The 138,093-nt window shown below is 55.8% G+C and overlaps 5 protein-coding genes across 10 annotated transcripts; 3 read left to right on the top strand and 2 right to left on the bottom strand.

The window, feature by feature from the left end:
- Window positions 1-9,893: 9,893 nt before the first annotated feature.
- On the bottom strand, window positions 9,894-19,378 carry UNC93B1 (unc-93 homolog B1, TLR signaling regulator). Its single transcript, XM_080817490.1, has 11 exons — window positions 19,204-19,378; window positions 18,859-19,000; window positions 18,198-18,351; window positions 15,810-15,971; window positions 15,467-15,599; window positions 15,044-15,137; window positions 14,338-14,462; window positions 13,665-13,847; window positions 12,955-13,228; window positions 11,318-11,436; window positions 9,894-10,613 (listed from the first exon to the last, which is right to left on the bottom strand). The coding sequence occupies exons 1-11, from the start codon at window positions 19,297-19,299 to the stop codon at window positions 10,281-10,283; spliced, it is 1,815 nt and encodes a 604-aa protein (XP_080673616.1). The 5' UTR covers window positions 19,300-19,378; the 3' UTR covers window positions 9,894-10,280.
- An 8,930-nt stretch (window positions 19,379-28,308) lies between these two features.
- On the top strand, window positions 28,309-44,649 carry ALDH3B1 (aldehyde dehydrogenase 3 family member B1). Of its 2 annotated transcripts, XM_080816866.1 has the most exons (10): window positions 28,309-28,368; window positions 33,058-33,220; window positions 35,184-35,294; window positions 35,413-35,533; window positions 35,826-35,911; window positions 36,371-36,452; window positions 38,885-39,271; window positions 39,648-39,814; window positions 42,421-42,520; window positions 44,074-44,649. In XM_080816866.1, the coding sequence occupies exons 2-10, from the start codon at window positions 33,059-33,061 to the stop codon at window positions 44,262-44,264; spliced, it is 1,407 nt and encodes a 468-aa protein (XP_080672992.1). In that variant the 5' UTR covers window positions 28,309-28,368; window position 33,058; the 3' UTR covers window positions 44,265-44,649. The 2 variants fall into 2 exon arrangements, with proteins under 2 accessions (XP_080672992.1, XP_080672993.1); XM_080816867.1 differs by lacking the exon at window positions 36,371-36,452 and having other exon boundaries at window positions 28,324-28,368.
- Window positions 44,650-45,861: 1,212 nt separating this feature from the next.
- On the top strand, window positions 45,862-50,237 carry NDUFS8 (NADH:ubiquinone oxidoreductase core subunit S8). Of its 2 annotated transcripts, none has more exons than XM_080817782.1 (7): window positions 45,862-45,991; window positions 47,087-47,144; window positions 47,236-47,286; window positions 47,821-47,910; window positions 47,994-48,166; window positions 49,821-49,949; window positions 50,043-50,237. In XM_080817782.1, the coding sequence occupies exons 2-7, from the start codon at window positions 47,087-47,089 to the stop codon at window positions 50,172-50,174; spliced, it is 633 nt and encodes a 210-aa protein (XP_080673908.1). In that variant the 5' UTR covers window positions 45,862-45,991; the 3' UTR covers window positions 50,175-50,237. The 2 variants fall into 2 exon arrangements, with proteins under 2 accessions (XP_080673908.1, XP_080673907.1); XM_080817781.1 differs by having other exon boundaries at window positions 45,981-46,477.
- A 2,319-nt stretch (window positions 50,238-52,556) lies between these two features.
- Window positions 52,557-63,272, top strand: TCIRG1 (T cell immune regulator 1, ATPase H+ transporting V0 subunit a3). 2 transcript variants are annotated; one of them, XM_080816417.1, is made up of 21 exons: window positions 52,570-52,642; window positions 53,821-53,884; window positions 55,113-55,240; window positions 55,605-55,683; window positions 56,479-56,699; window positions 56,790-56,875; window positions 57,094-57,220; window positions 57,307-57,389; window positions 57,547-57,640; window positions 57,740-57,952; window positions 58,559-58,703; window positions 60,255-60,394; window positions 60,469-60,626; window positions 60,700-60,790; window positions 61,378-61,496; window positions 61,606-61,819; window positions 62,069-62,194; window positions 62,326-62,430; window positions 62,508-62,625; window positions 62,860-63,037; window positions 63,121-63,272. In XM_080816417.1, exons 3-21 carry the CDS (start codon window positions 55,124-55,126, stop codon window positions 63,197-63,199), a joined length of 2,493 nt encoding a protein of 830 aa, XP_080672543.1. In that variant the 5' UTR covers window positions 52,570-52,642; window positions 53,821-53,884; window positions 55,113-55,123; the 3' UTR covers window positions 63,200-63,272. The 2 variants fall into 2 exon arrangements, with proteins under 2 accessions (XP_080672542.1, XP_080672543.1); XM_080816416.1 differs by lacking the exon at window positions 53,821-53,884 and having other exon boundaries at window positions 52,557-52,642.
- A 1,284-nt stretch (window positions 63,273-64,556) lies between these two features.
- CHKA (choline kinase alpha) lies at window positions 64,557-125,701 on the bottom strand. Of its 3 annotated transcripts, none has more exons than XM_080816950.1 (12): window positions 125,161-125,701; window positions 100,884-100,995; window positions 89,083-89,136; window positions 81,710-81,823; window positions 78,685-78,818; window positions 78,330-78,434; window positions 77,768-77,826; window positions 75,987-76,074; window positions 75,482-75,590; window positions 72,198-72,304; window positions 70,813-70,894; window positions 64,557-65,754 (listed from the first exon to the last, which is right to left on the bottom strand). In XM_080816950.1, the coding sequence occupies exons 1-12, from the start codon at window positions 125,499-125,501 to the stop codon at window positions 65,695-65,697; spliced, it is 1,365 nt and encodes a 454-aa protein (XP_080673076.1). In that variant the 5' UTR covers window positions 125,502-125,701; the 3' UTR covers window positions 64,557-65,694. The 3 variants fall into 3 exon arrangements, with proteins under 3 accessions (XP_080673076.1, XP_080673075.1, XP_080673074.1); XM_080816949.1 differs by lacking the exon at window positions 125,161-125,701 and adding an exon at window positions 124,190-124,283; XM_080816948.1 differs by lacking the exon at window positions 89,083-89,136 and having other exon boundaries at window positions 125,161-125,626.
- Between the last annotated feature and the right edge of the window lie 12,392 nt (window positions 125,702-138,093).

Genomic DNA, 138,093 nt, shown 5'->3' with positions numbered 1-138,093 from the left:
AGCACATGTACGAGGGGCTCCCTCTAAAAAAAAAAAGGAAGAGAAAAAAGAAATTTGCTTTTTGTATATTGCAGGATTAGGTTTGCTAATAAAATATTAAGCATTTTTGCATCTCTGTTCATGCATGTAATTAGCCTTACTTTCTTTTTCTGTTTTTAATGTCCAGGATGGACTAGCTTTATCAAGTAAGTTGAAGAACATCCTCTCTTTTTTGTCCTCTGGAAAATGCATATAAGTTTGGAATTACCTCTTCCTTGAATAGTTAGTAAAACTCTACCTATAAACGCAACTGGTTTAAAGATTTCTTTGTTGTTGCTGTGTCATATGTATGTGTAAAAACTCTGAGAGATTGTACAAGTCTGAAGGTAATTGTGATAGACAGCTTATCAGATGGCTCCTATGGGCCCTGCCTCCAGGCATTTATGCCCTTGTGTAATCCTCTCTCCTCCGAGTACAGAATGGACCTAGTAACTTGCTCCTAAAGAATGAAATAGAGCAAAGGTGATGAGATAACATTTTTAAGACTCGATTATAAAGGATTATGAGTCATAGAACATTAAAAACATTGTGCACCATGACTTAATGGAGTTTATCCCAGGAAGGCAAGGGTGATTCAACATCAGGAACCAATCACTATAATATACCACATTAATAAAATAAAGGAGAAAAAGCATTATCATATCCATAGGTATTTTAAAAATTGACAAATTCAACCCACTTTCATAATCAAAACCACTCGGCAAACTAGGAATTGAAAGGAACTTTCTGAACATGATAAGAAGCATCTATGAAAAACCCACAGCTAACTTCATACTCGGTGGTGAAAGACTGAGAACTTTCCCTTTCCAATCAGGAACAAGACAAGGATGACTGCTTTCACCATGGCTGTTCAATAATTTCCTGAAAGTCTAGCTGGAGTATTTAGGCAAGAGAAAAGCAAATAAAAGGCATTCAAATAAGAAAGTAAGAAGTTGGGGCATCTGGGTGGCTCCATGGGTTAAGCAGTTGATTTCTGCTCAGGTCATGATCTGGGGATCCTGGGATCAAGCCCTGCGTAGGTCTCTGCGTAGTAGGGAGTCTGCTTCTCCCTCTCCCTCTGTGCTCTCTCTCAAATAAATAAACAAAATCTTAAAAAAAAAAACAGCAAAGTAAGAGTTCATACAGGTGATATTACTCTATATATAAGAATCCTGAGGGGCGCCTGGGTGGCTCAGTGGGTTAGAGTCTCTGCCTTCGGCTCAGGTCATGGTCTCAGGGTCCTGGGATCGAGCCCCGCATCGGGCTCTCTGCTCAGCGGGGAGCCTGCTTCCTCCTCTCTCTCTGCCTGCCTCTCTGCCTATTTGTGATCTCTGTCTGTCAAATAAATAAATAAAATCTTTAAAAAAAAAGAATCCCAAAAACATACACTCCCACTACTAGAGTTAATAAACCAATAAAGCAAAATCGCAGACTACAGAGTCAATACTCAAAAACCAGTTTTTGAGTATTTTCTGTGTACCAGCAACGAGCAATCCAAAAAGGAAATCAAGAAAACTGTGAGGACCTGTTTAGCCAGAGCGACTCCATCTTGGCTAAAAGCCATTTTGTTGTTTGTGCTTAAAACTTAAATGGACCCTGCCCCCCTCCCCCAGAGGAACTTACTTAGAAGCAAGTCTGGGAAACCAGTAAAATATGGTCGGCCAGTTCTTGATAACAGAGCCCAGAATACAAGGACGAGTCGGGCCAGGTGGAGACATCCAATCAGTAAGAAACACACATACTTTTTCCCTAACCACCAAAGAATGTAAACCCCGCCGTTTGGGCGCCAACCTTGAGCACCAATTCTGACCAGAGTAATAGGTTAGGTCAAACAGCTACTATAGGGTAAATTGTATTTCAATTGGCCACCTGCGTGTGACCTAACATGACTAAAATCTCATTGGCCACCTATGTGTGACCAGACTTTTGCTCTATAAAAGGTAGTCTGTGAGATGGGGAGGGGTCGCCCTCTTCAGAGACGGCCCTGACCAATCAGTCTGACTTCTAATGCTTGGCACAGAATAGAGCTTTGCCTAACTTTCACCTTGTCTCAGTCTCGTTCCCCTGGCCAATCAGTCTGATTTCTAATACTTGGCATAAAATAAAGTTTTAAATAACTTCCACCTTGTCTCAGTCTTGTTTCGTTTAATAATGGTCCTAACAAAAACAATTCCATTTGCAATAGCATCCAAAGCAATAAAATACTGAAGAATAAATTTAACCAACCCGTAACAGGTTTCTTACTTCCTTTTCCAGTCTTCACTGACTCTGTTCTCAAGCTCCAGATTTCGGCGAACAGCCTATTCAAGGCAATTTAGACCTTTCTCTGACATGATCCAAAAGCCTTTCCAACCCCCACCCACTGGCCCATTCCAAAGCCGCCCTCTTGCTTTTAGCTGTTTGCTATGGCTGCTCTCCACTCCCGGGTATCAAAATCTGTCTGTTGCTTAACAAACCCCCCCTCCCAAACTCAATGCCTTAAAATAACCAGCATTTAGGATCGAAGTTTCTCTGGGTCTGGAATCCAGCTGCAGCCTAGCTGGGCCCTCCAGCTCAGGGTCTCTGGTGGGCTGGATGTTATCAGCCTGGATTTGGGAATGGCTATGAATCAGTGGCCCCCCCAGCGCCTCCTGTCCCCTTCCTGCAACAGAATGCCGACAGCAGCTATCCTGTGTGTGACAGGGGGACAGAGGCTCCATGATTGTTGTTTTGACCACGGATGGTTTTCAAGCCCCCATCCTCCCCTTGCCCCCCCCAACATCTGGGCAGCCTGATAAGAAGACCATGTGCAGCCCCCATTCCTTGGCACTGGTAGAAGTTTCAAACCAAATTTCAAATGCCAACCATGGAAACCCGAGCCTGCATACTGGCATCCCCCCAGCCCCCACCCCAGCTGTTCCCCGAAGTACAATGAAAGCCTGAAGCCACTTGCTCTTAATTAGATTCAGTCTGAGCCTTCTCCTTGGGGAATCCTTTTGCTGTTTATTAGGTGAGTAATATACATTATTTCGTGTCCATCGCTGCCTATGTGTCATTTATCCCAAGATCCATAAGTCCCTGGGCAGGGGGGTGGCCTGGCATACAGCAGGGGGTGCCAGGCGCCCAAGTGAAACCCTTGGTTCTGTGAACAGGGTGGCTGGACCATGACCACGGGTGATGGATCTTCTCTCCGCTCACTGACTGGGTTCACGCCACAGGTGGAGGGCTTGGGCAGCCTCCGTACATGGGGGGCACGTCTGTGCTCCAGGCAGTGCCGTTTCTGTTAGTTTCTCTAGATTTTCCCAAGCCTCTGCCCTACACCCGGCTGCCTGAGGATCCTGACCCCGGACTGCCCCCCAGCAGGGCCAGGCCATTCTTCTGAGAGAAGGCTAACAGTCTTGTGTCTCAGCCAGCCGCTGACCCCCACCTTTCCCAAGAGATCCCCTGAAAGGGTGGTTGATCCCTAGGGTGGCCACTGTGTGTGAGCACCACGTGCTGACGCTCAGAGCCTGGCGTTTCCACGGCAGATGCCCACCAGCAATCCATAAGGTCAAGGTGCTTCTTTGGGGTTGCCGTTCTCACTTTGCTGCTATATGCTGATCCACTTTGGAATGTCCTGCAGGAAAAAGAAAAAAATGCAAATAGAATGTTCCCTAAAATATCCCGAATTACAGACAGTTTAGATAACATTACTGCAGGTCCAGGGAAAAATAATAGCCCGAAGCCTCCTGACGGTGGTCCTCAGGGGAGAGCTGCGGGAGAGAAAAGGGCTCGGCTGTGGGCCATGCTTCCACTCACCTTGCAGCCCCCTGGCCCCTTTGGTTTCAAGGTCATCCTTTGTGGTGTGTAGGACAAGGACCTCAGGGAGCTGGCCCCTTTGGTTTACCACTCAGGATGGCTGCCCATGGGTTTCTGGGGTGAAAATCTGCCTGCTTCAGCACCCCCACACACAGTCCATGAGAACAATTACTGGCTGCATGTTGGGCCCTATATTGGAGACGAGCTCGCTGGTTCCAACCTCGTCACCCTACAGACAAATGTCCGTTATGTCTGCATTGTGGAGGCAGCACGTGGGCTCAATTTACCCACAAGCCTCCCTTGCTGCCGTAGAGATGACATCTTTAGGATAAAGCCTTACCTGGGCCATCTGGTGTAGTCCCCGTGTGATCCTTGGTCCCTTGCCCCAGGCCGATGCCCGGGGAGGCCACCCCTCTCCCAGAGTCGCTAAACGCTTTGGGAGCCCCCAGGAATAAGCAAGCAAACAAGAAGGGGGCTTCACGCACCGGGAAGCTCTGGTGAGGGAGCTTGCTGGAGAGCAGCGGTCCCATCCCGTCATCGGGCCCTCTCTGATCAGACGTGGGGGCTCGAAGGACAGCTGAGCCGGCAGAAGCGTGGGCCGTTGTTAGCAGCAATGCCCCCTGGCCCACCAGCGACTTCACCGCACTTTCCCTGCCCAGCCGGGGTTAAATGATGGGCCATCTATAAAAACAGAACTAGGGGCGCCTGGGTGGCTCAGTCGGTTAGGCGTCTGCCTTTGGCTCAGAACATGACCTCAGGGTCCTGGGATCAAGTCTTGAGTCGGGCTCCCTGCTCAGTGGGGACTCTGCTTCTCCCTCTGCCTCTGCTCCTGGCCCGCTTGCACCCACTCTGATGTTCTCTCCCTCTCTCTCTCTCTCTCAAATAAATAAAATGTTTAAAAATAAAAACTACATGTATTGCCTCAGAACATCCAATATACAATACAAAATGATTCAACCTGTCCCAAGTTTTCAACAAGTATCCTAAGATCTTACCTTCTTACAAAATACAAAAGGCTTAGCTCTCTCTCGTTCTTTTTTTTTTTTTTTTTTTAAGTTTATTTATCTGGGTAATCTCTACACCCAACATGGGGCTCGAACTGACTACCCTAAGACCAAGAGAGTCACACGTTCTCCCAACTGAGCCAGCCAGGTGCCCCCAAAAGGCTCATCTCTTGAACAAGACAGCCATTGCAGTCTAACTCCCATCCTGTAAGGGATGGAGAGCAGACTGAAGCCAAGAGGAATCCATTGAACATGACCTTCTAATTATAAATCTCAAGCAGGCTCAATATTTCCTTTGGTACCCTGTTCATGGAGATCCACTTAACTTACGAGATTCATTAAAAGTACAAAATGCACAAATACAATCCTAGTGAAAATCTCTTACAGGAGCGTTAAGAGCCAAACCTGACATATAATGAAGTGTGTTCTAGTAGGAGGCAGCCCCAAGTTCTCCTGGATGCACAGATATCAAATGATCCCCCCAGTGGGGGGATCCTGATTCCAAGTCAGGGTTTCCAGGCTCTCAGGCCATCGCCTAAAAATACAGCCACGCTGCTTTCTGGCCGTTTGGTGAGCTAGGCTTGGGTCAAGGAACTACCATCCTTTGGGGAATCCTACTCAGGTCTGAGATACTCGTGGGCCATCTTTTGGCTGTAGGGGCTGCAGCCTCCTACAATCTAAGAAAAAATCCATTCCAGCTATATATAATCTGTTGGAATTCTTCACTTGACCATCTTTTAGAATCAGAAGGGAGTCACGCTTGATAGTAAAAGGCCCTCAAAATGACAGAGTGTACCCGCAGAAGGCCTCCGATCTTCATGCCTATGTTCATGTTATGAGCAAATGGAGTTGTTCTAAAATACTGGAAATGGCACCGAAACAAAACGTGGGCACACTTGGGCTCCTTACATCCTCAGTGTGGACGTTGTCCTACAGGTAGGGCAACGGACAGATTGTCGCATGGCATTTGTGTGCCCCCCTGACCAGTATGGCTCTGTGTCTCATGGTAGTCAGTTTGACTCCAAATCATCATGTTCCAAATTCCAATGAAATTACTCTTGCATCTGATAACCCCTGCCTTGACGTTAGATTCATTCCCGATGGTGACAGTGCTCTGACCACCAGGTCCCTGCCAATGGATGGAATTAACTCCAGGAGTGACTTCCATGTCACTGTCCCCCATGCGCTCTTTCCTCCTGACAGCTCTCTAAAAAAAATCACACCACTCCTCAAATCTCTCTCCAAATGGACCTTAAGCCCCAAACTCCCGTTTTTACTCTTGGACCCAGAATCCCTCCAAATAATACTACGGCTGGACCCTTGGACTGTGCGAGGGCTAGGGGCGCTGGTCCCCCATGCAGTTGAAAATTTGAGTCTGGCTTTTGAATCCCACCAGACTTAGTTAGCTACTAACAGTCTACTCTTGACAGGAAGCTTTACGAATAATGGAAACAGTTAATTAAGATGTATTTTGTACTTTATATGTATCGGGTACTGTGTTCTTACGATAAAGTAAGCTAGCCAAAAGAAAATGTTAGGAAATGCATAAGGGGGAGAAAATATTATGTAGAGTCCCGTCCTGTAAAATTCCAAGCAGAAGTGGATTTAGGCAGTTCCAACCCGTGGTGTTCAATGGTCAACTCTATGTCTACTCCTTTTCTTTTTAAAGTTTATCAATTTTTTTTTAATAATCTCCACACCTAATGGGGGGCTCGAACTCACAAACCTGAGACCAAGAGTTGCACGCTCTGCTGACTGAGCCAGCCAGGCGCCCCTGTATGTCTCCAACTAGAATTTCCACCCACAGCCTTAATCAAACAGCGCTGGGCTTACCAGGGGCCAAATAGGCCCTTTCTTCTCTGATTAACGCCTGCTGTGCGCATCTTGTAGGGACTTTAATTGAAGCGATTTTCCCTGACTCCACAGACCTACAATTATCCCGAAATTTTCAACCATCATTACGCCAGTTGTATGCCAGATTCCTTTCCTTTCAATGCCGGCTTTACTAAAATATACTTCACATACCCTGAAATTCACCCTTGTAACAGATCATCCATAGGCTTTCAGTATATTCATAGAATTGGGCCACCGTCACCACCATCTACTTTTAGAACGTTGCCATCACTCCAAGGGAGAGACCCAGACCCATCAGACTCACTCATTCTCCCCATCCCCCCGGCCCCTGACCCCCATAAGTCCAGGGAATTGCATCTTGCGGACCTTTCACAGAGATGGGATCGGGTGCTACGTGGCCTTTTGTGCCCAGCTCCGCTCACTGAGCTGAATGTCTTTGCAGGTCCCTTCCACACCGCCGTCAAAGCTCTGGTCTGCCCACAGGAACCCCAGCTCGGGCCCCCCCTTAGCCAAAACAAAGATCCAAAGCCGCCCTGGCCCCTCATTCTTGTTTCATTCCAGACCCACGGAGCCTCCCCTTGGGGGATCCTTTTGCTGTTTACCGTGTGATGAATACATTTAATGCAGTGTTCATGGGGGCCTAAGTGCGCGCGTGCAGGAGCTGGGGGAGGGGACAGAGGGAGAGAGAGACTCTCAGGCAGACTCCCGGCAGGGCTTGATCTCACGACCCTTCGATTGTGACCTGAGCGGAAATCAAGAGGTGGACGCTTCACCGACTGAGCCACCCAGGCGCCCCAAGCCATAACTACTTTTTAATGTTATTTTCTCAACTTTAGGGCTCCTAGACCATACAGACGGGGAGTCTCCTTTAATGTAGGCACTCCAAGCTTTTCTAAGGCATGCCTGAAAACACAAAACTCTTAAGGGAAACTTTTTCCCCACCCAGAGACCCAAGTTCCTTACATCTTTCTGTATCTGTGGGTGGAATTTCTTCTATTCCTTTCCCTAAAAGCGTTGCTTCTCCGTGGTCCCAGCTTTCTGCATGGCCTTAATACCAATCCCCTGCCCGGTAAGGGCTGCAGCCCTCAGCGCGTGGCCCGCGGTGTCAGAGCCCGGCCCCTCCCACCCAGAGAGCCGCAGCGTCAGCATCCCTGCTCCCTGACCTGGTCCATCCCTCTTCAGTTTGGGGCCTGAAGAACTTTTCTTACTTTCTCAAGAGCTACACATTTAAAAAAACAAGCTTATTTCTTATCCAGCCTCCCTAGGTGTTTCTGAGAAGGAGAATTTCAGGCTATCTGACCCGCTGCTGAGAAGTTCAAGATCATTCAGGTCTCAGACTGTACCTTCTTGCAGTCATTTAATTTGAAAGTCTTCCTGGGGCGCCTAGGTGGCTCAGCCGGTTAAGCATCTGGCTCTTGATTTCGGCTCAGGTCATGATCTTAGGGTCCTGGGATCGAGCCCGACATCCAGCCTCTGTGCTCAGCTAGGAGTCTCTTTGAGATTCTCTCCCTCTTCCTCTGACCCCACAACTCATGCATACACACACACACTCTCTCTCTCTCAAATAAACAAATATTTTTTAAACATAAAAAAATAAATAAAAAATCTTTCTGGTGCAGAGTGACCAAATCACAGAGCCACTCTTGGAGCAACGATGGCGGTCAGGGTCAGAGCAAGGACAGCCCCAACATGGAGTCTGACCTTCCTTCCACTCAGAGGTCCAGAAACTGCGCCCGGCCACTTTATCCAGAGGTGACAGAGACAAAGCGGCATGATACCGATGTCATACCTTACAACCAAACCTGGAGCTGCCAAGGGGCTGGGCGTTTACATGCACGGCTGGATGAGCCCAGCCTCAAAAGGGCCAGCCTGCCGGGGTTGCTACCGTGAGCAGTTACACCGCCCGACCTGCACGGTGCGTGGCTGCTCATGCGTGTGGCCCGTTACGTGTGTGAACACACGCGCAGTGCCTGTAATGTGGATCTGTGTGCAGCCTTCAGGTGTTGCCTGACGCTCGCTGCCTGACATGTTTGCGTGTGTGTTGCCTGTCACGGATCCGTGTGCGGGTCTCGCCCACCTGCCAGGAGGAGCGATGGGGCGTGTGACATCTTCTCACGGGGAACTCACCTGCCATGAGGAGTGTGATCAGAAACCACGCTCCCCTCCCAAGTGGCTGCTCCCCGTTCCTGGGCCACCTTCCCATCTGTTCAACATCGGAGTCTTTGGTATCTGGATAGATGTTAGACATGACTCTGGACTGTGACAAATTGTAGACCTATTCCCGCCCCCTCTCCACCTTGCCCGGCACACCCAGGGGTCCGCGCTCCTCTGAAGAGGCCCCGGTCCTGCATTCAGAGGCTTATTATCCAAGCGTCTGCTCAGCTCCGACCGGAGTTCAGCTGGAATCCTGCCAGGAGGATGTTGTCACATCTGTTGCCGGAGAACTTTCCTTTCCACGCAGATGCTGATGCGGAACTGGAAGGGCAGAGCGGGCACCCCCCGGACTACAGGTCCCATGATGTGACCCTCTCTGGGTCTGCTGGTCAGTGAAATTCTGAGTGTACGGGAGGAAGCTTGGGGTTCCTCACCTGCCTGAGTATGCAGGCCACCCAGTAGGGAGGCTGGGGCAGGTGACCTGTGACCCTGGCTATAGCCGTCGCCTTCCCTGTCCTCCATGACTACAGGACCCCAGAATCTGCCTGACAACCTGGTAAGTGGTGTACACTGATTTACAGAAAACCCGGGGCCGGGGGGCTCCCTTCCCAGGAGACACAGACCACAGATTTCACCTTCCCTAGTACAGGGCCCCGGAAGAATGCAGCCAGTCCTCTGGGCAAGGGGTACCCCAAGGTCCAGGGAGGGACTTGCTATAGGTATACAACGGCTCCCGTTCGTTGAGAGCTTTCTCTGTGCCAGCCCTGTGCTCCCCCAGGGGTCCCCAACATTCTCGGTTTCTGGCCCCCCCAGTACCTCGGTTATTTTCCACGGTGCTCCCAGGCTCAGGCCCCCTCGCACTCTCCGCTTTGGCCCCTGCAGGCCAACCCAGGGGCTTCTCTGTCCTGGGTGGGTGGAGTGGAACCGGCAAAACAAGCAGAGGTGGGGGCGGGGCTCCAGCCCGATGGGCGGGGCTCAGGGGATCCTCCCCCTCAGTGGGGGTCCTTGGGGGTTCAAAGTCAGCCCTCAACGGGCACACATCCGGGATGCTCTGCTTACCCCCACAGACTGACACTTCCCAGTCGGGACAATACAAAACCTCTTTAATTCTCATTTTCTATACAAAGTCGTGCCTCTTGACGGACCACGGGGATAGATGTGCAAAGCGTGAGACACACCCTGCGGGGGGGGCGGGTTGTGGCAGGAGGACCCTGTCCTTCGTCAGACCTGGGGAGGGGTCGTGGAGCGGGGTTGAGTTGGCTGCGCTGTCTCTCCAACCCTAGGCCCGGCCCAGGGATGTTAAAGCTCCACACGCTTCGGAGCGGCCGCAGGGTGCGTCCCGCATGGCAGGTGGCCCGGGGCTCTGGGACGTTCTGGAACCTGTGGTCCCGGGGAAAGTCCTTCCGGAAGATGCTCCTGGACCCCGACCCGAGACTCGGGAAACGGAGGCCGGCGAGCTGGCTGGGCCCCTCACTACTCCTCCGGCCCGTCGCCTCCCAGGGCCTGTTCGTAGGGGCAGGGCCGGCGGCAGAGGCCGTCCGGCTCGGGGCCAGGCCAGGGCCCCGCCGGCGGCGCCTCCTCCTCCACGCCGTCCCCCGGGCTGCCGCCGCTGCCGCCTCCATGCACGCCCTCCGCGTCGCTCTCGTCCGAGTTCTCCTCCTCCAGGTAGCGGTAGCCGCGCACCTTGTGCTGCGGCCGCGGGATGCGGGGCTGACGCGGGACCGCGCCCCGCCGCAGCTTCTGCTCCATCCACAGGTACGAGGCGGCGGCCGCCACCAGCGTCAGCAGCAGCACCCCCAGCTTGGCCTGTGGGCACAGACACCTCGCGGGATAGGTCCACTCGCGGCCCACATGTCCCCGCGCAGCTCCTCCTCTGTCCGGACAGCTCAGCCTCCTCAGCATCTCCCCGAGGGTAAAGGCTCAAAGCCCAGCTGTGCCCTTCGCTGGGGCTAAGACCACTGCGTCCCTGACACGCAGGGACCATAAGACATGGACCCCCCCCGCCCCCCCGCCCCGGGAAGATTTTGACCGTGACCCACAGCCAAACAGAATTCCCCATCCTAACAGTACACACACACACACACAAGCACCACATTCTCTTCTGTTTCAGCTTTTCAAATGTTGGTGGAGACCTGCTAAACAGACCCACCGGTCGGTGGGAGCAGAGAACGAGGAACCCTGCTCCCTGCAGGCTGGGAAGGGACAGCTCAGAGGTGACATCTGGGAACAGGTCATCACAGGACCCACAAGGTGGCTGGGAAGCACCCACAAGAAGAAGACTTGAACCCCTTCAGAGATGGGTAAACTGAGGACTGTGGGAAGTGAGGCAGTAAGAGGGTCTTGGTTTGGGGCCATTCAGTGGGCCTGACCTAGGACCCAGCCCATGGGGGTGGTGCCCTTTGGGCACTGCGAGGCCACAGTGGGCATTCAGAAAGTATGTGTGGCCTGGGGGCTGGCCGGTGGGGTGCCTAACACCCCAGAGACCCTCCTCCTGCCACGTTCAGGCTCACCTTCATGGGCAGGCTTGAGCCCAGGTACACCACGAAGATGGCCACCGCCTGCCACCAGTGGTAGATGGTGAAGATGAAGTCTTGCCTTTCTTTGTCCTCGTACAGGATTCCCAAGAGTGCTGCAGGCGGGCAGGACAGGGCAGGACGGGGAGAGGCGTCATCAGGGGCCCAGAGTGGCTGATCTCCCCGCTGGGACCCACCATAGGCCCAGCATTGGGCTGGTCTCAGCCCTTAGCCTTGGAGCGCCTAGAAAGCCCTTGTGAACAGGTCCTGGCCTGCCCCCTGGTGGACGCCCTGGTGGTTAGGCCGCCTGGGGAGCCCAGGAGAGGCAGGAACAGACAAGGCACCTTGCTGGTGGGGGGGGGGGGGTTGAGGGGGCAGGGCTGGGGGACGGACAGTTGGGCCTCCCTGGAGAGCACATGTGCGGCCTCCCAAGTGGAGTGCTCTATGTGCCGTCATCTCCTGTCCTCTCTTGGACCTTCGGAGGCTGTTTCTCCTCGCCCAGGACTCAGGCAGGGCAAACTGCTCGCAGCAACAAGCTTTCTGCAAATCAGACCTGACGTTGGGAGGTTCAAACCGTTTCTCAAGGAATCCTCCCTGGGGCAGGAAGAAAGAGCCCACCGGAGTCAGGAGACGCAGCCTGTACTCTCAGGACGGTAAAGGGCAGAGAAAGTACAGAGAGGAGGATTCAAACGCTGGCTCTGGGGATGACTCAGGGTGAGTTAACTCTGTGGCCAGGTATCTGGCCTGTAAAATGACACCACACGTATTGTGTGTTGTGTTCGGAGGTTTCAAGGCAAGAAAGCCTGCATGGTGCCTGGCAAACTGCACCGTCCCCTGCCACCCAGGACATTAACATCCCTGCCCCGAGGCCCTGTGGTGTGACTGTAGCCCTCGGGGCTGCTGGGAGGAGACACGGAGCCCCCAGCGTTCACGAGGAGGAGGCAGGAGGCACAGCTGGGTGGGCAGAAGGGAATGCCGAGTCCAGGCCCAGGCCCGTCACGGACCCGTGTTACCCAGGTTGGATGCCTCTGAGCGGCAGCCAAGAAAGTGTGGCCCCGAGCGTGGAGCTCCAGGCCCGGTGACAAGCTCAGATGGCTGACTCGGGGGGGGGGGGGGGGGTACAGCGGTCTCCTGAGCCAGCCCCTGCCCTGCCCACAGCAGGGATGTCCTCCGCCCCATCACACCTCCAGGGCTGACGTTCTGGCCCACGAGAACAGAAGCTGATGTGGAAGACACACAGAGCTGCGCCTGCGTGGACCAGCTGGGTGTCACCGGCCTGTGCCCGCCGGTGGGCAGAGAGCATCACACCGCTGAACTCTGACCCACCCCGCCTTTCCGCAAACAGGGCTCTACCTCCCAGTGCCCCTGCCCCAGCAGCCCAGACTCAGGGCGTGCACCCCACCACTCTGCAGACTGCGGCTGGGGCTTCCTGCCTGCTCCCAGCTCTTTCCCAGACAGCAGCCCTCCCTCGGGGCCCCTGGGTGGGTCAGTCCGTGGAGGTCCACCCGTACCGTAACAGATCCCCAGGGTACCCGCGGGAGCCTGTGTCTGTCCCTGGCCTGCAGCTCCTCCCCAACCACCCCCAAGGTCCCCACAGGGTCCTCTGCCATCCCAGGGCCCACGGCTGTACTCACTGCTGAGCCCGGTCTTATTGAGGGCACTGCCCACACCCCAGAGGACAGCTGCCACGTAGAGGATCCAAATGTGTTGCAGGACCCGAGGTGCGGGGGCCCAGAAAAAGAGGCTGAGCGTGAGTAGCAGGTGCACTCCGGCCCCAGCCACGAGGGGCACCTGGCGTGGCAGCCACAGCCCCAGCAGGCCCAGGACTGAGGAGGCCGAGGCGCCCAGGCTGTAAGCCACGAGGAGGTAGGCCAGGCGCTCCAGCCCCACGGAGCACACGCCGTAGCCCTGCAGGGGGGACAAGGGTGTTAGAGGTCCGGGCTAACTCCCTCTGAGGGTCATGGGAAGGCTGTGAGGGCACAGACAGGAGAAGAGGCTCGGACACCGTCCCCGGACACCAGGCTGCACCCCCACGGAACAACATCCCTTAGGGGCGGGATCCCATCTCAACTGTGAAACCCCTCCGGAAGCAAGCACCCTTGTTGGAGTCACTTCACACGGAAAGAAACGGAGGCCCAGAGACGTAAAATAGTTTGCCTAAGGCAGAGGGGAAGCGGGGGGGACGTGGGGGAAGCCAGGGAAGAGAAGAATGAGGGAGGGGAGCACCCGGGACTCACTCGTACACACATACATGTATCCGAAACCCATTCATCTTGTATCCGAAATACAAATATCCCCGGAAGTCCCGTATTTTATCTGGCAACGCCTCGCAGGTTGTACTTACCAGGGCGAGACCAGTGCAGGCAAAGAGCACCTCGAAGCCGCTGTAGATAAAGAAGGGCACCAGGTGCCGCAGGCGGAAATCGCGCACGTGCTTGAAGGGCAGCTGGAAGATGTTGCCCCAGCCCACGCTGCGCAGGTCGATCTCCTCGGTGGGCCGGTAGGCGGCTCCGCACAGGCCCAGCACCTGCGGACCCCCGAGCTGAGCTGGTGGGCAGGGCCGTCTGGCCGGCCGCTCCCAGGCCCCGCCCCAGACACACCCACAGCTCTGGGCCCCGCCTCCTAGCCCCGGGCCCCACCTCCAGACGCACTCGCAGATCTCGGCCGGGCTTCCCAGCTCCACCTCCAGGAGGGGGCCATGCCCAGACCACGCCCCCAGCACCTTAATTCTGCTTCTGGGGTTCCGCCCCCAGCCCAGTCCTCTCAGACCCTGTCTCCCACTCCGCCCCGGACCAGCCTTGGTTCCCTTCCCCTTGGCCACTGGGATTCCAACTCCAGGTTCAGTCCCGAGCCTCTAACCTGGCCACTAGGTTCAGGCCCCCTCCCACAGGACTCAGCCAGGACTCCAAGCCATGACCTTGCCCAGGCTGCCAGCAATGTGCCCAGATCACACCCCTTTCTCCCCGCCTCGGTCCCCAGACTTCACTGACTCCGCCCGACCCCATCCTGGGCCGCACCAGCAGCATGGCCAGGAAGGCCACCGCCATGAGCACACTCTCCACCACAATGAGGTTTCCGCTGCGTGGTAAGGTCCGCAGAACCGTCTTGTTGAAGCCCATGAGGATGCCCTGGCTGTTAGTACCTGCAGCGAGGGGGTTGGGGGTTGGAGAGTAGAGCACACTGTAAACTCAACCACAAAGAAATGAAGCAAGGCGGGCGGGTGGAGGGGAGAGTTAGAGGTGGTGGGTGAGGGCAGTGCTTGCAAAGGCACTGTTCATTTGGGGAGCAGTTTGGAGGTGAGGGCCACTGGGGCTGGACAAGCAGCAAAGAAAAGAGTGCCTCCCCCCTTCCCCCCTCAACTGCTTTAGTGCCAGGAGGCTGGACAAGGGGTACCAGTCCACCCCCCAACCCCATCCATTCACCCTGCAGGGACTGAGCTCTGAGGGTATGTATGCATGGCCCTGAGAGATATCCCCCAGAAGCCTCAGCCCAGATGGGATCTCTTCTAGGCAGCCTTCCTCGATGTACCCTGTCCCCATGAGGCTAGGTGCAATGTCCTAATGCATACTCCTACAGGGCTACATGCCTTGCCCTCTAGGCTCTCAGCCCTGAATCTGTGGGCAAGGGCATCCTCTCTGGACGTTCTCAAGAGCCCAGTGTCTGCTGGATGACTCATTGGGGGAGCTGTGCAGGCCCTGGCGACCCCACCCCATGAGGACTAACCGCAGCTCTGCACGTTGTAGAGTGTGTGGTTCAGGTCATACAGGTAGTGGTTCAGGAAGTAGATCATGGGCAGCTGGGCACAGGCGAAGCTCAGCTGTGGGCAGGAGGGCAGCTTGGGCCAGGCTCAGAACCAAGCTGGGGGCACAGGCATGATCTGGAAGGGGTCTGGGCACAGGCTTGGCAGAACAGGAGCCCTCCCACCTCTGGGGGCAGCCTCATGGCAGGAGGGAGTGCCCAGTGCAGGAGGACTTTCTCCTGCACAGGGAGGGGATGAGGTCTCAGTCACTAGAGGCAAGTAAGCAAAGGTTGGGCTCAAGAAACAGCAGTGGGACTAGAGAGATGAAAAGGCTGTGAGGTGGGCTCCAATGTGTGGGTTCTGGGCCTGGAATACCCTCCCCCAATGGCCCCACAGGTGGTACTCACATGGAAGAAGCTATAGAAGATGGTTTGGAAGACCAGGAGATATGGTGCATGGGAGCCCCGTGGCGGGCGCTGCTGGGGTCCCTGCTCATCCCGCTCCTTATAGTGGGAGTACTCGTAGTACTTCTGAGCCATCCTGGACCACAAAGGAGAGAAAGCTTCCCCCAGTCTGACCTCCAGCAGATGTCTCTGCTTCCTGCATCCAGGGCTATGGGCTACATCTCATGGATGGGGAAACCAAGGCCCGAAAGGCAGAAAGCGCCGTCCAAGGTCCCCCAGCCACTGGCAATGCAGCAGAGACTCAGCCAGGTCTCCAGCCTCCCGCCCTGATGCCCACCAGGCTCACCTGGTGATGTAGTTGCCCATGGAGGCCCAAAGAGGCACAATGGCCATGCCCAGGGCCACGGCTGAGGGCACAAGCGTGTAGTAGCGCTCCCAGTAGTTGGTAGAGACAAAGAGGGCGTAGATGCCCACAGCCAGGAACATCATCCACTTGGTGCCGAAAAACCTGCGGGCAGTGGGAGGAACGATGGCACCACGAGCCTACCCAGACTACTGTGGCCTCAGACCAGGGTGGCCACAAGCCACCATGAGCTCCAAGTCCCAGCTCGTGAGTTGGTGTGAGGTAGGGAGCGGATCCCTGGACTTGGAGTCAGGGGCTCTAGACGGACTAGCAGAGATACGGACTTGTTTGTGGCCTCGGGGGAGCCCTGTGTCCACACGCTTCAGTTTTCACAGCTTCACGCAGGCACAGAGCCCAAGCCACAAGCCTGATGGCCACTGCAAGGATGGAGGGAGATGAGGTGGGGGTGGGGGCTGAGTCAGTGGTCTACGGGCACATCCAGCCCTCGTTGTGCTCTGGGCTGACTGGCCAAGCCCCCTTCTCTGTCCGATCTCATGTGCTAGGACTTCAGGGCCCCCAAGAGCACAACCCAAACTGGCACAAGGAAACGAGGACCAAGAGGGACCAGAGCCAGGGCTGGGATCTCTTCCTCCCTGCCCATTGCTCTAGCAGCACTGTGCTCATTTGGGAAGTTTCTTCCCCACTGGCTCAAATGACCCTAATTTTCCGGTACAATTACTTTCTCTTCTATTACAGGAGGCCCTGGTTCTTTTATTAACCGTATTTTGCCGTGTAATAAATACATGGGATCTGATCTATTTGGGGGAGGACAAGTCACCAAAAAAATGTACTGTACGTTTTGATGGAATAAACGGGCGAAAAAGTAAAAATACTAACACTCATCACTGGTGATGCTGTGGCTTAAAAAATGAGGCACATGGCCAGGGTCATGCGGATTGGCATAGCCCTTCAGAAAATCAGCCCGGTAGTTTGGGCAAAGGGCAAGCTGGGGGTGGGGGACTCAAACTTTCCGACTACCAGGTGCTGCCTATGGGACCTGGGCAAGCTGCCGAATGTCGAACATGGGAAACGAAAGAATTAGCTGTTGTTATCCACAGCGATCTGTTTTAAGAGCCATAAAGCCTTTCGCATACCGCTACTCTGCTAAAGCCACTGTTAGAAATTTATCATAGCAATTTTTTTTTTCTAAGAAGGAAAGAGCTAGGGGCACCTGGGTGGCTCAGTCAGTTAGGAGTCTGCCTTCGGCTCAGGTCTTGATCTCAGGGTCCTGGGATAGAGCCCCACATCCCACTGGGCACTTAATGGGACGTCTGCTTCTGCTTCTCCCTCTACGTCTTCCCCTGCTCATGCCTTCTCTCTCTCTCAAATAAATAAATAGAATCTTAAAAAAAAAAAAAAAGGGAAGAGCTACAAGTACAACGTAAATGTGCAAAAAGGGGAGGGATGTGAATGTCCAACTTGGAGACACGACTGGGTGCCCCCACCTCTGCAGAGAACCGACCCTCCTAAAGTACCCGGAGTGAAGACTGAGGATTGGACCAAGATATGCGCAGCGAAAGGAAAGAAAGTAAAAGTGAGCGTCACACACAGCTCTGGTGACAAGGACATCAATGTTACCCATCTGTGCTGGGGGGACAACAAACAGCTGATTTACTGGCGGGCCTGGAAAGGATTTTCTTTTTTCTGATTTCAGTTATGATTCTAATGCTGTTTGTACAATTATGTTAAAGGAGCTTTGAGTTTTTTTGGGTTTGGAAGGTTTGTTTGCTTGTTTGTTTCTTATTTGTTTGGCTTTTGGTGTAAGATAGAGGAATTAAGACCCATCTAACCTGTCTGCTAGTCTCTGGGTCTCATCTGAGCAGAGACGCACCTCCGGAGGGTGGGGGGAGGGTGCTTGTGGAGGGGAGTTCACACAGGCCATAAGGCCAGACCAGATGCCTCCTCCAAGGCTCGGGTCCAGGGTAAACTCTCTGGGGCACCCGCCCAGGCGTGCCTTTTCAGTGCGAAATGTCCCTCAACACTGACCACGGCTGATCAGGCCAGGCTTGGTGCCTGGGTCTTGGGGACTTATCAAAGTCTCTCCAGAAATTCCACAGCTCTGATCCCAAAGGTCGCTCACCGTAGCTCCAAGCCACGGAGGAGGGCACTAGGGCGATGCCATGGGAGGCAAGCTGAGCGAAGGAGCAGGAGTGACTTTCTGTCGCGCCAAATGTGCCCTCGGGTGAATCTCCAGCTTCCTTCCCCAAACCCAGGTTCTCCCCTTCTCTCTCACCCCTCCAGGCAGGCAAGGTCTGTCCCCAGGTCCCGGCCCCCCAGACCACCATCGGCCAACAGCCCTCACATCCCTTCCGCATCACAGCAGCACCGCACCTGATGAGCACAGGCGTGTAGAGCAAAGCGGCGATGGGCGTCACGTTGATGCCCATCAGCATCTTGCTGTCGATGTCGGGCAGCCCCATGTTGCCATACTTCACCTCGCGGTAGGTCTCGTCATAGTGCAGGATCAGCTGCATCTGCAGGAGGCCTGGGGGTAGAGAGCGGGCATGGCGGCGACAGCTGAACTCCGGCGGCGACAAACCAGCCTGAAGGGACCTCCGGTCGCCAAAGGAGTCCCTGATCCCAGTGCCCATGAAGGAGGACAGAAAGGGCTGCCCGGACGGGGCCAAGCGTCCTGACAGTCCGTGGCAGCGCCGGCCACGCGAATCCAGACCCCCTACCACACCCGCACCCGCACACGGGCAGCGCTCCACATCTGGAAGGCCGCACACCTGCCCGGGGCGCCCAATCCAGCCCGCGCGCCCACCCACGAAGGCTCTGGCCGGGAGCCGGGGAACGCTGCCCGGGGACCCCACCTCCGTGCGGCGGGGTCACAGCTGCAGCCGCAGGGCGGCATTTGGGGAAGTGAAAGAGGAAGGGAGGCCAACCGGCCCCCTGGGTTTCTCCTTCCCTGACCCGGGCTGGGAGGGGAGGCGGGGGGAGGGCGCGGGTGGGAAGCCGGGGGTTCTGCGCGGGAGCGCGCGGGGCCGCCTACCCAGGTAGACGCCGTAGGTGAGCGTGCCGCCCGCGCTGGCCGCCAGCACGTTCTTGAGCACGCCCAGCCGCTTGCGGCGGTAGTAGCGGCGCTCCTCCTCCTCCTCGTTGTAGTTGGGGTACGCGCCCACCAGCTCGTCCAGCTGCGGGGCACGCACGGCGCTCGCACGCGGGCCCGAGGCCGCCGGAGCGGACTCGCAACTCCCGCGCGGGAGGTCCCGGGTCCCCGCCCCCCGCCCCCCACCCTACCGCACTCCGGGTCCCCGGCCCCCCACCCTGCCACCCGGGAGGCCCCCGCACTCCGGGTCCTCGCACCGCCCCCCCCCACAGACCCGTCCCCGCTCACCGGAGCCCCGGGCCCGTCGGGGACCCCGAGCCGGTCTTCATCTCCCTGCGGCCCCGCGGTCCCCGCCACCCGGTAGAGCGGCGGCACCGCCTCCATGGCCCGACCCCGCCGGAGCAGTGGCGGCGGCCGCCCCGAGAGCGAGCTGCCCGCCGGGCACTTCCTCCCCACGACCCGGCCCCGCCCCGCGGGCCGCCCCCTCGCGAGGGGCGTGTCTAGGGCGTCCGGGCGCGCGTGGGGGTGGGGGGCCGCCCGGACCCCGCCCCGGGGAACACGCGGTGTGAGTTCAAATCTGCGCGCAGCCGCCTGATGGCTTTGCGACTTGGGGGATTCACTCCACTTCGGTTTGCCTCGGTTTTGTCACTCCGCGCCGCTTCCCAGGGTGTTACCGGATGAATGCAGAGCCGCAGCCGGGTGCCACGCCCGTAATAGGGTCTCCACTGCCACCCCGAGCCCCACCTCCTGCCCCCACGCGGCGAGTTTGCAGGTCAGCAAAGAGCCCCCGTAGCAGCCCCACCGAGGGCCCCCACAGCGCGGACTCGACGGCCCGTGCCCGCCTCCCGCGCGCCCTCCGCTTGCAGCTTGGCGTCTGCCGGAGGGAACTCTGGCCGGGGCTGGAAGACTGAGCCGGGGCGGCTGGGGGACTGCGCTGGGTTGGCGCTGCGGCAGGTCCAGAACCTCCCCGCGGGGTCTGGGCTGCGGCGAGTCCCCGAAGTTCTTCCCTTGCAGGAACTGAGGCGCCTCAGCCCTGCCTATCACCCTGGCTGGAAACACTTCGGAAGCTTTTTGTTTGTTTTAAAGATTTTATTTTTATTTATTTGACAGACAGAGATCACAAGTAGGCAGAGAGGCAGGCAGGGAGAGAGGAGGAAGCAGGCTCCCCGCTGAGCAGAGAGCCCGATGCGGGGCTCGATCCCAGGAGCCTGGGATCATGACCTGAGCCGAAGGCAGAGGCTTCAACCCACTGAGCCACCCAGGCGCCCCGATACTTTGAAGCTTTTTAAAAATACACAGTTCCCAGGCACCTGGGTGGCTCAGTGGGTTATGCCTCTGCTTTCAGCTCAGGTCATGATCTCAGGGTCCCGGGATCGAGCCCCACATCGGGCTCTCTGCTCAGCGGGGAGCCTGCTTCCTCCTCTCTCTCTGTCTGCCTCTCTGCCTACTTATGATCTGTCTCTGTCAAATAAAATCTTAAAAAAAAAAATGCACCTGTAAAAATGGCTATCAATCAAGAAGACAAGCAGTAACAAGCGTTGGTGAGGATGTAGAGAAAAGGGAATCCTTATGCACTGTTGGTGGGCTGGTAAACTGGTCCAGCTGTTTTGGAGAATAGCCTGGAGTTTCCTCAGCAAGCTCATGATAGAACTACCCTATGATCTAGCAATCCCACTCCTGGATGACTATCCAAAGGAAATGAAAATGGGTTATCAAAAATATATCTATACTCCCATGTTACTGCAGCATTTTTTTAAAGATTGAATTTATTTATTTGAAAGAGAGAGAGTGCACAAGCGGTGGGCGGGGGGCAGGGGGGAATGGCAGGTAGAAGCAGGCTCCCTGCTGAGCAAGGAACCCAATGTGGGACTCGATCCCAGGACCCTGGGATCATAACCCGAGCCAAAGGCAGCCGCTTAACCAACTGAGCCACCCAGGAGCCCCTAAGATTTTATACTTATTTATTAGAGAGAGAATGTGTAAGAGAGTGGGGCCAAGGGGCAGAGGGAGAGAGAAAATCCCAAGCAGACTCCCCGTTGCGTGAGGAGCCTACATGGCTCCACCCTAGACCCTGAGATCTTGACCTGAGCCAAAACCAAGAGTCAGATGCTTAACAATTGGAGCCACCCAGGAGCCCCACGGCAGTATAATTTACAATTGTTAAGATATGTAAATAATCTAAGTGTCTGTCAATGGGTGGATGGATAATGGAGATATTCTATACACATATACAATGACCTACTTTTTTACAAGACCAGTGCTCTAACCCCTGAGCTATGGAGCCCAATGACCTACTTTTTTAAAAAGATTTTATTTATTTATTTGACAGAGAGATCACAAGTAGGCAGAGAGGTAAGCAGAGAGACGGGGTGGGGCGGCGGGGAAGCAGGCTCCTCGCTGAACAGAGAGCCCAATGTAGGGCTCGATCCCAGGACCCTGAGATCATGACCTGAGCCGAAGGCAGAGGCTTAACCCACTGAGCCACCCAGGCACCCCTACAATGACCTACCTTTAAGCCATGAGGAGAAAAAGGAGATTCTGCCATTTGCAACAGCAGGGATGGACCTCAAAGATAGTAGGCTAAAGGAAATACATCAGATGGAGAAGCACATGCATAGTATCTTCTAGGTGGGATCTAGAGATGGCAACAAAACTGACTCCAAAAATCAGAGTGAAATGCCGGCTGCCAGGGCCAGGAGTGGGGGCATGGGAGAGGCATTGCTCAAGGGTACATACCAGCAACTGGAAGATAAATGAGTCCCGGAGCTGGGTGCAGGGATTACAGACAACCAAACCGTATGATAAACAGTAAGTCTGGTGAGAATCTAGGTCTCCGTTATTCCCACCTCTAGAGGGAATGATAAGTCCGGGATGTGACAGAGGTGTTAGCTAGCATTACTGGCAATCACGTTGCAACATAAATGTATCCGATCAGTATGTTGTATACCTGAAACTTACACCATATTATATGTCAATTACATCTCAATACAAAAAAGTGTCCTGTTTCCCTCCCCCGCCCCACTTTGCCCATGTTGCTCTTTCTGGCTGGAGGACACTTTCTCCTTCCTTCCCACCCTCAGGATAAGAAGCCACCCTGATGAAGGGTACAGCCCCCACCTCTGACTTTCCCTCCTGGCATTTCAGTGATTTAATGATCTCTTCCCCCACCCTCCCTCCCCCCATCCCTGGCAAATGCTCACCATGTTCCCCTCACACAGAGGACTGTGCCAGCACTTCGTAGGTGGTCCATAAACGTGCGTGGGTGGGTGGCTGGGTGAATGGGTGACACATACGCATCTCAGAAGCGTTGCTGGGAAGGCGGGCGGCTGGGGGCGTGGAGGGCACGAATCTGCAGAGACTTCGGGCATCAGCTTTCTCCAGACCACATCCAGGTGCAGACGCGGGGTGAGCAGACAGGTGGAGTCATGCCCGAGGTGCCCGGAAGTACGAGGTCAGGGGCAGGAAGAGACGGACAGCAGGGATGCAGCGGGTGCTGGGCGGCCAGGAGGCTGCGGTCGGAGAACTGAGGTGCGTCGCTCTGGGGAATGACTGAGCCCCAGGTGTGGCGGTGGTGCCGGGTGGGAAGGGATGACGAGGTCCAGGAGGTCATGAGGCAGGTCACACAGGCCTTGTGACACCCCCCCCCCAGGAGGATGCAGTCCTGTAGAATTCAATGGGTGAGCCGGAGACGTGGCTGGGAGGGGGCAGATGGCTGCCTGAGGTGGGCGGTGTGGCCTCACATTGAGATTGGGATTGAGCTCAGTGGAGCAGGGAGTAGGAGGCAGGGGGGTCTGGAGCCTCTGCAGGGAAGTGAGGAGGTTGCCAAGAATGAGCCCTTGCCCCTTCTAAAACCTGGGGCCTGGGTGGACACTAGGATCTGTGACCCATAAAAGCCTTTTCCCTTGAGGCCGCTAGGGAAAGAAATGACTCAGCCAAGTGCACGGGGCTGGCTGGCAGCCACGTGTCCTCCAGCCCTGATGGCCGAGAACCCAGGACAAGCCAGGAAGAAGCTGGGGAAGGGCCCTCTCTCCCTGGAGCAGCACCCCAGGGTGTCCCCCCAGCTGGGTACCTGGTCTTCTCTGGCATTAGTATGGGAAACCCCAGCACAACACCATCATGGAGCGTACTACTAGAGAGTAAGTGGAGAAGGACGGGCACCGGCTAAAAACGAGGTGGCGGGGGACCAGAGGAACAGAGCATCTGGGACACCGGAGCACCCCTTTAGGGGCAAGAGAGAGGAGGTGCCCCAGGCCGGATGGCTCTTATGGAGAGAGACAGGGCGGGAGGGGGTTAGCTGTCCCGACCTCAGGAAGAGGGCAGGCCCGCAAAAATCTTCTGAATGGAGAGAGGGAAGATGGGTGACTTCTGAAAGCACCAGGAGGCTCTGAGACGCAGCCTCTTGACGCTGTGGCCGGAGAGCCCACCGTCTGCTGGGGCCCCGCGTGGCAGGGGGAGAAGCGCACAGGCGGTGGGAGGCATTCCCACCCCCTGAGTGCGTGTGTTTGGTCCAAGGGTAAAGGTCCCTAAGGTGGGCTTCTCTGCTCCGGGGGTGGGGGGACAAGGCTTACTGAACAGCCACTGTCTCAGGCCAACTCAGAACTTACTGGGTTCTGTTTTGTTTTGTTTAAATCTCCCACCAGAAGGTCCCCAAGAGGCAATCAAGCAGCATGTTTGAAGAAGCAACCAGAAAGCAAAGAGAAGGTGGCCGGGGAGCAGACATGCTGTTCCAGGGAGCCCATGGTCTGCCCTCCGTAAGGGAAATACCAGCACCCGTGTGTCCCAGAACCTCCCACAGTGTGACTCGAGTTCTTGCCCAGCAGCATCCTAGATGCTGACTTCCCGTGAGAGTGCAGCCTTTCTTTGGGTCCCAGTTCAGACCCATAAAAGAGGTTACTGTACAGCTTAGGGTCCCAGAATTATTAAAGTCCTTGTGAACCAAGTGGTTCAGCCGGTTGGGCGTCTGCCTTCAACTCGGTCATGATCCCAGGGTCCTGGGATCAAGCCCGATGTCAGGCTCCCTGCTCAGTAGGGAATCTGCTTCTCCCTCTCCCTTTGCCCCTCCCCGCTACCTCACCACCCTCTACACCTCCCCCCACTGACGCTGGCACATGCACTCTCTGTCTTTCTCTTTAAAAAAAAATCCTTGTTACACATGGACTCTTTCTGTGGACTGTTGGTGACTTTTAATTTAATTTTATTATTTTTTTAAGATTTATTTATTTGAGAGAGAGAAAGAGAATGAGCGGGAGGGGCAGAGAGAGAGGGAGAGAGACTCCCAAGCAGACTCCGCACTGAGCGGGGAGCCCAACACGGGGCTCCGTCCCATGACCTTGAGACTAAGACCTGAGCCGAAAGCCAAGAGTCAAATGCTCAACTGACTGAGCCACCCAGGCGCCCCGGTAACTTAAAATTTTAAATTGCTTTATTTAAAATGAATTCATTTCAGAACATTTTTGTGGGGAGGTCCTGGTTAGCTTAGTTCAAAACCAGACGTTATGGCGCCTAGTGCTTAACGGTACTATTCTAACCTTATTAAAAGCAAAAAGGAAACGTATTTACCTTTAAATGCGAAAATAATATCATTTCCTTTTTTTCCAAAAGTGAAGACACAGAGGATACGCATACGAATGCCCCAAGCTGAGTGATGAGTGATATGGGTCTTGTTAGCATTCCCACACCGGGAGGCCAGAGGAAGCGACGGCAGCACGCCAGGGCTCCCCAGATCTGTGGATATGCCCAGACACCCCCAGGAAAATCACCTCTGGCTCAGGCCAGATGCGGGGCTGGGATGTGTTGGAAAATGCTCCCGGACACAAGAGCTCCAGGTACTTAAGCCAGAGGCTCCCTGATTAGATTCAGGTGCTGGCGGAGGATGGGGGCAGGGAGAGGGAGGCCCATGGGCAGTGGCGTGGCTCTGCCAGGATCCCAGAGCCCAGACCGTGGGCCAGCTTTTCCTGGGTCACTCTGACTCTCTGGGCGAGCTGATGACCCCACTTCCTCCCTTGAGCCCTGGGACTGGAACTGCCTCTAAGGTGGGCATGGGGGGGCCCAGGTAAAGGCCGCCAGCGTGGCCTCCCAGGACAGGGAACTGAGTGAGGCCAGCACACCCCTCCCACCCCCATCCGGGCCTCACGCTCCCACTCGCTGCCAAGTCCCCAGGAATGAGCCACCATATTCCACACCACCCCCCATGCAACAGTTTTCAAATTCTTTTCTCTCTATTAGGTTTGATTTTTTTGTTCTCATGATGACATTCTAGAATGTTCCTTACAGAAAACAGGAGACAGAAATTCAGATGCCCCAAAACATCTCCTGGGATGCTGTGGGGCAAATCGCGTGACCCCATACTGTGTCCCAAAGAGGGCCGTGCTGGGCCACTCCTCGTTCACCTGATGCCACTTGCCTGGCATGGAGTTGACTCTTTGTCATTTTTTTAACTAAAAGCCTTGGGGATGACAGTCACCACTGGCTATTGGGAGGTCCCAAAGCGGAGATGTGCCAAGAACCCGGCCAGAGCCTAGCAGAGCAAATGCCCAAGAAACGGAGTGACAGGCTCTGCTGAGGACCCAGGTCGGCCATGTGGGGTGTGCAGACGTCGGGAGAGGGGACACAGAGGCAGTCACCCCCGGGAGTGATGGTGACCCCGTGGGCTCCTAAGCAAAGGCTCAGGTCACCCTGGAAACGCCATGGGCCTGACTGAGCTAGACCCCCCCTCTGTCACTCTTCCTGCGTGTGCCCGCCCTGGTCACTGCGCGTCTCTGAGCCTGTTGTCTCTCCTGCAAGCTAGGACAGCAATGTCCCAGACTGCCGTGAGGATTTGCATCGAGTGCCTGGCGTGAGCTTGGAGCACCGTGGGCGCTTCGTCAAGGCGTGCCAAGTGCGCCCTGGCCTCTAACTCTGCACCTGGAATGAGTCCTGCTGGTCTCTGAGGGGAGGCTGGGGGGTGGGGGAGGGTGGGCTCGCCATTAAGGCAAGAGACAAGGAAGGAAGGTGGGGGGCAGGGTCTTGGGGACAAGGCCAGAGTGGCTACTCCCTCAGGAGGGCGGGAAAGGGACGGGAAGGCATCCATGCTCACTGAGCACCTACTGTATACCCGATGTTTCCAAACACACCCCCAATTCTCCTCTGTGGCAGACTGTGAGGCAGCCAGAGTCAGCCCCATTCCGCAAGTGGGGAGGCGAAGAAGACCGGGGGAGAGGCCACGGCTTGCTCGAGGCCACTTAGCACGTGGGTGGAGGAGCCCAGTTTGAGTGTCCGTCAGCAGGCAAGGTGGCACGATGCTCCTGGGCAGGTCACCGAGTATGTGAGGGAGTGAACTGATGGGCGCGTTAAGGAGTCCGTGGATGCCGTGACCCATGCCCAGCCCACCCTTCCCCGCCTCTCCACCCCCAGGAGGCAGAAGGTGACGATAATGAAGGTCATTCCGTCCCAGCCTCCAAGCTAAAACCCAGAGGACTCGCCAAAGCACAGGACTGAGGCAAATGTGGGGGCGCGAGGCCTCTGTGTCCCCTCTCCCGACGTCTGCACACCCCACATGGCTGACCTGGGTCCTCAGCAGAGCCTGTCACCCATCAGAGCTGGCCCGAAGGGTGCCTCCTGGTGGGGTCCCACACGGACCTCCCCCCATGTATCTTCGGCTCTCCACAACAGGGACACAACCTCCAGACTGCGCTGAGCCCCCAGAACCTTCGAGGATCAATAGAGGCCTCCAGCCCAGGGGGGAGGGTACCTATTCCTCCCCAAAGAGCTATGCCCCCTCAGACTGGGGGCAGCTTTACTGCCAGGCCAGGGGAACACCCCTGTGCCAGGAGGCCAGGCCTCTTTGGAGAAGTCGCAGGCTGTTCCGGAATTCATGACAAGTTCACAGGGCAGGGGGCAGGGGGCTGGGAGTCCCTGCAAGGCAATCCTTGGCCCAGAAGGGTCCCTTCAGGATCCTCCAACACCCATCTCCCCACCAGTGCCTCCCTGGGTGGGCCCTTGATTGGCTGTGCAGCCTTAGACCAGTGGCTGCCCCTCTCTGGGCCTGAGTCCCGGCTAAGCGCTGTCAGGCTCAGCCCCCGCCCAGCCCCGCCTGGTGCCCGCTCTGCCACTGCCTTCGCCTGGCTCAGCTCCAGACAGCAGGGCACGGCTGTCACATGCTGAGCCACGTGACAGGCAGCGGCTGGGGGCTCCATCCCACGCGGAGGACGGGGGCCTCTGCAGCCCCTTCCCCCTGTCCCGGCGGGCTGAAGCCTCCAGGGGAGCCCGAGCAGGTGTGGGCCAGGAGACCTCTCCTGCCCCTCAGGTAGGCAGGGGCAGCGGGAGGGCCGGGGCGGTGAGAAGCATCTCCCAGGTGCCGGGTTGGCCCAGAGGCCCCAGGCCAGGATACCAGGCAGACACCCGGGGCACCAAGACAGAGGGGCAGTGGCGGGCCCAGGGTGGCAGGCACGGGACGAGGGCACAAAGGATGCTTCTGCCCCCACACCTGTAACCTGATCACTTGCCTGTCTGACACCAGCAGCTGCTCCGGAACCATCCCCCTTTGTGCCGCAGGTGCGCGTGGGGCGGGGGCTCCAGTAAGACAGAGGACAGGCCCCCTTGGCACAGCTCGGGCCCCAGGGGAGCAAGCCCGCAGGAACCACCGTGGGGACACTTACCATGACAGCTGTCCTAGAGGGCAAAGGGTGGAACGCTACCCTCAGAGGTGGGAGGGGACCTCTGGGGACAGACGCGGCCCCTCCGCTCCGGAGCGACAAGCTTCCAGTGTGGGTCCCAGTCCCGCCGTCCATGCCCTGTGGGGTCAAGTCCGGTCGCCTCTCCGGGGTTCCTGTTTTTTCATGGTGAAATGGCAGGACGCAGGGTGACCTGTCCTGAGCGGGGGCGCCGGAGGAGGTGGCATCGATGGACGCCGCTGCGGGGAGAGCGAGGGGACGGAGGGCTCCGCGGGCGTGGGCCCTGACACTGTCCTTCTGGGCTCCAGCCATCTTTGGATCCCATCTCCTCCTTTTGCACCTGGAAACCAAGGCTCACCGGGGCGTGGGGGGCGGGGGGAGGGCGGTGGTGTCGGGCAGGGCTTCCCTGCTACTGCAGGCCATTGGACCCCACGCCGTAATTCCCAGGCCCACGGCCCCGGGCTGTCCTCCTCCTCCAAGCTGGGCCTGGGTCTGGTGAGACCTTGGGCTGGACCCCTCAGCTCAGAGCTCCCCGAACACCTGCTGTGTTGCCCCAGAACCGTGCTGGCCTTCTCTGGGCCCCGGCTCCTTCTCTGCGGTCGGGGAGAGGATCCAGAGGCCCCTGAGAGAGAGGTAATGAAATCTCTGCCGGCAGCTTCTAGCCGGCCCAGAGCCAAGGTCAGGCACGAGGCCAGGGCAGCCCCGCCCTAGGGGCCCGCCCAGCCTCGGACATTTCATAACGACAGGGCAGCGGGGCAGAGCGGGGACGGCCAGGAGGAAGGGCAGCTTGGCAGGGCCTCAGGTACGCTGTCCCAGGGAGGCGGGGATGAGTCCCCAGCAGCCAGGGCCCGGGACCTGGTTGGTGGGCTTGCTCGGGGACACCAGGCTGGGGGCTGCCTGGGCGGGCCTGGCCGCGCGAGGCCACACACACAGGCTGGCCTTGTCTTCCAGGAGCTCCTCTGCCTGCTGGGGGAGAAAGGGGGAAGGGGGAAGGAACTTCCCTCTGCTCAGACCTAAGAGCTGGAGAGGGAGGGGCTGAGGAGAGGCTCTGGGGCTTTGAGGCTGGTGGCCGGCAGCCATCCTTGTTTTGTCTACGCTGGGCCTCCGTCTTCCTCTCACTGGGGTCACAGCACATCTTTTCTGGGACTGAGGGCCCCAGCTCTGGACCCGGCTGCCCCAGGAGGGGATACACCCCCATCCCTGGTAGGGGAGGGGGGTAGGAGATGGGGGGCTGGGCAAGCATCCATGTGGCAATACAGAGTTTCTGGGAACTGCTAGGCGAGCTGGGCACTGTTATGCGAGCCCGGTGCTGGGGCCGGGGTACCCACTAACTATGGGACATCCTGTTCTTGGGAGCGGGCTCTGCCAGGATCCAGGAAAGAGGGATGAGCCAGACTCTGCCCTGCCTGGAGGAGGGGTTGATCATCAGAAGGACTCAGAGCAACAGGGGAACTCTCCGGGGAACTCTCTGGGGTGGGGTTGGCTCCGCCTACAGGCCAAGGGTTGATCCCCAGTTCCCCCAGCCCCCAATGTAGGGAGGGGACTTTGCCAGAGCTTCTGGAGAGCCCATGAAAAGCCAGGTTCAGGCTCCAAGGGGAGATCAGATTGGAGACCCTGGGGTAGCAGGACTGTGGGGTCATCAAGGCTGACACTGTGACCTCCACTCTGGCAGCCTGATCAAGCTCCCCCACCCCAGACCCTCAGAGCACCAAGTTGTTTCTCTCTCTCCCCCCCACATGGCTCTCAGGTTGATGTCCTTGCCTCCCTGGTGCCCACACTGGGCCAAGGTCTCACCTTGGGCTCTTCCCCAGGGTCTCCTCCCTGGAGCCCCCTTGCCACAGCTGTCCTTTACAGTCTGTCTGAGTCACGGTCATTCAGAGCCATGGTCACCAAGCACTCGCAGGGCTCGGCCTCGCACACGACACCGCACGCCTGAATTCTCCCAACAGTGCCCTGGGGCAGCTAGGTACCATCCCCATTTCTCGGATGGGGCAGGCGAGCCGCAGAGGAGCCGAGCAACCTGCCCAGGGGCTCCTGGGTCACAAACAGGCTGCCGGGATTCGAGCCCAGACCTCCGGGCCCCGACATCATACCGAAGGGGTGTTCTTAGGGAGGCTCCTGGGGTCTCAGTCGGTTGAGCATCTAACTCTTGATCTCAGCTCCCGTCCTGATCTCAGGGCTGTGAGTTCAAGCCGCGTGTTGGGCTCCACACTGGGTATGGAGCCTACTTAGAAAGGGGGGTTCCCTTAGGAGGCTTCCAGGACAGCTCAGGAAGCAGACAGTGAGAATGACAGAGGAAGGAGAATGACAGAGGCTGGGTGGGGAGCAGGGGGGGCCTCCATGGAGAGCTCATCACAGGACGGGCCACCCCGTAGGGCGGGGGGTGGGGCAGTAGAGCCCCAGTGATGCTTTGGAGCCAGCAGATCGGCGTGGCCAGCTGACTCACCCCCTCCCTGACGCCATGCGATCTGTCTGGGCCTCAGCTTCCCCTAGGGGTGCCCTGCGGACACCCACGTCAGGCTGACCCAGGTCGGCACGTGCGATCCGTGCCTGCTCATCGTGATAACTAGAGGGGTCCCTGGGCCAAGGCCTCAAGGGGACGTGGCTCATCCTCCCCCAGCCTCCAAGCCAAGGGAAACAGACCTGTCCCTTGTCATCATCTGCTGCCTCGGCCCCTCCTACCCCACCCACTGCTCCCAGGAGCAGCAGGTCAAGAACACATGTGGCACAGCAGGTGGCCGAAGCCGGGGCCCCTTAGTGGGCGGCGGACCCTTGGGCCCACCAGCCGCTGGGACCTCGGCACTCAGCCAGATGGAGGTCACAAGGGGAAGCAAGGCGGGGACTAGTGGGAATAGTGGGGAGTCAGAGGCAGAGAGCGGGGTACAACCAGTGCGCCTTCTCCCCCTCCAGGGCAGTGCCTGCGTCCAGCCACGTGCCCCTGCTCCCTGTCCCCGCATCTGCAGTTGAGGCCAGCCCCCCGAGGTGTCCCCTCCCCAGGGGTCAGGCTGCCACGTAGCGGGATGAAGGGTGGGGTGGGCAGCCCTCTGTTCCTCCAGAATCCTCTGCATCCTGGTTTCCAGGGTAGAAAAGCGGGGTGGTCTTGGGTCACCTCCTCGCCCTGTCTGTGCCGAGACGTCCCTCTCCTTGTGAGGGAAAAGACGGTGCCCTCAGCAGGCTGTAGTCGGGGTCAAATGGGTCACGCAGGCACAGGAAATGTCATTCAACATCCTTACGAACTTCCACAATATCACGTGTACCCCAGGGGTGGGGGTCGGGGGTGGAGGTGGGCTCCAAGACCCCAGCCCAGACCGATCCGGGAAGCCCCACATCTGTGTGTCCTTTGTGAGGTCACAGACCCAGGCTCCCCCAGGAGGTGGCCTGGGCTCCTGGGCCCACCTGGGCAGTACCCACCTTCCCATCCCCTAACGGACATCCCTTAATCCCTCGGTCCAGATTGACCAACGTTGGTGGGGGGAGGGTACAATATTGGGTGAGTCGGCCTCAGTGTTGCCAGGCGAGGCTGCTGGAATGTTCCATCCAGCACCCCCACGGAGCTCCCCTCCCCTCCCTCGCCCAGAGATGTTCTGTTCCAGTTACGTGCCTGACATTTTTGTGGGTTCTGCAGACATAGCTTATGAAAAGGCCCAGAACCCTGGGGGAGGGGGGCAGATGTGGTGGGCGCACTCTGTCCTCCACACCCATCCGCTGGGGTCCGGAGGGGCCCACGAGACAAAACAAGGAGTGGCAGCGGATGGAGAGAAAGAAACACTGGCTGGGAATTTAGTGATCCCAACTGCTGCTGACCTCCAGCCCATGCGCCGCGGCCATGGCTTTAGGGGGCCTGATGTCATTTGCTTGTCGGGACGATGGCAAGTGCTATTATTATTCCCACTTTACAGACAAGGAAATTGAGGCAGAGAGATGAGTGGCCTGCCCAAGGTCAGAAGGCCAGAAGGAGGCCGAGCCGGAGGTGACAAGCCCAGATGGCAGCTCTGGAGGCCGGGAGAGCCTTGGCACTGGCCGGCGTCCCTTCCTCCGAGAGGGCGCATGGGGTCTGGGGGCAAGCCTGGGGCCGAGAGGGGCTCTGAGAATGTCTCCTCTCTGCTACGCTGGCACCGCCTCTGGGTCTCATGGGGTCGGCCTTGTGCCCCCAGGCAACTGCTTAGGTCTCCAGACCAGAGCAGGAGGCCTGTGGGGTCAGCCTGGCCCCCCCACCCCATCATGCCCAGGGCTCCAGCCAGGCTCTCGGCACAGAGTGCCCTTCCGGCCGGGCCATCCTATTTGGCTGGAGCAGGCTCAGCTCTCAAGGCCACAGATCACTCCGGAAATCTGAGGGCCGTGGGGCAGCCACTTAACAACAGCTGGCGGCTTTGGGCACGCTGACACCCGGCCCTAGGCTCAGAACTGGACAGCGTGGTCTCCTCTTTGAAAAACAGCCTGTCAGCTGGTGGCCGCTAGCGTTACCCTCCCCTGACAGATAAGGAGGCACTAAGACCTAACTCAGGTAGGGAGGCAAAGAGGGGCCAGCGGGAGAGAGGATGAAACCTCCTCCCCATGTGAGGGAGTAATCAGGGCGAGCTGCCTAGAGGAGGTGTTCACCAAGCTGAGACCTGAAGGGAAGAGAGTCTGAGAGGGCAGGAGGAAAGGGTCCCCATGGGTCCTTGGCATCAGGCCAAGAAGCAAGTACGTCACCCTGCTCCTTTGATGAGTTTCGAGTAAACAGGAGGGGGCCCGGGGGAATGTGGGGGCCCCACCCGATCTCCCGCCCTGGCCGCTGACAGCATGGAGGCATCGGTGCCCCCTCAGCCCCTGCCCCCTACCGTTCCCAGCTCCTCCAACACTGGGGCTGGTGAGAGGGGCAGAGACAGCGGAGGCCACCGCCCAGGTCCCCCAGCCCCCCGTGCTGCCACCAGCCAGCCTGGCTTCCCCAGGCAGTGCCCCCGGGGAGAGGGGCAGGAGGAGGCGCGGCGTATTCTGTGTCTGGATTGTCTCCCAGTGGTGGCCATGGTGGCTGTTGGTGTCGGACTGTCCTCTACTTACCGAGCTCTTCCTGGTTACTCCACGCAGGCCTGGCAGGGATGAGGGCCACCCCACCTCCATGAGGGGCACCAGAGTGGGAGGGGGGCCATGGCTTGGGGCTCATTTCCGTGTGGCAGGGAGACATGAGGTTCCCCGGCTGCCTGCCTACCCTTTGGGGCTCTGGAGTAGCTGCTCCCAAGCACCCCCAGCCCCGTGCTGTCCTGCCCCCAGCCCAAAGTCCAGGGCTCTCCTGCCCACTGGCCAAGGGGAAGGGATTGGGGGTCCATCAGAGTGTGTGTGTGTGTGTGTGTGTGTGTGTGTACACGTGTGTAGGGGGGGCAGCCCCGGCCCTCTGGGGTTACGCGGGAGTCCTTGTAGGAGTGTCCGTGAGCCCATAGAGGTACAGCCAGGGGCACAGGGAGGACGCCCGAGAAGGTGGGGAGCCCCGGCCCACGCTGCCCCCTCCCTGCAGGATGGACCCCTACGCGGACACCCTGCGGCGGCTGCGGGAGGCCTTCAGCACAGGGCGGACGAGGCCGGCCGAGTTCAGGGCGGCGCAGCTCAAGGGCCTCCGCCGCTTCCTGCGGGAAAACGAGCAGCTTCTGCAGGAGGCGTTGGCACAGGACCTGCACAAGGTGGGCGGGGGCGGGGGTGGGGGCGGGGCCGGGGGCCGGGGACACGCGGGATGGGGCCGCAGCTTCCTCCCTGAGCGGGGACGAAGGGCCCGGCAAACCCCACCCCCTTCCCTGTTGCCGCACGACCTCTTCGCCTCTTCGGCAGCGTCCGTCCGCGCATTTCCGTCGTACTGAGCACCTCCCGTGTTCCGGGTCTCCTGCTCTAGGCCCTGGGGATACAACAGAAAGTGAACCAAAATCCTTGTGCCCAGGGAGCTGGCATTCCGGAGGAAGGCACAAAACAACAGTCAGAACAACAGAACTAATTGTGTAGCATGTTGGATGGTTTCAAGTGCCATGGAGAGACGCTCCCAGGATGAGGGGGGTGTTTTACATGTGGGAGTCAGGGGCAGTTTCTCTGAGGAGACCTGCTGAAGGGAGAATTTTGGAGGAAATGGCCGCAGGCACAGCATGTGCAAAGGCCCTGAGGCAGGCGGCCTCTGTGCTTGAGGAGCGGCAAACAGGCCAGCATGCCTGGAGGGGGGTGAGAGATGCAGAGATACACAAAAGATGAGATCCAGGGAGGCAGGTCACACCATGTAGTGCCTTGTGCACCACGGATGGGCTCAGTTTCACTCAGAAAGGTGGGTGTCGTTGGCCCCTCTCCAAACCCTCAGGCCTGAGGGCTCAGCTCCTCCCAATTTCAGCAGCCCCCCAGCAATGCATTTGCTTCCGGGCAACCTCCCACCCCCTCAGCTGACAGGGCCCAACTGCTTGGCTGCTCGTGCCCCAGGGGATCCTTCTCCGGACAAAATGTCCTCTGCACCTGCCGCCAAGGCCACGGTGTCCGGACCCACCCCCGGGCCCCCCCTGGCCCCTCAACGCCTGGAACTCCTCAGGGCCAGGCCTATGCCTCTTTGCCGCCAGGTGAGGTTTCACCCTTGCAGTGGGCCTGCAGGTTCCACTCAAGTCATGATAGAGACCCCGGGGCCAGCGGAGCCAGGGTCCTACAGTAGCTTCCTTGGGTAGCTCCCGACTCACAGGCACGCCGCCAAGTGTCCGCCCTGTCCCCAGAGCAGTCATGGACTTTGAGACTAGTGCCTCATGGCCTCCAGGGTCATCCCTTGGGGACAGCAAAGTGTGTCCACAAGGACTTACCTTGAGGATGTGGCTTCCTGGTGATGCCTGCTCCCTTCCTCAGTGTCCCCAAACCTGCCCTTAACCGTGATGCCCTGGGACTGTAGCCAGGTGAGGCCCAGGCTTCCTTGTCAGCAGTTTCTGGAATCATCTGTTTTCCCATGAACCCATGAAACCAGGGTTCTCTCCTCGACAGTCCTCACCCCTGCTGCCTGGTGCCATCGCCTCACGCAGTCTGCTCCTTGCTAACTAGGAACACGGCAAGCTGGCGCCCACCTCAGAGCCTTTGCATGCACTAGGCGCTTTGCCTGGAATCTTCTGCCTCCACGTATCCACGGGCTCCTCCCATCCCAGTCCTCACCGCTCAGAGGTCACCTCGTCCCAGAGGCCAGCACTGATAATCTTGTATAAAGCAGAGTACACACACACACACACACACACATACATGAGCACACACAGGCACGCGCACACACACGCATTCACAGACGCCCATGCACTCACATGCTCATGCCCGTGCACAGCCCCCCAACACACACACACACACACACACACACACACACACGCAATGCACGCACACCACACCCTCCAGCAGTCTCTGTCCCCTGTCCCCTGTTTCACTCCCATGGCTCTGGTCACATCGGTGTTCTCAGTATCACGGGGGCTGTCCCCCTCTGACGTCCGCTCTGCGGGGCAGGCTCTCTGGGCCCAGTGCTGTCGCTCCCTGCTGCCTTCCTGGCACAGGAGGGACTCCCGAGGGCTGGAAGCCCTCATTGGACACGGACTGCGTGAATGAAGGAGCCGACTGGGGTCCCCCAGCCCGAACCCCGCCCCTGTCTCTCCCCTGCAGTCAACCTTCGAGGCAGAGGTGTCTGAGATCAGAATCAGCGAGAGCGAGATTGACTTAGCCCTCAGGAATCTGAGGGCCTGGATGAAGGACGAGAAAGTACCTAAGAATCTGGTGAGCTGGCCCTGGGGGGAGAGGGCACACGGGCAGCCTCGCCCGCTGGAGGGTGGCACAGAGGGCCTGGGGGTCTCACGGCCCCACCACTCACCGCCACGCTGGCCCTGGGGCCCAGGCCACGCAGCTGGACTCGGCCTTCATCCGGAAGGAGCCCTTCGGCCTGGTGCTCATCATTGCCCCCTGGAACTACCCCGTGAACCTGACCCTGGTGCCCCTGGTGGGTGCCCTGGCTGCAGGTGAGAGCAGTTTGCGCCTTCCCGCTGCCCGCTGTCCCAGCTGTCCCCACCCCCAGGCCTCCTGGTGGCCCACAGAGCCTGTGAGCGGGGAGCTGGCAACGAGTGGCTAAGAAAAGCCCAGTTCCCGCCTGGCCCAGCATCCCTGGGCGGTGGGGCCTTGGGCCCGTCACTCACCTCTCAGACAGATGCTTCTCCTGAGAGCAGAGCGAGGCTGGGCACCGGGGGTAAGGGCTGAACGGAGGCGGGGGAGGCCGGAGCTCTCCCAGCGCTCCCCCTGCCCCGCGCCCCGCAGGGAACTGCGTGGTGCTGAAGCCGTCGGAGTTCAGCAGGAGCACAGAGAAGGTCCTGGTTGAGGTCCTGCCCCGATACCTGGACCAGGTGAGCCGGGCACGGAGTGGGCCCAGCAGCTACACTCGGGTTCAGCAGGACCTGACTTCCAGCCTCAGTCCTGCCTCCTTCGGGTTGTGCGGCCATGGCTGGGTCGCTGCCCCCTTTGCCTCTTTCCCATCGAGTGAAACAGAGAGCCAGCGCATCCAGCTGTGCTCTGGGGACCGGGGCCCCGGAGCCTGGCGTCCGTCTTCTGGGCAGCCCTGACCACACCCCCACCCTGCCTGCCGCCTGCGTACCCCTCAACCCCAGCCAGGCTCTAACCTCACACCTTTCGGGCTGGGACTGCGGGGGACACCGGGCAGCTCCCTGCTCCCATCTGGCCCATCTAGGTCCCTGGAAACTGTGGGTCAGGCCCAGCAAGGGGTGGGGGGTGCAAACAGGGAGGCAGCCCCCTGCGTTCCCCAGCCTGGGGTCCCAGAGGGAGCCGTCTGCCACCCCGCCTTGCAGAGCTGCTTTGCCGTGGTGCTAGGAGGGCCCCAGGAGACCGGGCAGCTGCTGGAGCACAAGTTCGACTACATCTTCTTCACGGGTGAGGCCAGGGTGCCCACGGCGTGCAGGGCTTGGGGGGCTCCGCGTGGGGGCTGGTCGAGCCCAGCCACCCCCTCAGGGGGCTTGTCCCCAACCCTGGGAGAGGCCCAGGGACCCAGGCACATAGACAGCCAGGAAGGAAGCAGGCTGGCTCCAGGACAAGCTTGCTCTGTGCTCCTTGAGCAGGCTGGGGAGCAGCCCTGACCCCTGGGACCCTCCAGAGGCCCCTTCCCTGGTCACAGTCTCATGGATGACAGCCTCTGCCCGAGCCGAGCTCCCACCGTGCCAGGTTCCCCCCTGGAGACCTTATATACCACCCACTGGTCTCAGGACCTTATACATGACCCCACTGACCCAGGGCATTTGTGGCGGGCTGGACAGATGAGGGCTTGGAGGACAAGGTAATGAAGAGCCACACCACCCAGCTGGGGTCACTCCAGGGACCAGGATTGGGGAGGCTGGATTTTCCTCCCAGGCCCTCAGTGAGAATTGTTCTCCGCGGTCATTTGCCATCTCCCTGGCACGTGCCCATGAGGCCCAGACATCACCTGGCTTCAGGTGACAGGGTCGGGGTTGGGGGGGGGGTAGTTCCATAAGGGTCAAAGAGCCGGGGAGGCAGGGAGCCATGTTCCCTGGTGGAGGTTCTGGAAGAGAGAGAAAGCAGACGGGGCGGAGAGCTGCTTCGGAGGCCTCCTGCTCACTGGCCTCGTGCCTGGTACACCTCGTCCACACCAGAGCAGGGGGAGTGTGGTCTCTGCCTTTCTCCCCACAAACCCTGCCACAAGCCCAGGCCAGGGCCCATGGGCCCCCCCACCTTGGCGGCCAGGGAGCCTGCTACAGAAGCAGGGCGCGGAGTCCTCGGCTGGTCCTGCAGATTCCTGGTGGCTGGAGGAGCCGGAGGGGACACGGGGAGGGGGTGGCCCACCTTCCACCATCACACCTCACAGCTCGGTGGGCTTTGGGCCTTTGACTCGGGCCAGGAACCTGGGCAGCCTGCGCAGAGGCTGGGAGACTGACCAGTACCTAGTCTGCCATGAGCCCCTGACTCCTGCAGGACTGTCCTTGTCTGATGACAGTCACAGGTCTGTCTTGAGGGTATGCGAACTTGTGGAAGGCTTTGTCACAGCCCGGGGGCCGGGGGAAGCAGCCATTCACTTGCTCGCTGTTTTCTAAGGGAACATGCCCTGTCCAGATGCGTCCTAGCCTTGGGATAAAGCAAGGGTTGAGGAGACAAAGCCTCCCTGCCGGGAGAGCTCACCTTATAACAAGGGGACAGGGGACAGAGAATTGAACAGCGTGGGAATGATGGGGCCCTTGGAAGGGACTCTGGCAGGGAAGCGTGACAGGATTCAACGGCCAAGGGGAGCCTCATAGACAAGGAGATGTTTCTGAAAGGCAAGAGGGCCTGAGGGAGGAGGGGACAGGTGAGGGGACGTGGGGGGGGGGGCCTGGAGCAGGGTGGGGCAGGGGGGAAAGGGCAGGGAAGCTGGAGCAGGCTAGAGCAGGGACAGCAGGCTCTCGGGTGGTGGCCAGAGAGGGCCATCGCAGCAAAAATGGCAGCACAGGACCCTGGGCCAGGCATGGGCAGGAACATCTTGGATACAGGGAACTTTCGGTGGGGGGAGGTGGGATGGGAGGGACTGTGAGACCCTGGAGATGGGCAGGTGGCCACTTCAGCCAAAGGTCCGGAGCAGAGGGAAGGGTGGGAGGTCGGGGTGGCGTAGCCGCCAGGTTACGTCAGAGAGAGAGAGACCCAAACGGCAGCCCTTGGAGCTGGACTCTGGCCTTGGACCAGAGCAGTCTCTGCCAGTTCTGGAGAAGACTGGAGAGGTAGGGAAGGGTGGAGAGTGGCATGCCAGCAAGAGTCACTGGCAGGGGGACACCTGGGTGGCTCAGTCGTTAAGCATCTGCCTTCCACTGAGGTCATGATCCCAGAGTCCTGGGATCAAGCCCCACCTCAGGCTCCCTGCTCAGCGGGGGCCTGCTTCTCCCTCTCCTTCTGCCCCCCCCCCACCCGCTTGTGTTCCCTCTTTTGCTGTGTCTCTCTCTATCAAGTAAATAAATAAATCTTAAAAAAAAAAAAAAAATCATTGGCAGGAGGAGCCCGGGATCAGAAGCAGGGCAAGGGGCTCCTGGATTTCTAACAAGGCAGGTCAGGAGAGGGAGCCTGGGACCTGGCCTGCTGCTCTGTGCCGACCCCTCCACGGACCTGGCGTGGTTGGGCTGGTCTGGCCAAGGCTGCAGGCAAGGTCCTGGTGCAGAGACTGGCAGGGGAGGGTCCCGGGAGGGCGGGCGTCCTCCAACTCCACCACCTCTCCAGGGAGGTCAGGCCAGGGAGTGAACTCCCCCCCCAGGGGTCCCAGCCCACAAGCTGAGGCCATCCCACCTGGCTGAGGTGATGGAGAGTCACCCTGGTTTCTTTCCATTGCCCAGGGAACCCCCGAGTGGGCAGGATCGTCATGGCTGCCGCCGCCAAGCACCTGACGCCCGTCACGCTGGAGCTGGGGGGCAAGAACCCCTGCTACGTGGACGACGACTGCGACCCCCAGACCGTGGCCAACCGCGTGGCCTTTTTCCGCTACTTCAACAGCGGCCAGACCTGCGTGGCCCCCGACTACGTCCTGTGCAGCCCGGCCACGCAGGAGCGGCTGGTGCCCGCCCTGCAGAGCGCCATCACCCGCTTCTACGGCGACGACCCCCAGAGCTCCCCGAGCCTGGGCCGCATCATCAGCGACAAGCACTTCCAGCGGCTCCGGGGCCTGCTGGGCTGCGGTCGCGTGGCCATCGGCGGCCAGAGCGACGAGAGCGAGCGCTACATCGGTGAGGGCGCCCTGTCGCCGCGCGGTCGCCGGGCGGAGGCCCTTCCAGGACGCGGGTCCCGCGTGGGCCGCGAACCTGGGCCGCGAGCCCGGGCCCCGCCCCCGCCCCCTCCTTGCCCCGCCCCCGCCCCCTCCTCGCCCCGCGCCGCCTCCAGGCTCCCAGGGCCGCGCGATCTGGCCCGGCCTGGACTCCTGCCTCCCCGACCTCTGCTCCACCTCGGCCCCCGCTGGGGCTGGACAACCCCTCGCCGTCCTTCCTGGGGGCTGCGGGGACGCTCCCTTCCCCGGAAGGCCCCTGAGCCCGGCCCCTGAGCCCTGCCCGTGGCCCACCCCCACCCCGTCCCGCCCCAGCGCTGAGGGCTCCCTTGTGCCCGCAGCCCCCACGGTGCTGGTGGACGTGCAGGAGACGGAGCCGGTGATGCAGGAGGAGATCTTCGGCCCCATCCTGCCCATCATGAACGTGAGGAGCCTGGACGAGGCCATCGACTTCATCAACCGTCGGGAGAAGCCCCTGGCCCTGTATGCCTTCTCCAACAGCAAACAGGTGGGGGCCCCGGGCAGGGCTGAGTGGGGGCTGGACAGAGATGGGGTCAGGGGCCAGCAGTGAATGGCGGAGTGGCGACAGCAGAAGGGGAGATGGCTCCAGGATTGGAGTGGACCAAGGGGCCTGGAGGGAGGCTTGGGTGTCCTGCCTCTCTGAACAGTCACAGAAATTCTGGGATGGGGCACTCTTGGTTCTGTCAGTATCCTTTCTACCTGGGGCAGCCAGGCCTCCTCTGTCCTCCAACCTAAGCCACAGTCTCCAGGGTTCACGTCCCCGGCTCCGTCAGCACCCCGCTCTGTCTTCCTCATCATCTCTGCCAGCTGTCAAATGTCCCCTTCCAGGGCCAGGCTCATAGAAGGCACACGCGGAATGGAGTGGAATGACTAGGGGAGAATGAAGGACCAGAACCCGCAGGAGGGACAGTGAGCCCCAGCCCCCTGCCCCGCTCAGCCCCTGGAGGCATCCTGGGAGCCTCAAGGGCAAAGGGCAGGCGTCTACAGCTCAGAGCACACCTTCCTCTCTCACACAGCTCTTATGAGATCCCTCGCAGATTGGACAGTGTGGGTTGTTTTTTTTTTTAAGATTTTATTTATTTATTTGAAGAGAGAGAGAGCATGAGCAAGGGGGAGGGGCAGAGGGAGAGGGAGAAACAGGTTCCCTGCTCGGCGGGAGCCCTGATGCGGGACTCGATCCCAGGCCCCTGGGACCATGACCTGAACCAAAGGCAGACGCTTAACTGACTGAGCCACGCAGGTGCCCACGCAGTATGTTTTTAATAAACTCTTTATTTTGGAATAATTTTCACTTTACAGAAGACAGAGACAGTCTGGGGAGTCCCAATATGCCCCGCTACCAGTTTCCCCCATTTAAGGGCTCTTATGTTCAACCAAACGAAAAGATGGTGCTTGGTCCGTTACTGTTACCACCACTCCAAATTTGATTTGGGTTTCACATTTTTCTTTCAGCCCCAAGAGCCCAGCTAGAGCCCTACATTGCCTTAGTTGCGGGTCCTCTTGTCTGTGACCGCCGCTCAGCTTGAGAGGTGCTGACCAGGTCCCTTGCAGCATGTCCCCAACCTCGGTGGTCTGGTGTTTGTCTCATGAAAGATTACCATGGAGGCGAGGGCTGGCCTCCGACCTCCTATCAGGGATAGAGATCCACACATCACTGGTGAGGCCAAGGTCTCGGCTGCCAGGGGTCTCCGCCAAGAGACAGACCTCTTCTTTGAGAGCAAGTCTCCAAGTCGAGCCCCCCTTCCATGGGATTGAGCGCCACCTGCTGAAGGCGGACACCTACTTCCATCCCCTGGAATCTGTAAGGACGATTTGGCTCTTGAATCACTTCTATCAGCAGGGACTCGTGTGCACCTGCTTTATTCTCCGGGTTACAGTGCAACACCGCCTTGCGTGCTTGCTCGGGCTGTCCCTCTTCGGGCACTGGGAGCTGCTGTGTCCCTCAGCGCTCCCCCCGCAACCTTTTGTTTCCCAACCACTTCCTTCCTTTCAGGGTCCACGAGCTGCTTCGGCTCATCCCGTGTTTCCCTTGCCCAGCCCGAGTCAGTCATTCCTCCAAGGAGCCCTGCTCTATCTGGATAATAGTAACTTCAGAACATTTACAATCCAGGTTTTTTGGAAAGGGGTCAATTTTCTCAATGCCCAGCACTGACTGGCCCCGGGGACCCATGGCCGCCCCCAAGAAACACTGTGACAACCCTGCTCCCTCTTGTGTCACTATTATTACCCACCCCCACGTGATTTCGGAGCCCTGTGATGGGGCGGTTCCCTCTCACCACGCAGAGGAGCCGTTAGCTCAGGATCACATGTCATAACTAAATATAGCCGAGTTTTCTGGCAATGACTATAGTGTTTACTGATCATTTCCCCCTCATTCTTCCAATAAACCTAAAGATTAAAGAGAAAAGGGCTTCTTGGGGCACTTGAGTGGCTCAGTCCTTAAGCGTCTGCCTTCAGCTCGGGTCATGATCCCGGGGTCCTGGGATCGAGCTCCGCATCGGGCTCCTGCTCCTCCCTCTCCCACTCCCCCTGCTTGTGTTCTCTCTCTCACGGTGTCTCTCTCTGTCAAATAAATAAAATCTTCAAAAAAAAGAGAAAGGGGCTTCTTTAAGTAAAGCAAGGGCCACATTCATGTTCCTAAAATGCACACCTGGCTTCATCACCCCATCTCAAGGCCTTCCCTGTGCTGTACACTGCACAGCCCAGCCCCTGGGTCTCTGCACCTGCCCTTCACTCTGCCTGGGGGGACCCCTTCCCCTGAGAGGCAGCAGTGGCATCACGTCCCTCCCTTGGGACGCTTCCCTGACTACCTGGCATTTCACCTTGAACTCTCCGGGTCCCCAGGGGACGGCTGAGCTTCCTGCCTCCCTCTCGGCCCTGCGTCTGTGTCTCCAGCCCCCTTGCAAGGGCCACGCTCGAGGAGCTGCGCAGGAAACATGTCCAGACTTGGGGGCTTGGGGGCAGGCTTCGACACAACCACACCCCCCACCTGTGACACTCCCAGGGTGGCCACCGTTCCACGCTGCGGGGCCCTGCGGGCTGGCCTACGGCCGCCCCACCACAGGGCCTCATGGCTGTTCCCCTCCCCGCCAGGTGGTCAAGCGAGTACTAGCCCAGACGAGCAGCGGGGGCTTCTGCGGGAATGACGGTTTCATGCACATGACCCTTCCCAGCTTGCCTTTCGGAGGAGTGGGTAAGTGCCGGCAGAGCCCCACCTTCTCTCGCTGTTACTGGACCGACGGCACCCCTGCACCTCCATCCCGCAGAAACCTTCCAGACCCGTCCCCGCATGTGCATATGGATGGGGACCCATAAGGACCCCATTTGGGGTTGTCAGCACCACTGTGGTCCTGTCCCTGGGCGGTCACTGATTTTCTTACCAAGAGGCATGGCTTTGCGTCTGCCCATCAGTTCACACGGGGTGGCCTCGCGTGCTCCCTTTACTCCACGGGGAGGCTGTGAACTGCCCCCTTGAACCTGTCCTGTGTCCTCTCGGCCCAGTACTTGGTGTGTCACACACCCCCCCCCACCCGAGACAGGGGCTGTTTCCAGCCCAAAGGAAGCTGGCGAAGTGGAGAAACCCGGCCCCAGCAACCCCCACGCCTGCTGCCAAGTCCTGGCCTCCGGGGCAGGAAACCTCAGGGCTAGTTCCAGCGAGCCTCACAGCTGTGTGATCCCGGGTAGCCACGACCTTCTCTGATGCCACCATTTCTTCAGTGGCATGGGAGAGCCAGAGACTGGCGCCTGTCCACACTAGGCACCCAAGCCACTGTCCGGAGGGCCTGGCAAATTGTCCAGGGGGGTGTGGACTGAGCACGGACGCCAGGGCTGTGTGGGCCTCCAGGACCAGGCCCCGCTGGTGGCCCCCGTACCAGAGCCCCGACCTTGCCCACCTGACCGCCGGTCTCCAGCCCCAACCCCTCCTCTCCAGGGAAGTGTGGGGGTCTGTCTGGGGGGCAAATCTGATCCTGCCACTCCCCACAGGATTGGGCAAGGCCCTGACTCCCCGTTTCCTGAGGCCCTTCCTGGTCTGGCCATGGTGTCCCCTGCTCCCACCTCCTCTCCCTGCTTCCCTGCCTGCTGCCCCAGCCATGCTGGCGCCTGCCGGGTCCCTGCATACCACAGGTCACCCACCTCCAAGGCTTCTGAGTTGTCCCCAAGTCTGCGTCCCTCTTGCCCCCACCCACCCTCTTCTGGTGAGCTCTACATCCCTCAGGCCTCATTCCCTCCAGAAAGCCCTCTCTCATTACCCTCCAATTCCACCCATCGTGGGTCCCCTGGATTTGCGGTGCTGAAGCCTGGTCCTCGACGGCCTCTCTACCTAAACACTTTGAATCAACACAGCCCAGGACTTACTCCGTCCGTGGGTCTGACCACCCACCCAGAGCCCACAGCTCTAGAAGGTGGGTACCACTGTCATCCGATGTCACGGAGAAGACCAAGGTGAAGTCAATTGCCCAAGGTGACAGATCTAATTCAGGGCTGGGATTCAACTCTGAGCAGTCATTCCAGAATCCACACTCCTGACCTATCGTGCCCCAGAACCTGGTGTCTCTGACATTTACCAAGTTATTGCTGGTGCCAGGCTTGGGGCTAAGCCCTCTACCCACAGTGCCTCGCATTAGCCCATTTCACAGATGGGGAAACCTAGGTCCTACTGCATGTGACCGGCAGAGCCCAGGTGTGTCTGACAGCCTCTCGCTGGCTGCTTCGGGGCTGACTGGCGTGTCCCGCGTCACCCTGCAGGTGCCAGTGGGATGGGCAGCTACCATGGCAAGTTCTCCTTCGACACCTTCTCCCACCACCGCGCCTGCCTGCTGCGCCACCCCGGGCTGGAGAAGATCTACTCCATCCGCTACCCGCCCTACTCACCTCGCAACTTGAGGATGCTGCTGGTGGCCATGGAGGGTCGCAGCTGCAGCTGTACCCTGCTCTGAGCCCGGCTCACACCTGTGAGTCTGCTGCCCCTGCCGCCTGCGGCTAGGGCAGATGTGGCCTGGGGCTCACACCCAGGGGGGAAAAGACCACAGCCCAGACCAGGGCATGTCCTCCTCCCTCCTGGGGCTTCTCTCTGGGAGCCCTCAGCCTGCTGCCTTCCAGCTTCCTTCAGCTGACCCCAACTAGGACGGACCAAGGTGAGGGAGCCTGGGAGACTATGTGGTAACCTGCCCCCAGTACCCACACTAGCCCCCGAGTCCTGGGAGAGGCCGGCAGGTGTGGACACTTCTGAGCCACCCCCCTTCACAACCAGCACCTCCAGACATCACTGTGGGGATTAAATTTTGGAGTTTAATAATAAATGGGTCATTCATCCCAAACTCCAGGCATCCCGTCTCCTCCTTTGGATGGTGTCCGTCTTTCCCCGCTCAGGCCTTCATGGGAGTTCCGAGCACCTCCCTGTCCCCCCAGTGGCTGGCCCTGGGTGGCTAGTCCCCTTACCACGTCCCACACCAGAGTCACCCTCTTCCCTGTCCTGCTCATCGTCCTGGGCCCTGATGCCATGGAATCGTCCCTTACCCGCTCAGCCACCAAACCAAAGCCCTGGGGCCCCCGATTCAATGTCCCCTTCTCACCTCCCAAGTCCCATCTTTGAGCAAGTCCCGATGGTGCTATAAAGCTGCAGAACTTGCCAATCCACACACTTGGCCACCGTGACCAGGGCCATCTATCACTTCCCCTTTCTGCACAGGAAAATCTTCCCAAAGCTCACCCCGACCATGCCACAACCTCCCCCCCCCAGCCTGAGCCCTTCAGTGGCTCCCTGTGGCCCAGAAGTCAGGACCCACATGAGTCCCTGGGGGCTTCTCCACAGCGCTGTGTCCCTGTCGTCCTTCTCAAGAGGACCTCCGCACGCACGTCCGGCATACCTGCCCTGCCCTTGGCCGGCCCTACTCCTCCTCGGAGTCAGCTGGGAAATCGTATCATCCGAGAAGCCTTGCGAGAACACCTCCCCTCCCCCGCCCACCACCAACACACAGGAGGCCCCAAGGGCCTTCTCCGTGCCTGCCACCCACGGGGTCCCTCTGCCCCACGATCGATCCCCTGGGAGGAGACAGTTGGGTGGCTGTTGAGGGACAGGGATCCCGAGTCACACACACCCAGGCAGGACGCAGGCGGTCGCACTGTGCAGCTCTGACGCTTGGGCCAAGTTCCTAAACAAGTCCGTGCCTCAGTTTCCCCATCAGTAAAGCGAGAATAATCCTCCACACGCGGCCCCTGGGTCAAGGTTTAGCACCGACCAGGCACGGCTTCCGCGGAATCACTGCCGGCCACAATTCCCGGCACCGTTAACACAAATACCCCGCAGGAACCCAGCAACTCTCCTCCAACCCACGGTGCCAGGTCTGACCCGGAGCCCCTTCCTAAGCCACGCCCCGGACGTCCCGCCTCCGGTGGCGCAGGAGTCCTTGCTTATTGGCCTCTCCAATCCAACATGGCAGCGCCCTGCGCAACTTCAAGAGTTGGCTATCCCCTAGCCAATCAAAGGAAAGATGCTTTTGGATCCCGCCTCTTTCAGCGGAGCCACTGGCCAATCAGATCACACCGTGAAAGATGAGCGCGGAAAAGGTGAAACCAGCCGGCCCAATGGTAGCGTCTCAGAGTGTAGGCTCCGCCCCTCGGCGGACAGGCAGCTCGGCAAGGGAAGGAGCGACAGCGCTTCGTGGTAGGTGTTCGGGCTCAACTGTTTAAAGCCGGGCCCGGGCGGTGCGGCGTCGGGGGCGAGTGTGGTGCTCTCGTAAGCCCCGCCGCCTCTGCGGACGGGCTTCATCTCGGCCTACTCAGGGCCGGCGGTGCAGGTGTCCTTCAGCGCGCAGCGGGCGGACCCGGGGCCGGCACCACCGAGGCGCATGCCCCGCCCGCGTCCGTGGGGTCGGAGGTCATGGGGAAGGTCGGGGAAGGTGTCAGGCTCCTGGCGCTGGAGTCCGCGGTCGGAGATGGGCACGCGGGAAGGCCCAGGTCACGGGAGGGCCACTTTTGAGCTTCGGCTAGGTGCCAGGCTCAGGACATGTACGACCCCCTTCGTTCTCGTGACCCCCATGTCGCGGAGGAGAAAACGTGCAAGATGACCTCACCCGCCCAAGGTCACTTGGCAGGCAGGAGACCGTTCCAGAAGGACCTTGATGGTGGGGCAAGGAATTTGATCCCGAAGGTTATTTAAGCCTTTAAAAGGTTTCCAGCATGGGGGAGGGGGGACCTGTGGGTGTAGAGGGCGGAGCCTGGCTTCACGTACTGGTCCCACTCCCTCCCCCATCCAGTGTGTGACTTTGGGCAAGTCACTTAACATGGCCAGGCTGCAGCTTCGCTTCTGTGCCTCTCGTGGGGTCCTTGTGAGGACCGAATGACGGTTGTGTGTGACCGCCCCGCCCCTGCCCTCCTCCCCCCCCCCCCCCCAGCACAGTGAGCCTTCAGACCTGGTGGCTGCTAGCGGTGTTGTCAGATCCCAAGAGGATGAACAGGGGAGGAGACGGATAGGAGACAGGAGCACTGGTCAGGGGAGAGAGGAGGGATGGATTTTAAAGATTTCTTAGAAGGTGAGATCGATAGGACATGGGTTCACAGATGCCCCCTCACTCTTAGCCCAGCCTAGCTGGGTCAGGTTTGGAGGACTGGGAGGTGCCACACCTGTGCCTCTGTTAGGAATGGGGGTAAATCAGAGACCAAGTGACACAGCGGCACTGAGGTCCAGGCTCCTGCAGTCCCAGAGTTCCTGGGGACAGGTCTGGGACCCACGTGTGCCTCTCCCTTTGCATCCCTGCAGATGCGCTGCCTGAATACACCCACACTGCTTCGGGCTCTGGCCCAGGCTGCACGAGCAGGTAGGACCAAGGGAGCCTTTCCTGGGGCATTCGGGAGCCCAGTCTCCTGACGTGAGGCTGCGGCTGCCTAACGTCATCCCTCTCCTTGCAGGGCAGCCCACTGGCCGGAGCCTCCACGGCAGCACCGTGGCAGCGACCTACAGTGAGTCGGGGGCACTTTGAGCCTTGGGCTTTCCTGGTCCCGGCTCTGCCTGAGCCTCCCCCTCTCTGAGCCTGTTTCTACTTTGTAACAATGATCTAGACTGAATCTGATTCGTGGGGGCAGGTTCTGTCTGCCAGGGGGTGGGGAGCCTTCTCTGTGGCCACACATTGAGCTGAGAGCTCCCCTGCATGGGACAGGGAGGGAGGGAGCTGCCAGGTGGGAGGCTCCGGTGTCGGTCTTCTTCTGCCAGGACCTCACCGCCCAAGCCCCTTCCCAACCACCACCCCCCCCAACCTCTGGGCTTGGACAGCTGCCCGCACACAGGGAGAAGTGGGCAAGGACTGCCCAGAGCCAGAGACAGGCCTTGCAAGGCCCTTGCTGAGGCGGGAAGGTTTGATGAATGAACCAGCCCTTGTGGGGGGGGTGCGCAGCTGGAAGGAAGACGAGGCCTTATCTTCCTGAGTTGGATTCCCAGGGGAGGGACATGGGCCCCTGAGGCCCTGCCAGAGCCCTCACTGCCCACCTCCCCTGCAGAGTTCGTGAACATGCAGGAACCCTCGATGGACATGAAGGCGGTGACCGACAGGGCGGCTCAGACCCTGCTGTGGACTGAGCTCATCCGAGGTGGGCCCTGGGGGAAGGGGATGGGGGTGGGCACAGAGTTAGGGAGGCGGGGCCCCCACCCACCATGCCCCTGCTGCCCGCAGGCCTGGGCATGACCCTGAGCTACCTGTTCCGGGAGCCTGCCACCATCAACTACCCGTTCGAGAAGGGCCCGCTGAGCCCTCGCTTTCGGGGAGAGCATGCGCTGCGCCGCTATCCGTCGGGAGAAGAGCGCTGCATTGCCTGTAAGCTTTGTGAGGCCGTCTGCCCCGCCCAGGTGAGCCCCTGACCCCTGCTGCCTGCCCCCCAGCTCCTGCCACTCGGAAGCAGGGCAGTCTTGGACACCTAACCCCTCCACCTCCCCGCTGGGAGTGTGTCCCCGGGAAAGCCCCTTGCAGCCCTGAGCAGGCCACATGACACCTGTGGGTCCTGCTGTTGGGGAGACCTGGTCAGTGAGCCACAGGGTGGTATGTGAAAGTCCGCTTTTGCCCTGAACACGGCAGTGGTTTTAGGGTTCTGCGAATGTGCCTGTCACCAGCCCCGAGGACACACGTACCGCCCCTGAGGCCCTCACTGCCCCTGTCTCCTGCTCCTTTGAGCCTCCAGCATTAGTTCTGTTGGAGGGCCCTGCACGGTGCACCCCAACCCCGAGTCAGGGCCCCTTAGTGGAGAAACAGATCCGGTTGGGGCGCAGTTGGTTTAAGCGACCGATTCTTGGTTTCAGCTCAAGTCATGCTCTCAGGGTCATGAGATCAAATCCCACATCGGGCTCTGCTTTCAGTGGGGCGTCTGCTTGACTTACCCCTTCCTCTGCCCCTCCCCCTTCCCCACATGCGCTTCATCTCTCTCTCTCTCAAATAAATAAATCTTTAAAAAAAAGAGACAGACAGGTGCAGTTGAGGCTCTTGGGCGGCCCCATGGGCGTGCCCAGCAGTCAGTCATCCCCCACACAGTGACCGCCCCCTCCCAGCAGCCAGGCCATGGGCCGTGACCCTGGTGTCTCTGATCCCAGAGCGCATAGAAGAGCCCAGACACCTGTAGCCATGACAGCCTTCCAGGTCGTGAGCACCGTGGACAGATCAGCCGCTGTTCCTGCTCATGACTGACTTTTACAGCAACCCTAGAATATAGAGATTATTACCTTCATTTTTATAGATAAGGAAACTGAGGCCAAAGAAACAAGGCCACCAGCCTACAGTCCCACTGAATGATGAACATTACACTCCTGGGGACACATAAAGACCTTTGGCAAACCGCCTTTGAACATCCTTCTGGCCATGGGAGGCTCCAGAGCATCTCACTGCTGGCACCAGGCTAGCAGTAGGGACCCTAACTTTGAGTCTGGGCTTTGTGTGGCTTGGGGAAGCCCCTCAACATCTCTGAGCCTCCGTTTTCTTTTTTTTTTTTTTTTAAGATTTTTTTTATTTATTTATTTGACGGACAGAAATCACAAGTAGGCAGAGAGGCAGGCAGAGAGAGAGGAGGAAGCAGGCTCCCCGCTGAGCAGAGAGCCCGATGCGGGGCTAGATCCCAGGACCCTGAGATCATGACCTGAGCCGAAAGAGGCTTTAACCCACTGAGCCACCCAGGCGCCCCGAGCCTCCGTTTTCTTATCCGAGAAAGGGGGTAATGACGTAAGTGGGAAGGCCATTCAGTATACGACCACCAGCAGCTGAGCAAGTCCTGGGACCCCCCCACTGCCTGCCGGTGCCACTGGCAGTGACCCCAGCAGCCTACGGGCCTCCCCTCGGGAGCCTAGCGTCGCAGGCAGAAGATGCCGGCAGTGGACAGAAATGTCAGCTAGGGCAGAGTGACAGGGGACTTGGGGAGAGGTGTCGGGAGGGGTGCCTCAGGCCAAGAGTGGGCGGCCCTGGGGTGAGCCCCCAGGAGGGAGCAGACAGCAGTTGGGGTGCCCGGTACCCCTCCCACAGGCCATCACCATCGAGGCTGAGCCGCGGGCCGATGGCAGCCGCCGGACCACGCGCTATGACATCGACATGACCAAGTGTATCTATTGTGGCTTCTGCCAGGAGGCCTGCCCTGTGGACGCCATCGTGGAGGTGAGCGGGCCTGCGGGGGGTGCGGGGCCGGGGGCAGAGGTGCTTGGGGGGCTGTGGGGGGCTTGATGCCGCTGCACCTGCCCCTGCCCGCAGGGCCCGAACTTCGAGTTCTCCACTGAGACGCACGAGGAGCTCCTATACAACAAGGAGAAGCTGCTCAGCAACGGGGACAAGTGGGAGGCCGAGATTGCCGCCAACATCCAGGCCGACTTCCTCTACCGCTGATGCCCCCCACCGCCCGGCTGGCCTGCAGCCCCCGCCACCCAATAAAAGAGCTCTGCCCTCCTGCCCCGCCTCTGTCGTGAATCCAGCTGTCCAGGCCACAGAGGTTCAGCCTGTGGGTCCCTCCCCTGGGCGGGTCCTTCAGGGAAGCTGGCAGAGGTGACCTGGCCTTCCGTGGGACTCTGGGGGCCGTGGCTGGGCCCCAGCACAATGCAGTCCTCCTGCATACCCATCTTCCTGGGCATAGTCCCCAAGGCTTAGTCTCAGGTCGCTGTCCTATAATCCTGGGTGTCCGGAGGGTCGGGCCATGCACGGCTACGGCCTTGAGGATGTCGAGTCCCCCGAGGCCTCGGGCAGAAACCCTGTGAGTGGCAGAACCTCAGAAAGGCCAGGGTGTCCTTGTTGGGGGCAGGGAGAGGCATGCCTGGGGTGGCAGTCACAAGGAGGTGACACAGGCCCTCCTGTCCCTGAGCTGGCCTTGCCTCATCTCTCACCACATCCCCTTTCTGCCCCAAGTTCCCCAGACCAGGCTGTGGGCTTGGCTGCCGGTGCTCGGAACTTCCCCTTCCCAGTCCCAGCAGTGTGTGGTTCCCCAAGGGGTCGCATGCTAGCCCGGTGCGGATGGGGCAGCCAGAACCGGCTCCCTGGGACCCGGTGCCTCGAAAGAAGGCTTCGGCTTGTTTGTATCTGTGAGCACGCCAGCTCAGAGAAGTGAAGGACTTGCTTGGGGTCACACAGCATGTGTCCGATGAAAACACTAGCTCAGGTCAGAGATCTGGGCCCCTCCTCTTCCATCGTTCCCAAAAGTGCTCGTTACAAAACGCTAACCTCCCGTAATACTTTGTCGAAAGAAGAGAGAGAAGGATGTTCTATGGTCCAGTCGGTGTGGGAAATGCCCCAAGTGCCCTCTTTCCTCTGGGATAGACACCGCCTGTGAGCACATTCAAGGCTCTGAGAAGGCCTGTTGCAAAGAGTCCTAGCCTTTCCCCAGCTCATTCCCTTTGTTCATGGCGGCTGACACCTGGGCCATCTCCTGGTGCTGAAGTGGTCCAGGCCCTGCTTGGGCCCCCACAGCCTAAGGAACTAGACGCAGGGGTGAGGAATGCAGGACCTGAAGAGAAGACCAGAGCCTAGGAAGTGTATGTGTGCCCAGACCCCTGCAGGCCGTAGTGGCTGTGGGAGGCAGGACCCCTACAATAATCAGGCTTGAAAATGCTACATCGCCTTTGATTGCACTTTTCCCAGATACAACCAGCATTAGGTGATTGTCATGGAGCCTATATCTGTACACAGCTAAGTAGAACACGTTTGTTAAGAATGGGTCAGATGGTCCCGCTCCTGACTTGATCCTTTCCCTTTCTGACCCCCAACTTTCTGTGTGTTTCAGGAGCCCACGGCCAATGCCATTTTGTAACAGTTGGGTTCCGGTTTCCCTGCACCAGAAAGTATTGGCCTCGGTTTGGTTGAAGCCCCCCCAGGACACAGACCTACGATGCCCCAGAACTGGGTCACCCCCTTTTCTGATGATACTGACCTTGGCTGTAACTTTCCGCCCCCAGCTCTGGGGCTTCATTTGCCCACAGCTCCCCTCCCCCGCAGAGGACCTTGCCATGTGAAGTTCAAGGATCACCAGAGCTGAGAGGCCCCTTGTCCTTCCTGTCCCCAGTGGGTATGGTCCTGGTCTGTCCAAAGTGCAGGCAGCCGGACATTCGTGAGCCTCCGTTCAGGGGTGCTGGGACACGACCAACCGTGGGGAGCTAATCAGCAAAGTCACACGGACGCTCCTGGCTGTAGGCAAACCAACAACTACCATCGCGTGCGCGGAACATCACAAGCCCGGCCCAGCCCCCAGTATCCCGCTGCCGCTGAGGAAAAAGGCCCGGCGAGAGCTGCACCCACCCAGGGCCCCTGGGCCTGGAGCCTAGGCCCCTCTCCTGGGTGGTCAAGAGGCAGGAAGGTGTAAGGACCGGGTGCAAACGCGGCCTCAGGAAAGGGGTCCCAGAGGTGGGGATGCGGGCTGGGGACGCGAGGCCCTCAGACCCCAAGCCTCAGTGCTTTGGGCTCCCATCTGCCGCAGGCCCAGCGAGCCCTCTAGGTGCGGGGGGGGGTCCCGTCCCCGAGCCCCGGCCGCCTCTCCGCACCCGCATCCCGGCCACGTAGGCGTGCGCGGTCGGCGCGGCTCAGTGTCTCGGCTCGGGTCGCCCGGCCTCCCCGCCCCACGTCCCATCCCCAAGCCTCCCGCGAGGAAGCGAGGGCGGGCGGGGCCGCAGCCCGAGTCCTGCCTCCCCGCCGGCCGCTCGCGGGACTCCGGCGCCCCTCCCCGCCGGGCCCGGAGGGGACGGGGCGGGGCTTCCGTGGCCCCGCCCCTTGCGGCCCGCCCGCCGGGGAAAGTGAGTTGCGTGGGCGCCGCGGCCGAGAGCGCAGAGCCGGGAGCGCAGAGCCGAGCAGCGCCGCGTGCGGCGGACCCAGGGGTGAGTGTGCCCCAGCCGGGGTCCGCAGGGCCCCCAGCTCCGTCTGCCACCCTCGCTTCGCCCTGCCCCGAGAAAGGGGTCCAGGAACCCCCAACCCAGCTGGGCCAGTGCATGCGACTCAGTCTGCCGGCCCGCCGGGTGTCGGGCCTTGGTGCGGGCCGCCGTGGCGCCGAGGAGGAGGAGGAGGAGGAGGGGGGGGGGCGGGAAGAGGAAGACGAGGAATTAACAGCCGCTAACTACTGGGCCCAACTCTGTCCGTCCTGGTGCTGCTCTGGTGGCGCTCAGGGCTTTCTTTGGGGCATCTTCCTCGGAGGGAGGGACCCATTCTACAGATGAGGAAATTGAGTCCCACCCAACTAGGAAGAGGCAGAGCTAGAGGCAAGTGGGGTTACTCTAACTCCAGAGCCTACCAGTCTGGAGTGGGTGAGGCAGCAGGTCCTCTCTTCTCCAGCTCAGTTCTCATCATCATGGGTCAGGGGCTTAGAGGAGAGATCTGGTGGGTTCCTGAAGGAGTTGGCCTTAGCCTCAGCCCCTGAGGGACCAGGAGGAGGGGGGAATAGAGGGAGGAGAGGGCTGCAGTCTGGATCCTGAAGGCCAAAGGACTGAGGAACCTTCATTTGCTCCGTTAAAAGAAGTAGGGTACCCCCCCACACCCGGCTTGGGTAGGGGCCGGAGAGGATGGGGGTTAAGGGGTGAGCCAGTGGCAGCCTCGCCTGTGGGGGAGGGGGTCTGACCAGGTGCCTGCACACCCCGCCCACCCCATCCAAGGGAATTCCCACCCAAGGGGCTTGCCCAGGCCGAGGCCCTGTGAGTGACGGTTACCAGGCTAGATTGGCCACAGCCTGGGGCTGCTGTACCCCTTGGGTCCCCAGACCTGGTTCCCTACAATCCCATCTGTCCAGCCTTTCAGGCGGCCCTGGGCGGAGAACAGCCCTCCCCTGAGCCCATACTGTGCCCTGGGACGACAGACCTACAGCTCCAAGGCCAGCTCTGCCTGACTTAGCCACCTGCTGACCACCTGATCCCAGACCCCACCTCTCCAGGTGCACTGAGCCGTCCGTGAGAGTCTAAAACAAGGCCACAAGGTCCTCTTTCCCCAGGACGGCTGTTAGGTCGCAGTGAGGTAGAATGGGTGAGGGGTTACGTGGAGCCTCTATTTTTGTCATCTCCCCACCCAGGTCCTGTCTCTGCTGGGGGTGGCCAAGTCCCATTTACGCAAAGAGGAAGTGGAGGCCCAGAGAGGTGAGAGGCTCCCCCAAGGACACACAGCCAGTCACAGCCTGAGCCACACTCTGGAGCCTGGGTCCTGGCCCTCTGGGGGTGGAGCCTCGCCCCTCCTGCCCACCCTTCCCTGCCCGGGGCCGGGGGCTGCTGCAGTCTTGGGCTGCCTCTCTGCCTTCTTTCCTCTTCCAGGCCAGGGCAGGGGCTGCCTTCCCTGTTTAGACTGAAAGAAACCAGGCCCAGGGGAGGACGTGACCAGCTGGGCAGGCCCCCCCCTCCCCAGACAGCAGGCGGCGCTTTGGCGCCAAATGGTCACCCTCAGTTGGGGACCTCACCCACGCCTGTCCCCTTCCCTGACACTATGAGAACTAAGGAAACTGAGTCCCACAAAGGGGAAGTGGCTGGCCCTGGGCCCCGAGAGCAATGGCCGTGGAGCCCTGGCTCATGGCTGGGGCATCTGGGCAGGGCCCCGCCAGGCCGTCCTGCCCCTGTCAGCTTCCACGGTTTCACTTTCCTGGGTTTCGACACCTGGAAGACTGTTTCCGCCCCTATTTGGACATCGGCCGCCAAGCGGTCCCAGCCTCGGGGGAAGGTCCCGCCCCAACCTGGCCTCGGGCCTCTCTGCCCTCGCGAGGGCACCAGGGGACCCGCTGGAGGCTCCCACCCTCTCGGCACACACAGACGCCTCCAGGGGGGCTCCGGCTGCCAGGGGGACTCGGGGGATGGGGGACAGCCCCAGCCTTCAGCCCCGGCTGAAGGGACGGACGCTCCTTGGTGTAAGACGAAGAGTTCGTGGCCAGCCGAGGGCTGTGGCAATTAGGAGGCCAGGGGCTGGGGGCGACCCTTGGCCTGGGGCCCCAAGGACGAGTAGGGCCTAGGGTGGGGGCAGGTCACAGAGGAGGGACAGCGGGAGCAGAGGGCACATGTGAGAAGAGCCAGTGCCACGCGGGCTCGGGGGGAGTCCCTGGGACGGGGCAGGGGCGCTGAGAAAGAGCCTGGGCGGGGATGGGGGCCGTGGGTCAGGCCGTGAGGCCAGCCAGGGCGGGCTGCCCTCCCAGTGGCACCGCTCACTCCCTGTGTGACCTCAGCGCCCCTTTGAAGCTGCCCGGGCCTCAGTTTCCCCATATGTCAGGCAGGGTTGGTAGCAGGCCTCCCACGGATCACGTGAGCTGAGGCGGATGGCATTCCTAGTCGGCGGGGAGCTGTCCCGCCCCGGCCCGACTGAGCCTTCCCCCCCCCCCCGGCCCAGCCCGCAGGACCATGGGCTCCATGTTCCGGAGTGAAGAGGTGGCGCTGGTCCAGCTCTTCCTGCCCACCTCGGCCGCTTACACCTGCGTGAGCCAGCTCGGCGAGCGGGGGCTCGTGGAGTTCAGAGACGTGAGTGGGGCTGGGCGGGCGCGGGGGGGTGGGGGCTCGTCCCTACGCGTCCCAGACAGCAGGCCGCCTCCCCCCGGGAGGGCCCCTGCTTGAATCCTGGCAACCTCTGCCGCGGCTCCTCTCCTCTCGGAAAGGCCAGCCTTGCCGCTGAGGCCACCTTGCCTCCGGGGGCCCCGTCACACCCTCCCCCGGGCACGCAAAGCCCGGTCCGTCTCCAGCTGGACCTCTGGAGGCTCGTGGTGTGTTCAGCACCTTTCTGGGGGGAGTAGCTATGGCCTGCCGAGAGCCAAGCCCAGGCCCCGGGGTGGGGGGACCTCCCCGGCCCCCTCCCTGGAAGTCTGACCCATCTGTGCGGCAACCCCAGCTCAACGCCTCGGTGAGCGCCTTCCAGAGACGCTTCGTGGGGGACGTTCGGCGCTGCGAAGAGCTGGAGAAAACTTTCAGTGAGTTGGCCTCAGGCCCACATCCCAGGCAGGCTTCCTGGAGGGGGTGCCAGTTGAGCTCGGCCTGAAAGGAAGAGTCCTGGTGCCCCAGGTGGGAGGCAGAAGGGAGGTCCAGGCCAGGCCCTGCAGAGCCAGGACAGGGCAGCTGGGGTCTGTGGGATGCCCTTGAGAATGGGGCTCACTTGGAGGAGGCCTAGAATACTGCATGAGGGCCTAGGAATTCATCCAGGGGACACTGGGAGCCACTGCAGTTTCTAAGCAGGGGAAAGACATGGACAGAGCTCTCTGTCTCTCAGACGGACTGGGGAGGGCAGAGGCCAGTATCCAGGGTCAGGCGCCCCAAGGAGCCACTTCTCCAACCCAGGCGAGGGGGACTCTGGCCCCAGCCTCTGGCAGGCCTTTCCAGGAGGAGCTGACAAGAGGGGAGAAGGGAGCACATTCATTTTAATGGTTTGTTAGCCTTTAGGCAGTGGGCTCCATGGGCCTCCTTGCACGCTTTTGTCCTGGGCCCCCCAGTGCTCGGGCCAACCTGCCTGGACCCCTATGTGGGACCCAGGCCCAGTGGGACAGTGGCCAAGGGAGAGAGCTCAGGACAGGGAGAGTGGCCCTGTGGGGATAGAGTTTGGCCTGGGGTTTTTCTGGGGGTCGTGGACTCAGTGAATCAATTAGCTGGTGGCCAGTTGAGTTTGGGGTGGCGTTTGGGACCCCTAGACATTAGGTGGCCCTTGGCTAACTGGCCGTGAGCTGGTGTGGGCCCCCAAAGGCCTCCTCTGACACCTGTCACTCGGCACCCAGCCTTCCTGCAGGAGGAAGTCCGGCGGGCTGGCCTGGTGCTGCCCCCACCCGAGGGGAGGCTGCTGGCGCCTCCGCCCCGTGACCTGCTGCGCATCCAGGAGGAGACGGACCGTCTGGCCCAGGAGCTCCGGGATGTGCGGGGCAACCAGCAGTCCCTGCGGGTGCAGCTGCACCAGCTGCGGCTGCACTCGGCCGTGCTGGGCCAGGGCCATCGCCTCCAGGTCAGCGTCAGCCCCCGCGGGGTAGGGGAGAGGCAGGGGGGCCAGGCCCCTACATGGGCGTGGGGCTCAGTGGTGCCTCTTGGCCCCTAGTCGGCAGCCGCCCCTGCAGATGGGCTCTTGGAAAGAACCCCCCTGCTCCAGGCCCCCGGGGGGCCCCACCAGGACCTGAGAGTCAAGTAAGTAAGGGGCACTTCCAGATCTTTCCTGGTCAACTCCTTGTCCAGTGCTCTCCTCCACCCTCAGACTGCCTCCAGCCTCCTCCTTCGGGCCCACAACTTCCGTTGCTCTCGAGGGTGTCTCCTCTTCTGGCCCGGCCTCGGGCTCCGGCCTCCTTCCAGGGAGCAGGGCCGCTGTCCTGCTCGGCCGTCCTGAGCACGGTGGCCTGGCCTGGCAGCTTTGTGGCAGGTGCCGTGGAGCCCGCCAAGGCCGCCGCCCTGGAACGCCTGCTCTGGAGGGCCTGCCGGGGCTTCCTTATCGCCAGCTTCCGGGAGACGGAGCAGCCGCTGGAGGACCCGGTGACGGTACAGGCTGGAGGCCCCGGGGGGTGGGGGAGAGCATCTTGGGGTGGGAGGCCCGGAGTCCAGGTCAAGCGGGCCCCGTCCTGCAGGGGGAGCCGGCTACGTGGATGACCTTCCTCATCTCCTACTGGGGCGAACAGATAGGCCAGAAGATCCGCAAGATCACGGACTGGTGAGCTCCATGGGGGGCCTACTGCCCCGGGGGGGCGGGGGCAAGTGTCACCGCCCTGTCCCCTGCCCCAGATGCCCCCTCTAGACTCAGCCTCCGCACAACCAGAGCCCGTCGCCCCCTCCGCCCGACCGCTGGCGTCACCCATTCTCCCCGCCAGCTTCCACTGCCACGTGTTCCCGTTCGTGGAGCAGGAGGAGGCCCGCCTGGGAGTCCTGCAGCAGCTGCAGCAGCAGAGCCACGAGCTGCAGGAGGTGGGCGCTCGCTCGTGGCCGTGGCCGTGGCCGTGGCCGGCTGCCCTGCCCCGCCCCCCTGCCCCGCCCCGCCGCCCTCACCACCTGCTCTGGCCTCAGGTCCTGGGGGAGACGGAGCGCTTCCTGAGCCAGGTGCTGGGCCGCGTGCGGCGGCTGCTGCCGCCCTGGCAGGTGCAGACCCGCAAGATGAAGGCGGTGTACCTGGTGCTCAATCAGTGCAGCGTGAGCGCCACGCACAAGTGCCTCATTGCCGAGGGCTGGTGTGCCGCGAGCGACCTGCCCGCCCTGCAGCAGGTGCTGCAGGATGGCTCGGTGAGTGGGGGGGGGGCGTCTCCCGCTCTTCCCTGCTCCCACCTCCCAACGCGCTTCCTGTCGCCATCACCAGACCTTGGCCCCGGGCCGCCCCTCCTTCCGGGAGTCTGTCCTGACGCCCCTGGCCCAAGGCCTCCCCGCTCCTGATGTCCGAAGCCCCCAGAGGAGCCAGAGCGCCTGGGACGCCAGCTCCACAGGCACCACCCCTGATGGTGCTACTGGAGGGAGCCTCAGGCTACTCACCTGTGAAATGGGTGTGATGAACTTCCAGGGGTCATCGTAGCTGCTGCTGCCTCGTAGGTGCTCACACGTGGCAACGCAGCTCCCTCTCCCGGGCCACCTGGATAAGCGCTGTACTCCTGTTTCCCAAGCGATTTCTGGTCCAGCTGACCTCGGGCTCTCCCTAAATCACCCTGAATCGGGGCGGTGGGGCTAATAGGTTGTCCTGTTTCAGGGAGAGGGGAGGGGCTGTCCCAGCTCTCCAGGGCGCCTGCCCGGTGAGCCCCCGCATCTCCAGCTGGGTCGGCTGGGGGGGTGGGTGGCAAGCCGTCCCCGAAGGCCCCCGCCATCAGTCTCATCTGTTCCTCTACCCCTTGGGTGCCCCAGAGCGAGGCGGGCGTGAGCGCCGTGGTTCACCGCATCCCCTGCCGGGACATGCCCCCCACGCTCATCCGCACCAACCGCTTCACGGCCAGCTTCCAAGGCATTGTGGACGCCTACGGTGTGGGCCGCTACCAGGAGGTCAACCCCGGTGAGAGCTGTGGAGCCCCAGCCCGGAGGGCGGCATCTCGGCACAGGCGCATCCTCCTACCACCCGGGCGGGGGCAGGGGGAGGCAGCATCCAAGCTTGGTGTTCACCCCCAGCAACCCCCCTCCCACCCCTAGTTCGGTTTACCGGGGACCCAGCACGGGAGAGAACAGGCTTCGCTAGAGGAAGGGCTCAGGTGTGAGGTCTGAGCCGCTTCCTCCAGCTCGCTTCTTAGTTTCTCGGAGGCTGGACTCAGCCTGTGGAGCTGCTTGTCCGGCCCCACTGCCGTCGGGTTCGCCCAGAAGTGGACCCTTTGGGGGGGCAGGGGGCGGGGAGGACTCCGGCACAAGTGGCCTATGAAGGGCGGTGCTGTTGGGAGAAACCATCTGAGGGGGGGGGGGGTTGGGGGGGCAGGGGGGCGGCTGTGGCACCTGCCGGTCACCTGCCCGGTTTGCTCCCTCCAGATGTGGCTTCTCATGTGGCCGGCTGGCTCCGGTGTGGTCAGGGGGACCAGCGCCCCCCCACCCCTTGTCACCGGGTGGGGACCACAGTGGGTTTCTGAGTCCAAAGAATGGGTGTGGGAGGTGAGCCGTGGGCGCATTTTTGGAAGGGACTCGGCCATAGGCCAGGGAGGGGTCCGACCTGAGCTGGTGGGCTAGAGACGGGTGCTCGGTTCCCCGCCAGCGTGGTAGAGGCAGGACACGAGGACAGAACGTGAGGCCAAGTGGACGATGACCGGAGTCGCGGGCAGTCTTCCGGGGCCTGCTATCCCTGCAGGGGCCGCATCGCAGAGCTCGTCCTGGGGCCCCCGGCCCGTTTCACGTGCTCGCGGTTCCTCCGTGTTAGTAGAGGCCGGTCCACTTAGAACGAGGCTGATCAGCAGACGGCCAGGGTCGATGACCGGCTCCCGGCCCTCAGAGCCTCCCCCTGCGGGAGGCAGGCGGCGGCTCGGGCTGCTGCAAAAAAGCAGCCCAGACGGGGGCACTCCAGGCAGCCCTCCTGTTGCAGTGGTGGCCTCCCAGGGAGCGACCAGGGACCTTTCCAACTACGAAGATCGCATTCGGAGGGGCTAGGACTCCATCTGGGGAGGGACACGCACCGAGGTCCTGTAACTCCCATGAGGGATTCATCCCATTTTACTGAAGGGAAAGCGAGGCCTCAGAGGGGCCGTGAGCACCTCGGCCTTCTGCGGCTTGCCCCGTGCCGGTCAGGAGCGCCTCTCTGAGCTTCTGCCCCCCGGGAACTGGTTCTCGCTGAGCACTGCGGCGCGCCCGGACTGCCCCTGGATAACCTCGTTGACAGGAGCCCCACGAAGCAGGAGCATTGCTGTCCCCAGTTTACAGATGGGGACACAGAGGTTCCGAGAGGTTGAGTCACTAGTCCCTGGTCACCCAGCCAGGAAGGGGCAGGCTCGGGGATGCAGACCGCGCAGTCCGGCGTCCCTGCCTCGCCAGCAGCCCCTCCACGTCTCCCCGGGACCTGGGCTCGGGGTCCTGTGGCAGCAGGTGCCGCGACGTGCACGTGCCCCTGACCGCCCGGCCCCTCTGCCCGCAGCGCCCTACACCATCATCACCTTCCCCTTCCTCTTCGCCGTGATGTTCGGCGACGTGGGCCACGGGCTGCTCATGTTCCTCTTCGCCCTGGCCATGGTGCTCGCGGAGGACCGGCCAGCTGTGAAGGCGGCGCGGAACGAGGTGAGGGTGGCCGAGGGCGCGGGTGGTGGGGAGCGGGGGGGCCGGGCCGCCCCTCACGGCCCCTCCACGCCCAGATCTGGCGCACCTTCTTCACGGGCCGCTACCTGCTGCTGCTCATGGGGCTCTTCTCCGTCTACACTGGCTTCATCTACAACGAGTGCTTCAGCCGTGCCACGACCATCTTCCCCTCGGGCTGGAGCGTGGCGGCCATGGCCACCCAGTCCGGCTGGAGGTGAGGCCCGGCCGCGGCCCCGCAGCCCCTGCGGCCCCCGGCAGCCCCTGACCCCTCACCCTTGTTGTCACAGCGACGCGTTCCTGGCCGAACACCCGCTGCTCACCCTGGACCCCGCGGTCAGCGGTGTCTTCCTGGGACCCTACCCCTTCGGCATTGACCCCGTGAGTCCGGGCCACTTGCTGTGGGGCGTGTGGGCAGGTGGCGAGGGCTGGGCCGGGGCCCCTGCACTAACCCTGTCCCAGCCTGGACCTGGACGTTAACCCTCACCCCTCCCGAGGGCCTGGCCCGGTGCCGGGTGCAGGGGTGCAGGGCTCTAGAAGGACAAGGGGCCCACCTTGCTGGGCCCACACAGCAGCCACTTGGGAGGCGAGAGAAGCATGTGGCAGCGAGGGCAGTGCTGGCTTCCTCGGAGCCCACCGTCCAGGCACTGTTCTGTGCTCTCCACGTGACAGGACGCGGTATATAGTCCTGGTGATGGTCCCATGAGGCCCGTGCTGGCACTGCTCCCATCTCACAGATGAGGACGCAGAGACACAGGAGAGCCGTGGGCAGGGTCACGTGGCGGGGAAGAGCGGGGTCTGGGCCCCGGATGCCCGACCCGTCTGTGCGCATCACCGCTCCCTTCTCCTGGCCCGTGGTGGGCAACGGGTTGCAGACCGTGGTACAACCCCCCAGGGGCAGACGGGCTACCGAGAGGGACGCGGGCAGAGAGGCCCCTGTGTGCCACCTGTCCCTCCTGCCACCCCAGGTCTGGAGCCTGGCCGTCAACCATCTGAGCTTCCTCAACCCTTTCAAGATGAAGATGTCCGTCATCCTTGGGGTCACCCACATGACCTTCGGGGTGGTCCTGGGAGTCTTCAACCACGTGTGAGGGCCCGGGTTTCCCGGATGGGTGGGGGAGGGGGAACACCTGGACAGGTAAGGGCCAGGGTGGCCCGGTGGGTGACCTGGGGACCCCATTCTTCCCGTCCCTCAGGCACTTTGGCCAGTGGCACCGGCTGCTCCTGGAGACCCTGCCCGAGCTGATCTTCCTGCTGGGGCTTTTTGGCTACCTCGTCTTCCTGGTCATCTACAAGTGGCTGTGCATCTCTGTCACCAGCGCGGCGACCGCCCCCAGCATCCTCATCCACTTCATCAACATGTTCCTCTTCTCCCGCAGCCCCACCAACAAAGCCCTCTTCCCTGCCCAGGTGTGCTGGGGCCAGGGGGCCACTCTGAGCGGCGGGCTCCTCCTCTGAGAAGCAGGGATATGGGCGTGGGGGCGTGGGTGCCTTTCTCCCCCGGAAGGATTCCTCACAGCACGGTGTCCCGGCTTAGGGAGGGGCCTGGGGGTGCAGAGGAGGAGTGGGCTGCAGGCGCTCTGCCCACCCCCCTCCGCCGAGCTGGGTGCGCGGCTTTCAGAGGCCACCCTGACGCAAGCTCTGCCCCCTCCCCCACAGGAGGTGGTGCAGTCTATACTGGTGATCCTGGCCCTGGCCACCGTGCCGGTCCTGCTGCTCGGCACACCCTTGTTCCTATACTGGCAGCACCGCCGCCGCTCGCCCAGGCCCGCTGGCCGCCAGCCGGTAAAGGCTCGGAGCAGGGGTGCGGGGTGGAGGCATGGCATGAAGGCTGATGGGAGGCTTGGCCCTGCCCTCGCTGCGTCTCAGCCTCCTGGGTGGGGCGGGACCTGCTGATGCTGCCCCCCCACCCCCAGGATGACGACAAGGCGGGGATTCTGGACTCCTCTGACGCCTCCGTGGCCGGCTGGGGCTCTGATGAGGAGAAAGCAGGGTGCCCCGGGGACGGAGAGGAGGCCGAGGTGGGTGTGGTCTTCCTGAGTGAGGGGCGGGGGTGGCTGTCAGCCCGGCTGGCCCCTCACTGTCCCCCGCCCCCCAGTTCGTCCTATCTGAGGTGCTCATGCACCAGGCCATCCACACCATCGAGTTCTGCCTGGGCTGCATCTCCAACACGGCGTCCTACCTGCGCCTCTGGGCCCTGAGTCTGGCCCATGCCCGTGAGTGAGAGGGCCCCAGCGGGCGGACTGGCCGTGGGTCGGGTCCCAGCTGCACCTGACACTCATAGCTGCTGGCTGGGTGGCCTGGTGGGTCACTTTTCTGGTCCTCAGCATCCTCTCTGTAAAGGGAGGATGTCGGAAAAGGTCCCGGGAACGGGAACGGGGCCGGGGGAGAGGGGGAAGGGTGGGCACCCCCTGGGCCCTGGCCTCCACAGCTACCTCCCTGCCCCCCAGAGCTGTCGGAGGTCCTGTGGGCCATGGTGATGCGTGTGGGCCTGCGCATGGGCCGGGAGCTGGGCGTGGCGGCTGTGGTGCTGGTCCCCGTCTTCGCCGCCTTTGCCGTGCTGACTGTGGCCATCCTGCTGGTGATGGAGGGGCTCTCGGCGTTCCTGCACGCGCTGCGGCTGCACTGGTGAGCGGCCCGCCTGGCTGGCCCCGGGCAGCACGTGGGCTGGGGGGCCTGCCCCTCACCAGCTGTCCCCTTGTCACCCCCAGGGTGGAATTCCAGAGCAAGTTCTACTTAGGCAGTGGCTACAAGCTGAGCCCCTTCACCTTCGCTGGGGAAGAGGACTAGAGCCCACCTGTGGCCATGCCCAGGTCCCTCCCCTTGCCTGCAGAGACCGGAAATAAAGATGGACGACGAACTGTGTCTTGGTCCCGTCTGCGATGCCGGGGGCTGGTGAGGCTGGGGTGGCAGGGCCTGGGCTCTGGGCACAGACTGGTCACATCTCGTAAGACTTGGTGTTCTGGAGTCCATGCCTGGCTATATGACGCCCCTCTTCCTTACGCTCTCCCAGGCTGAGCTTGGTGTAGGGTGCAGAGGGGCGGGAGGCCCTGGTCTAGGACCTGGGCCCTTGAGAAGTTGGGGAGAGGCCCCATGAGCTCGTCTGCAGAGGTCCCAGAGCCTTGGGCTGAAGTGGGGGTAGACCTAGGACCAAGGAGGGCTGTTTCCAGCACATTCTAGTTCAGGATGAGTGTCTTCCCAGGCTGAGCCAGAGCAGGTGAGGTCCCCATCCCTGGGGAAGTGCAAACTGACTGTAAGAGAATGTTCGGGATACTCTGGGCATGAAGGGTGGTGCCTGGCATGATGGGCTGCCCTGGTGCCAGCCCCACCCCACCCCAGGGAGGCAGGGAGCAGCCTGGGACTCCAGAGCCTGACCCAGCAGTGGAGAGAGAAACACACACCCCATCCTGCAGAAAAGGGCAGAGGTTGTGCAGGCAGCCCCGTTGTCTAGGGCTCGGAGGATCAGGAAGAGGGTTGAGCTGGACTCTGGGTCCTGCTGCCCCTTCGGTGAAGGCCGTGGTCTCTCCCAGGTCTGGGTGACCAGTCCTGCTCCTTCAGCTGGGGGGCTGGAGTGTGGCATTGTGCATGTCTTTCTGGCCTGGGTCCCACCGCTGGCTGGGAGGTGGAGCCTGGGCTTCCCAGAGGCCTTCCGTCCTCGGGCCAAGGAGCCACAAAGTGGCTTTTCCGGCAGGAGGCCTCAGGAACAAAGGCTGCTTTGAGGCCAGAGCTGCCCGGGCAGGGCAAGCCGGGCATCGCCATCGCAGTGGCTCTCATCTGGCCAGCTGCTGGGGGGAGCCCGTCCCCCAGGGCCAGGGATGCCGCAGGGAGGAGTGGGGGGGAGCCTCGCCCTTACTGGGAGCGTGGTATCATTTACTGCTCAGTTTCATTGCTTGGATACCAGAACACATTCACCTGGCTAAACTTTTAAATGTCTGGAAGGGAAATCTCCCTCCTGCCTTGACCAAGCCAGCCGTCCAGTTTCCACCAGCAAATCCCACAGCTCCCAGTTCCTTCTATGTCCTTCCAGAGGTCTCTGTGAGAGGGAGGGTGGAGAGTTGAGAGGACCGGCCAGGAGCCCTCCACCGGCATGACCAGGTACCAGGAGCCCTGCCTGGGCTTTAGGACACACCCAAGGAGGACACTGAGGACGGGGTTCGTACAGTTTTATTGTTTCTGTGCCACAATCTCTGGTAGCAGAAACGGCAATTCGAGTAAGAGCTCAGAGTAGAAACACCTATCCCCAAAGACATTGAATATATGTGGTTTCACAGCTCCAGGGAACCCCCACCTTCCCATCCAGCTGCTCGTCCCCATCAGGAGGACCCCGTCAGGGACAGCGGGAGCGGGGAGGGCAGGGGGAGCCGGCCACGAGCCCAGGCCAGGCCGCCCTCTCCCCACCGGGTGCACCAGCCCTGGCAGAGAGTCCGCAAGCCGGGGCTGAGCAGAGGCAGAAGAGGAAAGGCCGCGGAGAGCAGGGCGAAGGCTGCTTTCTGGGGGGAGGACAGGCGGGAGGCGAGTGTGTCCGTGGGTGCCCGCACCCCCCCTCGGCCAGCAGCATGGCTTCCGTGGCCACAGCTCCCGCCAGCCCCAGGAGGGGGTTAGTAAAGCACATTCGGTTCAGGAGGGCGGGGCAGAGGCTGCGGGACCAAGTGTGTACAACAGCCCGAAGGAGCTACATTCATCAGACGGAGCCAACGGCCCGCCCCCCGCACGGGGTCTGCGGCCTCGAGCGTCCGCCGTGGGGACCTGAAGGGTGAGGGAGCAGCTTCCGGGGACTCACGGTCGGCCAGGCCGCAAAGCAATGTCACAGTCTGTCCCGGCTCACTCGCCACCCTCGGGAGCCGGCGGCGTCTACACACCTTGTCACCTACCGAGGGCCTGGTCACAGCGTGCCCCAGCACGTGAATTCAAACCCTTGATAAACTGACATTAACCAAAAAAAGGTACCCGCAGAAACACTGTCTGCTCGTGCTGTCTGCCGTAGCTGGCCGCGACCTCTGGGCCCCAACAGAAGCTGCCTTCTCTAGACTCGGAGGACTCGGAGGTATTGCACTACTGTACTATGTTCCTGCCTCCCGATCTCACTGCAGGGTCCTAGTGAAATCGTGAACAAGATAGGATATAAATGTTACTCAATTTTAATACAGTCTTTCGTATCATACACATCTGCGTCCGGCAGCGAGCCATCCGAGCTAGCCGCGGCGACAGCCGTCGGAGCGCGGAGGGCCCCGCTGGCTTGGCCGCCCCCACGCAGTCCAGGGATGAAGTGGATGGCGCCTCCATGCTCACACCCCGAGCTTCCTCTTCTGGTCGAAATAGGCATCGAACCTTGCTTGGGCATAGTCCTAGGAGACACAACGAAGAGCAGCCTCACCAAGGACTCCCACCCAAGGCCGCCCAGGTCCCACCCAGGCCCGTGCACTGGCCACCACCGAGGGCACAGAACAGAGTGGCTCTGGCTGCCGCAGGCCGTCCGGGAGCCCAGGCACCTAGCTCAGGCACCCCGGCCACCCCGGTGTGGCAACCAGGGCGGGCCTTCTGTCTACACGGCTGGCGCTGCCTGGCCTCACCCTCTTGTTTACACTGAAGGCTGCGGGCACAGACTCCAATGCAGGCTCCTCTCTCAAAGCAGCAGGTCCCCAGGGCTGAGCCAGCAAGTACAGAGCGGAGGTGCGAGAAAGAAGGTACCCCAACGTTCTGGGGTCACCCGCAGGATTACAGCACAGGGCCCGAGAGGGACGGCAGAAACCCTGGTCCCGAGTCCTGTCCGCGCAAGAATCGTCCAGCCCCCGGGCATCTCCGGGTCCGCTCCCGCTCCCATCCCTCCCGGTGGACGGTGCAGCCTCTGAAGCCGCCCACTCGAGATGGAAAGGACTGCCAGGAAGGTTACAGCATCGCGGCCGCAAACTCTGCATCGGGGCGTAACTTGTTGACCACAAAATCGATCCCCTTCGCGGAGCCGGGCGTTTTTCACAAACGTGTCCACGGAGCTCAGCTCCGGCATCCTGCCGGAGGCCCCCCAGCACGCTCGCGGCCTCAGGCAGCCTCTGACCCGGTTTCCATCCCCGATCGCCGCAGACAGCTTTCCCATAAATGGACTCACCCGGCGTGGGCCCCTCCGTGTCTGCCTTGTTTCCCTCGGTCCGTTTCCGGGATTCCTCCACGCTGCTGGGAGAGTCCGGGGTCCACTCCCGTTTCCTGCAGAGGACTTGTCTGATGGCTCTCACAGCACAAATACCCACTCACCTGACCGGCAGGCAGGCGCTTTCCAGGTCGGGCCAACTGAACAGAAAGCTGCTATGTGCACCCAAGTGCCGCTCGCGGTGTGGGAACGGGCTTTCGCTCCTTTCGGGTCAGTACCGAAGCAGGCGGCTGCCGGGCTGCCCGCCACGTGTACGGTCAGGCCGTCTTCCAGGCGGGTCAGACCTCCTACCTCCCCCTCGGCAACGCATGCGAGTGCCTGCTGCTCGGGTCCTTGCCCACACCGGGTACCATCGGGGTCCTTGGTCTGAGCCGTCATCACAGATGTGCAGCGTAGCTCACTGGGGATTTAATTTGCGTTTCGTGTACGACCAATGACATTAGTCAGACCGAGAGACGTTCACTGGCCATTTCTTTATCTTCTGTGACGTGTCCGAATCTTCTGCCTGTTTATACAGTACCCTGTCTGGTTTCCTGCTAAGTGGTGAGCTCTTTATGCATTCCAGATACGAGTCCTTGTTAGAGACTGGCAACACTTTCTCCAACTCTGTGCTTGCCTCTTTATTTTCTTAATGGTGTCATTCAAAAAGCACAAGTTTTTCACTTTGATTAAGCCCAATTTACCGGATCTTTTTTCATTTATGGTCAGTGCTTCACATAACCCAAGAAATCTCGGTCGTGGCCACAAAGCTTTTCTTCTTTGCTTTCCAGATGCTTTTACACAGGTCTGTTACCGTTTCAAGTTCATTTGTGTGTATGGCAGAAGATCAAGGTTCATTACTTTTCCCAGGTGGCTGTTTAGCTGTTCCTGCATCAGTGTTGAAAATCGAACCCCTTCCCCAATGAATTATCGTGGCCCTTCTGTGGCATATCGGTTGACTGTATGTGTTAGTGTGCTTCTGGGCATCAGATGTCTGTCTTTACGCCAATACCTCACTGTCTCGATACATCTTGAAATCGGGCACAATCAGTCCTCTGACACTGTTTCGGTCACATATATTTTAGAACTTACCAGTTTCTGCCAAAAAGCCTGTGGAGATTCTGACTGGGATCATGGAGACTCTGGAAATCAGTTTGGGGAGAAGAGACTCTTAATACGGAGTCTTCTGAAGCCATAATGTGGTCTTGCTGTCCATTTATTGAGGTTCTCGTAGCAATGTCTTACGCTTCTCAGTGTGAAGATCAGGCATGTGAATTAAAAATCTCATCCCTAAGTATTTCATGTTTTTATACTACTGTAAACACAATGACATTTCATTTGTGACTGTTTCTTCCGCGGCGCAGAACAAAGCTGGTTATCATCGAGCACTGCCCTTGTACCCTGTGACCCCCGTAAACTCACGCCACAGCTTAAATGGCGTTTCTGTTGATGCTTTCCTCTTTTCTCCTGTACTTGATCATGTCATCTACAACATAAAGGCAGTTTTTCTTCTTCTTTCCTGTATTCTTGCATTTCCTCTTTTCCTGGCCTTACTAAGCTGGTTAGGTGCTCTGGGGCCCCGGGGGCGCGGGTCATGGGAGGGGCGCGCCTGCCTCGCTCTCAGTCTAGGGCTCTGGTGGCCGGGAGCGCACCAGCTCTCCCGATACCAGCAGTAGGTTTTCGTACGTGCCCTGCGCCTGGCTGAGGAAGGACCCTTGCATTCCTACTTTACAGAGGCTCTTTTTTTTTTTTCCTTTGGTGAATGGGTACTAGATTTTGTCAAATGCTTTTCCTGCTTTCACTGAGAAGATAATATGGTTTTTCTCCTTCATTCTGTTAATACGCTGAATTACACTAACTGGTTTTTAAAATGTTAAATTAAGTGTTAACCCTTGCATTCCGGAGATAAATGCTACTTGATCCCATTATCTTCTTGTAAATGTCACCTTCAATTCCTGCTAATATTTTGATAATGCTTTTTCTGTCCTGTTCATAAAGGGCACTGATCTGCCGTTTTCTTGAAACATCTGTGTCTCCTTTCAGCATCAGGGCAATGCTTCATCAAATGAGTCTTTAGCTTCTGAAACTCTGTGCAGAACCAGTATGATTTCTTCCTTGAGTGTTTGACGATATTCACCAGGACCAGCAGTTTATTCTACAGGGAGGCTTTTGGAGTATGAATTCAATTTATTCAATAACTACATGACCATGTGTTAGTTTAGTTTTTGTCATTTGTATCTTCCAAGAAATGTGCACATTTCATGCACGCTGTCAAATCTGTTGGCATAAAATTATTCATAATATTCTCTTACCCTTTTACCGTCCATAGGATCCAGAGCGAGGCATTCTCCTTGTACTGAGCCCGGTCATGTGTGTCTTCTCTTTCTTGGTTGCTCAGTATAGCCCAAAGTTTATAAATTGTATTGAGCTTTTCGAAGAACCAATATTTGGTTTCACTGATTCTCTCCTTTTTTTTTGCCCATGCATTTTCTATTTCAAGGATTTCTGCTTTTAGCTTTATTTACTTTTCTTTCTTTCTTTTTTGTTTTTTAAAGCAGTCTCCACTCCTAATGTGGGGCTTGAACTCACGACCCTGAGATCAAGAGTCACGTGTTCCACCGACTGAGCCAGCGAGGCGCCCCTTCTGTATCTAGTTCTACTAACTTCGGGCTTAGGTTGGTTTTTCTCTTTCTAGCTTAAGGTAGAAGCTTCAGTCACTGATTTGAGAACTTCCTTATCTAATACAAATGTATAACCTTCAAAGCCACAAGTTTTTGAAACCTGCTGTAACCGTATCCCACAAACTCTGATATATTGTGTTTTCACTATAATTTGTTCAAAATAGCTTCTAATTGTCTCTTTCATTTCTTCTTTGATCCGGGGTTTATGTAGGTATACTACTTAATTTCCAAATAATTAGGAATTTTCAAGATTTTGTTGTTGCTTTCCTAATTCCCCTGTGGTCAGAGAATATCCTCTGTGCTTCAGTTCTTTTCAACTTGAGACCTGTTTCCCAATGCCCAGCATACGGTCTATCTTGATGAATGTGCCATATTCATGGGCAAGGACATACACCCAGCAGCTGGGCGCTGAGCTTCAGGCTGGGCAGAGTGCGGTCCCCTCCTCCATCCCTCCCGCTGCTGTTTCTGGCTCTGCCCCTCTGCTCTGCAGGTCTGCCTCTCTCTCTGCTCCGTTTTCTCAGGTTTTGCTTTGGGTCTTCTGAGGCAAGACAGGTATGTACACCTTTAGGATTTTTTTTTAATATCTTCTGGATTCACTGATCCCTTTATTATTATGAAATTATTCCTTGCTTTGGTAATATTTTTGATGTGTACTTTGTTTTTTAAGATACTTTTTAAAAGATTTTATTTATTTATTTGACAGATCACAAGTAGGCAGAGAGGCAGGCAGAGAGAGAGAGGGGGAAGCAGGCTCCCCGCTGAGCAGAGAGCCCGATGCGGGGCTCAATCCCAGGGCCCTGAGATCATGACCTGAGCTGAAGGCAGAGGCTTTAACCCACTGAGCCACCCAGGCGTCCCTGTACTTTGTCTTAACAACATCATTTAACCATGGCTCTACATCTGCTTTAAAATTCCTTATTCCCCCTTCTTTGGCCGAACAGCATCTGTGCATTATCAAACTGTCCACCTGGAAGCAGAAATCAGCTTAATACAGGACTGGGAGGATGAAATGAGCTCGTCATCCCCTCCACCTTCCTAAAGCCAGGTGCTCGCCACAGACGGTGCCCCGACCCCAGGACACGCCACCAACACTCCTTAATGGGGCAGCAGAAGGCTGGACTCACGGCTAAAACTGTCTACGTCAAGGACAGTTTCCAAGGCTGGAAGAAGATGACAGCCTGTCTTGTCGCATCTGCCTGCAGCACACAGGACGGCTCCGCCGGTCAGCACCGGCCGCCGGCTCGAAGCGGGGTGCTGCAGGCCGAGGAGCAGAGCCGCGGAACGCGTCAGGGAGCTCCCGCACCCGCAGCCCCTTGCGCCAGAAGGGACTGAGGTCACGGGCTACGTGCTAGGGTCTGATTTCTACGTCCCCCATCGGAGCCACAAGGCCGCCCAGCAGCTCTCTGAAGCAGGGGAGGTGGGCCCGCTGCCCTGCAAGTGAGGCCACCTCCGATGGCACACGCGGAGCCAAGGTGGGTTCACTGCGCAGCGACACGGGCAGCCCTCTGTGAAGAAGAGCGCGTGTTCCCCCGCCAGCGCTCACAAACACGGGGAACGATTTTGTTTCCAGAATCGAAGAGAAAACTACCCCCAGAACATACCATGTATCCAAATTCAATGGATGAAATCTTGGCCTGCACGATGGACCAAAGTCCCCAGAAGAAATGGGACGCGAGGGCAAACCTGTAATTACAAAAGCAGGAGACGCACGTGAGATGTGTGGCACCGGCCACAGGCCCAGGGATGGGATTTCCTGCTAGCGGGCCCCACAACTCACTGGGGCGCAAACCGAGTCAGCCCTGGCCCACTCAACAGGATTCTAGTCCCCGGGGACGGAGAACAGGCTGGGGGCACCACAGCTGGTCTCTCCCTCCTCCGGCTGGGGACAGGTGGACTTGCAGTGTGGACACGCCCAACAGCCGTCCCTGGCGCACGGCTACCATCCCCGGGACTCACACGGAGGCCGGGGAGCTATGCAGGCGGTGCGTGCGCTATGCTGGGAAACAAACTCTGCTTCAGGTGTGAGCACGGGGCATCAGCAACCCCGCAGGCGTCACGCAGCGAGAGGAGGAACATGCAGGCCTCTGGTGACTCGCTGGCTTTCCCAGGAGGTAGGATGCCGCCTCGCCCTCACCCCTGCCCTTGCACAGCAGTGAAACAGAGCGGAGGAGAGCCTGGCGGTCTCCATCTCTACGCCGCGCCATGGCCCCTGTCGCCGCGAACCCAAGCTCCCCTCACGCCGGTGCCTGTGGCTTCCCTGAACGCTTCAGTGTCCTCCTCAAACCGGACTGTTTCTCTTGTGGTCCCTGATCCCCTACACGTGCCTTTGGGCTACCCTTTCTGTCGGGCTCTCCTCCATTTTTCTATTTCTATCCACGCTAGAACTCGAGAGGGAAGATCTAAGCAGCAAGGGGAGCCCCGGGCCAGCGAGGGCGGCCACGTGCCCGCAACGCGGTTGTGGACACTTCAGCAAGAGGTGATCTGTGGCAAGCGGGCTGGACAGGACAAGGGGGGCCAAAGTCACTTAAACGTTTTTATCGAAGACTTTCACAAAACCTAGAAGCTTCTCAGCCCTGCTACTGACTAAACAGTTTAAGAACAAGACTCAAAACCAACATTCACAATTCGTAATTAGTTTTTAAAAGAAACACATTTCTGGATGGCACCCACCACCCGACAAGCACCAAGCGACAGGAGGGTCCAGGCCCCGGGCGGCACCGCCTTGTACAGTCCTGCGGCGTGTGGCTTAGAGCGCGGAGCACCACCCACGTGCCCGACCCTGCACGCCGACCCCGCTCTCCGCACCTGCTGCGTGCGGACATCTGGAGAGATGCCAGATGCGCAGTTTTTGACAGAGTACGAGTCCCGGAAACGTATGGGTATAAAGAAGATCCTAAAATACTCATGACTGCAGGTCGGCACCCCGACTATCATCTGTAAACACACAGCTGTTTTATAAATTAACCAAAAAAAAAAAAAAATTTACCTATTGACTTCAAGCAACATTTCTTCTTCTATAATGGACTTTTCTTCATTACTGAGGTTTTCAAATTCATTATGGAATGCAGCCAAGTAATTGGAAATAAAATGGAGCTTTAAAAAAAAAAAGAAATCACATTAGAGTCAGTGACGGCGAGACAGACGGTGTCAGCAGCTGTCAGGAAGTCGTGTCAGGAAGCACGACGCACCAGGGACCCCCGCATGGCCAGCGGAGCCCGGAGGAGCTCGGTGCCCAGTGGGAGCACGGAAGCTTGCTTGGGGGTGGGGGGGGCAGCGATCTCCGGCTTCCTGGCAGAACCCTACCAGACTCGCCGCACTGTCGGCAAGACAAGCAGAGGAAACCACGACTACTTCTGGACAAAATCACCCAGGCGGAATCGACTCCACACCCGTTTCCCACGGCCTGGTCACTAAGCAGGGTACTCCGCAGAAGGGCTGGCATGGCGCGCAGCCACTCCCTTGGAGCCCGAGGTCCCCGGCAGAGGCGCCGGCAGAGCAGGAGCCGACCAGACCACGCCGAGGGGCCTTCCACCTCCGAGATGCCGGGGTGACGCGTAAACTGGGAAGGTCTAACTCTGGTTTGAAGAGGAGGTGCTACCAGGTCCCGCGCGTAGCTGGCCCATGAATCCGGATTTAGGAGACCACCCCCCCCTTCTTCAGACCTCCCACTATACCTGAGGGCACCAGAACAGAGCAAACCACCACTCGCTTTCTTTTATAAAGAAGGAAACAGCAGGCAGTGGCTCTACCCAGAAAAACACAATAACTGATCACCTAGTTGGAACGCCAGCACTGCCTCCCCACCAGCTCGCCCTTCTGCCCTCTCCTAGGCGGCTCTTACCCTTGGCACCCCCTCCCACCAGAAAGCAGTGTTCCAGTCTGAGCGCTGTCCTCGCAGGGTGTTCTGGAAGGAGTAAACCCGGCCCAGGCAAGGGGATGGCCCAGGCCTGTTCAAGTCTAGGTAGCAGCCACCGTCCTGAGCGTTTGTTCCCGCACACGAGGAAACGGAAGCACACAGCGTCAGCAGGGGACAGTGAACACTGGCAGATCTGGGTTCAAATCCAACACCGTTTTTAAAACCCACGCCTGAACCGCCACACGAGCTGGGTTAATTTCTGGGAGATACTAAATGCTCAAATTGGCCAATGAAGACAGAAAATCTGAAAAGGTTGATACCCTAAGAAACAGTAACTAGTGGCCTTCCCTCGCCGGAAGTTCTGGGCCACACTTCGAGAGCCCTGCTTTAAGAGCTACTGACAAAACAGGCCTGCGCTTTCTTACAAAGTCTACCAAATTTTCAAAGAACATCATCTCATCTAAATTTGGTCCAGAAAATTACAAAGGGACACCAAACTCATGTTATTAGATCAGCATAATTTTTACTCCAAACCAGATATAAGTAATAATTTTTTTAAATGGCCCCTAAAGCCTGTTTCATGGATGTGTGTGGATCTGAAACTCCCAAGCAAGAGATTAACGGGGCCCAGCAGAGCTTTCCAAAATGACACACCTCGTTTGGATGCTTTGCTTTAGGAACTCCAAGACAAAGGTTTAACGTTTAACAACTTCTCTTTAGTGGACTAAAGAGAGAACAGCAGGAGATTACCTACTGGGCGCAGAAAGGGTAGGAGATGAAGAGGAGCAGCCCTCCGCGACTTGTAAAGCTCCTCAGAACCCGAAACGGAACTGGATTTCCGTGGCTGTGTGATGTGGGCGCCCACTCGGCTCTGCCGCCCATCGCCGCAGAACCTGCCTTCTCACCGGCAGAACCGCCCCCCACTCCTGGCCGGAGAGCGGCACCTCTGGGGCTGCCCAGCGTTCACAAAGGCTTTTACAAAGACTGCTGCTGGGTCTCCTCCTCCCCCCATGCGTGACCTGGAGGCTCGGGACATACTCAAGCTGGTCACAGTCGGCCCCAGCGTGCGGCGGGAGGAGGGCGACCTGCTGAAGACAGGATCACCGTGCCCGGCACGGGCCTGTGCTCAAGAGACCTCTCCCGAGTGAAGTCAGCAGCCACCCATCACACCCCTGTCCCCATGCCTCTCTGACCTCTCGGAAACACGGCCAAGCTGGCAGGGGCTCCACGGGAGGGGCTGTTCTGTAGCTGCCATTGCGAAGCGGGTGGGCGGCTGCCCTGTGCAGGCTCGGGATACCCTCTCCCCAGCCCAGCTTGCTTCCACATCGCTGCCCACTCACTCTCAACCCACGGCTCCAATGGTGGGCTGAGGAATGGAGTAGGCGCTCCCAAGGAGGAACTTCCCACAGGGTGATTTTTTTTTCTTTTTTTTAAAGACTTTATATATTGGGGCGCCTGGGTGGCTCAGTGGGTTAAAGCCTCTGCCTTCCGCTCAGGTCATGATCCCAGGGTTGTGGGATCAAGCCCCGCATCGGGCTCTCTGCTCAGCAGGGAGCCTGCTTCCCTGCCTCTCTGCCTACTTGTGATCTCTGCCTGTCAAATAAATAAAATCTTAAAAAAAAAAAAAAGACTTTATATATTTCAGAGAGAGAACAAGCGGGGTGAGGAGAAGCAGAGGGAGAGGGAGAAGCAGACACCCCACTGAGCAGGAAGCCCAATATGGGGCTCTATCCCAGGACCCTGGGACACCCAGGCATGCCCCCCACGGGGTGATTCTTCACACAGCCCCTGCCCCCCCTACTCAGGACAAGAAAGGGAACTGTAACAGCACAGCAGCTCCTAAGTCCCGGTGCCCAAAAGACCACTTCTGTCTGCACAGAGTGAAACGCGCACAGGAAACACAGGAAGCACTGAGATCCCCACGAAGGAGGCCAGGAGGCAGATCAGAGGCCGGGCTTTTTGGAAAAAACCAGGAGGAGCTAAACACTGTGCTCTCCAACGGAATGAAAACAGGTTCTCTCCGGCACAGGGATAAAAACGTCAAGTCTCTGTCCTGACACAAAATAACATTTTAGAGCCCCAGGGTTTGCGTAACCCTGATTTAAAACCCTGATTTAAAAAGGGTGTCATGAGGGGCACCTGGGTGGCTCAGTCACTCAGCGTCTGCCTTCGGCTCAGGTCATGATCCCAGGGTCCTGGGATCCACACCCACATCAGGCTCCCTGCTCGGCGGGGAGCCTGCTTCTCCCTCTCCCCGCTGCTTGTGCGCGCTCTCTCGCGCTCTCTCTCAAATAAACAAAATCTTAAAAACAAAAGGGGGGGTCATTAAAAACAAAGATGCAATCAGTTCTAACTGCAGAAAACGGACTCGTGCAGTTCGGCTCGCGCCGAGCCCGCACACAGCCGTCGCCCACCTGTTGCTTTTGGGTGGGGTACTTCAGGATGTTCGCTCTGAAGAACGGGTACTTTTCGTAGTTATAGTCGTACATCCATTCGCAGAAATGATTCCCGATGTCGAATCCCCTAAAAAAGAGGCAAGAGCAGCTGCACAGAGGGGGCAAACTGCCAGCCACAAGGCTCCCTGGTCTGAGAAGGGAGAAGGCCGAGTCGTAAGCATCCCCCCCAGCAACAAGCGGTCCTTCCTGAGGACCCCCCAGGGACAACTGCCTCAGGGACAGGGAGAGGCAACGGGGTCGTCAGCAGAACCAGCGCCGGCAGAGGCTGCGGAAGATCAGTGCTCTGATCTCTGAGGCCGACAAACGCCAGATTCTGCATTCTGATCGGTCACCGCTGCCCGCCCCCCACCCGCCCAGAACAGGCCCGGGCTGTTTCCTGCGCCGCCGCAGGCTGCCGGGACAGCGCACAAGCTCCCGGGGCCGGGGGCCCGGCTGCCGACCTCCTCCCGGGGGGGCCGCACACCTGTAATTGTAACTGCTGTACTCGAAGTCGATGAGCATCAGTCTCTGCTTCTCGGAATTCTCTCTGCCCTCCAGCATTAAGATGTTACCTGCAAAAGGGTTTGGATGACATGCCACTTACTGTGGGCGCGGTGGACAGTGGAAGGCGCAAGTCCTTGAGCAGAAAGGCCAAGCATGGTTCCGATCCTGTCAGGGGACCCCGGCCACGCAGTGAGGGGGGTGCAGGCCGCGGAGCGCCGGGAGCAGCACCGCCTCCCAAGGCCAGGCCCTCGGCAGGAGGCCCAGGGTCACGCAGACACAAGGGCCCCTGTTCACAGCAGCCCGACGGCAACGTGGCCCCGTGCTCGCCCGGGGACAAGAACGGCTGTCCCTCGGCTTGTTGGGGCAGCACCCCCCAGACTTTCCACACACGGGCACGAAGGAAAATGCTTGTGGCATGCTGGGGTTCCAGCCAACCCAATCCCCCAGCAGCTAGGAAGCTGTGTCCCACTGTCCTCCCTCATGAGGATGCCACAGCGCTGAGCCACTGCAGGGCTCTGTGGGCCCTACTTGGTCCCGCTTCTTTGCCTCACTTGGTTCTCCGAGGAGGAGGCCACAGGCAGCGTTCCTGTCACCATATTCCCTGTAAGGCTCGATTCTGGGCCCCAAGTGAACGGGCGGCCAGACCCCCCGACACCCGCCGCAGCGTCCGGCATCTGTCACTACCAGCTGGCGTGTAGGCACCGGTGAGCCAGGTTTTGCTAGTGTTTCGGCCGCGCCCTTTCCGGGTTTCTGCAGGAGGCGCTCTTTCTAGGCTTTTCCGCACACAGCTTCTGTTTCCAGGGGCCGTTAAAAGGAGATGCCCAGAGCAGCAGAACAAAGTAAATGTGCAAGCCCCCCCTCATCTCACCTCTCACTGGCCAGCAGACCTCCCTCAGACCCCTCTGGTGACGTCTGTGCAGCTGGCTATCACCTGCTAACACACATTTACGTCCCACTCGACTTGGTCAACAATGATCAGCTCATTAATAAAACTAACCTATCACACTAATGTCTGAGTGATGACTGGTCTTTAACAGGGACTGTCGTCAAAATTAAAAACAAACTGCTGAGCCCGGCAAAGGGCCGACGGGGGACGTGAGCCGAGAGAGAGACAGAGAGCACAGCCAGAGCGAGGCAGGGCCTCCCCAAAGCCCAGCCCGAAGCACCCGCAGGAGCTGGCCCAGCTAGGTGGGGCCTCTGCTGACGTCACACGGAGAGGCGCCCGGCCTCGTACCTTAGGGAAGGCACAGAAACCCAAGGTCACGGGAGTGACCTGATCCCAGGAGAGCAGGTGGCCTCAGGCACCTGCGAGGAGCGGCCAGTGCAAGGCCCCCAGCACTGAGCGGGGCAGTCACCTCTTACCGCGTTCTCTGACCATCAAAGTCACGTGTCCACCGGAGTCACATACTGAACACATGTGACTCAGGAGGCTTCGGTCCTTTGGCCAAGTTCCCAGTTTAGTGAATGTTCTCATTTTCTCTTCTCTGTATACGTTTTTTACAAAAATGGGAGAACACCCCATGTATTTTTCTAAAACTTGCTTTTTTTCCCCTTCATATATCCTGGTGATTTTTCTGCTGGCCTGCATAAAAACTTGACCTCCTTTTTCATAGTTCTACAACACTCCGCCACACGGCTGTCCCATTATTTCACGCACGTACGCCCCTCCGCACCGACACCTGGCATTCGTCACATACCCTGGAGGCCGCTTTCCAAGGAGACACACGCACCCAGCCTCACGGAACAGGCCACGGTTCTTACCTTCCTGACAGTCGTTATGACAAAACACAACTGGAGAGGGAGTGGACTCGAGTAGCGACCTGGAGAGGGAATCACACCTCGGGTCAGACGCCGCCGGGCCCCGGACTGGACGGGCGCTCGGCACCACCGTGCAGCCTCCCTGGTGCGGCCTCCCCGCGGCACTGTCACCGTGAGCTCTGAGAGCGCTGCCATCCCCTGGCCGCAGCTCAGCCTGGGGTACCGCAGCAGCCCCCCACCCTGCATACCCAGCTCTTCCCGCCCCACGGGCCCTCCCCACCCAGAGCACGACCCGTCTGCTCGGTGGGCTCCGGCCCCCGCTTCCGTCGCACCTCTGATCACAACTGGACGCTATGGGACATGTTTGCTCGTCTCTGTCTCTCCTGATAAGATACAAGCACCTCAAAGGCTGTCCTGGTCTCCATGCCCCAGCGCCACACACACCCAGGAGGGAGGCGAGAGGTGCCGCCGGGCGCTCGGAGAGACTGTGCAGCACGCCTACCCCCAGCCCCACGGCTCCCCCGCCCCGCCCCGGGGCTCGGCCATGACCGTGACCGGGCCTCACCTCAGGTGCTCCAGCTCCAGGGGCAGGTTATAGCGCAGGAGGCGGTGCAGCTGCCTCCGCCGGGGCTCCCCCGAGAACGTAATCCTCAGCACCTGGTTCAGGTACCTGGCAGGGGAAAGGAGAACAAAAATCACTGCCCGGCTCACAGCGGCTCACCAGCGGGGCTCCTGCCAAGTCCAACCCCGCCACGGCAGCGGGACAGAGCCTGGGACTGCAGGCTCTCCAGAAAGTTCATCTCCCGCCCGGCTGCCCACTCGGGGACCAGAGGGCCGCGGGGTGAACCCGTACTCACTCTGGCACCTCCAGCAGCCGCTAACAGAAAACTGAGTTAGAGCCAAGCGGTTTGACCACTTACTTTTCCATTGTTCCAAAAAGCCATTTTGGTTCCTTATTGAATGGCATTTTCATACCATGAAACGTGGCCATTTTCTCGGCTATTTCTGCAGAAATATCTGGCACACTTAATTCTTCAGTGTCTAAGCGCCGGCTCTGGAAGGAACAAGGGAGTCAGAAAACAGCACTTCTCCAGGGAGCCCGGAGGGGTGCGATCCCCCCTGCTAAGACCCAGCAGCCGGTCGCGCCAGTGTCTGTCTGGCCGGCACACGGGCCTCCCCAAGGACGCACCCTCGGGCAGCGACCCAGTGACCGCCACAGTGTTTCTCAGCGAGCAGGGGACGGCCCCCACAGGCTAATTCTGTTTTGAACCCTTTGAACCGTGAGAGGGTCCTTCTCACATACAAGCATTTCGGCGGACCCCGCCCTCTCCCCTCTCCCCCTTCACCAGGGCTCGCCCTCCACCCCTCCGAAGGCTCCGGGTCTCATGGCGACTGCATTAGCCCGTGTCCAACTCCCTCAGTGGCGCAGACACCCCGGGCTGACCCCGCACAGCTGAGAGGTGGTGCTCGGCACAGCTCCCCCTCTGGAGCACAGCCAGGAGCTCGGGGTGAGCCCTGCCCCCTCCTCCAGGGTGGCGGCTGCAGCACCCCGCCTGGCCCGGAGCAGGCTCTCAGGGCGCCCAGCCGAACGAAGCCAAGAGAGGGCCCAGCTCCTCCCGAGGAAATCACCATCAGCCAAGATCTGTCTTTCCCACACGCACTGCCCCCCTGCAGAAGCCCAAAGAGGCGCCACAGCCGCAGGGGTGAGGGGGCGGCGTCTCCAAGTTGGAGAGAACCCAGCGGCAATTCTGGCTGTAATCTTCACTTCACAGTCACATGGCCAAAGGCTCGCTACTCAGGCCTCTGCATCTGACCTTCGGACTTCTATAAAATGAGAAGCACGACATGGAGTCCCTGGCGGGGCTGCTCTGACCTAGAGCAGACAAGGCAGGCAAGGGCCCTGGGCCAGCACCCAGCCGGGGAGGTCTCGACAAATGGCGGGAGCCTGGTGATGACAGCTCAGAGCTGACTGGCAGCAGCGGGCTCAGCTGCAGCCTCCTCCACTCGGGAAACCTCCAAGGACAGGGGACGAGGCTCTAGTGGCAGCTCACTCAGCTTTCACATGGCTTTAAAAAATGCCAGTACTTCAAGAAACAGACTGAGGGTTGCGGGGGGGAAGGGGGACGGGAGAGGGTGGTGGGGAAATGGACATTGGGGAGGGTATGGGCTATGATGAGTGCTGTGAAATGTGTAAACCAGACGATTCACAGACCTGTACCCCTGGGGATAAAAATACATTATATGTTTATTAAAATAAAAAAATTAAAAAAAAAAAATGCCAGTACTTCGTTTGGCATCATGGAAAGTCTAAGGCCAACCGTGCTCGAAGATGAACGTATTTCAGAGTTCCAAGCTCCTTTCCCAGCACCGGGAAAGAGCGATAGAAGACTGACCAGGGTCCTTGGAGGTCACTACTCTCCGTACCCTCCGGAAAACGGCTGTGGGGACCAGACGAGGTGGAACGCATCCCACCCCACGCAGTGCTCGAGAGTAAACCTGGAAATAACAACACGCCAGCAGGCTGAGCCAAAGGAAATCACCATTTCTGGGGTCATAGTTGATGACTGGTAGTTTCATGTGGTTCAACCTAGTACTTCAACAGAACTTCAAAAAATCTTCACTGTACAAAACGTCATACACAGAAGAGGCTTAGAAGTTCAGAGCTAGCACAGTATCAATCCCACAGATGATATAACCCATGGATCCTGAACCAGGACAGGACAGTCCAATTATTATGGGTTGTGCTCACTGGTCCTCCACCTTCCCTAAAAAGAGAAGGCTTACCACACGTGTATATTTTAAAGTGTTTAGTTTGCTTTCAGTGGGCTTTACTGAAGTGCTATCCTATCTGTAGTCTTCCACGATCTGGTTTTCTCACTCAATGTTGTGTCCTTAAGACGTCGCCACTTCTAACCACAGAAAGTATTTCCGATTTTCCATGCTTGTGGATACTTTATTATCTCATTTGATCCTCGTGCCAGTCGGATGCTATGGTCTTCACTGGGACAGTTATAAATGAAAACACCGCCGGGTGGCGAGCCAGGTGCCGGGGCGGGACGGAAGGTCTGCTGCGAGGGTCTAGTTGCGAGGGTCTAGTGGCGAGGGTCTGGTTGCGGGTTTCCACACAGCTCCCAGCGGGCAGGTGCACAGACAATGCCACCACCAGCCAGCAGGGGGCAACCCTCCCGGGACCCAGGTCCCAAGAAGGCGACTACCCCTGGGCAGTGGGGATTAGACAATGAGGACCCCTTCCTCCAGCCTCCCGCTGAACACAGGTTGAATCCTGGCAAGTCGAGCACCCCTTCAGCCAGGTGTCCTGTGTTTAACCACCTGCCCGACTACCGGGCAACCCTGCACACACAGGGCGTGAGCCCATTTGTGACCCCAGTCCTTGAGGCGCTCTCACAGCTGAAGATGTTACAGCAGCGTTAGGAATGCCTCAGGACAGCAAGAGAAGGCACACAGTCCCGACTTGGATTTGAGCTGGGCCCTGAAATGTCAGAGGAAGCTGACAGGCACCTGGGAGCTGGGGAGACTCAAGCAGAGGGAGGGAGCTGGGACACAAGGCAAAGAGTAGTGGCGGCCCCGCAGGGCAAAGACCCAGGTGTGGCCGGGGCCATGGGGCTCAGCAGGGAGTTCTAAAGGTCCAGGAATTGAGAGGAACAAGGGGAAAGGGAAAGGTTCAGGGCAAGCAGCTTTAGGGGACAATCGGGAATGTTAGGCTTCATATATATTTTCATTTGGATGAATACCTTTGCAGGAAAGACAGAGGTTCTAATGTAAATTCAACAGAAATCTATTTTTTCTTTATTTCTGAAGTTTCATAATGCTAAGGCCCATTTACTATGTCAGCCCACAACATCTCAGGCTCCCACAGGACCAAGACAAAGAATCCGTCTTTTGTCTGCGGCACCTGTCAACCGACCAGTCGAGAACCCCCCTTACCGGGATGAACTGCTCCAGGCGGCCTTGGGGGAAGATGCCGTATAGCTTGGGCCCAAGTGACCTCTCTGCGAGAATGGCAAACATGACGCTCTCCAGGACCATGGCCTCAGCCCCCTGAAATAGACAGCAATACACCGGAAGTTTACTGAGGGCTGACTACGAGCAGGCTCACAAGTGCTCCCACATGAGCGGGCTATCTGACCCCCAGCAGCCCTGCCCCCACACTCTAAGTACGAAGAAACCGAGGTCAATGTCCTGTAATCCACGGGCTCCGCACTTGCAGCCATCCCACTATACTGATGAGCGTGAAAATTCAAGTTTAGCGGAGTCACTGACTCCAAAAACAGAACAGTATTGGTATTTTCTTGCTTGTATTTATTTTAAAATTTCTCGAGTTCCACCCACGGCATCTTCCCAAAGGCCACCAAAATGCCACCCACTCTGGTCGGGGGCTGGCCTGCTTTCCGGCCCGGAGTGTGGAGTAGGAGTGCACCGGCCACAGGGGCCTTCTGTCCTCAAACCAACCCTTCTGGACGACTGATGGATCTGGGCCTGTTTTGGGGTCCAAAGAGCACCCTGGCATGGCACGTTCACGGGGCCTGTGCTCTGCTCTTCTCCCCAGCCTTCTGAATGTTCGTCTCTTGCCAAAACCCGATGACGCTCAGATGCTACCTTCAGTCCTAATAATCCATGTGGGATCTAGAATGATCCTGTCTTCAAAAACTATCTTTTGGTCTCAGTTCAAATTCACTCTTTAGTTCTTTGCCATTAAACAGCAAATGAGCCTCTAGGCCACTGTGTCTGAGGAAGGGCCGACAAGTATGGCTAGAAAATGCTTTCAGGTGATCCTTACTCACCCCTTGTTAGGAAACGCACCCTGGGGTCTAGGATCCCGCAGGAACACTGCCCACAGTGAAACAGCTCTTCAAACTCAAGTTATAGAAACACACATGCGGGGGCACCTGCGTGGCTCAGTCGTTAGGCATCTGCCTTCAGCTCAGGTTACCATCCCAGGGTCCTGGGATCGAGCCCCACATCGGGCTCCCTGCTCAGCGGGGAGCCTGCTTCTCCCTCTCCCTCTGCTGCTCCCCCTGCTTGTGCTCTCTTAAAATCTAAAAAAAAAAAAAAAAACACAAAACAACCCACACACCAACAGGACCTACTTGGCAACGACAGGACGCTAAGTTACAGAGAAGTTACTTTTCCAAAGGACGTGGAACCACATTAGAGGAAAAAGTAATTTGGTCATTTTCACATTTGGGGGAGCAAACAGATTTGCCAGTCGGTAACCTCCCAAAATTATAGTTTGGCCACCATCTTGTGTCACCCACAATTACGGTCTGACCACCCACCTGGTGAGGTCTGATTTTTATTCACTCATTTGCAGTTTTGTATCTAGGGGTGCTACAAGCTAAAAACTGTGTCTTCCCCAAATTCACGCATGAAGCCCTAACCCAATGTGATGGTGCAGATGAGGTCACGAGTGTAGGGCGTCCATGTGATCAGTGTCCTTATACAAAGCATCCCAGAGCCTGCTGTCCCTCCCCCTGTCTCTCCACCACGTGAGGACACAGGGAGAAGGCAGCACCCACAGGCCCAGCACCCAACCATGCCAGCACCGACCTCCAGCCTGGTGAGAAATAAAGGTCTGCTGCTGGCAGCCCCGAGGATCCTGTTATAGCAGCCCGAGCAGACTAAGACACGGACAATACCAACGTAGCACTGATCTGTCCGGTCCACGAAGCCGTGAGCAGGTTTGAGAGGGGAACGCCCCGGAGGAGGTAAGGTCACTGCTGACCCCACGTCCAGCACCAGAGACGCCTGCAGGAGAGCGTGCACAGGTCTGCAAGATGTTTCTCCAACTCTCCACCCGGAACCCACGTGGAGTGACACGCTGCGGCGAAGGCGGGCCTGGCACAGCAGGACCCGGTGGCTCCCGCGGGTGGCAGCAGGCGGGCTGCCGCTGGGGGCCCTGCGCAGCCCTCAGCCAGCTGGACCCCTGCCCACCAGCTGCAGAATCTCAGAGTCCCGTCAGGATTTCTTCCGTCTAGGTATCCAGGTTTCATGAGAGTTAAAATTTTGTTTTTCAGCTTCCCTCCGTGTAAAGTGACTGAGCCCAAGGGCATCGGGCGGGCACCGTACAGAACACATACGAAACCGGCCCTCGAGTTTGAAGTTGCGAACTTCACAGAGGTGAAGCCCCACTGCGCTCCTTCAGGAGGCTTAGCGTGCTGGGCGTCATGTCCGCTCGGGACAAAGGCCACCGGGAACGGACTTCACAGGCCGTGCTGTCACTGGACTGGACACACACTGCCCAGAGCCCTCCGGAGCCAAGTCAGCCTGTCGCCGGGATGGTGGCGAGAAGCCGGACCGAGACTTGGGAAGTTTGCAACTCTCTCTGGCATTGCTCTGAACGCGGTAAACGAGGCATCTCTTTGTTCACGTGTAACACCGCAGGTCGTTATCTATTCCCAGTACGGAGGAGGGGGAGCCGTGTGTAGAGGAAAAAACGTGGAGGGAGAAACGAAGGAAAACACTTAAGAAAGACGGTAGGTTATGGAGGAGAGCAGGTAATCTTCGAACGAGTGCGTCAACTGCAGGAAGCCTTTTTGTAATTACTAGGTCTGCACACACCTTCCTGCTTGCTCCGCAAGGAAGCGAGCACAGGAAAGGAGAGCGCACCGTGGAGGACAGGGTGGGACCCGCATGACCCAGTCCCCCGCTCCAGCGCGCCCAGGCCCAGCCACCCAACCAACCACGGCTGGTCCCAACTCTCAGGACAGAAGGTCCTACCCTCCACTTGAAACAATTTACTTTGGCTTCAGAAACATTCATATATATTTAGCCCCAAAATATTTACAGGATGTCCACTACATGCCTGGCACCGTGGTGAGCCCCGGGGAAACGAGAACAAGGCACGACCGCCGCCTGCGGGGACCCCCTTCTAGAGCCGGAAGCAGACAAGAGTGCCCAAGGGCAGCACGGGCTGGGGACACTGTGGGGACAGGATGGGGCGGGGTGGCTGCTTCTAAGGAGACAGTGACACGGACTCCTAAGGGGTGAGAAGCAAGCACATTCCGGGAACTGGGAGCCCCCCTCCCCGGGCCCCCACAGTGGAGCAGAGCAACCCGGGTGGAAGAGGACAAAACGAGCTCGGAGAGGCCGGAGGTCCCGGCCAGCCACGAAGCCTTCAGTGTCTAAGGCCGCGTATACAGCGGGCGCACTGCGGGCGAGGAGGAACCGCCGGAGCCCGAGCACCCCAGTGACTGTCCTCACACAGCAAGCCATCCAACACACCCGACCCCTAAAACAACCTTGCTCACCACTGTGCGAGACCTTCCAGTATTTTCTAGCCTATTTCATTCTAAAAAGCAGCAAAAACGCTGACATTTCATGCACTCTTCGAGGTTTTACAGTCCAGCCTGTGAAGCCCTCGTTCAGATGGGGGCGGAAGAGGTGGCGGCGAGCGTGAAGGTGAGAGCGGTGTCTGGTGACGGCTGCTCAAGGGGGACATGGGGGAAGGGCAAGGAGGCCGCTGGATTCGGCAACGTGGAAGTCCTTGGTGACCAGACAGGGCAGCGGAAAGGTGGGCGGGGGATCGGTGAATGGAAGAGGGAGGGGGACTGCTGCTGGGGGGGGGGGGGCGGCGCAGAGGTGTGCAGACTGATAATTCACCTTATGTACACAGTTGTATTTCTTTAAAAGAATTAAAATCCTGTAATAAGAATATCGAGGTTATGAACTTTTGTGGGTTTGGTTTTGTTTTTAAATATAGAGTCTCTCTTTTTTAAGATTTTATTTGGCTGGGGCACCTGGGTGGTTCAGTGGGTTGGGACTCTGCCTTCGGCTCGGGTCATGATCTCAGGGTCCTGGGATCAAGTCCCACATCAGGCTCTCTGCTCTGCCTGCTTCCCCCTCTCGCTGCCTGCCTCTCTGCCTACTTGTGATCTCTGTCAAATAAGTAAAATCTATTTTTTTAAAAAAAGATTTTATTTGTCAGAGAGAGAGAGAGAAAATGCACAAGCAGGGGGAGCAGCAGGCAGGGGGAGCAGCAGGCAGGAAAAGCAGGCTCCCCGCGGAGCAAGGACCCCCCAACTCGAGACTTGAACCCAGGAAACGAAGACCATGACCCGAGCCAAAGGCAGACGCTTAACCTACTGAGCCAGTCAGGTGTCCCGAGATTATGATCTTTCGGAGAAGACAGAATAGCATGTCTGTGGTATTCTTGCTGAAACTGCATAACCTCATTCCAGTCATGAGAAAAGGTGAGACGAACCTGTGCCAAGGGAACATTCTATGAAATTACTGATCTATGTGCTTAGCAAGCCTCGGGACTGGGAGTCACACAGAGGCAGACGGGACAGACGAGGGAAGAACCCACGAAGGCAGTGTGGGGTCCAGGCTGCACGCTGGAACGGGACAGGGAAAGCATCCGTGGAGAAACCCGGGAAATTCAGGTGAGGCCTGCAGCTCAGTTGCTGTTATTCCGCGGGGACTGGTCTCCGGGGCTGTGCAAGGTGTTCGCGCCAGGGAAGCCGGGGAAAGGCCGGAGGGGAGCTCTCTGAACTAGTTCTGCAAACTTCCTGTTAAGTCTACAGTTAGTTTTAAATAAAAAGTTAAAAATAAATGTGTACCCAAAAAGCCTGAAATCAAGCAATATAACAAAACCAATTCCTAATTCTGTGCAGTGGGGTGAGGGCGTTTATTACGTTATTCTGTGCTGTCCCAAACGCTCAACACTTTTTTCCCAAGAATAAAAGAAATCCTGCTACAGAGAGGGAACAGATGCGGGGCGAGGGCAGCAAGCTCTGTCCCCTGGAAGGGACAGCAGCCACACACCCGTGGCTGGAGTCGGGAGCACGAGGGAAGGACCGGTCCATGGGAAGGCAGGTACAGACGCAGACAGCCTGGGCTGGAAGTGGGAAGATGAGGACCGAGAACACAGCAGCCGGGTCAGGGAGGGGCCAGGTCAGGAGGGCGAGCCTCCCAGAGAGGCTGGTGGTCCTCCCGTCCATGGGGTTTCCCTCTAATGATGTCCAGTGGCTCAGGTGCGGGCCCAGAGAGGGCGAGGTGGCCGGGGCCAAAGACCAGGCAGACATGGAACTCTTCACCAAACCCTGGCGGCTCTCAGGAGGGTGTTCAACAGAAGGGAAGTGGTCTGAAAGCAGGAACAAGGAGAAAGCAAGAAGGACCCCCCACTCCCAGTACCAGGACGTGATGGGAAAGCACCTCCCCGCAGGGAGCTGCAGGGGAGGGGTCTCTGGGACAGCGAGGCTGTAGCGAGGCCAGTTAGCGCAGGACACGTTCCAGAGAGAGAGGACAGAGACTGCAGACAAAGGCCGGCCGTCCACGCGGGCTCACAGAACATCGTGGACCGAGGAGACGAAGGGACCAGGAATGTGTGCACCAGCAGGCAAGGGGCAGAAGGTTCCAGAGCTGTGCACGGGCTCTGGCTACAGCCATCATTCGACAATTCTATCTGCGCGCCACTGGATAGCGGGCCTGAGAGCCACGGCGAGGCAACAAGAGGTGGTGAGGTCCTGCCCCGAGCCTAGACCCTCGCAAGAACAGGAGGCAGACACGAGTCACATCCTGCTGCAAACTCACAGCCAGAGGAAGTGCAGAGGCCAGGGAGACGGTGCTCTCGGCGAGGGCAAGAAACAGACACACACACCTCGTCTAGGGAGCACAAGGGCTCCGTGGGGAAGCAACCCTTGGGCGAGGTCCTCACTACAAACAGAAGGGGGCTGGGAAACGGCCGAAGCTGGGAGCATTCCAGCTGGGAGGAACAGCATCTGCGAAGAAACCCAAACAGTTTAGGACAACGCGGCTGGAGAGCAAGAAGGGGGAAGGACACCGACGAGAATGGAAAGCTCGGCAGGGGCAGACCACAGGGAAGCCGAGCTGGGGCACAGGGAGCGCTGAAGGACGTCCGGCCGGCGGCTGGCCCGATCAGAGCAGCAGCTGGAGCAGGAGGGGAAGCAGATCCCCCAGAGGAGACGCGGGCAGCCCGGACTAGGGAGGTGGGTGGTACCGAAGGAGATGAGCGCACAGACCCAGGGTAGAGTCCGCAGGGAAACGGACCCGTGGTTGAGACATGGGGTGAGGGAGAGAAGGGGGTCCGAGGGGCCTCCTGGCTTTCTGTCGGCAGAGAAAGGAGAAACTGAGGTTCCTCGGAGGGTGTGGGGTGGAGACCAAGTGGTCAGCCTTGGACCTGGCGAGATGGCCCAGGGAAGGAGGGCAGCGGATGGCGCTGAGGGGCGGCACGGGAAGAGGGCCTCGGGCCACGTTGTGGGGCACGTCAGACAATAGGAGATCAGACCCAGAAAGGAGCCGAGGAGGGGAAGAAAACATATTGGAACGGGCAGGGTGCTGCCAGGTGCCACCAAGAAGCCACGTTAACTAGAACTGAGAACGTGCTGTGGGTCTGGCATCGTGGAGGCCCCTGTGGCCCAGCCTGGTCAACCATCAGGACACACCCAGGCCTATACCCCGAGGACTCGGGCTGGCGGAAAACTCCATGTCCATCACTTCCCGCCTGGTGGCGTCTGTCAGCATCACCCAGAGCGCATGTTCTAGATCAGCTAGACGGGGGTCTCTGGGGCAGGGTGTCCCCGGAACCACCCACCGACACGTGAGGGGGCACACATCAGTACTTTCATTCTTTCACAATCTCACCTCTTGTTAATTCCCATTTCTTGACAGTTTCAGTAACTAGTCTACAGTGAGTAAAACCAGAGTACTTCTGTCTGTGTTGTGGGCAGTGTGTACGTCCATACAAACCTGCACACACTGGGCCAGTGTGCTCGAAGGGAGCTTACCCCCCCGGCATGAGGACATCACTGCTCTAGACGCCCCACATCTGAGCCTCGAAGAGGGACCAGGCTGACACATCCGTGCTCACAACCTCAAGCTCTTCTGAACGTCAGCATTCAGAGGGGGGTCATTTTGATCGGGAAGAGGCCCCGCTGACCAGGGCACCGCGCGAGGGCAGAGGCAATCCTGCTCGCCCCGGGCACGGCCTGCTTCAGTGTCGCGTGGGACGGAAGAAGGGGGTCAGAGGCCCAGCGTCCGAGCCAGCCTGCCTCCGCGTCCCGTCACGCTCAAGCGTCTCCCCAAACCACCTTCCCTTGGCACCCCACGTGCTGTGCCGATCGCCGTGAGGACACCACACGTCCGCTGCCAACACTGAGCAGGAACTACAACAGCCGGGCCACACTCGCTCTCACGCGGGCCCCCCCCCCCCCCCCGCAACCGTGGCCGGAGCCCAGCCTCTGAGAGACAGCCCGGCCCCCGGGGGGGGCAGCGAGCGGACAGGCACCACGGACACCACGTGCACCTCAGACAGAGGCAGAATGCACTTACTTACTTACTTGAAATTCATTTTCTTTCTGAGCTTGGTCGGATCCCTCTTTATTACAGGACCTCTACGAATGAGAAAAAGCAAACACTTCTGGTAAGATGCGGAGCACCAGACAGACACTAGCTTTGCAACCACCACAACAGTCAGGCTTTACAGAACATCACAGGTCTTTAGCGAATGCTTCTCAACCCGCGGAGGTCACCAGCGGCGGGCTAAAAGGCACCACCGGTGTCCAGCACTAGGGCCAACACCCGAGGAATTGCTTCGTTTCTTTACAAGAAAAGGAATGTGCTGTTGACCCCAAACAGCCGTGTACCTTTTCACAGCTTCACTGTCCGAGGAGAGGGAAGTCATGGGGGCGCTCTTCCAAGCAGGCCTTCCCAAGACAGAGGGCCACGTGGTCTCCCCCATTTAGCTAGGTGGTTCCTTCAAGTCAACACTGTCCTGAGGAAGCTTCCTTCCTGCAAGAACAGGGAGTGTACACACACCCGTGGCAGGTCGCCATGGTCAGCACAGAACGGGGACAGGGAAGAGAGCCCAGGGCAGGCAGGAGCCTTGGCACAGAACCCGTGCGACGAGCCTGCCAACCTGCTGCTTCCACGGCCTCGCCCGCTCGCTCGGCCTGTCGCTGGCTCCATCTGATTTCTGCCTCCACCAAAGAGAGGGTCATGCGAATTCAACCAAGTCCTTACACTTACTTCAGATGTTGGTATTTTAAGGGATATTTTTTGTAGCACTTTCCTCACTGAAATGGCCAATTACCGGAAACCAGGGATCTAGCAGTAACGACTGGACCCTTAGTGACCGTCAGCAGCTCTCTGGCCGTGCTCCGTCTCCAGGTCACAGATCGTGTCTTTTAAAAGCCACCCCCCAGCCCGAGTGCTCGTGCGTTAGAAATCTTCACACGATCTTGAATGAGGGGAGGGAGAAGAGCAAGTCAGAACCTTAAGCATCGTGTCAAAATTTTACACTCAAATATTGCCTCTCCGAAACGTTATCTGTGATCATTAAACTGAGCCGGCCTAAGCCAGACACAGAAGGAAGCCCATAAGGGGAAACTTTTTAAAAATGTTAAGGTAAAAAGATTCTCGAACATCCCGTGAAAAACATACCTTTCCATGCCACAGCTTTCTCAAAAATACCTGTACCGAGGGTGGAAAGTGTGGACATGGGGGGAAAAAATGCCACGTTAAGCAACACCAGCTACGCTAGCACCAAAGAGCCCAGCGCGCTAGAGCCGCGCTCCCGTCCGTCCTGCACGGACACACTCCGCAGACGCTCCCGTGCGCGCTCTGCACAACCGCGCCTGTGCTAGCTTCCTCAGCACAGAGGCACACAAACATCCGTGTTCATGACGCTATCTGCAAAAGACTTGCACTTACACATATTCAGTAACATCTTTAACATCCCGTGGAGATCATTTTGTACAAAATACAGAAAGTACAAATGGGGGGATATATACTTTCACTCGTGTGATCTGCGTTTCTCTGATGAAACGATGTTACAGGTTAAATCCCGTTACAGTGAAAGCTACAAAAATGAAAATCCTCCAGAAATACGTGTAGATGTCTGCTGACGGCTTGGGTGTGACGTGGTGACCTCTCGGGGGAGAGCGGTAACTGGGTTCCGCGACAGCTTCGCTCCTGCCTTGACGCCGAACCACTGCCATGGCCACGCTGCTACCTCAGACTCAGACTTTAGTGGCCTCTCTCTCCCCAGCGGTCCAGCAGCTCCTCACGAATTGGGACTCCATCGTTCCTGTACGGTCCGTCTTCCCCCAAAGCACCAAGCGATCCTGCTGCCCCCTAGGCTTTTTGCCGGCTGAACTAAAGGACCGGCCACGCTGTGAAGCTCCAGGCACAGCCTCTGCCATGGGGCCGGCCGGCTTCCAGCGAACTGGCATCCATGGTCCCAATCATGGGGAAACTGGCTGCGGTGTTCATTTGGATACTGAACGGGGCCAAGATGCCCCCAAAACATTAAATCCTGTGCTTGTCCTCCCTAAGGAAAGTTAAGGCCAAAAAAAGTTCTATGATATGATAGATGGAATTTGGATATTCTACTGAAATTTGTTGTAACGGGATTTGACCTGTGCCAAATTCTAAATGACTATGGTTATTCCTATGCTGTTATATTCGAACTGTATCTTCTTAGGGAGATACAGTTAATGGGTTATTCAGTCAACAGAAGTCCCTTTCCCTCGTCCAATGGTGCTCTCAAAAGCAAGTCACCTCATCCGAAGTTACAAATTGCCTGAGCTCCCAAGGCCCTTCCTTGTTAATACTCACACCAGTGGCAATAAATTCTGTTAAGAATTTCCCCACCGCTCCCCACTCCATCCCGCCCCCAAATGAAGGCAGTACTTGTGCCGTAAGAGCACCATCGTGGAGGCAAGATGGACTTCTGCCACAGTCAACCCTCTGTTCTGTTTCCTCAGTACAAAATGTTCAGTTTCCCTCAATCCTGCAAACAGGAAGAGTTAAGACCAGGAAATCTCAAACCAATCAGACATTCACGGGAAGTGAGAGAAGAGGCCTCATCCTGACAAGCCAATGACAGACAGACTCACGCTGCCGAAAGAGGTCAGAGAACTTTTTTGTGCAGAAAGATGAGAAGTAAAATGTATCTTGGAATCTGCAGGATTTTCCTTCAGAGGCAGAAGTTTATCTGAAGCAGATATTAAAATATATGGTATAAATATGTAACAGGACTCTAAATGTTTTGCCAACTTTTCATGTTAATAAGAACTAGCTGTCATATATAAAATAAAACTGTTTTACATTAGGAATTTGAATACTGGTTAATATCAAATAATTACTAAAATCTTTTGATGTAGAGGGTCCCTCAGTAGCTCAGTGGGTTAAAGCCTCTGCCTCCAGCTCAGGTTATGATCCCAGGGTCCTGGGATCGAGCCCCACATCGGGCTCTCTGCTCAGCAGCGAGCTTGCTTCCTCCTCTCTCTGCCTGCCTCTCTGCCTACTTGTGATCTCTGTCAAATAAATAAATAAAATCTTTCAAATAAATAAATAAATAAAATCTTTTGATGTAAACATTATTATGGTCATTTTTCTTTTCTTCAATCATGTTCTATAGACAGAGATGGAAATGCTAATGTGATGTCTGGAAAGGGCTTCAGGAGAACCCCGGAGAATGAACAAGAGCGAGGATGAAGGGCTGGTCAGCGGGAAAGACGGACCATGGGGTACTTGGGGCTCATTACTCTCCTGCTCCCCTTTTGTATGTATCTGAAATTCTCCATAATAAAAAGTCTTTTTAAAAATAAACACAGACAGGGCACCTGGGTGGCTCAGTGGGTTGAGCGCGTGACTTCAGCTCGGGTCAGGATCCTGGGTTCCTGGGATCGAGTTCCACGTTGGGCTCCCTGCTCAGTGAGAAGCCTGCTTCTCCCTCTGTTTCTGCCACTTCCTCTACTTGTGTTCTCTCTCACTCACTCTCTCTCAAATAAAGTAAATAAAATCTTTTTTTAAAAAAAAAGTTTTTTTTAAAAAAGGGTTGCTCAGTCATTAAGTGTCTGCCTTTGGCTCAGGTCATGACCCCAGGGTTTTAGGATCGAGCCCCGTATCAGGCTCCCTGCTTGGCGGGAAGCCTGCTTCTCCCTCTCCCACTCCCCCTGCTTGTGTTTCCTCTCTCGCTATCTGTGAAATAAATAAATATAATCTTAAAATAAAATAAAGACTATGGAAAAAGTACCTTTCACATTCTAGGTTATTAGTTTGTTAAATGTTTTATTTCATGCTCTGAAAAAAAAATGAAAATCAGGAAACAGTAAGACAACTTTAGGGACTAAGATGAGGAAATACCATTTGACTGAATTTTGTCTCATGTAATTTTAGGATTCAAAAATGTTCTATTATTTAAAGTTACCCAATACTCCAAAATATAACAGATTTATTTCTTTAAATTTGTCTGAACTACTGGGCAGAAAAAACTCTTATCATCTGGCCAGTTCTTAATGACAGACTCCTCTAATGATGAAGGAGCTAGTTTTACAACTGAACTACTTTAATAAAGCCACATTTGTGCGCTCAAACAAAGCACACCTCGCTTTCCCTAGAGTCTGGGTACGTGTGGCCGCGCATATAAATCTACCCGTGAAAGCGGCACAGAGAAAATGGCATGAAGTGGCATCCAGCTACTTAGATGTCGTTTGTAATGCAGAAACATCTGTATCCAAAGTATCTTTAAAAGCACACCTCGGCAAGAGCTAGCTGCTAGAGGGACAGGCTGGGAAAAGCGTCCAGTCGGCTACAATGACATGTCATCAACAGTATACTACATTGGAAATGCTGTTTAAGAAATCAAACTATCGGGGCGCCTGGGTGGCTCAGTGGGTTAAAGCCTCTGCCTTTGGCTTGGGTCATGATCCCAGAGTGCTGGGATCGAGCCCCGCATTGGGCTCTCTGCTCAGCGGGGAGCCTGCTTCCTCCTCTTTCTCAACTTGTGATCTCTGTCTGTCAAATAAATAAATTAAAATCTTAAAAAAAAAAATCGACGTATCGTCAGTTACAGATGCTGTTACAAGCAGGGAGTAGTCACTATGCTGAATGTAACGGCTGCTACAGAAATAAAAAGATGCAAACAAGAGTGTTGAATGGAAACATGGAGAGCCTCTCTTCCCACCAGCCCCTCCTTCCCCCCCAGGAACAGAAGCGCGAAGAACCGCACAGAGCACCTACACAGCGGCCTAATCGACTTCGCTATTTTAAGGGGTCTCCATGCCCATCGCAGGGCTTTAACTCACGGCTCTGAGATCAAGAGTCAAGAGCTCTACCGACTGAACCAGCCAAGCGCCCCTCACCTGGCTCTTTTAAAGGTTCTGAACAAAAGAGCAAGTTGGCTGTGGCCTTTCAAATAAGACACTCTGGCACCCATCAGTGAGAGATTAAGAAAGAACAATCCAATGTTAGCTAGACTCAACTTCCAGGACATCTAACAATCTGCTCTAGGAAAATCTGGGATTATCCTCGTGAGCTGAGTCCCAAGCAACTCCCAGACTGTCCGTGTTCACCCCCAAAACAGGAGGTGTTGCACAATTCGGATCGCTCCGTCACTGCGATGCCCGTCTGGTCCCGGAGCGGCACGGGCTCTTCACCGTGCGGCCCATGGCTTGGGGGCTCCCCCTGAAGGTCTGCCCACACTCGACTCTCTCAGGGTCGACACGGGGGCAGCAGCTGCCGCCCTCCCTGCTCCTGGCAAGGCCTTGTCCCTCAGGTGAGCTGGGGCAGGGCCGGCGCGAGAACCCTGGCTCCAGAGAGCGCACAGCAGTCACGCAGCTCCTTCCATGACCTCCTGCCGTCCGTCTCCTCTCAATGTTCCCGGGGACCCTAACCTTCCTTCTCCCTGCTCCTATGAAAACATTCTGTATTTATTACTTTTATGGTCTCTCACAGCATTTTCTGAGAAAATATTTTACACATCACACTGTACCGGTTTAAAGCACAGCTGGGGGCACTGAGGGGGGCTCAGTCGGTGAAACGTGCCACTGACCTCAGGGTCACGAATTCGAGCTCCACAGTGGGCACAAACATTACTTCAAAATAAAATCTTTTAAAAAAAATGAAGTAGGGCGCCTGGCTGGCTCAGTCGTTAAGCGTCTGCCTTCGGCTCAGGTCATGATCCCAAGGTCCTGAGATCAAGCCCCACATCGGGCTCCCTGCTCAGCGGGGAGCCTGCTTCTCCCTCTCCTGCTCCCCCTGCTTGTGTTCCCTCTCTCGCTGTGTCTCTCTGTCAAATAAAGAAATAAAATCTTTTTTTAAAAAAAAGTAAAAAAATAAAAAATTAAAAAATAAAAGTATAGCTTACGTGATTCTCTAATGAGCACATATGACTTATGAGAACTTAAGCAGACCAACGATTTTTAACATTTAATGGTCTTCTCTAGAGTATCTTCAATTACCTCGAGGAACATTCTAAAACAGTTTGATCCTCTGAAATTGGCAAAATGAAATGACTTGGTTCATCAACGGGAAACTAGAAGTTCTATGAGGCTTTAGAAAGACACGAACCAGAAGAAAGGCTCCTTCGAGGACCTTCTCAAAATTTATGTCTGATCCAGGGTAACCCGCTGCCCCAAGACCCCCAAGGCTTCGGGCACATTAGTCAGAAGCACCCCGTGGGGGGACCTGCAAGCAACACGTTTCCAGGAAGAGTGGCCTGACTTCCCCGGCCTGTGCGCCTCCCCGCCAGACCAGCACTGCTGACCCTCGTAAAGCTACCGGCTACGGGGAGGATACCGACTCATGAGCACAAAGAAGAGAGTCTGTTTCTAACTCTGACCAAAACACCGACACAGCGTGGTGCTTCCTTAAAGCTCAAAGTAGCATGAAGGAAGAAGGAGCGAAATACCTCAAATGAATTTTGAGGCCCGTAAATTTCTAAAGTTACCAAATCATTTTCTACTGAGGAAACAGAAGAAAGGGATTGGATTTGCCCTGGACCGAAAAGGGAAAAAAAAAATTAAAAAAGGAAACCCCCAAACCAAAAAGTGGTATGTTCGTTACATCGTTCCACGACATTCTGAAATGTTCATCGCTGTACTCTCGGAGCAGAGCACAGACTGTAGCTGGTGCTCCTTAACAAAAGCATTGCAATTGTCTTTTTTCAATAGCATTTTTTGAAACCAAGAACTGAAAGAAAGAAAAGACAGCTGTAGAGGATGCTGCAGCTCCAGAGGGCTCATACTATACCGTGAATCGTGTCTGTCACCTGGAAACCAGAGTGCTCCAGGCACGATCGCATGGACAGCCTGCGGCAGAGAACACATGCAAGACAGCTAAAGTGGTGCGTTACCCCCACGTGCCCTTCACGCCACCCAACACAAGGACATTCCTTCCCCGGACGGGCGGGCTGCAGTCACACCGTCGCTCCAGGGGCCAGAAATCTGTATCGGCTTCATGCTATAAATCCCAAACATTTAAGACCAGCAAGACAAAGACACTTTGCATATGTCAAAATTAGACACGGTAGTCTGCGATTTGTGTAGTTATCAGAAGAAGGCACCAAAGCAGGTATGGAAGGGCCACAGACAGCGACTGGGCAACTCTGTCTCGAGTATTAGCTGAAGAAATACTAGGTTAGACCAAATGGGAACAGCAACACCGGAACGATGTGTTACTTCTGGGAGGGAAGCTGGACTACCTTAGGAATGGACCAAGTTACGCCACACTCAAAGTCCAAGGGGATTTCTTTTTTTTTAAATGCAGAGTAAACAAAACAACTGAAACTCATGATGATCCTAGTAACGATGAGGACGTGTGCTCTCCCAGGTCTCCTGGGACAAAGCAGGGCTCTTCGCCAGGGAGCCTGCGTCCGGCGCTCTCTGCAATGTTCATGAGCAGTCCGCTTCTCCGTCTCTGATCCTCCAGTATGAACTACCTAGAGGCTCTTCCCATATTGTCTGTTTCCCATATTTGGCGGGAGGTGGGGGGAGTTAATTTCTATTTCAACTGGGATTAAGAGAAAACAGGGAAGATGGCATTCTGCTTTCTGGATTTAAAACAGACCATGTCCCAGACTGCACTCTTTTGAGTCACGGATACATATCTGCGTTGTGCCGTGATGTGCCTTTAGTTTTATTATGGTTAGTACTCAACAAGCACTAATATTAGCCTGCTACTGCTCAAAGAACACACAAAAACGTTTTCCCAGACAACACTCGAGAGATCTTTGAGTGGATTATAGACATTCATGCCCGTGAGACCGTTCAAACGGTGAGGCCAAATCTCTCCATTCATGCACAGAAGGAACCGGCTCAACACAGAGTCACTGTTCGGACAGAGGAAGGGACAAAGCAGTCCTCTGAGACTTCCGCCAACTGGCACAGGTTACATTGAATGAACAATACGTACTGACATTTGTGTCTTCCACAATTCATGATAAATAAGCAAACGGGTTATTTGTAATCAGCCAAACTTGCTGCTTTGAAAAGGCTGCTACTGGACGCTGCATGTGCCTTCCCAGCATCAGAAAGGAAAAAAACCAAGTTACATTTATAGCTTGCATTACCGTTTCAAGCTCTCTTCTAGCAATTACATCTCTTTCCACAGGGCAAAGGCTGAACCAGGACTTCTCAACTTCTATTAAACTATCTTACTTTCCTCGGGGTGATCCTACAGGGGAATTCTGTGTCCAACATTTGTGCAACTTTGAAACTAACCCTCCTCGTTAAAATGAGAGCTAGGCCGTGTGAAGTGGACCCTGAACTGTGTTGGCAGGCACTGCTTTAGGATCAGACAGATGTTTTGATGTTTATAGTGTGTGCGTTACAGAAACGGGCTGGGAGAGAACAAAGGCTGGGGACAGAAACTGTCAGCTTTCTGCCCCTTAGCCCGCGGTGACCAGCACTGAGGAGCAGGACCTCACGGTCACGGTCTCGGCCATCTCACAACACCGCAGTGAAGAAAAAGGAAAAAGCAGAGCAGCATCTAATCAGCTTCAATAAAGTCACTCGTGAAGGACTACAAATGTAAATCAAAGAAACAGTTAACCTTCACATTTGATTCTCAGAGCAAAAAACTCCGAAGTGTCGAAGGAGAAAGGGAAGGAAGGGACGTCACTGCTCTAGCGTGTCATTAGGCAAGACAGCAAGACCGTCTGAGAAAACACACAGCTCCATCCCCACCTGCAGCTGTCAGCTAACACTGTTAGGGAAGGAGCTTATTCTAACGTCCCCTAAAGCCACGCTACGCTGCATTCCTACAGCTGCTCTCGGGGACCCCAGTCTATCCGGGCAGTGCACACACCTGCATCGGGACCGGTGTGCTTTCCCCACAGGGAGAGCGCAGACAGGGAAAGCACGGCATTTGAGTTGCATTCTGTCTCTGTCTTTAATCCCTTCATTTCTGAAAGTAACGGGATTTATTATTCGGGTGGGCTCTAGATTTGCTCAGCCACCTCTCTTAATGAATGCAAATCCTAACAAATCACTATCAATTCTGGGGACATTTTTTTGTTGTGGTGGGAACAGAGGCCTCATGGCAGACTCTGTCTGTCCCTCCACTGGAGGCTAGATTTGTTCCAAAGAGCTGGTTGGCAATATGAGTGAACTCACACCCCAGCAACAAAAATTAGAGATCCTTTAAATTGGAGGTGGAAATATCTGAAAAGGCAATGACGTCTGCGGCGAGATCCCTGGCCAGGCGCTGGGAGAGCTTGGCTCTGCCGGCACCTGCTGCCGGAGGTCACCTGGCTCATGCCTCACGGGCTCAGGGTCCGCCTCTCCTGCCCCCGTTTCTCAGAGTCCCCCAGAGCCTGGTTCCTCTCCTCCTGCTGTCAAGGTATTTAAATGACCCACAGTTTACAATGGCCATTCAGGTCTAAAATTCCACCTGGCAACCAGTGTCCCCGCTGAACCCTGAAGGACAAAAACTTCAGCCAAAAACCTCTTCAAAACATTTCTAACTGAGGCTGTAGGCTTCATATTTTTACTCAGTTGGAACTGCACAGAAAAAGTCTTTGAACTAAGGACTCGACCCATCAAGTATTTATACTGAAACAGATTCCCTCCTCTAAAGCGAAGGAGCAGCTTTTTTCCAGCAAAACTGAGACTGCCGTCCGGGAATTTAACCGTGAGCCTGGAGACACCCGCGGACTGTCCAGTTGGTGAGCTGCTCGTCTCCCGGAATAGCGTCCGCCCTGCACGGAGGAGGCACCTTTGGGAATGGCAACTGAGATTTGCCTAATAAAAACATAATTAAGAAGCTAAATGTAGCGTGCCCCCTACAAATTAGAACTATACGGAAAACATACTCCAATCTATTAGTTTGGCAAGAATCAATAGCACTTGAAGTGCCTTTATTCTGTTTATTTTTGAGTTACCTAAAAATAGAGACACAGAAATGCTAAAACTAACTCTATTTCCAGACATTTCTATTGTGTGTAAGTACTATTAAGACATTAATGGTGAATGGCTAAAATTTTTCAAAAAGGACAGACTACTAACTACTGATAGTGAATCTTTACTGGAAGAGTTAACGGCTCAGGGCCAGGCCGTGCTGCCAATGGCTTCGCTAAGTGACCCATCCAGTAACACAGCACATTCTAGAGCTATGCTGTCCAATGAGGCAGCCACCCGTACACGCGAGCATTGCAGTTTAAGTTAATTAAAAGTAATTAAAATTCAAAATCCCCATCTTGGGTCACGCTCGCCATATTTCAAACGTTTGCTAGCCCCCTGTGGTTGGCGAGCAGCATCCCAAACAGCACAGGTCCAGAGCACAGCCTGCTGCCCGAGCTTAGCCTGCACCTGGAGGGGATCATAGTGCACGTTTAAAACACCCCTAGTTCAAGTTATAAATACAAACGAAAGCCTCAAAAACCAGATTTCAACAATAGTCTGTATCACGTGCAATTCCAGCAGCTCGTTATTAAAGTATTTTAAAAGTGCTGCCCGCAAGAAAGCACACAAATGAAAAGAAAAGGGACTAATGGTTAGAAGACGGCAAAGGTAAAATGGCTCAAGACTGATTTCACTGAAAGTACCAAAAGGGCATTAACTGGGTTCTTCAAAAACTGTGCTTTGGAAGTGCAACTTGATTGAATGAAAAACCCAACTGTCGCTTGTGTACCATCTACCGATGGGTCAGGGGTAAGGGTCAGCTGTGTGTTCCTCATCACAAAGCGGCCTCAGGTTTCCTGGGTGAAGGGCGCGTGGCTCAGATCCTGAGCACTGCACAGCCTGACAAGGCCAAGGAAAACTATTCAGTGAAAAGGCTCAGTCACATTATGACACAGAGTGCCAGCTGTAAGTCGAACTGTTGTAGACATGGGCATAATCTGGTCTTCAGATTGAGCTGAGACTAGTCTCTTATAATATTGAGTAGCAAAACTATTCTCCATTTCATGAAGATCAAAATGGGCCCTTCCGAAGAAGATCTAAATGGATATTAAAATTCTACCATAGAGATATATCAAACATTTGTATGTGTGGTCAGTAAAATGGTAAATTCATGGTATAATAAATCGGAAAAAAAAAAAATCCAGACGTTTGGGATCTCCTACAATTGGTTAAGACAATTCAATAAATAGGGCACTTTAATTGAAAATTAGATTCAATTAAGTAATATAAATTTTTAGAAAGATTATGAGTCTAACAAATTCAACATTTTAAAGAAATCTCAAAGGAAGGGAGGGGGCGCCTGGGTGGCTCAGTGGGTTAAAGCCTCTGCCTTCAGCTCAGGTCATGATCCCAGGGTTCTGGGATCAAGCCCCACATGGGGCTCTCTGCTCAGCAGGGAGCCTGCTTCCCTCTCTCTCTCTGCCTGCCTCTCTGCCTACTTGTGATCTCTGTCTGTCAAATAAATAAATAAAATCTTTAAAAAAAAAAAAAAAAAGGAAGGGACGTAGTAAATTCAGCTCCACTGAGATCATACTTTGCCCACGGGTCTCCCCTGTGCCCTGTAAAAACCTTTATGATCATGTTATTAAAAACAATACCTTTGCTACATTAGAATTTTACAACCTAGGTCTGAGCTAAAAATTTCAAAGTGTGGAAAATCCAAGCATCATAACCACTACTAAAGATTTTGCCAACATCATACTTTTCTCTGGATATAAAGCTGGAGAATACCTGTACTGGCTTACTAATAAATTATAAGCAAGCACAGGAATTCAGAACATAACAGTATATCAGCAAAAAACCCAGCTGTGCAGCCCAATTAAAGTAAAAGCAATATGTAAAAATAGCTTCACTAACACCACTAAAGTATTTAACATCTCTTCCCAGGTAATTCAGGAGAGAGGATGAAAACTGTTCCCAGGGCCCTCCCGTCCCCACGCAGCCTACAAACTCACCATCTTTAAAATCGCCCCGTAGAGCCGCAGGAGCACTTTCCGAGGCTCGTCACCAATGGTGGCCACGGAGTCAGGAAAGGAGCACTGGAACAGCATGTTACTGAGGCCACCTCTGTGAGAAGGAAGAGGACAGTAAGCATCAGGAGTTTGAAGGGCAGCTCACCCGCCCTTCTCGGACGACGACGGATGAGACATCAGGGCTCCAGGGGCACTGCTCCCATCGAAGACCTGACAGGCTCTCGGGATACCTGCAGGACACATGATGAGCTCCACGTGTTTGGCTCAATCTCAGAGTCACATGACAAACCGGCAAATTCCCTATTTGTTCTTAGCTTGACGCCAGAGGGGAGCTCCGTGTGGACTGCAGGCGTGCACCTGCACAGGCCGAGCGCCTCTAGAGAATGAGCAGGACGAAGAGGGCCTCGCGCCACGCCGGGGGTGGGTCATCCCAGCTGCGTTCCTGCAGGCTCCGGCTCTGCTGATCCCAAACCTCCCCTCTATTCCCATTAACGATCAGGCTAAAATCCTGGGGCAGTACTTAGTCCACCTCCCCGAGGCCCGTCCACTTGAAGCGTATATAGTTTCACGTTCTTAAAAACATCGCAACCGATTTCGACCAACAGCCTTTTCAAAGAACTTGCAACATTAACCGGCTCTTGGGGCGCTCAGAGGAAATGATCGGAGATCTCAGTGCCCTGAACCTTCCACTCTGACGACGAGAGACAGGAAACAAGTTACAGCGGTCATTTAAACAGCAGAAGAACCGCTCTGGGGACAAAGCACCTGCGTGGGTCGAGAAGAAGGGCAGTTAATGCAGGGATGGGAGCTGAATGAAGGAATACGAGAAGCCGCACAGTCGGGAGCCCCAGACACGAGGCAGCTCGCCAGCAGCTGACTGCAGGTCGCTAAATGCTTGCCTAGCCAGCACGGCTTCAGGAACCGCTACCCAGGCCGAGCACTGAGCTGGAGCCAGGACACCACGCTGCTGAACTGCGAGCTGGCCCCCACCTCGAGAAACAGCTTTCTGATGAAGACAAACCAGACACACAACCGACAGAGTTCCAAACCCTGGGCAGCGTCGGGGCCGCACGCTCCTGCGAACCGAGTCCACCCCTGCCTGCAGAGGTGCGGCGTCAGAGCGCCGGAGACCCTCGACTCCGGAGAGAAAGTGACCGGGAGAGGGAACCGCAGCTCTCCGGAAGGACACCCCGTCACAGGAGCCGCCAGCTCCCCCATAACCAGTCCCGGCCCGTCAAGCTGTGCTCCCCGAGGGGAGACGAAACTGTGCACCTAACTTACAGCATCAGCTACAGAACCACACAGGGAGTACGAGGACACAAGGCCAAGCACTGCCGAGAGCTACGAAATGCAGACCTAGAGAGTGTGGGGGGGGAGAAAAGAGAGCAGCGAGAAATTCTATCTGGAGGGTTGTTAATGCCGGTATATTCACGTGAGCTAACGGCTCTGAAAAGTCTGCTTCTGCGGCAGACCCTCTCCTCCCCTTCAGGTCTCATTCGGGCAGCAACGCGCCCGGCGTGAAGACTGCCCAGCAGCTGCCTTGACGGGCACGCGTGCCCGTGTGACCAGGTGCTGACAAACAAATGACTTCTGGAAGTCAACGGCAGATATCCTCATGGCCTTTGTCCCTTTCTCCCTGTCCTCCATCCTGCTGTCTGAAACCAGGAGAGGACAGTGTGTCAATCGCCAAGCTCTTGTCTCTGAGCCCCACAACCACACTGCTGTTCCCCGTGGGGATGCTGGGCCGGGGGCCCCGCCCGTTACAAATCTCCCTTGCCGGCTGCTCCCAGTTGGGGGGTCTGCCAGTGCGGGGCCTGGCGGGAGGCCGGAAGGCAGGAGGGAGACAGGTCGGCTTCTGTTCTTGACCAAGCGCTGGAGTAGCAACAGGGGATCCCCCCTTCTCCGGGATACCAGATCAGAGTCTGGGCCCCAGCTCCCGGGGTGCTCCTCAAGTCCTCAGATGCCAGCAACAGCCACGCGGTGCCCTCTTCACAGGGACGGGGGGCCCAGCGCCAGGGTCCGATAACCCCCACCTTCCCTTGGTCCCCCAGTCCTGGGAAGGGGCTGCTTCCTGCTGTTCTCTGCACCACGGGGTCCCATTTCTGCTTCCTTGGTCCTCTAACGCCTGTTCACCCAACTCCCTTATTAAATTCTCTATGTTGAAATTTCTAGTGCTGTTTCCACTTTCGTGCCAGCGTCTGCATGGGCACAGATGGCCAGAGGTTTTAGCTTCTTAGATTGTGGGAATGAGCCACAGCCTAGGAATGGCTGAGCGTTAGCTGAAAGGAGCCCACATCTCCATCGAGCCCAGGGAGCTGCCACACCCGCCCAGCCTGTCTCCGTGAGACACTTTAACACAAGAGGGAAACGAATTTCTGTGTTGTTGAAGCCACCGTGACTCTAGGGCTTTCGCTATAAGCAGCTCAATCTAGTACTAAGGGATACAGCTTATCACAATCCCCTCGCTGGTGCTCTCCTGATCTGCAAACCCCTCCTCACCCTTCTCTGCTACCTAAAAACTACCTAGAGTTTACGACCAGGTTCAAAGTCCAACCTTTGCAAGAAGCTTTCGCCCTCCCCTGCTAACTCCTTGAAGACAGGGGTAAGGTCTCAATACAATTCTCAAGGCCCAGTAACGCCAAATGGTGGGTGCTCAGTAAAGATATTCTGAAGACGACGATAACCAGCAGCACTGCTGTCTCTTTTCTCCAAACTCCCACCTGTTATGTCTGTCTTATAGGTATGGTGGACTAGGCTTGGCTCCCTGATTAATTAGACTGTAAGCTCCCTAAGAGACAGTCCTGGGGGAAAGCACCATGCTACAAGAAAGACCACTGGCTTCAGGGCCAGGGATTCAAATCCCAGTACTGCCACTTACTAGCTGTGTGATCTTGGGCATATCACTAAACCTCTCTGGGCCTCAAATTCACCCCTCTGTAAAAGAGCTGCACTTTCTTTAGTCATTTTCTTTTTCTTGAGTGGGTGGAGGGGCAGAGGGAGAGGGAATCTTTCTTTCTTTTTTTTTTTTTTTTCTTGAGAGAAGGAGGGAGAGAGAGAACCTGTGTGGAGCCCGACGCAGGGCTCCATCCCACCACCCTAAGATTGTGACCTAAGCCAAAATCGGATCAGATTGATTCGATAGAGCCATCGAAGGCCCCCTCTTTAGTCATTTTAAGAGCTCCCTGAGGGGCGCCTAGGTGGCTCTGTCATTAAGCATCTGCCTTCAGCTCGGGTCATGATCCCAAGGTCCTGGGATCGAGCCCCGCATCAGGCTCCCTGCTTCTCCCTTTCCCACTTGCCCTGCTTGTGTTCCCTCTCTTACTGTGTCTCTGTCAAATAAATAAATAAAATCTTTTAAATAAATAGGTAAATAAATACGAGTTCCCTAGGCTGCAGTGTTCAACAGGTTAGCTCAGGTCCCCCTTCCACAGTCCAACAGGCTGGATGCTGATACGGCCTCCCATGTACAGATGAGGACACGAGACAGGGCAGGACAGCGCCGTGCTGGGCTAAGCACATAGTAGGTGCTATGGGAGCCAGACAGTAACAGGATGAATGTGTACAAATGTGCACACAACAGAGTTCTTGGTCTCCTGGGATGGCTGTAACACAGGACCACAAGTTTCACAGCTCAAAACAACACGACTTTGGGGTGTCAGGCTGGCTCCGCTGATGGAACGTGCAGCTCTTGATTTCAGGGTCATGAGTTCAAGCCCCATGTTGGGTGTAGAGATTACTTAAATAAATAAACTTAAAAAAAAAAAAAAACCAAACGTGAATTTATCTAACGGTTCTGGAGTTCAGACTCCAGGAAACAGGTCTTCCGTGGCTAAAATTAAGATGTCAGCAGGGCTGCACACCCAAAGGATATAGCACATTCCAGTAAACTAAAAACACAGTCTCAACTCATGAATGTCAAAGGACAGCGCTGGCGGGGTGGGGGGGGGACGGGACACGGACACGACTTGGTGTTTCACGAGGACAGAGTTTCAGACCAGGAAGATGGAAGCATTCCTGAGATGGTGCTGAGGGTTGCACAACAGAGTGAACGCCTTTAATCCACTGGACAATACTTTAAAAATGGTTAAAAATGGTAAATTTCAGGCTATGTACATTTTACCACAATGACTTTTAAAAAGGAATGAAGTACTGACACGTGCTACAACATTATGCTCAGTGAAAGAAACCCAGTCACGTATTCTGCGATCCCATTCATGTGAAATGTTCAGAACAAGGAAATAACTCAGGCAGAAAGCAGATCAGTGAGTGCCCAAGACTGGGCCGAACAGGGCTGGGGGCCAGGGTTCCCTTCTGAGATAAGAAAAATGTTCTAAAATTGATTGTGAGATGACAGCTGCCCATACCTATGAATATACTAAAACCCACCAGATACACACACTTTATTTAAATAGATGAATTATATGGTATGTGAACCATATCTCAATAAAGCACTTTTTAAAAAAGAAAAACCGGGGCGCCGGGGTGGCTCAGTGGGTTGGTTAAGCCTCTGCCTTCGACTCGGGTCATGATCTCAGGGTCCTGGGATTGAGCCCCGCATCAGGCTCTCTGCTCAGCGGGGAGCCTGCTTCCCCCGCCCCCCGCCACCGCCCCCCCACCGGCCCCTACCTGCCTCTCTGCCTACCTGTGATCTCTGCCTGCCAAATAAATAAATAAATAATCTTTTTTTAAAAATAAATAAAAAGAAAAAAGAAAAAAGACTTTTTTCCATATGTAACGATTTTTCTTGGCCAATGAAAAACTCGAATGTGCTTCTACAGAAACTGGGTTTCCCAGATGTGAGCAAAAGTCCTACTTAAGAACTTCGTCAACAGCTTACTTAAAGGCAACCATGAGGACCTGGGAATCTTCGCAAGAGTAACGATCTCTTTTCCCAAAATGCAAATCAGCTATCTACCCCCGCGAGGGAGGAACAGAGAGACCTGGGAACCCCAGGCTCTGGTTTTCCCCCAAGCGAGCCTTGAAGCACAGGGACAGTATGGAGGGAAGAGGATGAGAGCAGCCTTGACCCTTCTTCTCAACTCAGGGCAACGCCTCTAGTGCGTGGCTTATCAGAAGTGCCCTGCCACACGGGCTCCCGGCTACCAGGCGACAGGACAGGCATCCCATCAGTTAAAAGCCCTCGTTTTCCTTCCTGTCACACACTCTTGAGGGTTCGGTCAGCAGCGAGAGAAACAGATGAGCTACTGTTCTAAGTTGTGTAACTCCATTCAAAGTTTAATCCCGGGCTCCTAGGGAAGGCAGGCGGGCCAGCTCCGCCAGAAACCAGCTCACAACCTGGAAACCCTTCATCTCTCGAATTATCTGCAGCCCCTGTTGCTCAACAGGCCGAAGCGGGAGGAAGTAAACTGCCGGTTATTTCCTAGTGACAAGCAAGATAAACGAAAAACAAGGTCATTATCCCAGATGACCCAAGCTGTGAGAAACCACCTAGAAAAATGGAGTTACCCATGAGCCAAACAACACGACTAGGAATAAGACCCGTTGGGAAGATAGACCCGGAAGCGGAAGCAAAACTGCAAGGGCCCCACTGACCACAATTTGTCACGATCTTCTCCCAAGTAAAACCCCAGGAACGCTCAAGGATTTCAAACGAGCGCCGCAACAGCTTTGTAAGAAACACACGAGTCCTAGTGGAACGCAGGAGACAAGAGATACTCCAGGAAGCAGAAGAGCAAATAAAATGAAACAAACACGTGTATTTCCCACTTAGCACATGTCAGCAGCCGGCGCAGGACCCAGCGCCCAGCCAGGGGAGCCACGAGCACCACGAAGAGCTTGCTGCTCCCCAGGCGTTAATCAGGTATCAAGATAATCCTTCCAGCTTCTCTGGGTATCCAAAGAAAAACCATCCAATAACACAGTAAAGAACCACCCCCAAGCTGAAGAACTAGGGCTAATGGGTTTCTACGCTGGAGCAAGTCATTTCAGGGAGAAGAAAGCCACACAGTAGCAGAGGAGCGCACTGCTGCTTCTGTCACTTTAGTGTCCGTATCCACCACGAGCAACAAAGAACTCAGGGGACTTGGGTGTGCTGTTAGGGACTCAGCTAAGTTTTATCAGTTCTACTGGAGCAACGAAAGTAGGCTGCTTGTAACGTGTAGTAAATGGTTTTGCCTTTCAAATCTCGGAATTCATGTTCCAAAAAATCATGTTATTATGGATCTTAAAGACCCCCAAAACAAAAGATGTAACAAGTTACCCAAATTCTGTCATTTGAACATAACCACTTTTGTTCATTCTGGGTGGTTTTGTTTCTTTTTTCTTTAAGCAGACTCCACGCCCAAGCTGGGGCTTGAACTCTTGACCCGGAGATCAAGAGCCGCATGTTCTACAGACCCAGCCGGCCAGGGGCCCCTAGCATTCTGGGTTTTTTGGTTGTCATTTTCCTAAGCACCTCTTTTCCTACTTCTTTCTTGTTATTAAAATTGGGATCTTCCTGAATGTATTACTCCATAACTTCCTTTTCCATTTATAGTACAAGCATTTTCCATCAATTCAGCATTAAAAACTCAATTTTTTAAAAATATTTTATCTATTTATTTATTTATTTATTTGACAGAGATCACAAGTAGGCAGAGAGGCAGGCAGAGGGAGAGGGAGAAGCAGGCTCCCCACTGAGCAGAGAGCCCAATGTGGGGCTCGATCCCAGGACCCTGGGATCACGACCCAAGCCAAAGGCAGAGGCTTTAACCCACTGAGCCACCAGGTGCCCCTAAAAACTCAATTTTTAATCACACACACAATTTCATCTTAAAGACTAAGCATGGTTTAGCCAATGGTCCACTGTGGCTTTTCCAAAACTTTTAACTTCCATCCATAACTCTACAGTATGTACACCTGTACGTCAACCTTTATGCACAGTCTGATGAGACCCTTCAGTTACAGTTGGTTTTTCTGGGTCAAAGGGCACTAACATTTTAAAATTCTTGCTACCCATTGCCAAAGTGTCCTACAACCAAGCCACACCACTCACTGTTTGCCTATCAGCACATCAGAACTCCCCTCCCGTATTTTTTTCTTATTTTTCTTAAGACTTACGTATTTAAGAGAGAGATAGAGAATGCAAGTGGGGGGACAGAGGAAGAGGGACTCTCAAGCAGACTCCCCACTGAGTGAGGAGCCTGACACGGGGCTTGATCTCCCAACCATGAGATCACGATCTGGGCTAAAACCAAGAGTCAGACGTTTAACCAACTGAGCAGTCCAGGCACTCCCTATTTCATATTCTTGTCTCACTTATTTAACAATGAAAACTTGATAGATCAAAATATGATTTTTAAAAATACCAAACTGCAGGGCACCCCAGTGGGTCAGTCAGTTGAGAATCTGACTCTTGGTTTCAGCTTGGGTCATGGTCTTGGGGATGTGGGATTGAGCCCATTGGGCTCCCCACTCAGTAGAGAGTCTGCTTTCCCTCTCTCTCTCTCTCCCTCTCCCCATTTATGCACACACATTCTGTCTCTCTAAAATAAATCTTTAAAAATTAATAAATAAAAAGGAGAATCAAATTGCTACTTGAGATAACTAAAATTTTTTTTAAGTCTAAAGGCCATGAAATATTTTAAGTTAAAAAACTGATGCACTGGAAATATTTATAGGTACATTAATACAGAAAAAATGCATTTATCAAAATAAATTACAAAACATGTTGAGAGTTAGCTTTATTCAAATGATTTCTTGGGGGCTGCATCTTGGGTGGCTCAGCTGGCTTCGGCTTAGGTCATGATCCCGGGATCCTGGATCCCACATCAGTCTCTCTGCTCAGCACGGAGTCCGCGTCTCCCTCTGCCCCTCCCCCTGCTCATGCACACTTCTTTGTCTCAAACAAATAAAATCTTAAAAAAAAAAAAAAAAAAAGATGGGGCGCCTGGGTGGCTCAGTGGGTTAAGTCTCTACCTTCGGCTTGGGTCATGATCTCAGGGTCCTGGGATCGAGCCCCACATCAGGCTCTCTGCTCAGTAGGGAGCCTGCTTCTCTCTCTCTCTCTCTCTGCCTGGCTCTCTGCCTACTTGTGATCTCCCTGTCTGTCAAATAAATAAATAAAATCTTAAGAAAAAAAAAAAAGACTTCTTGGTGACATGCATCAGTGGCTCCATGCTGCATAACTCCAAAACTGGTAAGCGTCATTCTATCACCCTCTTCATAAAGCCAAACAATTAACTGCACTAACACTGAGAAGAGAAGATCAAATTGGAAAATGTAAAATAGCAGATAATCTAAAATTTCAGTTGGCCCAGAAATGGGTCAAAGACGCTGTGTCATAGTAGGCAACCATACTGATCGACATGATTAAAGAGGACCTTGGGAAAATTCCACAAAATCATTTCAAAACAAAAACCATTCCATATAACACTAAAATCTGGTATTTGACGCTACTTCCTCTTCAAAGTTCCTTATGGCAAGACATATCAATTATGCCTTCTTACCATGCAAGGTCTTCCTCATATAGAAGCCTAACTGACAACAAGTTCCATAAGGTCAAATACGAACCAGAATGTTCCAAAACATACAGGATCATTAATTCTCTTATATGTCAACTATTCCATTACAAACACACGTATCACAAAAAATACTCTAATGCTTCAGCACACAACCCAAATACACAGATCATAGAAGGTTCCAAAATTCTGATCTAAAGATCAGAATCTGGGGCACCTGGGTGGCTTAGTTGGTTAAGCATCTTCCTTTGGCTCAGGTCATGATCCCAAGGTCCTTGGACTGAGCCCCATGGGAGCTCAATGAGGGAGCCTGCTTTTCCCTTTCCCCTCTGCCCCTCCCACCCCCGCTTGTGCTCTCTCTCACTCTGCACACTTTCTCCCAAATAAATTAATAAATCTTAGAGGTTTTTTAAAAAAGATTTTATTTATTTATTTGACAGACAGAGATCACAAGTAGGCAGAGAGGCAGGCAAAGACAGAGAGAGGAGGAAGCAGGCTCCCTGCCGAGCAGAGCGCCCGATGTGGGGCTCGATCCCAGGACCCTGAGATCATGACCTGAGCCGAAGGCAAAGGCTTAGCCCACTGAGCCACCCAGGCACCCCTTAAAAGTTTTTTTAAAGATGGGGTGCCTGGATGTCTCAGTGGGTTAAAGCCTCTGCCTTCGGCTCAGGTCATGATGTCAGGGTCCTGGGATCGAGTCCCGCATCGGGCTCTCTGCTCAGGAGGGAGCCTGCTTCCTCCTGTCTCCCACTGCCTGCCTCTCCACCTACTTAAAATCTCTGTCTGTCAAATAAATAAATAAAATCTTAAAAAAAAAAATCAGCTGGCAATGCACCAAGTTGATTGGTAGCAAAGGAAATCACAGTGCTGATAAAGACCACAGTAGGGTCAAAGCAGTGACAACCTTTTCCAGTATCTCCTCAATCATAATGGGGGAAATCTGCCGGGGTCCACAGAGATTCTCTGTGACAGAGGCTTCAAAAGATCAGTGACAGCTTCAAAAGGATAAACATCAAGTGACCACGTGACCCACCAGTTCCACTCCTAGACATACACCCGAAAGAACTGGACGATGTCCTCACAAACACTGTACACAAACGTCCGTAATAGCCACAACATGGAAAAGCTCAAATGTCCATCAACTGTGGTATATCACAGAATGGAGTATTACTCAACCATAAAGAGGAACAAAGTACCGTATGTGCTATGACACAAATAAACCTTGAAAACATACTAAGTTAAAGGAAGTGGTCACCAAAGTCCACACACATTGTGTGCTTCTCTCTACGTGATATGTCCAGAAGACATGAGCCGGATTACTGGTCGCGGGGAGCACGGGGAGACACTGCTAATGGGAAAGGATTTATTTCTGACGTGATGAAAATGTTCTGAAAAGATGGCAGTGATTACTGTAGAACCCTATAAAAAAACTAAAAATCACTGAACTGAATTTAAAAGGGTGAACTTCATGTTTTCTCAATAAAGCTGTTAATTTTCTTTTTGAACCTGATAACCACTCTGCCTTAGGTAGTTAACTGCACATCGAACATTCATGGATTTATCTGAACCAACCTCTTAACATTAAACCTCTGTGTCTTATTCATGGCGATAGTCATTTGATTAAAATCTGCTCCTAACCATCAAATACTTCTAGGGAAACTGTTAGATCCTAAGAGCCATCAAATCCACAGAAAAAGACTCCTCAGGTTTTAGGATCTGGAGAAAGAAACATCACTAAGAGCTTTGGAATGAGAAAAGTCACCCAGTTTCAGGAGACTTCTGCAGGGCTGCACTACGTTCCCAGCTTCGCACACCCTTTCTCACTCCACTTGGACGCGGAGCTTCTCCCCCCACCACTGCTACCAGGGGCCCCTTCCTCTGGTCCTGATCAGGTTCTTTTTTTTCCTTCCCATCTTTTTGCCACTTTTCCTCCCTCCCTTCAACTTCGAGGCCAGTAAGAGAAGGCTCTCACACACAAAACCCACCACCTTCTCTTCTCCTCCTCCCCTGTCATTGCCAGGGTCCCACAGTCCTGGCACCCAAGACATTACAAAAACTGTCGAGAGAAACACTTCAAAGTCCCGAGAGGGGAGCTCGGCCAACACGCGTCTCTCTTGCCCTTTGCCCTCCTCCTATAGACTCGTTTCCATTCTGCTCAGACTCTCTTGGCTTTTCGAAGTTTTTATTTATGCTTTAACAGCCATGGCCATCTCCACACAGAAGGGCTTCCACAATGTTGCTGTTGTTTTTCGTAAGATTTTATTTATTTATTTGAGAGAGAGCAAGCGAGAGAGAGCATTGGCAGGGGCCGAGGGAGAGGGAGAAGCAGATTGCCCACTGAGCAGGCAGCCGCACAGGAGGCTCGATCCCAGGATCCTGGAATCATGACCTGAGCCAAAGGCAGATGCTTAACCGACTGAGCCCCCCCGGTGCCCCTGCACAGTGCTCTTTAATGCAGCACCCTAAATTCCACCACTGAGCTGGAAGGCCAAATGCAAAGGCAGGAAAACGACGGGAACCAGACAGGAAAACTCAGAAGAGATGGCATTTTCAACAGCACCCCGGCAGGAGAAAGTAGCCAAAGTATGAGCATGACTTCAGGCATGAATTGCCTCCTCGCTGATAATACTCACCTTCCCGAAACCCAAGCTTCTTCCCTCACGATCCGCAAATGGGCAAGGGGCAACTCATACACCGTATTGTCTGCAGTTCTCCTTAGTCACATGGGGTCCCTGAAAAGGTCAGAGACACCTGGAAGATCCTCAACCCCCTCCACGTGACCCTATCCTTGAGGCACACAAATGTCACCTGGTCCTGGACAATAACAGGATGTATGTCTGCCTGGGTTCCTTCCTTCCTTCCTTCCTTATTTCTTCCTTTTAAGGATTTGTTTTAGAGGGAGAGCACAAGCAGCAGCAGCAGCAGGAGAGGGAGACCCTCAAGCCCATTCCAATGCCCAGCAGGGAACCTGACCGCAGGGCTTCATCTCACCACCAGAGCTCACGACCTGTGCCAAAACCAAGAGTCACTCAACCGACTGAGCCAGGCGGGTGCCCCTCAAAAAAATTTTAAACAAAACGAGCAAAAATAGCCTTTGTTTTTTCCGAATGTCTTCTGGAATCACTTCACCAATAAAAGCAACGCTCAGGAAGGGAGGGGGCTCACTTGAGCGAACTCCTTGATTAATCATCAAGTAGCTATGAATTATCATCCTAACTAAGACAAGACAATTAGAGATTAACAAATATTCTTGTCAAAAATCTAAACTCAAGAGTTCATGTATCTACCCAGGTGGTGTCTTCTCTTCTATTCCATAATATACCAGTTTTCTGTTTTAATAAACAAACTGGCAAATACGAACTACTCTCTGAAGCCACTAATACAATTAGCTCTCTGGGCAGATCTGTAAGACCGCACTGTGGCTTGAGTACGGGCATGCCAGTTTGATAAGCACAAATCTCACCCTTTATTTGATTTTATGGACACGGGAGTGGTTAAAAAAAAAAAAGAATAAGGAAAATTTTCAGGAAGTTGGGACCCAGTTAATTGAGCTTTTACTGTAAATTCCCTGCCTCAAGTCACAAACAGATAATACTCCAGGACTTTTCTTATCCATTATCAATCTATAATAATAAGGACTAACTTACTTCTTGGTGAATTTTCCAACTGAACTTCAGCTGCAGAGAAAGTGCCCGATTTTTTTTTTTCTCCTCCAACTTGCCTTTCTCTGCATGAGCTCCACTGTCCCAGATCCTGCAGCACCCTCCTCTCCCACAGGACTCTACTGTGTTAGACAGTAAAGCAGCTCAGGGAAATTTACATGTTACTGACATCCAGGGTAAATCCACAAAAAACTCAAAACCCGCAAAGTGCAAAATAAATCAATCCTCTCCAACTGCTACTAGGTCATCATAATTCAAACGGGTGACTCTGACACGTAACCATTAAGTACAACTTCCAGACTTCACAGCAATGTGGAGATTTTCAAGGAGGGAGAAGGAAAAAGGGCATTTCCCCACTACGAGGCATATGAGACAGTATCCCTGACTTCAGGGGCGGGTCATCACTATTTAGGACACAGCTGTACTTCGCCTGGGCGGCCAGAGGTGGCAGAAGTGCTCCCCACTGAAACACCGATAACAAGTCATTTGAAGTGATCCAACCAGAAAGAGAGAAAGCGAAGTTGGAAAAGCTACCCCACGGCCCCTCGGCTTCCTACCATCCAGCCTGTCAGGTGGGATAGCACAAGTGCCCGTATACTCCTCGATCCTTCTCCAGCCATAAAGCAGCAGGAGCGAGCTGTCCTCTTGGTTCCAGAGCACATACAGAGGAAACAACGATCACTTCAGAAAACCTTCCAGACTTTCCACCCACCTTACCAAAAACATCAAATACTACCATCAGCTGTTGGCCATGAAAACTGTCAGTCAATTCTGGTTGCTCTGAAAAGTTCACATAGCTTGTAAATACACTCTGTGTGCAAAAGGCAGCCAAACGGAGGCGATGAGATCATCAAACCTTCTCAGCCCCAGGAAGAAAGCTGAGTAGTCCAGTAGATGTGACCGGCCTGCACACATCGGCATCAGGAAGCTGGCACACACAGTATAGATCTTGGGCACTTGTGCGTGTCACACTGACATTCAAGTACGCGGTTTGTGGTGAAGTAGTAGCCGGTGATTTGGCTGAAGAACAAGTTTTAACTACAAGTTAAAGGCAAACATACAGGAGAGAGCTTCTGAGCTAGTCTCTACATTGGCGTCTAGAAGTGGCTTCAATGTTCTCAAGCATTTTTCCTACGGAAAATACTTTAAGATTTTATTTATTTATTTGACAGAGAGCACAAGCAGGAGGCGCAGCAGGGAGAGGGAGAGGGAGAAGCAGGCTCCCCACTAAGCAGGGAGACCGATTTGGGGCTCAATCCCAGAACCCTAGGATCAAGGATCATGACCCGAGCCAAAGGCAGACACCCAACCAACTGAGCCAGCCAGGACCCCCCGAAAAGTACTTTTTTTTTTAAGATTTTACTATTTATTTGACAAACAGAGATCACAAGCAGGCAGAGAGGCAGACAGAGAGAGAAGGGGAAGCAGGCTCCCTGCCAAGCAGAGAGCCTGATGCGGGGCTCAATCCCAGGACCCTGGGATCACGACCTGAGCCAAAGGCAAAAGCTTTAACCCACTGAGACACCCAGGTGCCCCCAGAAAATACTTTTTTTTTTAAGATTTTATTTATTTGACAGAGAGTGAGAGAGAGAGCACAAGCAGGGGGAGCAGCAGGCAGAGGGAGAAGCACACTGGCCTCTGAGCAGGAAGCCTGATGCAGGGCTCGATCCCAGGACCCGGAGATCAGGGTCTGAGCCGAAGGCAGAGGCTTAACCCACTGAGCCACCCAGACGCCCCTCCAGAACTCTTTTTATCTTGCAAAACTGAAACTGTGCCCATTAAGCACTAACTCTCCACTCTCCCCTCCCCCAGCCCTCGGCCACCCTAGTCTACTCTGTCTCTATGAATCTGCAGATCTCACAGAAGTCAAATCATACAGTTACGGCTTTTTGTGACTTGCAATTATTTCACTTAGCATTAGTCCTCGAGGTTTACCCGTGCTGTAGAAGGTATCAGAATCTCCTTTTTTAAGATCACCTAGTGGTCCATGTAAGTGTGACACTTTGCTTACCCATTCATTCCCTACAACATCCATGTATTTTTCATCATTTAGAAAGACCCACATGTAGGTGCATCAGCTCAATGCTCAGAGAATGATAAACCCAAGAATCCACCTGCTCCAGGAAAATCTTTAACAAACATTTTCATCTGCTAAACCAAGCTGTGAGGTTATCTGGTCTGCAACAAGCCAGCTGTATTCTGCTGAAAACTAAAGGAGCCCCTGACAGCTCGGCAGACTGGCCGCCAGTTACATGGTATCAGGCCCAGCACGAAGGACTCCAGCTCCCTGAGGCTTACAGCAACCCCCCCCCAACTTCACTTTCTCTAAAAATCAGATGACACGGGGGGGGGGGCCGGGGATCAAACATAACCACTCTCTCAACATGAAAAAGATCCACAAGTCCAAGGACTGGATACACAGAAAATAGAACAGTGACATATCAAAACAGCCGATGAATTTGGAGCACAAATGAAGTGGCGGGGGGGTGGGCAGATATTTGCAAAATCTCTTTTAACCATCTAAAACTCAACTTGAAACAACCGTGGTTCAGGTTGAGGGCAGGGAGCCAACTCAGTGAAATGACACCATCAGTGTGTGGTGATCAGAAACAGGTGCCTTAACCCCAAGCCCGGAGGCAGAGTTAAGGGAAGAGCCTTTGACCTTGGTGAACGGCAGGCTCCTGCAGACACCTGCGTGGCCCTGGGCCGTTGACTTGATGCCATCTGAGCCTGCCTTCTCACCATCAAATAATGCAGCAGCATCTAATGCGGGGGTTCTGATGATCACACGAGGTCGTGTCAGCGACTCAGCAGCAGCAACTGGAAGCAAAAGCGCACGCGCGGGCCTGCGCCGGCCGGAGAGGAAGCTGGTCTCTGGTCCCCTAGTCCCAGGGTTGCTCCAGCTCCGCACGGCCGACACGCGGGGCCGGAGGATTCTTTGTTGCAGTTAGAGCAGGAGCTGTCCTTTGAACTGTAGGACGGTGAGCAGTACCCCTTCCCTCCACCCACTGGAGGCCGGCAGTGCCACCACCCCATCGTGACAATCAAAACTGTGTCCGGGCGCTACCGAGTGTTCCTCAGAACAGGTTCCTACAATTCCGCTCCCAAGTCACTATTCTGAGCACCCCTGGAAGGCAGCACGCCTCTGGCCGCTCTGTCACGCGGGAGGGTCTTCCGTCTGTCAGAGCACAGGGGCTGCTGCCACTTCCTCCATAAAGTGCCCCCCGCAAGGCCCCGCTCACACGGACCTCCCAGGCCTCACTTTTTTTTTTTTTTTTAAACTGTTTCATTGTAAGTCCCCGGGCTACTGGGACACTCAGCAGAAAACAGTACTGGCCACAGTGAGATGTGTAAATATGTAATAAAGGGCATGGGGGGGCACCTGGCAGGCTCGCTTGGTAGAGAATGCAACTCTTTTTTTTTTTTTAAGATTTTATTTATTCATTTTTCTTTACAAAGAGAGTACACGTGCATGAGGGGAAGGCCAGAGCGAGAGAATCCCAAGCAGACCCCGAACTGAGCGCAGAGCCCAATGCGGGGCTTGATCCCATGACCCCAAGATCATGACCTGAGCGGAAAGCAAGAGTTAAGACATTTAACAAACTGAGCCACCCAGGCGCCCCGAGAATGCCATGCTTGATCACAGGGTTGTGAGTTCAAGCCCCACACTGGGTATAGAGCCTGCTTATATACATACATGTATAAAAGACAAGGAGAGTACAACTTCATTGTAGATGCAAAACAGACTAATGAAAAGCTAAAGACAAGGGCTGTCCAAGGGCAGAACAAGATTCTCCACCGGGTGATAGAGGATGGTGAGAGAGTGGAAGGGTGTGGGGCTGTGCTGTAGGGAAAAGCCCGTAAGGAGAACACGGCATCAGTAGCTAGACAAGCCAAGAGACCAGACTGAGAATAAAATCCAGGAACTAATTAAGAATTATAGCAAGGTTACAGGATATAAAAGTCATATAAAAGTTAACATATACGGACACCAGGTGGCTCAGTTGGTTAAGTGACTGCCTTTAGCTCAGGTCATGATCCTGGAATCCTGGGATCAAGTCCCACATCGGGCTCCCTGCTTGACGGGGAGTCTGCTTCTCCCTCTGATGCTCTCCCTTCTCATGCTCTCTCTCATTCTCTCTCTCTCAAATAAATGGAATCTTAAAAAGAAAAAAATTAACATATAAAAGTCAATCATGGGGCACCTGGGTAGCTCAGTTGGTTAAGAGTCCAACTCTCGATTTCGGCTCCGGTCATATCTCTGGGTTGTGAAATTAAGTCCTGTATTGGGCTCCACGCTGGGCATGGAGGCTGCTTAAGATTTCTCTCTCCCACTCCCTCTGTCCCTCCCCACCCTCTCTTAAAAGAAAAAAAAAAAAAAAAGTCAATCACTTTCACTTTCCCATATACCAGCAATGAACAAGGAGAAATTAAAATTGAAAACACATTACCACGTACATCGGCAACCAAAAAATGAAACATTTAGGTGTAAATGTAATAAAATATGTACAAGATCCATAGGAGGAAAAATACAAAACTCCTATGAAGGATATCAAAGAATAACTAAATAAAATGGAGAGATAGTCCATGTCCGTGGATAGAAGACTCAGTATATCGACAAGATGCTAGTTTTTCCCTATTTGATGTATAGATCCAACACAATCCTAATCAAAATCCTAGCGTTGTTTTATCAGTATTGACAGACTGACTCTGGAGTTTATATGGAGAGATAAAACACCCAGAATAACCAACTCAGTATTAAAGGAGAACAAAGTCAGGACTGACACTACGTGACTTCAAGACTTACTACAACGCTACAGTACTCAGGACAGTGTGGCACTGGCAAAAAAAATGGGCAAACGGGGGCACCAGGGTGACTCAGTTGGTTAAGCTACTGCCTTCGGCTCAGGTCGTGATCCCAGGGTCCTGGGATCCAGTCCCACGTCGGGTTCCCCCTGCTCAGCAGGGAGCCTGCTTCTCCCTCTCCCTCTGCCTGCCACACACCCCCTGCTTGTGCTCTGTCTCTGTGGATGTTGAATAAATAAATGAAATCTTTGGGGGGAAAAAAAAAAAGAATGGGCAAACAGATTGATTGAACAGAGGGCAGAGCCCAGAAATAGATCCACATAAATACAGTCCACTGATCTTGACAAAGAACAAAAACAAGTCGATAAAGGACAGTCTTAACAAATGGTGCTGGAATGGCTAGACATTCACAGTTAAAAAATGAAATCTGGGCATGTCTGGGTGGCTCAGTTGCGAAAGTGTCGGACTTTGATTGTAGCTCAGATCTTGATCTCAAGGTTGTGAGTTCAAGCCCTGCACTGGCCTTCACACTGGGCATGGAGCCTACTTTAAAAAAAAGAAAGAAATCTAGACACAGACCTTACATCCTTCACAAAAGTTAACACAAAATGGATCCTAGACCTAAATGTAAAATGCACAACTACAAACCAGACTGTAACAGGAAGTCATCCAAACAACCTTGCTGGTCCCCGTCAGAGCTTAGATACAACACCAAAGGCACAATCCGTGAAAGAAATGATTGAGAAGCTGGAATTCATTAAAATTTAAAACTTCTGCACAAAGACACTATTCAAGAAAATAAGGTGACAACCACCAACTGGAAGAAAATATCTGCAAGCACGCCTGGGAGGCTCGGTCAGTTGAGCATCTGCCTTCAGCTCAGCTCATGATCCCAGGGTCCTGGGATCCAGCCAGCATCAGGCTCAGCAGGGAGCCTGCTCCTCCCTCTGCCTGCCGCTCTCCCTGCTTGTATTCTTACGCTGTCTTCTCTCTCTGTGGCAAATAAATAAAACCTTTAAAAGAAAAAACAAGGGGCACTTGGGTGGCTCAGTTAAAGCCTCTGCCTTCGGCTCAGGTCATGATCTCAGGGTCTTGGGATCGAGCCCCGCATCGGGCTCTCTGCTCGGCAGGGAGCCTGCTTCCTCCTCTCTCTCTGCCTGCCTCCCTGCCTACTTGTGATCTCTGTCAAATAAATAAATAAAATCTTAAATAAATAAATAAAAGAAAAAACAATATCTGCAAAAGACACACTGGGTAAAGGACTATTAGCCCAAAGATATGAGGAACTCTTAAAACTCAACAATAAGAAAATAGACATCGGTGCACCTGGGTGGCTCAGTCGTTACACATCCGCCTTCCACTCAGGGTCGTGGGATCGAGTCCTGCATTAGGCTCCCCACTCAGTGGGAAGCCTGATTCTTCCTCTCCCACTCCCCCTGCTTGTATTCCCTCTCTCGCTGTCAAATAAATTTAAAAAAAAAAAACTTAAAAGAAAATAGACAACTTGACTTAAAAAATGAGCAAAAGATCTAAACACACGTCACCAAAGAAGATACACAGAAGGCACGTAAGCACCTAAGATGATTCTCCACATCATATGTCATTAGGGAATCGCAAATTAAAATGAGATACCAGTGCACACCTATCAGAGTGGCCAAAATCCAGAATGCTGGCACCAAATGCTGGCGAGGATGCAGAGCACCGTGAACTCCGGCTCACTGCTGGCGGGAAGGCAGGCCGGCGCAACCGCTCTGGAAGACAGACTGGCTGTGTCTTACAGAACAAAACATGCTTTGCCATACAAGCCAGCTACTGCACACTTTCATATTTACCCAAAGAGTTGAAAACTTACATCCACACAAAAGGCTGCACATGGATATTTATAGCAGCTTTAGTCATAACTGCTTGGAAGCAACCAAGATGTCCTTCAGTAGGTAAATGGATAAACCATGGTCCATCTGAATGATGACACATTATTCAGCACTAAAATGAAATCCACGATCATGATATGGTAAGCCATGAAAAGACACAAAGGAGACTTTTAAATGAACACTATTAAGGAAAGAAGCCAATCTGAAAAGACTACATACTTTATGCTTCCAATCACAGGACATTTGAGAAAAGGGGTTGGGTGGAGAGAGGGACAGACAGAGGACAGAGGACCTTTAGGGCAGTGAGGCTACTCCGCAGGGTGCTGTAATAGTAGATTCGTGCCATACGTTTTTCCAAACCCACTCAATGTACAACACTGACAGTGAACCTTAGTGCAAATTAGGGACTTTTGAGTGATAATGATATCAGTATAGGTCATCAACTGTAACCAATGTACAACTCTGGTGTGTGTGTGTGTGTGTTGGGGGTGGGGGGAGGTATATGGGAACTCTCTGTACTTTCTGGTCAATTTGGCTATGAACCTAAAACTGCTCTAAAAAAATTAAGTTTGTTAATTTTTTCTAAGTAAGCTCTATGACTAATGTGGGGCTCAAACTCATGACCCTGAAACCCTGAGCTCGAATCACATGCTCTACCAACTGAGCCAGCCAGGGGCCCCAAGTGTATTTATTTATTTTTTTTTAAGTAAGGCCATGGGGCACCCAGGTGGCTCAGTGGGTCAAGCCTCTGCCTTCAGATCAGGTCATGGTCCCAGGGTCCTAGGATCAAGCCCCACATTGAGCTCTCTGCTCAGCAGGGAGCCTGCTTCCCGGTCTCTCTCTGCTTGCCTCTCTGCCTACTTGTGATCTTCCTCTCTATCAAAAAAATAAATAAAATCTTAAAAAAAAAAAAAAAAAGTAAGGCCACTTGGGGCGCCCAGGTGGCTGTCAGTTAAGCATCTGCCTTCTGCTCAGGTCATGATCCCAGGGTCCTGGGATCGAGCCGGGTGCTCACTGGGCTCCCTGCTCAGCAGTCTGGTTCTCCCTCTCCCTCTGCGCCTCCCCACCATTAGTGCTCTCACTCCCTCTCTCAAATAAATAAATAAATAAATAAATAAAATATTTTTTAAAGTTAGCAGGGCACCTGGGTGGCTCAGCCGGTTAAGCAGTTAAGTGCCTGCCTTCAGCTCAGGTCATGATCCCAGGGTCCTGGGACTAAGCCCACATCAGGCTCCTGGCTCAGCAGGGAGCCTGCTTCTCCCTCTCGGTGCTCCTTGAGCTCTCTCTCGTTATCTCTTTCTCTCAAATAAATAAATAAAATCTTAAAGAAAAAAAGTAAAGCTACTTAAGGGACCAAATTTTTGCAGTAAATAGTAAAAACAAAATGTAAATGAAACTTTATTTATTTTGAAAAATGAAACTGGAAGTTTTATACAACAGAATTTAGGTTAAAATTCAACTGTGTACATAAAAGGGAAATTAAGTAGGGAATTTTGGCATAATTTTATCAAAAAACATAGTGATGACACCATAAACCACAACTTACTCCCTATTTGACTTTTACTGCGTCACTGTGCAAATATACCTGAGGACTTGGCCAGTCTTTTCAATGACTTCTCTTGGTTTTTTGATGTCTAAATGATTCTACTTGGGAGAGCATAGGGTATCCTCTTCCCCATCTATTTTCAACTATTAGTGGGTCCGGGGGATATAACGTATCAACAGATTTGTGTGAAATTTAACAGCTCTCAAACATTTCTTCTATCAAACTTCATGAAATCTTGCAAAGATCTGCAATTTCATGTCACAACTGATTGTGACTTACCAACCAGCAACGAGAGTGATAATAACAAACCCCTGACTTGATGGGCCTGCACATCAGCTGTGATGGCTGGGTGTGGGCAGTAATTTTTCTTTCTTACTTTTTTTTTTTTTTTTTTTTGAGAGAGACAGAGACAGAGACAGAGACAGTAAGCTTGAGGGGAGGGGGGAATCTTGGGCAGAGTCCACACCCAGTGCAGAGCCCCAAGCAGGGCTCAATCTCACGACCCTGAGATCACGACCTGAGCCAAAATCAAGAGCTAGGCACTTAACCGAGGAGCCACCCAGGCACCCCAATGTTATGATAATTCTAATCTTTCCCTATACCAGCCCTGATTAGAGAGACTCAGGCAAACAATAGTCTGATTAGAAAGACCTGTCATGGGGCACCTGGGTGGCTCAGTGGGTTAAGCATCTGCCTTTGGCTCAGGTCATGATCTCAGGGTCCTGGGATCGAGCCCCACTTCGGGTTCTCTGCTCAGCCGGGAGCCTGCTTCCTCCTCTCTCTCTGCCTGCCTCTCTGCCTACTTGTGATCTCTGTCTGTCAAATAAAAAATAAATAAATAAAATAAAATCTTTAAAAGACCTGTCATCATAGTGAAGAGGTCAATTTCTTTTTAAAAGATTTTATTTATTTGACAGACAGAGAGATCACAAGTAGGCAGAGAGGCAGGAGGGTCGGGGGAGCAGGCTCCCCGCTGAGCAGAGAGCCCGATGCGGGGCTCGATCCCAGGACCCCGAGATCATGACCTGAGCCGAAGGCAGAGGCTTTAACCCACTGAGCCACTCAGGCCCCCTGAAGAGGTCAATTTAAGCTAAAATCCAGTGCCTACCACAAGTCAGGCACTATTCCACTGCAGGAGATACAAGATGAACAAGAAATGCCCTCTAGGAATTCAATTACAGAAGAAGCAAAGAAAAAACACAAAAATGTGGTAGGTGCTGTTGCTGTCAAGGTGTGTATGTATATGAAAGGCTATGGAAAAGACAAACAAATAAGAAATTAATTCTGCCTTTCTCTAAACTGGGCCTTGAAGGAGGAAGTGGTTTTTTTTAATAATTTTTTTAAAGATTTTTATTTATTTATTTAGCAGACAGAGATCACAAGTAGGCAGAGGCAGGCAGAGAGAGAGAGAGAGAGAGGAGGAAGCAGGCTCCCTGCTGAGCAGAGAACCCGATTCGGGGCTTGATTCCAAGACCCTGAGATCATGACCTGAGCTGAAGGCAGAGGCTTTAACCCACTGAGCCAGCCAGGCGCCCCTAAAGGAGGAAGTTTAAAAGCAGACACCAGGCTGCCAAGCAGAGCATAAGAGCACAGACAGGCCTAGAGGCTGAAAGGAGCTCACGGCTCCTCACTGCTGGTAAGGCGGGAGGGGGGGGGGAGGGGGCGGCGCATTTTTAAGCGCATTTTTAAATTACGGCAACAAAAAGGAACCACTCTAGAAAGGGAGGTGGGGCCCAAGTATAAAGCAGGCAAACAAGTCTGGATTTTATTCTCCAGTTACAGGAGTTACGTAAACTTTAAAACAAAGAAAAAAAAGCATCTGAGGATACCTGATAGCAGGACAAGGAACAATTCAGAGGAGGGAACCCAGAGCGCAAGGACATCCACAGCTCCCGTGACGGGGTCTAAGCAAGGCCGCGGACCTGGGCTCCGGCCTCACGAACAGCACAGGGAACAGACAGCAGGTGTGGGGGCAAAAGCCGCTCACCAGGCCTCAACTACCACTGCAGGCAGAAGAGGGGTGTCAGGGGCGGGGGGGCGGGCAGCGGTCCTGGGGCTCTGGTCAGCTGCTGTTACCAACTCAGAGACGGAAAGCATTAAAAGCATATTCCAGGGTGGGAAGGAGCAAAAGCGTGAAACATGAGACAGACTCGATGGACTGAGTGGAGGCGGTGAGGTCTGACAAACCGCTGGGGACGGACCAGCACCCCGCCGAACGCTGAGAGATCGTGAAGGTCAGTAACACCTAACAGCGGGAGTCACAGGAAAGGCAACTGCCTGTGGAGGGTCACTAGATTTCAACCAAGGGGAGCCCTTCTCCCCCTTCTGAACTGCCTCTTTTGCTTTTTAAAAGCTAGGCGTCACCCCCTTTCCCGTGACCTAAATCACCTCTTTTCTCCCTATTAAATGGATCCCATAACCACACTTCATTCCAGAGAACAGAACTAAGAGGCAATGTTTACCATGCGTCCTTTTAAAGGGTCCTCTAAACCCAAAAGGAAAGCTTCCAAGACCATTCTTAAGACTACTAATTCTTAGAGAAAAGAAACAAAACACATCTTCAATACTCTTACAATGACAGTTTTGCGCAAAACACAAAGGTTTAACCGGCCAGTGACACTCCCCCAAAAGGGACCACAGAAAAATGTCTGAAGGCCCGATCCCAGGGTGTCCAAACGTCTTCACAGGCAACAGGCAAGAGCACTGGGGGGGGGGGGGGGGTACCAGAGACGTCCTAGGTCAGCAAACAGCCACTGACCTCCAGCCCCTCCAGGTTTTTCATCTTACAGACGCATGGTACCGCCTAGGATGCGCTCCATCACTCTTTTGACTGAGAATCTTCAGGCCTAACTAAATGTGATCGTTTCGGAGAGTTTCACGAAAAAAAAAAAAAAATTCATCAGGCAGTTGCGAGATTACCCGAACACCTGTTTCTGATCCCTACCTTCTGACGCTCACTGCTCAGAGCAAATCTGCACGAGGGGTCCGCGGCACAACAAGGAAGTGAGGCTCCGGTATTCTGCCGCATCTGCAGCTCTGCTGGGAGACTGGGCACGGAAGAGGAATCGAATGACCCCAGCTGGATTTGGGGATTATCAGTGGCAGCCAGCCAGTGTCTAGACACGCCGCTCAACCTGGCCAACCAGTTAAGAGAAAAGCAGCAGAGAAAGAACCGCATTTCTAAAGGTCTAAGTGGAAGGACACACACACACTGTGAAATGGTTATCTCGGGGCGCAGAGCAACAGAAACCCCGGCAGTCTTTTCCTGCTCAGTCTGAAGACGCGCACACATTCGTCTTTCAAATTTGACTAAATATTTTTAGCTTAAAAAAAAAAAGGGAAAGGAAAAGAAGAGAGGGAAAATCTTTCTCCCCCCCCCCCCCCCACGGTGCTAACTTTTGGAGCCACACCTCCTAACACACCCCTAGGGCTGGACAGAGCTGCCCGGGATGAGCAAATGTCACCCCCGGCCACGAACAAACGACTCTTTCAGAGCGGGGAGAAAAGCAAACCACGGACTCGAGGAGCGAGAAGCAAAGTTACGAGGTGACTCTCTTTGTGAAGCCAATCACGACAGCCCTCCGCACCGAAGGCCCTCAGACCGCGAAGGGACTTCCCAAATTTTAAAGCTTCTGGACAAAACGCACTCGCGGAGCCCACGGCATTGTTCTGCCCGCAGGAGACCCGTTTTCCCCCGCAGCCGCTCTTCTGTCCCGCAGCGTCTTCTGGAAGGTCCTGGGAGGCCGCGGGCCCCTGCCGCGGAACCCGCCGGGACCTCGCGCGGCGCGGGAGGGGGTCTCCGGCCCCCCCAGCACGGCCCGCAGGCCCCGCCCCCGGCCCCGCCCCCGCCCGGCCAGCGTCACCTGACCGGGTAGCGGCTCCCCGCGCCCACCCCGGCGCGGCGCCGCCACCGACCTGATGACACTGATGTGGAACTGGTCCTCGCGAAGGCCGCGCCAGGCCCCGGGCAGGAACTCCTTGCACCACAGATAGGCCCGGCGCCGCGTCCGAGGTTCGGGCTGCTCGTCGGCCGGCGGCGGCGGCGGCGGCGGGGGCAGCGGCAGCGGCGGCGGCGGCGGCGGCGGCAGCGCGAGCGGCGGCTGCGGGCCGCCCAGCTGCTTGGGCTCGCGGTCGCTGGCGGCGTCGCGCTGCTGCCCCGCGCCGGGCGCCGGGGCCGTGCTGCCGCCGCCGCAGCTCAGCAGCAGCCCGAGCGGCGAGGGCTCCGCCTCGCCCCCGTTGCAGAACTTGGTCTTCATGCCGGGCAGGCGGCCGAGGAGGCGCGGGCGGCCGCAGCGCGAGAGAGCGAGGCTCAGGGTCCGGCCGGGCGCCCCCCTCACGGAGGCCGGGCGCGGAGGCGGCTCGGCGGCTCGCGGACGGGCCGGCCGGGCGCGGGCGCGGCGGTTGGGGCGCGCCGGGCGGACGTGGGGCGGCGGCGCGGAGGGAGCGGGCGGCGGGCAGCGGCGGCGGCGGCGCTCGGCTGGCCCTGCTCGCCGCGGCGCTCGCTCCTATACCGCCGCCGCACGAGGAGCGCCGCTCGCGTCACAGCCCGCCCTCGAGCTCGCCGCGGATTGGCTGCCGCCCGCCGGCCCGGCGCATCACAACCGCCACCGCCCTCGCCACGCCACCTTCCTATTGGCTGCGGCACCGCCCCCCGCCCCGGGCGCTGCCGGGCGGGGGCGGGGCCTGAGGGGCGGGGCCGGCTCGGGGGGCGGGGCGTCCGGCCGGAGCCGGGGGTCGCGGGGTTGGAAGGCAGCGAGGGGTGCGCGGGGCCCCTCTAGAGCGCTGCGCGGGTCGAGCGGGGGCGGCCCCCGAGCCTCGAGCATCTAGGGCTTGGCTTTGCCAGCCGAAAGCTTGCTTGGACCCCCGGGGGCCCCAGGACATCAGAGGCCGGGGCCTGGCACGGGGCAGGCAGGAAGCTGGTGCCTGGACGCGGGCTTCTCTTCCCGCACGACCTTGGGGCGAGGCACCTCCTTCCGCAGCTCCGGGGCTGTATTTTTATAACATTTCCCCGCGGCGGCTGAGCTGCTCGGGAGGCGCGACCACGCTCCGTCCATCCCAGAGCCGGAGGAGTTACGATCCCAGAGTCGGAAACCGGGGCCCGAGAGAGGGCGGAGGCGACTGGTTCGAGGCCGCACAGGTGACCGCGCCCTCTGAGGCCTCGGGCGGCCTCAGTTTCCCTGTCCGTGGTGCTGAGGACGCCGGGGCCCAGAGCCTCCCGGCCAGCGGGGCCGCATCCCGCCACGGGGCCGCCACCGCCGCGCGGCACCCTGACCAAAGGTGAACGACCTGCGACTGCTGGCTCTGTGGGCGCGCCCCACCCGCCCCCGCGCAGGAGGCAGCCCCGTGACCGTGACTAACGCACCTTTGCCCACCGAGGGGGACGACCGCCCTGCTCCCATTGGCCACACAGTCCGGTGTCCCTCACTCCTCTTTGACCCCGCCGTCCCGATCCTTTCTGGAAGTGGGTTACAGATAAGTATAAAAATCACAGATCCTATTTTATGGGACATGAGCTGGGACAAGAGGTTTCCCAGGCCGCTTAGGAAATTAAGCGCCTGGATTACAGAAAATGGCTTCTGTGCGGGATTTCCCTCTGCCCACAGCAAAAATCTCTTTTTTAGACAGTGTGTACTTGGCTCAACTTGCTCCGAGGGGGGAAAAAAAAATGGGCTTATTGGACAAAAGCGTTATAATGAAAGGGGGCTTTTGACAGGACAGCTGGGTGGGAGGGGGAGGCGTATGCTGGAGTAGCTTTAGGAGGAAGCCAGGGTGGGAGTCCCATTGGATGTTTGAAGAGCTAAAAAGTCAAGGTCTCCAGTCGGGCCATTTAGATAAGGTAGTCAAGGACTTTGTCTAAAAATAACCCTGGTAAGGAGGTGGGGCCCTGTCCCTGGCCTGCCCAGGTGACAGACCTTTTGTCCCACTATCCCCTGGCAGCCACCTAGTAATCTCAGGAATGCCAGAAACCTGGCGAGGAGAAAAAGGCACTAGAAGTAAGCGTTGGGTCCCTGTCGTTTGAAATAACTCTGGCACCTGCTGGTTTGGACTGTTAGAACCCACAGACTCCTTTATGGGATGGCAGTTCCCTGCGGGAGGAAAAGGGTGCCTTATTAAAGGTTTTGGAGAAGTTTTATATATTATTGCTTCCATGTATAGATGTGAAGACTGAGTCCTGCAGAGACTGCCTGCCGCAGCTGAGGTCCCGTGGCTAAGATGAGAGACAAGGGCAGGCATCCTGGCTCCTTTGTGTGAAGGGTATGACTTCCCAGAGGACAGAACACTTCCCTCCCCAGCAGCCAAACTAAGTCCTGAATGTAGCTCTCATTAGCTCATCCTTGGCTTGGCCACTCAGAGCCCAGAGCCCACCCTTAGTGCTCGAGCAAGGCCACCAGGCAGAGACTGAAGAAGCTTGGCAGGTCGTGATGCGAACATAACAGGTTTTACACAAAAAAGGACTAATTCTGTCATAGAAGTAGGGGAAGCCTCGCCAGGGGCTGTTTGAGCAAGGCTTTGAAAGGTTGAGAAGGCATTTACCAGCAGTCCACTTTCCAGAATGATCTGTGAGAATGTGTAATGAAGACGGGGCCCGGCATGCAGTAGGTGCTCAGGAAAAGTACGGGACCTATCACTTGTCCACAGGAAGAACCCCAGAGTGGTAAATACGCCCATGACCCTTGAGCTGGCGACCCCAGTCCCAAGACCTTCTCCCAAGAAGTCATCAAAGCAAAAAGCCCCATGCATCATACTGAGCACTGCCTCGCGCCATCTGTGGTTGGAGAAAGCTGGAAGTAACGTTCGTCCAGCACCCAGACCAGGCTATAAAAGATACTGGGCCCTGTGTTGGTGTATCAGACAAGAGTTAAACATGACCAGGTTGAAGGCAGTAGGAAGGGTTCGTTTTCCACATATTTATCGAGTAACTTCAATGTGCCAATCATTGGCAGCACCGGACAGCGAGGAGAACAGCTCTGCCTGGCTCCGATTCCAATCCAGAATAGCAACACTGTCCACCCCACTGCCACCCGGGCCCTCTCCCCTCATCCCTGTTTGTTTATTGTGTATTGTCCGTCTGCTCACCACATGGAAACTCCAGGAGAGCTGGGGCTCGAATATCGCTCTCTACCCGGTGACCAGCAGGCCCTGATGTCTGTGGACACTCAGATGCTTGCCGACCGCACCCAAGTCCTGGCTCAGCACTTACTGACCATATGTCTTTGGACTGAGCCTCAGTTTCCTCAGCTGTAAAATGGGGATGACAGGCAAACCTCCAAGATACCATAGGTCCAGTGCCAGACCACCACAATAAGGCAAAGGTCACAATAAAGTCAGGCAAATAAATGTTTTGGTTTCCCAGTGCAGAGAAGGTTATGTTTCCACGACACCGTCGTTCATTAAGTGTGCAATAGCATGCCTTAAAAAAAAACAACAAAGGGCGCCTGGGTGGGCCAGTTGGCTAAGCAGCTGCCTTCAGCTCAGGGCAAGATCCCAGGGTCCTGGGATTGAGCCCCGCATCAGTCTCCTTGCTTGGAGAGGAGCCTGCTTCTCTCTCTCCCTCTGCCTGCCGCTCTGCCTGCTTGTGCGCTCTCTTTCTGTAAAATAAATAAATAAAATCTTAAAAAAAAAAACCACAGGTTTTTTTTTTAATATATATATACCTTAATTTAAAAATACTTTATTGCAGGGTAGCTGGTAGAGCATGCAATTCATGATCTTGGGATTATGAGTTCCAGCCCCACATGGGGTATGGAGATTACCTAAAAGTTAAAAAAAAAAAATCTTTAGAAAAAATACTTTATTGGGGCGCCTGGGTGTCTCAGTCGGTTAAGCCTCTGCCTTCAACTCGGGTCATGATCCCAGGGTCCTGGGATGGAGCCCCACATTGGGCTCCCTGTTCAACGGGGAGCCTGCTTCTCCCTCTCCCTCTGCAGCAACTTCTGTTGTTTTCTTTCTCTCTGTCAAATAAGTAAACTCTTTTTAAAGATGCTGTATTGCTAATAAATGCTAAACGTCATCTGGGCTTTCAATGAGTTGTCATCATAGATCACCATAACAAATACAATAATTATTAAAAAAAAAAAAAAGTTTGAGGTATTGCAAGAATTACTAAAATGTGCCCCAGAGAGAAGAAGGGAGCAAATGCTGTTGGAAAAAATGGCACCGACAGACTTGCTCAACGCAGGGTCGCCACAAATCTCCCACCTGCTACAGAACGCAGTCTCTGCAAAGCTCAGTGGATTGGAGCACGGGAAAAGGAAGCGTGCTGTGTGGCCCCCCGAGGCACAGAGGTGCTGTGAGGGCTGAAGGGGAGGGTGCGCGGGGAGCCCGCAGCAAGCTGGAGGGCCCACGTGGTTATTCCGTGGCCCAGCGTCTCCGCCTGCAGCCAGCACTCTGTAATGTATAATGTACACCCTTGGCCACTCAGCCCGGGAAGACAAGGCCGTGTCCGCACATGATTCATTCGTGGGTGGAAGGTACATTCTCTGATCAAAATGTCCACATTTGGGCACTAGTGGCCAAGGCTTAAAGAGGCGTGTGCTGGGGCTGGGGAGAGGGGGTTCCAATTACAAAGACTTCCTTCTGGGACTTAAGAAAATACTTTCCAAAAGCACTAGTTGATGCTGAATTCTGAGAGCAGACACAGAGGGTGCGGGTGATGGGTCTTAGGAGCAATGGCCGGGTGTGGGGGGGCGGTTGGGAGGTCTTTGTCCAGTCTGGGCATTCCTGCTGACTCATTCCTCTGGTCTGCCCTGAGGGACTAGGCGGGGGACCCTTCAGGGTCACTGAGCAGACCAGGGTCTCATGGGCCACAGCCTTGCCACCAACTCCCAACGACAAAGCCTATTCAAAAGAAGGGCTTACTGAGTCTGTCTCCTCCGAAATGGAGGAGACCAACCCAGGACTTCCTGAAAATACAGGGGAGCCTTTCATCAAAAGCACCTTGAGTCCAGAAATCTCCAAGAGGCTTGGTGCAGTGGGGGGTTCCTAGAGGCCTAGAGAAGTAGAGTCTGGGCTGGGCTGGGCTTTTCCCCCCTCCCAGGCTGCACCCAAGACCAGGCTCCCCTACTTCATTACTGAGCCTTAAAATATTGATGTGAGGGCTCAGAGGCCAACAGGCTGAAATCCTACATGCTCGCGATTGGGTTTCAGCCCCCACCAGGAGTGTAATGAGGAGCTGGACTAGCTAGAGCCTGAGTAGGCCTAGCAGCTTCCTGGAGGTCTCTTAACCCAAGTGTGGTCTTACTTGGTGGCCTCCTACCATATCGCAAGCCTCAGCAAATTCAGGCCACAGGCAAGGTTTAGAGCCCAGCAGGTTTAAAGAAAGCAGGTGACTTGAAAGCCCATGTGTCTGGTGGATGGGACAGGCCCTCCCACCATCCCTCATTTTGCAGGGATCCTGAGGATAGCGTCAAGGGTAGAAACCTGTCTTTGGATCTTGTGCCTCTACTGATGGTGTGGCCTTGGATAAGTCACCTGCCTCTCTAAACTAGATGAAGATAACTGTCCCTGCCCTACAGCATTGTTATGGCGAGTCTCTGATGTGAGCTGAGAAAGGGCGGGCCAGAGTCAGGGCCCCACAAAGGGTAGCTGTGCCTTTCTACTGATTGCCAGCTGGATTCCCAGAGGCTGGAAGACAGGAGCCATGACCTGTTGTCAGGAAGGGCACACTTGCAAGCCATGCATCCCAGGTGCCACCGGGAGAGCAAAGCGTACAGGGACTCTGGCAATGTGGGGCCTAAGAGGGTGGGGGTGGGAGGGCCTTTTCTAATGAGGGAGCAGAAGGCCCTGGGGGGGGAAAGACCATAAGTGACATCCCGAAACCTCCCCGCCCCCCACTCCTGGGTGGGACACCTGTGGCATTCTTCCAGGAATTATGTTAACACCTTGCTAGGGGGGGAAAAAGCCTTAACTTGACAATGGCAAGGGTATCTTGTACGTGCTCTTTAGCAAATGAAAGTTCTTTTAAAACCTCCCTTTTTCCTTACATCCCCCAACCCCACAGTGTATAATCAGCCACCCCTCACAACCCGGGGCAGCAGCTCTTTCTGCCCACGGGTCCTGTCCTCATGCTTTAATAAGCCACCATTTTGCACCAAAGCCGTCTCAAGAATTCTTTCTTGGCCGTCGACTTCAAACCCTAACGTCATCTTCCCTACATTATTTTCCATTTTTTGAGGAAAAAGTCCTTCTTCCACTTTCAAAAACAAAGAAATACTTCAATATGATTATTAAAACCGGGTCGTATTTTAAACTAATACCAAACAAATTGGTTCTTTTATCACACATGCAAAAGGTCCCATACAAGCTAATTTTACTGTACACAAGCTGATAGTGGGAAGGGGTACAGTGTGAAGGACAGCTTTCAAGCCTGATCACGTTATCTCTGTGACAATCTGATTGTCCTTATGTAGAGATGACAGCCAAAATCTACATACGAGGCAAAGCCGAGTTCCTGGTGGTAGACCTCGGGGCAGAGGCCATCCATCTACTGGAAGTGATCCCCAGGGCCCCCCAAAGGGCATCCTGTCTCTCCAGGATCTGTGTTTTAAAGCACAGCTTTCAAACTCCCTTTCTAAACTGGGTGAACACTTATCCTGTGGTTTCGTGCCTTACACGCATTACTTGTGGAACACAGTAAGTGGATTTTTAAAAAAGACTTTATTTATTTACCTGAGAGATAGAGTGGGAGTGTGAAGAACAGAAGGAGCGCGCCAAGCAGACTCCACGCTGAGCACGGGGCCTGACACGGGGCTGGCTCCCACCACCCAAGACCACGGCCTGAGCCAAAATCAAGAGTGGGACGCCAAACCGTCTGAGCTCCCCAGGAGCCCCCCAATAAATGCATTTTTAAAAGATCCTAGAAGTGTGGAAAGCCATACCAAGGGGATGAGACTTCCCAGTTAGAAGTCCCGAAGCCTTGAGCCAGGCGCTGCGGCCTACTGAGGCGCCTCAGTCAGCCCTGGGTTCCGCAGCCTGGGCTTGGGCCAGATGGCCTTGGCGCAGAGATCCTTACTGTGGGAAACAACCAGCAGGGAACCAGAGATGCCCTGTGCAGACGGGTGAGCTGAGATCCAAGGGCACAGGCGGGAGGCCCTGGGCACCGCTGGGCCGAGCCCACTTCCTTTCTCCCAGCCCTGGGTCTGGCTTCTGCCCGCTGGGAGGGTCTCTCCTCTTAGGGATACTCGCCATCCCTAGCCTGGACGGCCCTAGCCCTGTCCCCACGCCCTTTTACTAACTGACTTGGAACCCTCCGACCCCACGGTGCGGGAAGAAGCTACTCAGAGGTCGAGGGAACCCCGCTGGCGACCCTCCCTGAGATCCTGGCGGGTCCCAGAGCCTCTCGGAACGCCCTGTAACGGCGCGGAGCGAGAGCAGGAAGGCGAGCGCGGAAGGAGACCTTGGAAGGTCTGGGGCCCGGGAGGCTGCGGCTGGACCCTCCTCCCAGCCCCGCTGTCTGGGCCGAATTCCAGGCCCAGCTGCTGTCCTTGGGGTAAGGAATCCGGCCCGACGGGATTCCTGCAGCACTTCCCTCTCGGCGAGGGAGGGTGCTGGGCCCCGGGCAGGTGCGGGCCCGGAGGCGGAGGGGGCGGGGCCGGAGGGGCGGGGGCGGGGCCTGCGCGGAGGAGAGGCCCCTCCCCCCACGCCCCAGGCGAACCTCTGCCGCCCGGCCGCCCTCCCCCAGAAGTGCCCCAGCCCCGCCGCGCCCCGGCCCGAGTCGCACCCCCGTGTTCGGTCGGCCCACCGCCGTCCCCCCTCGCTCCGACTGGCTTCACGAAGCTGCCGGTGCCGCGACAGCGACAGCGACAGCGACACGGCACGGCCCGGGGCCGCGGCGCCTGCGTGTGACCCCGCGAAGGTTCCCGTCCCCGGAGCGGGTTCTAATCCGGGCGGCGACCCAGGCCGGGGGCCCGCGCAGCCCTCTGCCAAGCCGCTCGCGCCCCGGGGGCTCGGGCCGTGAGACCCCCGCCCTCTCCCGGCCCCTCGACCCCCTTCAGGGCGCGCACGTGCCAGGGGCTCGGGGACGGTCCCCTGAAAGGGGCGGGAGCCCCGCGCGCCACGGGGCCCGAGTTCCCATCCCGGGTCCACCCGAGTCGCAGTCTGGCGCCTCTGTTCCTTGCCTGTGAAATGAGGCCAACCGGGGGCCCTGGCTCCTAGGGCTGTTAAAAGGATGAAATGAGGGAATCGTTAAAAGAGCTGAGGACAGAAGCTGGCACGTGGCCAGGGCGTGAACCTGGAAAGAACACGGTGTTCACATCTACCTGCCTGGCCCCGGCAACCCCGGCCTCTGGGCTCTCGAACCCTGGTCTACACCCTCTTTTATTTTATTATTTTATTTTTTTAAGGTTTTTATTTATTTGACAGAGAGAGACAGCCAGAGGGAACACAAGCAGGGGGAGAGGACGAGGGAGAAGCAGGCTCCCCACTGAGCAGGGAGCCCGGTGCCCAGCTCAATCCCAGGACCCTGGGATCATGACCTGAGCCCAAGGCAGATGCTCAACCGACTGAGCCACCCAAGGTGCCCCGCACCCTCTTTTAAAACACTTCTTTAAAGTTGAAGCATAGTTAAGCACAGTGTCATGTGAGTTCCAGGTGTACAACACAGTGATTTGACAGTTCTGCACCCTGAACGGCGGTCACCACGGTCCGTGTAGTCACCATCTGTCACCATGCAGTGTTGTTGCAATATCATTGACTATTCCCCGTGCTGTACTTTTCCTTCCCGTGACTTATTTATTTTATAACTGGAAGTCTGCCTTCTGTTCTTACACAGATACCAGCCTCCAGGCCCTGCCCTCGCACCACCAGAGACGCATCCTGAAATTTCCTTTGGAGCAGCCCGCTTTGGGTCCACCAGCTCCAGCTCTGCGCCCAGAGCTCTCCACGAGGACCCTCCCTGGCCACAATTTTCTGACCCTTTTCAACCCTCCCTTCATGGCCTTAGCACGATCTGCCCTCCAGCCAGCCCCACGCTGGATTCCATCCCTCAGGACACACACTCCAATCTTTTGACAGAGACAGTACTCAGTGTTCAGTAGCGTTAAATAAATTCACAATGGGGCAGCCTGTGTGGCTCAGTGGGTTAAGCGTCCTCCTTCAGCTCAGGTCATGACCCCAGGGTTCTGGGTTCGAGCCCCACCTGCTTCTCCATCTCACTCTGCTGGAGGCTCCCACTGCGTGTGCTCTCTCTCTCTGTGTCTGTCAAATAAATAAATAAAATCTTAAAAAAAAAAAAAGAAAAGAAAAGAAAAAGAAATAAACACTGATACAGAATACACCATCCTGGTCTCTTCCTCCAGAACCTTCTGCTAGGGCACCTGGATGGCTCAATGTGTTAAAGCCTCTGCATTTGGCTTGGGTCATGAACCTAGAGTCCTGGGATTGCGCCCTCCGAGCCCTTCCATCACACCTCTCAGGAGGTGGGGGGGGGGATGCTTCTGTTCTTCTTCCTTGGTCCCTCCCACCTTTGCTTCCTCCAGGGGACCTTAAACCCCATCCTACCAGACAGAGATTACCGTGGCCACTGGGGGTTTGCTGAATGTCTTCCCAATCTCTCTGAGTCTATGGCTTTATGATAATTTTGTGTCCTGCCCTTTTTTTTCCCCCTTAAAATTGTATTGTTAAAAAAAATTGTAGGGACGCCTGGGTGGCTCAGTGGGTTAAAGCCTCTGCCTTCGGCTCGGGTCATGATCTCAGGGTCCTGGGATCGAGCCCCGCATCGGGCTCTCTGCTCGGCGGGGAGCCTGCTTCCTCCTCTCTCTCTCTGCCTGCCTCTCTGCCTACTTGTGATCTCTATCTGTCAAATAAAATAAATAAAATCTTTTTTTTTTTTAAAGACATCCAGATCTTTTCTTTTTTTTTTATTTTTTTTATTTTTTATTTATTTGACACAGAGAAAGAGAGATCACAAGTAGGCAGAGAGGCAGGCAGAGAGAGGGGGGGAAGCAGGCTCCCTGCTGAGCTGAGAGCCCGATGCGGGGCTCGATCCCAGGACCCTGAGATCATGACCTGAGCCGAAGGCAGAGGCTTTAACCCACTGAGCCACCCAGGCGCCCCAAAATAAATAAAATCTTTAAAAAAAAATTGTACTGCTGCCTCAGGAACAGTAGATAGATCAATGTATGGACAGAGGAACGGGCAGGCGGATAGAGATACGATGCGACCCCTGCAGCAGACTGTTAGTTACAGCGTCTAGGTGAAGAGCATGTAGAGTTCACCGAACAAGTCTTTCACATTTTCTGTAGGTTTGACATTTTTCATAACGAAGTGAGAACCGGTAAGTGCACTCCCGGATATAGGTTCGTACCTGATAGAAATGACTGCTTATGTCTAGCAACAGGCGTGTTTGAACAATGCCCAGAGCACCACTCGTAATAGCCCCAAAGAGGAAGCCACGTGAATGCCCAGCAGGGGTAGAATGTGTAAACACATCGTGGTGTATTCCCGCAGTTGAGGACGACAGTGATGAAGAGCACACGCCATGGGGCACCTGCGTGGCCCAGTGGGTTAAGCGTCTGCCTTCGGCTCAGGTCGTGATCTCAAGGTTCTGGGATGGAGCCCCGCATCGGGCTCCCTGCTCCGCGGGGAGTCTGCCTCTCCCTCTGCCCCCCACCCCGCTCTTGTGCTCTCACTCAAATAAATAAGCCCTTTAAAAAAAGACAAAGAGAAAAAGAGCACATGCCACGCCGTGAAGGAATCTCACGGACACAATGGAGAGCACAGACAGATAGACAAAAGGGGACCCACGGATCCCATTTATATGAAGTTCTAGAACAGCAGACGCAGTCCGTGGAGTTAGAAGTCAGGGTAATGGTCTCCTTTTAGGCAGTATTGTTGGGAAGGGGCACCTGGAACCTTTGGGAGCCTTCCAAGGGCTGGAAATGTCCTATGTCTTGAGCTGAGTGCTAGTTACACAGGTGTGTGTGTATCATGTCCAAAATAATGGAGTTGTATATTAGAACTTGTGGACTTGGGGCGCCTGGGTGTCTCAGTTGGTTGTGCCTCTGTCTTTGGCTCAGGTTGTGATTCCAGGGTCCTGGGATCGAGTCCTGTGTCGGGCTCCCTGCTCAGTGGGGAGTCTGCTTCTTCCTCTCTCTCTGCACCTCCCCCTTCTTGTGCTCACTCTCTCTTTTGCTCTTTCTCTCTCAAATAACTAACTAAAATCTTAAAAACAAACAAAGCAATGTGTGGACTTTGTGTAGATTGTTCTTCAACTGCAGCATCTATCATGAGCATTTTCCCGAGTCCTTAAAGAAAAATAATTCGGGCAGCCTGGCCGGCTCAGTCTGCAGAGCATGCAATTCTTGATCTCGAGGTCGTGAGTTCGAGTCACACATTGGACGTAGAGATTACTTACAAAAATAAAAAAGAAGGGGCCCCTGGGTGGCTCAGTGGGTTAAGCCTCTGCCTTCCGCCTGGGTCATGATCTCAGGGTCCTGGGATCGAGCCCCGCATCGGGCTCTCTGCTCAGCGGGGAGCCTGCTTCCCCACCCCCGCCCTTTCTCTCTCTCTCTGCCTGCTTCTCTGCCCACTTGTGATCTCTCTCTCTCTGTCGGATAAATAAATAAAATCTTTAAAAAAAATAAAAATAAATAAAAAAGAAGAAGAAGAAGAAGAAGGGAAATTATTTATTGGGAGGTTCTCGAGGCAAGCCCTTCCCGGATCCCCCTGGGAAGGGGAGGAAACCTGCTTTGGAAAGAAAGAGAAGCTTCCAGGAACAGGCTGGTCTAGGAGGCACCGTGGCCACCACTGATCACACCAGGGACAGTGTCACTGTGGGATCCTGCAGCTACAGCCACCCGAAAGAGCTCCCAGGGAAGCGATGGTGGTGGTAGAGGTTTTGCCAGCTGTGACCCTTGGCCAGTGATTTCTGGGGGGTGTTCCCGTGGCTCACCCCCTCAGGCACAGGGTCAGGCGATTCCAGCATGTCCTGATTTCCAAACACCCTGGGTCAGGGGACTGCCCGCCCGTGGCTCTCGCAGCTCCCGCAGGACGAAGCCCCCGGTGCCGGCCTGCCACGCCTCTCTGCGGGCCTCCGGCTTGAGACAGGACCTGGTAAGAACGATGTTCAAGGAAGTGGTTGGGGTCTCTTGATTTTGAACAGAAAAAAAGGGTCCTAAGCCAGTTTTGTGGGTCTTTGGGGTTTGTGGCTTTTTAAAGACTTTATTTATTTGTATGAGAGAGAGTGAGCACAAGCAGGGGAGGGGCAGTGTGGGAAGAAGGAGCAGACTCCCTGCTGAGCAGAGAGCCCGGCACGGGACTCGATTCCAGGACCCTGAAGTCATGACCTGAGCCGAAGGCAGACGCTTAACTGACTGAGCCACCCAGACACCCCAGGTTGTGTTGTTGTTGTTGTTGTTTTAATTTTTTTTTAAGATTTTATTTATTTGACAGACAGAGATCACAAGTAGGCAGAGAGACAGGCAGAGAGAGAGGAGGAAGCAGGCTCCCCGTCAAGCAGGGAGCCCGATGCGGGGCTCGATCCCAGGACCCTGAGATCATGACCTGAGCCAAAGGCAGAGGCTTTAACCCACTGAGCCACCCAGGCGCCCCCAGGTTGTGGTTTTGAGACGAGTCTTAGTCTCCTCTTCCTCTGGGTCCTTATTTAGAACACAGAGTGGTGAGGTCTGCCTCACAGCCTTGCCGGGAGAAATCAGGCTAACACGTAGAAAATCCAAGCCCACCCAGTGCCTACACTTAGGGAACAGCTGACAGTTAGTTGTTGTAACTATCCTCCTCCCCACTTGGCAGATGAGAAAAGTGAGCTCGAGGTGCTGGTGTCGTTTGGCGTGGATGACCCAGCCGGGAGGTGGCAGGGCGTGGGTCCAAACGCAGGAGGGAGGGGGCTGCTCA

Source organism: Martes martes (assembly GCF_963455335.1).
Source record: "Martes martes genome assembly, chromosome: 10".
Lineage (NCBI taxonomy): Eukaryota > Metazoa > Chordata > Mammalia > Carnivora > Mustelidae > Martes > Martes martes.
Note: the sequence above shows the minus strand (reverse complement) of the source record. Positions and strands in the feature narration are given on the sequence as shown.

Coding starts and splice junctions, on each gene's coding strand:
- TCIRG1 (XM_080816416.1), top strand. CDS start 55,124: ATGGGCTCCATGTTCCGGAGTGAAGAGGTGGCGCTGGTCCAGCTCTTC. Junction 56,876..57,093: donor CACCAGGACCTGAGAGTCAA/GTAAGTAAGGGG, acceptor CTGGCCTGGCAG/CTTTGTGGCAGGTGCCGTGG. Junction 62,431..62,507: donor GGGACGGAGAGGAGGCCGAG/GTGGGTGTGGTC, acceptor CCCGCCCCCCAG/TTCGTCCTATCTGAGGTGCT.
- NDUFS8 (XM_080817781.1), top strand. CDS start 46,334: ATGTACGACCCCCTTCGTTCTCGTGACCCCCATGTCGCGGAGGAGAAA. Junction 47,911..47,993: donor GTGGACTGAGCTCATCCGAG/GTGGGCCCTGGG, acceptor TGCTGCCCGCAG/GCCTGGGCATGACCCTGAGC. Junction 49,950..50,042: donor CTGTGGACGCCATCGTGGAG/GTGAGCGGGCCT, acceptor CCCTGCCCGCAG/GGCCCGAACTTCGAGTTCTC.
- ALDH3B1 (XM_080816866.1), top strand. CDS start 33,059: ATGGACCCCTACGCGGACACCCTGCGGCGGCTGCGGGAGGCCTTCAGC. Junction 33,221..35,183: donor TGGCACAGGACCTGCACAAG/GTGGGCGGGGGC, acceptor TCTCCCCTGCAG/TCAACCTTCGAGGCAGAGGT. Junction 36,453..38,884: donor CGACTACATCTTCTTCACGG/GTGAGGCCAGGG, acceptor TCCATTGCCCAG/GGAACCCCCGAGTGGGCAGG.
- CHKA (XM_080816950.1), bottom strand. CDS start 125,501: ATGAAGACCAAGTTCTGCAACGGGGGCGAGGCGGAGCCCTCGCCGCTC. Junction 81,824..89,082: donor AGAAAGAAAATGAATTTCAA/GTAAGTAAGTAA, acceptor TGTCTATTTCAG/GGGGCTGAGGCCATGGTCCT. Junction 77,827..78,329: donor CTGGAGCTGGAGCACCTGAG/GTGAGGCCCGGT, acceptor TTCCCTCTCCAG/GTCGCTACTCGAGTCCACTC.
- UNC93B1 (XM_080817490.1), bottom strand. CDS start 19,299: ATGGAGGCGGTGCCGCCGCTCTACCGGGTGGCGGGGACCGCGGGGCCG. Junction 15,972..18,197: donor TACACGCCTGTGCTCATCAG/GTGCGGTGCTGC, acceptor CACTGCCCGCAG/GTTTTTCGGCACCAAGTGGA. Junction 13,229..13,664: donor CCTGCACTGGTCTCGCCCTG/GTAAGTACAACC, acceptor TCCCCCCTGCAG/GGCTACGGCGTGTGCTCCGT.